The 144,179-nt window shown below is 45.8% G+C and overlaps 2 protein-coding genes and 1 pseudogene across 2 annotated transcripts; 1 reads left to right on the top strand and 2 right to left on the bottom strand.

Annotated features, from left to right (window-relative positions):
* Nucleotides 1–43,779: 43,779 nt before the first annotated feature.
* Nucleotides 43,780–46,499, bottom strand: LOC115315515. Its single transcript, XM_040219997.2, has 9 exons — nt 46,469–46,499; nt 46,198–46,357; nt 46,028–46,105; nt 45,691–45,895; nt 45,147–45,212; nt 44,999–45,076; nt 44,800–44,865; nt 44,652–44,729; nt 43,780–44,012 (listed from the first exon to the last, which is right to left on the bottom strand). Exons 4-9 carry the CDS (start codon nt 45,761–45,763, stop codon nt 43,780–43,782), a joined length of 594 nt encoding a protein of 197 aa, XP_040075931.1. The 5' UTR covers nt 45,764–45,895; nt 46,028–46,105; nt 46,198–46,357; nt 46,469–46,499.
* A 589-nt stretch (nt 46,500–47,088) lies between these two features.
* On the top strand, nt 47,089–122,684 carry LOC115315516 (annotated as a pseudogene).
* Nucleotides 122,685–126,813: 4,129 nt separating this feature from the next.
* Nucleotides 126,814–127,422, bottom strand: LOC120846974. Its single transcript, XM_040218888.2, has one exon. The coding sequence runs from the start codon at nt 127,420–127,422 to the stop codon at nt 126,814–126,816; it is 609 nt and encodes a 202-aa protein (XP_040074822.2).
* Between the last annotated feature and the right edge of the window lie 16,757 nt (nt 127,423–144,179).

The following is a 144,179-nucleotide window of genomic DNA, read 5'->3' as shown; positions in this document are numbered from 1 at the left end:
GTCGCTCGCAGAAACTGATTTAAGGGACTTTCAACTGGAGTCCAGTTGACCGCCCCTTTATACTGTAGGAGCGGCAGGTAAAGTTACGGCCAGGGAGGCTAAATAGGAGCCAAAATAATGAAAAAACCACACGAGATAAAAGCGGTAGCAGCATATTTATATACCTCCGACTGCGCTTCGCGCCGTCTGCTATGGTCGAGAGGTTATAGCGCCGGTACTTGTCGTCGCGGCGTAAAAGTTCCGGGTTCAAATCGCACTAGGGACTTCTTTCTTTTTCTTTTTTTGCATTTTGTGCGTGTCTTACTTTTTAACTGTGATCCTTTTTAGGAAATCATCCACTCGCACTACTGCGACTTACACGGTTTTTACTGTTAGTCCCACCTGTTCAATCGAAACACCGGGAAGAGCGTTATTTAAAAACAGATAAAACTGTAAATGCTGGGAAAAGGATGCTTGTTTCGGCTCCGTTTGTGTGAAAGCCATACCGATGCTGTTACCTTGGTTTCCTTTTAATGAACATTATGAAATGATTGTATTAGGGCGTTAACTCGCGTTGATCTTTTTTTTTTTTTTTATTCCTGGTGTTTCGATTGAACAGGTGGGACTAACAGTAAAAACCGTGTAAGGCGCAGTAGTGCAAGTGGATGATTACCTAAAAAGGATCACATTTAAAAAGCAAGACACGCGCAATATACAAAAGAAAAGTCCCTAGTGCGACTTGAACCCGGAACGTTCACGCCGCGACGACAAGTACCGGCGTTTTAACCTCTCGACCATAGTAGAATTTTTTTTTCTTTATTGTCGGCCATAGCAGAAGGCGCGAGGCGCCGGCGCCGGCAGAGGTATATAAATATACTGCTACCGCTTTTATCTCGTGTGGTTCTTCTTTATTTTGGCTCATATTTACCTTCCCTGGCCGTAACTTTACCTGCCGCTCCTACAGCATAAAGGGACGGTCAATTGGACTCCAGATGAAAGTCTCTGCAATCAGTTTCTGCGAGCGAAATTTGGCTTTTGTGCTTAAAGCGATGCGGATCACTCCGCCATTAGGCAGGGACGCTAGGTACTTCCTTTTCCCCATGGAGCTGGTCACGTGACGTAAAAATCCCTCTTGACCGCGGCCGCGGCCGCAGCCGCAAGATGAGCAAACCGGCCCAGGCTAGCGGTTGTACTGCACTGGCTAAATTTCTCATCTAGAGCTGAGCAAAAAGTCGCCCGTTGTGGCAGACTAAGTTCTTGGGCGTATAATCATAGACACAACTCAATTTTTGTTTTCAAAAAGGTCAGAAAAAGACATTACGACTGGTGCTAGTGCGAGGGAACATACCTGGCAAGCTTGTATTTGCACGCGCTTGGCGACTGAAAGATCTACGTATGACGTAACGACTGGTCGGAAGGTTTTCGCGTTTGCTCGCGTTTAGTTACATCTTCGAGAAAAATGAAAGTAATATTCAGGTTCACGGGATAAAAATATAGCGTAATATTTACCTCTAAATCGTTTTTCTTTTTTTTTTAGATTGTTTTTTCTTTTTTTTAAAGCTGAGACTGCACTCAATGCCAAAAGCACGGGAGCACGAAGTCGCCGCTTTAAAGCATCCTTCCGCAGAACGATCGCGCACGCTAGAGATACACGTCTCAAAGCCAGGAGCACGGGCTATACTCTGTTCACCCTTAAGCTGACACTGCATCCAAAGCTACAAGCGCGAGGTCGGCCGCGCGCCTGGCTTTGACACGTGCATTTCTAGCGCGAGCGTTCGTTCTGAGGAGAAACCTATAAAAGCAGCGACCTCGAGCTCTCGTGCTTGTGGCACTGGCTGCAGTCTCAGCTTACGGGTGAACGGATATAGCCTCCTCTATACTCATAAAGCCTGGCAGTTCGACGACGAAGCCATAGAGTGCCCGGTCGCAGATTCGGAGCGCGAGGATCTGGTAGCGCAGAGCATCAAAGAGGCATTTCTCGGGAAACCTGGGCGTCAGCTCACAGCTTTTGCAGCGGTGAGGAAGCGAAACGCACTTGTTCGCTCGGGAGAAGTGTGTTTCGGTGTCTCGCGGCAGTGGGGAGCCAGTCACGTAACTCTCCTCTTATACGTTGTCTGCCGCTCCACCTTTTCCATTTCGGCGGGCGCTTCTCCGGGCGATCTGCCAGGCTTTGTCAGTATATAGGAGGTTGTGGAACGGAGTACACACGTTTGCAAGAAAGGCTCCCATGCACTGCCATTGTGAGCGAGGCTGGCGCCGCGTAATGTTTCCACCATGTTGAAGTGGGCTAGGGGCACGTCATTGAGATGGGTGAGGACAGAATGGCGGCGCCTGCTGCACCGCCCATAGCCGACGTTAGCGCACAATAGCGAAATAGCGACGTACCTACTGTTTCGAAAAGCAGCGGGAGGCATCCACACACAAACGTGGCATCAAAAATTGTAGAATAGAGCATGTTTAGGATGGTAGCTGACTTTATAAGATAACAGCATCTAATCAAGCACGTCGTTACAGTGTTCGAGAGGTTGTAGTGGCAAGAGCGGCGCTGGCTTACAATGAGCCCCGTGAAGACGGTCGACATAGATAACCGCGAGTGGCGCTGGAGTTCCGGGCCCTAGAAAAATTGGCTATGGAATTGGTAGCAGATGGCAGATGTGTGATGAGCGATGAAGAAGGCGAGGTTGAGGCGGTACGCTTCTCCCGAGCGTAGCACCGTATACTCCGTTTCACCTTATGTTGTACCGCAGAGAAGGCTAGAAGCGCGGGATCATAGCGTTGGGAGCTGCTCTTAATGCACGAGAGCGTCTGCCGCCGAAATGTGCCCTAGAGCAAGGAGCTCGCGCTTGTAGCCTTTCCTGCGGTACATCATAAGGTGAAACAGAGTATAGCACTTTGCTTTCTGGGCCGGTTATCTCGAAGCGATGGTAAACCCATTTTAGTAAACCGCGGCACCTAGGAAGGAAAAAGTACCTAGGTACTGTAATAAACGGCTGGATATAAAACCACATTAATTATTTTTGATTGGGCAGTGAGATGCGTGATCTATCGGTGAAACAAGCTAGCCATTTTGTTTATTCTTTCTTTCCGCTGGTTGTTATCGCTCTAGTATGGTATTTAAAGTCAAAATAGAGTAATGTTGTACTTGAAGACCAATTTATTTGCTTCAGATGCTACGAAGAAATTTTAGCTACCATGCTAGAGTTTGTCGACGAATATCTGAAAACGTAAGAAACATTTCCTTCAATATGTTTCGCCATAAGTAACGCATAACTTTCCCGTGTCCCTTCCAGTCTGGCAACGCCGCTGCTGTAGTCTCGTTTCTGTTCCCTGCGACGCACGTTTGTACGATTCCTGCTGATCTCAACTGTTTGCCCTCTCTTCCGTTTGCCCAACCGATCCACCGATTAGCCCACCGACCGACTGCGGACTTACTAACAACTGATTTGCGGACCTATTTGTACTTTGATAACGGAAACGATGTCGAACGGGACGAGGCGTCGACGTCGACGAGACCGCGCGTACGCGCAGTACGCTGTCGTCATTCTGGGACGAACGCGTGTGTTCCGGGACCGCCTCGATCCGCTGGAAGAATTCGACAAGGATGCGCTGCAGCAACGATTCCGGTTGGGTCGCGCGGGAATTATGTTTCTCGCGAAGACGCTGCGCCCGGACTTGGAGCGGTCGACGCGTCGCAGCTGCGCCCTGTCCGCAAAGCAGCAGGTGATCGTCGCTCTGCAATTCTACGCCACAGGCAACTTCCTCATCATTGCAGGCGACTACGTCCACGTGCAAGTCTCTAGCGCTTCATGGTCCGTGAGGCAAGTCACCGTAGCTCTGGCACGTCGTGCAAGGGACTTCATACGGTAAGACTTCATACGGTAAAGAGTTCCTGAGCGTTCCGAGTAAAAACAAAAAAAAGAAAAGTGAGATTGTGTTGAGTTTGTTTATGAGTAAAGCTATTTGCACTACGTCGTGCACCTCGGCCGGAAAGGGCTATACGCACTACGCGAAACTGCCCTCCAGAAAAAAGGGAAAGAAGGAGCTACCCTTTTATCAGGATCCTCCTTTGTGCCTCCCGGGTTTGCACAGGCGTTGCTATTCTCCTGCCAGATGATTAGAGAAGATTAACCCGTTACTCAACATTCTTACAGAGGCAGTTTCTCTCTCGTCCTTTTACTTGGTGTTCAAAAGTTTGCGATCTGACGTCAGTGCATGGAGCCTATAACACGAATGGTTACAACGTGTTTTATAAGCAATGGCATAGCATAGGCTTTAAAAAAAAAAAAAAAGAAAAAAAAGATGGCATAGCTTAGGGGCATACACCGTGCATAGGGGGGTAAGGTGTCTGCGTCATACATAAGTGGACACGGGTTCGATCAGCGCTGTGGGCCCACTTTTTTTTTCTCTCGAACATTTTGTTTTGTCGAGGCATTTGGCGATATTTACGACATTTCTTTTTTACGATGAACACTGAAAACAGAAAAAAAAACGAATGTTGTCGGCTAAACTTTGCAGAAATGTGCATGCTAGGGTATTTTGCTGTAAATTAACTTGTGAATGTATTGGCAATGCAGGTGGCCTGACGTCGCAGAGAGTGCTGCCTTGCAGGAACAGTTCTTTGACGTAGCCGGGTTCCCTTGTGTCGTGGGTGCTGTTGATGGCACCCACATTCGAATCCAGGGACCGCGCGTGCACGAGGAGGTGTACGTGAACCGCCACCTGTACCATTCCATCAACGTACAGGTGGTAGTTGATGCATCCTGCCGCATACGCAATGTGGTAGCGAGATCGCCAGGAAGCACGCACGACTCCCGGATTTTCACTGAGAGCACACTATCAGTCAAGCTGGCCGATGGCGTCTACGATGGCCTATTGCTCGGCGACAGCGGCTACACCTGCCAGCCGTGGCTGATGACGCCCTTCCTGTCGCCATCATCAGCAGCAGAAGTCAGGTACAACACGGCACACACCACGACAAGGAGTATTGTTGAAAGGTAAGACAAGGTCAGGCATCGTGGTGGGGTACTGGGCTGCTATATTGAAAAGTATGCCACTAGACAACGTAACGTTTTGTTGTCATAGCACAGATGACACTGTAATTGTAACGCCCCTAAATACAGTTTCGTGTTCCCTAGACCAAGCAGAAAACAGTGGTTGCACGGAACCTGAAGAGAGAATAAAGAAAATACTATCCCAAGAATATATATTTATTTATTGTACTTTTCCAGTGCCCCTATACAGCCCGAGGGCCTACGTAAGGGTGCACCGTAGACACATATATGCAGTGTTGCATAAAATGCAGACATGCAAAACGCATGCATAGTATCAAGAAACAAAAACGTGAAATATTCTCCAACATATTTTTTGGAGAACATATCACATTGTTCGTTCGTTAGAAGCCGGATTTGTTACATACGTGTGAAAGGCAATATTTTGGTTCAACCTGGATACAGAAGAGCAAAAAGATACAAATGCAAAGCCGTGTTTTTTTTTCCGGCCCCACCTTTACAGAAATTACACGCCTACTTGTCATACATTCTAAAATACTCCACACTGCTGGGACTCGCCGTAAAAATGTGACAAATTGCACCGGGCTCGGGTTGCTATAGGGAAGTCGTTGACAGACATCTTCGGACTGCTAATATTAACGACTGTTTGTATGAAACTGTGTTTCGCTTACACTCAGCTATGAGGAACATTTGTCGACGGAAGTTTCATATGGTGTACATGTAAACATACTCTAATATATCTGGGCAATGATAAGAAATGATTGCCAGGTTTTCGGTAGGCTACAGCGTTCAGAAAGTATGAAATAGTCTTAGCCCTAGTATATTAGCGTAATTTAAATAAATAATACTCATTCTGTCCATATGATGCACGCAGGAGAATAGGCCAGCTGAAGCGCAGGTTCCACTGCCTGCACGCCGAGCTGCGCGTGGAGCCAAGCAGATGCTGCGACATCATCGTGGCATGCTGCGTGCTCCACAATCTCGCCAAGAGATACCCCTGCGCGATGCCAGGGACTGCCATCCCGCCTGAGGTTCCTGTGGAGCCAATGGCAGCCGGCCGTGGAGAAAGCTACGAGGCCCGGCGTGCCCTTGTCGACCAGTTATTCTGTTGAGCGTAGGTATGGGGTCTTTTCAATTCAAACTGATTTTCTTGAATGCGAGAAACATACAGAGATATTGTCCTATCTGTGTGTTTACCAAGCTCCGTAAATGGATAACCATAATAACAGATTGAATGTGGCGCGCGATTTCATATAATAAATTTTCTTGAATGCTTCGTGGCATCTTTTGACTGTGGGTTTACCAGCAGCTAATATAAGGGGCTGAACCAACCCCAACATATTCCTTGGGGAACATAGATATTTTAAATCTTTATTAAGCACTCTTCATGTATGGTTTCAATACGAGGGTAAACAGGCTTTTCGGAATTCACTCGTTGCAAAAGAATGGAAGCGTTGGCAGATATTAGAGCAAGCAGATGTTGTGCTGCGACGGCTATCCACCTTTATTTGGAAAAGCGTTGCTTGGAGACGATGCAGCGGCCATCGTATGCCGCTCAGGCGTCCACCCTCATATTGAAGACGTCTGTACCCTTTCCTGATTACGAACATTGTAGCAGAAAGAGTGCCTCAAGCATTGCAAACCATATTGTCTTGCAAACCCTCTTCATTGCAGCATGTTTTTTGTTGGTTGCAACAATGACATGCACTTAAGATGTAATGTGGCGGTGTCCAAACAAGGTAACTCTTCTGAACAGCATTGCAGGCACGGATCAGAATCATTCTCGCCTCATCCAGTTTCGGTATGTAGTAACAATTGCCCAAAGATTGATTGACATGTCTTGCAGCGTACCTCATTGTAAAAGGTTAGAGTTCGTCAAGCAGCATAATTGCAACTGCGTTTAACAGTGCTGCATGACCCATGGAACCACATACGCAAAAGTCCTGCAATATATTGCTGTTGTGTGCCTCGGTCAACAGTGCGTGCGGCTTTTGTGCAAAAAGCTTCGGCCCACTTCTGCGTGTTGGTCATCGTGCTTGTTTTCGTACTACAGGCTACGCGAACATCAATGCTCTCAGTGCGAGTAATTATAGGGGTGAGCGAAATAATAGCCTTAAAAATAATACCATTTCATCTTATTGCGCCTCTGCCCTATAAGTTGGTACCATTATTATCATATTTAAAAGTATTCTACAGGTGAGAGGAGTCAACCTGTATGCGTCACAGTAGTGGCCTGATTATAACAGCCACTAATGGGTCATGTACATAAGAGGAATAATTCTGTCATTGGTTATTTCACTTAGTAAAAGAGTAAAGGGTGTATAAAATCGCTGACGAACAACGTTGAAGTAGGTAATACCTGTTTACTTCGGGAAGTGAACAAAGAGAATACAGAGCTCCTGAACGGTGTAAATTCCGCGACCCACTCTCCTCGAACAAATCAGGCACGCCGAGTGGTCACACCAGTAACCATGCATTTAAAAGCATAATCACTGTTTGCGCCGTGCAGGCATTTCCTAGGTTATTTGCTTACTAGCTGTTTTGTTTTGTGCAGGGTCGAATTGTTAAGCTTCTCTCCTTAGTGCTCAACAATGATGTTTTTGACGTGTCGACAGGCTTGCGCACATGTATGGAAACTAAAGCTGGTTAGATTGTCGCTGGTGTCGGATACCAATCTGGTACTCTGGAATACTGGGGAGGCGATAAAAATATTTCATTATTCGTTAAAATTACTTGCACCATCTTACTGGCTGTCGAATAGGGTCGAGTGTTTTTCTCCAGGGACGACTACCCCATACCATACTCAGGTTTTCACAAATCCTTGCATTTAAAAATGTACTTTATTATTTCACATCCGCCCTTGCTTCGTCAATCTAAAAAAAAAAAAATCGTAGAACCTAATGACCCCCCCCCCCCCCCTCCCTTGGTATGTTCTGATTACTCCTTCCCCAATCGTTTTTTCGAAAGCTCAATTTGAAGTTCAGCCTGCAAGGTTTGTAGCCTTAGCATTTGATTATAATACTGTTTAGCAGCATCTGCTGCAGCGATTTGCGCATTGGAGGCATCTATGGCTCTTTTTGTTGCCTTCCTATCCAACAGGAGGTTCTCCTCCTCCATCCGCTGCTGGTGCTCAGCTTGCTGTTGATACCTCTGTGCAGCTTCCCGGCACCAACGTCTCGTCTGCAAGACACGGGGAGCTGCTGCCCACTCTTCTGCTGCTGCCACCCTTTTGCCGCTTCCTGACACTCGAGGCTGCGGCGCTGCCGTTTGCCTCAAGCTATCGCTGTGACAAATGGATATGCAGGAAGTGATTTGCTGTAGTTATTAGAAGTGTGCAGGCAACATACGTATAACATACAGTGTTTGTAACCCCAAGATATTGCTGGAATTTTGCCACAGTGTACTTCACTGTAGAACAGAAACTCTCTGATGCTTCAAGCATCTCCGAGTGGACCACACACATGGTGCTCATGCAGAAATCCATGCTCACCGTAATATCCCGAGAAATTGCCCACCCAAAACTGAGAGCACATTAGGTAAAAATAAGGGGTAGGCTAACATTCGGTGCTCACAAGGTAGCTCAACTTGAGCCATTGAAAAATAGAAAGTCCTGCTACAAATTAGAATGGGCTATCTGTTGGGGATGGGTCGTCTCTCGGGATATTACGGTAATATTCCTTGTACCGGTTGCAACTTTCAGTATTTCATTACCTTTAGCTTTCTTATAAATTTCTTAACCTTGCCGTTTATTTCACCTAAGGATGTTGTGAAACCAAACATTCAAGTTTCGTTGTTTACGAAATCCACAATGCTACAAAAGAGTCTTCGCTTGGCTATGTATAGAGTCAATCTCGCTATGGCTTTCGATCCTCCTGTTAAACCGATAACTGATGCCATCAACGCTACCTCTTTCCTTTTTGCGTTCCGCACTAGTTCGTCACAGCATAAACAATGAGTTTGTTCACTCATTCAACAACTCATCAAATATCATGCGTAACAATAGGAGTGTACCTCTTTTTTGTTTTTTTTTTCTCAAAAGGAAGCATATTGCCTTACATGTTGCACCTGTTGGTTAAGCGATTAGAACTAAATATCACCACCTTGCATTCCTTCAACCATCAAAAAGTGTACTACAACTTTTCTTTGTTCGGATATCTGGCTTTGGTACATCGGTAGTTCTGTTGTCTGGTTGTTAGCTATGTTAGTAATGAGCAGATTTTGCTGCATATCCTTCTGTGTGTGTTTTTTTGCAGGTTGTTTGTAGAGCAATTATGCAGCCGTGTGAGTAAAATGAAGAGAAATTCACAATTACATGCTTGTCAGAAGTGACCCAAAGGCAGTGCAGTATGTCCGCTAGCCTGGGCTACCTATCCCTAACCTGCATCACGCAGTAGTGATACATGAAAGTGCGCTGATTTCCAATTAGATATTGTGTGTATGGCACTATGACAATTTTTACAATGTCCCGATTCTTACATCAGTTTCTTAGGGTCCCACCATTAATAACAGAGCTGTTCTGCATGCCCGGCACCCCGTGCTGTTGACTTGTCATACAGACTGATGCAAGAGTAATCCACTCACTCTTCCGTGTCACCCTCAATGACATCGAGCCCACAGAGGTTCGGCGAGTCGACGCCGATCACGTTGAGAACTGCCTGAATTAGGGGCGTCAGTTCATGGGGGTTCGGGCCGGCACCTACAAAATGAATGCACATTATTCTCATTCCGTAGTCACCCGGGCCCCAGAGGCATGGCAGAGTGGAGGGCGATCAATAACCAGCTACCAAGCTAGAATATAAACAGCAGAAATTCAACGGCATTATGAAGCATCAAATGAAAGCATAGTAATTTATACTGTGTGGCAGAAATGTGACTTCTTAAAATTGCAGTGGAGTGATCTCGCAACAGCCTACCTTCCAACATACACATCGCTGCGTGCAATTGTGCTACAGTCAACTTTGTACATAGTGTTTTCTGTGTGCCTTGAGGATGCAGTAGTGTAGGGCATTCAGCGACGTGTTCGATGAACAACTATGCCCTAAGTTTTAGGACTATTTTATTAGAAACACCAGAAGAGGCACAGTTGAGGCGGTTTGCTTTCAACATTTTAATCTCCTCTGTCTCAGGTCTACCACACTTTTTGCTGTTTCATGTGTGTCTCGGTTACTAAAACACGGTTAAAGGAAATTTCAATAAATTGTTTTGAGATGTTGCCTCTTTTGATTTTATTACTGTTTTCGAATAGGAACAGGAATGTAGTGGAAAGTTACACGTCAACACCCACTTTTATATCTGTCATCAGTCATGCCTTAAAAAAACTAAATGCTAACACGGCATTATAATCCATGGCAGAAAAGGTTCTGTTTATTTTTTTTTACCTGCCCCTCCCCACTCATCTTTAAAGCGAACAATTAAAAACTAGTTTGTTTTTCGAAATATGCAAATTCCTCCGACTCACCTGTGGCCCTTCATGCTTTTTGTGGGCGCTGTAGACCTTTCTGTATTTTTTCAGGAGGTTTTGCCACGCCTCCTTCAGCTACTTTGCGGTCCTCTAAGCTCCTTGCTAATTCATTTCATCGGCAATGTCGAGCCGCGCCTGCTGTCTCGTGTGTGAAGTTACTGCAGGACCGAATTTTCCCATAATTTGTTCCCTTCTTGCCCCAACTTCCCGAATTAACTTCAATCTTCGTCTAATGTCATAATGTTCTGCCTCTGTTCGCAAGCCCTCGATACTGACGCTTGGTCCATTTTCAACCGACGTTTGCGGACAGGAGACTATCGTCTGCTACCTTGGTTTCTCTACCCGCACACCTGCGTTTTGCTATATATCGCAATAAGACGCAAGATAATCCTAATATCACTTTTAAAAACGAAAAAAAAAGCGAAAGGATGATCTCGTCAACTTTCTTTGTGGTAAGTGTTCGTTTATTTCTCGTTTCTGCGACTTCTGCAGATGACATCGGCAAGGTTGATTCGTATACCGCGCTTGTACTATCTTTTCCATTGGTGGATGCATTGATCTTTTCCATTGGTGGATCCATCGACCGACCGTCGCGGTCAGAACCAGACCCAGCGGCACTGCTTCAGCATAAAGCTAAGGTTCTCGTCACCGTTGAACTGCTGGCCACCGGGGATATGTAGAAACCTCGATGCTGTCGGCCTACTGTCGGCGCACTCCGAACAAAAAAAAACAAACAAAAAAAAAACGGTACAATGTTCCAGCTGTTCACTCGGAACGAAGACTTTATCGAAGATAACCCCCTTTCTCCGCAAAGTAATCGCTGCTCGCGAGTTGGCGTACATAGTGTAACAAATTAAACCTGTTCGTATACCAACGTTTGTTCGCAAAACATTTTTTACTCTCCATAAAAACACTTGCAAGGCTGATGTACCGTCATATGTCCTGGGTCCCGGACTGGTGAAGAGTGATGCGTTCGCGGAATGCTGCCGTCGGTTAGCTTAGTTGTCCCACTGAACTACCGCTTTGCTTGACGTAATAATAGGTTGATGGTGCGTCATTAATATAACAGCCGGATCGAAATGAATGTTCGGCAGAACCAAGCAGAACTATTAGCCCTCATTAAGCGACGTCGCGGCCATTTTGCTTCTAGGTACTGCTTCTCCTTCGGCGCCCCTGCTCGCCCAGTCACGTTACCTAAAATTCCCCGTTCTAGGGACAATAGTTAACTTTAAACCACGGTTGGCGTTCGAGAAAACGGGCCCTGGTGTAGTGGTGGGAAGTGTTCAACGTTCAGTTGCCATTTCGGTCACGAATGTAAGGAAAAAGACGGACACACGCTGCTTCTCGCCGGGATGCAAGTCGCGCTACCCGGACAACAAGGGCAGCCGGAGCACCAGCGATCGTAAACCGTCGCTGTTTCGTGCGCCGAAGGAGGAGTCGCGCAGACTACAGTGGGAACAAAGTCTTAAACGAGAAGATAAACGCCTCGCCGAGACATCAGCGGTTTGCAGAGACATTCTGAACCGCGCCTTATCCTTCGGGACTATGTGCACATCGTCAATGGCGAAGAGGTTACGATTCCATGCCGCAATATATTATGACTTCTTTGTGGTCTTTTTGCGTGGTATGTCGCTGGATATCTCGCACGTGCTTGCTATGTATGTCGATGAAGTGTATTACCATTTTTAGGAGGTCATAAACCAGTGTGTTGAGAATAACTTTTTGTTATATTAGGGGTTATTTAAGTTTGTGTTCATATTGTATACTAACGCTTCATGTACTCCCAATCAACGTATTTTTTCTTCCTACTCTGCCTTCCACAAACGACGATTTGCCATATGCTCACCAGTTGCAGTGGTTTCTTGGCCGTTCTCAAACGCGCTCGGCCTTGCACCTTACACAACGCTGGTCCCCGCATCAGCAACACGACGACAAAAAACAATACACCAGTTTATTGTTCCGCTCACAATTAAAAAAGTGCGAGATTTATTGAGATTTATTAGTCCATTTTTCCTTGATATATCTCCATCGCGCGTGGTTTCTTTCGCAGCTATTAAGCGTGCAGCCCGAGTGATAGCGTAACCGAATGACCTGTCAGTACTGGGAAGAGTGTGTGTGTGTGTGTGGGGGGGGGGGGGGGTTAGTTGATATTAACCAATTAATCTCCCTCAAAAACACGTGAATATTGAAAGTAGAAGATATCTCACACTCTATAAACAGTCGTCCCAAGGCAGAACTACAATTGTTCACATTGGAAATTGTTCCGCTTCGCGAAAAGATCCGACCAAACCTCAGTAGTACGTGCCGAACAGGGCTGACGACGGGGCTGACGAGGCCGCGCTACTATGCCGCAGCACAAATCAAATAATCTCCCTCGAAACACGCGAACATTCCAAGTGAAGGAGAGCACAGATTTTAGAGCCATTAGTTCAAAGTAAGACCTACAATTTTTCGATAATAATTGGGGCTGTGCGGATACATATGCAGCGTGTAGTTGGTCAGCCATTTCAACGTTGCGACGAGTCATTCGCTGTAGATCAGGACTTTAGCCAGTGCAGTACAACCGCTAGCCTGGGGTCTTTAACGTCCACCACGCAGTACTGATACACGACCGCACGCCGGCATGATGCTCATCCAGATAGGAAGGGGCAGGGGTGGGGTGCAATTTCTCACATTAGCAACTGTTCTGCGTCGGGAATAGCTTCAGTCGGACTACAGTAGTACACGCCGAGCAGCGCCGACGACGAGGCTGACGGGGGCGCGTTCCTAGAGCTCAGAACAGAAGCGACACGGGGTCGTCTACGAGCAAAATCTTCATGGGGCGGCCGCCGCTCTTGCCACTACAACTCTCTAGAAACTTGAAAACAGCGCGAAAAAAAAACGGAACAAGAACGAGGAGTGAACGAACACAACGCTGCAGCGTTGTGCCAGTTCACTCCTCGTTCTTGTCCCTTGTAGTTTTCGCGTTGTTTTCAAGTATGCAATATGAGCCAACTAGCCCAACTTCACGCCTTGTTACAATTCATTTCTTTTACAACGGGCCCTTTTATGTGTTCTTCAACAGCGTTGTGTTCGTTCACTTATCCTTCTTGTCCTTTGGTTTTTTCGCGTTGTTTTCAAGATTGCAATATGAACCAACCAGCCCAACTTCACGCTTTGTTGCAACTCTCTAGAACACTGTAACGTCATGGAAGCCAGCACTGCCTCGAGCGCAGCTATCGTGAATTCAATGGCCATGCGGCCCCTAACGTTCCTCTGGTTTGCATTCTCTGGAACCGTTTATATTTTCCTTTTAGCTTTGGGCAAACAATTCGAAAGACCAAAAAAGGTTTGTTCTCTTCTTTTTTTTAATTCTTGCATTCTTTAAAATATATCATTCTCTTTTGCAAGAGACGCTTGGCATCATTTCACGACAAGCAGCGAATGTCCTTCGTGGAGAGTAGTTCCGCCTCACCTTGCCGCGCGGTTTGTCGTGAAGCATGGATCCCCCTTGCAAAGCTCCATAGACGCTGTCAGGCAGCTGTGCATGGGCGCCGTCCCAACAGACTTTCAGTTTTTGTTTCCTCTTATTCTGTTCGCTTCACTTTATCATTGCCAACGAAGGACAGGTCAGTGTCACTTTAGGTGCTACCATGTCCTTCTCCCCAGCATAGCACTTTATGGAGGAACGTCAGCGCCCGCTTCAGTGACTCGGTATCTCTGTAATACAAGAGAAGGTCAGCAATGGCGGCTCAATCTGGTGCGTGTTAAAAGCGTCTATAGATCGCGCTTTTAGTTGTGGCTGCGGTCTCAGCTTAAGGATGAGCGGAGTATAGTTATTGGTTGTTGCCTTGCTATGGCAGCCTGTAGGGAAGGTGTGGCGACAGTTCGCTGCTCCGGGCTTCTGAAAGCACGGATCTGTACTATCGTCATACCTCTTCTTCTGACACAGAGAGTTTGAGTAGATTGTTTCGATGACTCTGGTAAGAATACCCAGTATTCCGCTGCCGCCTTCGCGCTATATCGTACCGTTATCGGTTTTTTTTATCGAGGGTGTCGGAACTATTGAAACGAGCTACTAAAACTTTACAATAAGGAGTTTCAGTACACCATTCGATACCTCCGATAACGAACACCGATGACAAAATGATGAACGCCCAAAGGCGTCAGGAGAATATCGGGCACCGTTTTCAGAGTTATCATATTCCGTCAGCTTAAATGCTAATGTAGGATCGACAACATCATAAAAAACTTAATATAAAAATTTCGAAGTTGCACTCTCGCAATGAAAGAAGTCTCTGGCGTTTAAAATTTTATTAGAAGTATGCTTAGCTTCCTTATCAAACAATAAATCTAAAAAAAATAAGGAAGACATTGAGCAGGGCTATTGGTCACGAGCGAGACTGGAACGCTCACTCTGAGCACAGCCAGGCCTACGCCTTGTGGGCACAGGTTTGGCTGGCGCGTGCAACTTGCAAAGTGAAAAAAATGGGAGATTGGGCTCGTGGCCTTTGCAAGTGTGGATGTTTCGTGTTCACTGTAAAAGCCGATTTATGCAGAAACGTTTGCGTATGTTGTTTTTTTTTTTTTTGTTTTTATTAGATTATAAGTACGGCTTTATGCCGACCGCTTTCGCGTGAGTGTCGTCATATTTTGTTACGACGCAGCCAGCACTGTAAGAAATTCCTGCGCGTCTACGTACCCGCAAAACACTTATACCCCATTCACACGATCATAAAGGTACCTTTAGCTAAGGGACCTTTATTCTCCGCTGCGAATCAATTCACGATCCTCCACGCGTGTCGTTTGCTCGGGACTTAAGAACGCGGGCTGATTCGCCGATTGCAAAGGGACCTATGTTAAAGGTACCTTTATGCTGGCCGTGTGAATGGGGTATTAAATAGGCAATCTCTGCAATCTACGAAATCGGCTCAGCGAATAATGAGGCGGAACATCCGTTTAGCCATAAAAGTGTAATCTGCGCTGTGGCATAACGCAATGCAAGCATGACGCTTTGCATTGCCTAATGCCACAGCGCATACTTCATTTTGAGGTCTAAACAGATGTTCTGCATCAGCATTCGCTAATGCAGAATTCGAACGGCCACTTCAACGCCGTTCGAGTGTCTATTTAGCGCCGCAGAGGCTATTGTGAACAATCAAGGGATGTCGCTCTTGACGGAGACTATGAAGGAACCTTTTTTCCCCATGCAGCTGAAGTAATAATCTGTGAATTCGAGCCTCTCTTTACTGTCCTTATCCAGACATTGGGGTGGATTCTGAATCAAATATTGTATACTCCGACATTCCTCACATATCCAGCAAATGAAAAAAGCGCCTTTTTATATAATACGCATAGAAATGAACAAGACCGATTAATTCATTAATTTTAGAGCGCAGCTCTTAGGCGCCCGTTTCCGGCTTGAGCGGCGTCGCCGTCACCGTCGGCGTAACTGCGCGGTGCATTTTCGATAAATTTCCCCGCTAAATTTATCGGAGAAATTTCCCCCTTAAATCTAGCGGAAAAATTTCCCCGCTAAATCTAGCGGGAAAATTTTTCCGCTAGATTTAGCGGGGAATTTTACCCGTTAAATCTAGCGGGGAAATGATCCCCAGGTCACGTGACCCCCCCTTCCAATTCCAATTCCTGGCGGCTTCTTTCGGCACTCGGCACGGGGCTGAAAAAGAACAATGCGAAATGAGGTTGAAAGCGCCAACTAGGTACTTACTCGACTTAGACTCACTCCCAACTGAGAACAGACGCGGGCCGTCGGAGAACTTCGACGCTTCTAATTGTCCTTCCTTCCATTATATCAGCTGCGTGTAGGCCGAGAATGTACGTTGCTGGGAAGTTCATTAGGAATCTCGCCGCCGGAAACTGTGCTTTAGGGGCTTCGAAGGAACAGTGATGAGTTTGTAAATTGTTACCGTCATTCGGCTTCATATATGCGTCCTTTGATTACCAGGCGTATTTAAAAACGAAAAACTTCAGCGAAAAAAAAAAAGAAAATTCAACCGAAATGGAGAGACAATACATATTGTTTTTTTCGCATTGAAATAAGAACCATGCCACCGCACAAACGATTAGCAGTGAGGCCCCCGATAAAAGTAAAATATCACATGTATGTGCAATACAGCACGATGTCCAATCTAGAATGTCAATCACCTTCTGCCGTGTCGAGATTGTAGTACCTCCCGTGTGCTTTAGAATGTTCCCTCAATTCAATAAAAGACGCGGTAAAATATATCAAATCATGTTTTATAAAACGCAAAACTAGACAAATAGAGCGCGTATCTTGAAATTGTTTCCCGTTAAATACGTTTCATTGGCGTAGTTATCTGTTCTTCCGTTTCTACCTTTGTTTTAGCCCTTGACCCGAAGTCAAAAGGTAAAGCACAATAATTCGTAAATGTTTTCTTCCCTGCAGCTATTACCGTCAATTGAGTAATCATCTCGCCTAACGTTGCGGTAATATTGCTTTTTTGTAAACAATTCTAAATTCTATTTGTTGTCCAGTGATAGCAAGTTGTGATGGCATGCCCTCCCTTGGCAAACAGAGGTTGTTATTAAAGCCAGTTTCGTTTTGAGCATGGTTGCACATGTAAAAAAAGAGCGAAATAATATGCCGTAACTGGGCACACTAAAAATAAACGAGCACGTTACCGATTGAGCAATGTTTACCACGTAGTCCTGCCTTTTATATTCTCTACATTTTCAACAATTCTCTGGCCTACTTTTTTCCTACAGAGCGTACGGGAAGCAAATCCGCTTACGTAATGAAAAACGCCCTTGTTTCAAGGTAATTCCTACATGTCTATAGAAAGAAGGCCTCCTTTGAATTGGTAAATAGGTTCGTCATACTACAGTGTTCTAGAGGATCTAGTGGCAAGAGCGGCGCCCGCTTACAATGGGTCGCGTGAAGACGGTCAGCGTATATGCCGCGAGTGGCGCTGGAGTTCCGAGCCCTAGGAGAATTTGTGGCAGACAACAGATGTGCGATGAGCGAAGAAGACGACGAAGCTGAGGCGGCAAGCTTCTCCCGAACGTAGCACCGTACCACTTTGCTTTGTGGTGTGGTGGTGGGGAGTCTTCCCCGTTCCGTTACCTTCTCGGTCATAAATGCAAGGAAAAAGACGGACACACACACTGCTTCGCGCCGAGATGCAAGTCGGGCTACCCGGTCAACAAGGGCAGCCGGAGCACCAGCGACCGTCAGCCGTCGCTGTTTCGTGCGCCAAAGGAGGAGTCGCGCAGACTACAGCGAGAAAAAAATCTTCATCGAGAAGATAAACGCCTCGCCGAGACATCAGCGGTGTGCGAGAGACATTTTGAACCGCGCCTTACCCTTCAGGACTATGTGCACATCGTCAATAGCGAAGAGGTTAGGATTCTATGCCGCAATAAATTATGACTATATACAGGGTGTCACAAAAGAAAATTTACACGGTCTTTTCTACCGCAAAAATAAACTAGGCATCGCCGAACGCTCATTCTCCGCCCAAAGGTAGAGCTAGAGGTCAAAACCAGATGCCAAAGTTTCAGCCCGATCCGATAACTTAATCAAAAGTTATAAGTGATTTTCTGAAAATGTCAATGGGAAAATAGAGCCCATTTTTGCTCGTTTTCGGTTTCTGGTGCCATAGAGCCCCATGTGTTTGAGAACTCCGTCGGCCTCCATTTTTCCATTGAAATGTTCAGAAAATCACTTATAACTTTTGATTAAGTTATCGGATCGGGCTGAAGCTTTGGCATCTGGTTGTGACCTCTAGCGCTACCTTTGGGCGGAGAATGAGCGTTCGGCGATGCCTAGTTTATTTTTGCGGTAAAAAATACCGTGTAAATTTTCTTTTGTGACACCCTGTATTTTGTAGTCTTTTTGCGTAGTATGTTGCTGGGCATCTGTCATGTGCTTACTGTGTATGTCGATGAAGTGTATTACCAATTTTGAGAAGTCATAAAGCATGCAGTGAGTTGAGAATAATTTTTTTTCTTTCATATTAGCGTTGTTGAAGTTTGTGTTCATATTGCATTTTAATGCTTCATGTACTCCCAATCGAGGTATTTTTTCTTCATAGACTGCCTTCCACAAAAGACAATCTGCTATATGTTCGCCAGTTGCAGTGGCACCTTGGCCGTTCCCAAACGCGCTTGGCGTTGCGCCTCTCACAACAATCACCAGTTTATTGTTCCTCTCGCCATTAAAAAAGTGAAGAGGTTGCTTGACATTTCTTTGTCTATTTTTCCTTGTTACAGCAGTATCGCGTGGTTTCTTTCACAGCTATTAAGCGCGCATCCCAAGTGATAGCGTTGGTAAAGGACCTGTCAGTACTTGGAAAGGGGGGGGGGCTGAGTCGATATTAATCAAATGATCCCCAACAAAAACCAGCGAATAATAAAAGTAGAGGATATCACAAACTCTAGAGGCATTAGTACAAAGAAAAACCTACAATTTTTCGCATTAGCAATTGTTTTTTGTCGCGAAAAGCTCCAGTCGAACCACAGTAGTACACGCCGAGCAGCAAGTGTACCACAACCCACGGTGGAGCACCCATTAGGCGAAACGTCAGGCCGTTTGAGCGAAATCATATTTAGGGGTCAAGGGAAGAAGACATAGCTATGTATTTATTTATTTATTTATTTGAAATACTGCTGATCCCATGAGACGAATCGTGGCAAGGTGGAAATATATACAAAAAAATGGATGTAACAATACAAAATAATTACTTAATGATTTGGAACTCGAAGCATGCACAGAAGCACAGCAGACTCTACGTTAGTGATATGGTAAGAATGCGCATTCAATGCTATACCCTTCTGAGAAAAAATAAGGGAGGGGGGGGGGGGGGGGGGGGCGGAGGACAACTCTAGTGACGCGTACTTTCAGAAGGCAAAATGGTCAATGGATCACTCTAAATCTAAAGTTATCATTCCATCGGTTTCCGCTAAAGCGTGTAGTAAATGACTCTTTCCTTTCCAAAGATATATATAATTACTCGGAATGGTTTGAAAGTATGAAGGGCTGCCACAAGGAACAGAGCTCGCTCCGACCTTTAGCGGGCACGATTTTTCCGCCATGCGAGCTAAAGCAAAGTTACACACAGATTCGATTTGCAAATAACCCTCATTGCATCTGCTTCTTCGGGGAAAAATAGTGCCCGTCAAATGTGCGAGGGAGTCGCGTTCTTTGTGAATATCATTTTGAAACCTTACTTCCGCATGTTGCACTACTATTTACCAGAGAAACTAGCTAACTTGCCATGTATTTAAAACAGTCGACAAGATGGTAGTACCAAAACCCTGCTACAGCAGTCGAATTAAACATGTCATACAGCACATGTCATGCCGGATATCTCATAGTAGACGTGCTGTTCCTATTCCGTACGTGAACTTTGGCGTTTTTGTCAGAGATTGTGCAAATTTTCTTGTGGTTTAAACGAAAGCCCTTCCTCCACATATTGCGGTTTATATAACCTTTCCTATCAAAATATCGTTTCGAAGATGAGGAAGAGCTAATAGAAAGACAAACGACGGACGGGAAGCCTTCGGGGTACTGGCCAATGACTGTTGATAAAGGACTCTGTGAAATGAGCTGTACTGATTATATCTCATTTTGACATGACGGTTGACGACGACGATGACAACAGGAGGCTGTGCCGGGTGACCGCGACGCTACGTTCTGGCCCTGGACATGAATGCATCGGGGGTGGCAGCAGTCTACCCCGAGTGGGCCACCACCTGGGGCCACTGCCTTCACCTAAGCGAGCGATCGCAGCATCAGCCGCCAGGGTTTGCCATTATGAACGTGCATCAGACGGCCCGCCGAGGGTCGCCTTGGCTCTTTGGCCTTCTCGCCTGGGCCACCACCGGGCCTCCAGGACTTGCGCTGCGGTTCGGAGGAGCGGGTAGTCAACATCTTGCATGTCGTTTTCCTAACCGCCGGGACGCCAGGGCTTTCCCAGCCCCAACGCACGGTGGGGCCTGCGGACGCCACCCTGGAGAATTTGCCAGGAGACTTCTGCCATCATCAGCGTCGACGCGCAGTCATGATGGAGTCTTGATGTCGTTTAATGTCGTCGACGATGACGTCGATATCGTGAAGCTGTTGGGACGTCTTCGTGACGTCGAGTGGCGTCATGTCGACAACGACGTCCACGAACTGGCACCAAGCGTCCTTATGACGTTGGATTGACAAGGACGCCGTCATCTTGATGTCCCGTGACGTTGTCGTCGTCGTCATTAAAGGAGCTGTGCAACGATATTCAATTGGAATGTTTTTCTCTCTACACGAGCTTACTGGCACACCTGGGACTCAAGGATACTCACACGCAACGCCACTGGCCAAGAAACGCCTTTGTTGCGGTGTAATTTCAAGGACAAAAGCGATCATTTTCATTCAATCTCTCCTTTGCAAAATGTGATGACGTAACTCGGGGATCGCAGTACACCCAAGTGACGATATTTGAATGCGGCTCATAGATTGGACCCAAGCATTGCGTGGGCACTCGACTTGGGCTCGTGACAATTGCTATCTCGAGAAGCATTCGGGTTGTAACCCGTGTCCAATCGCTGCAACGACGACAATAGCCGAGCCATAACAATGTCTGGAACTCAGCGCGTGTCCTGCGCTTTGCCAACCCCAGCGCGTGGCTATGATCAACATTGGCGGCATATAATCGGCTCCAGATCACGTGGCCGCTTGTTCTGGCTGCGAGTTGAGGGGGTGAATGCTGCTCGTTTTTCTTAAATTTTTTTCTGGGACTTCTATTGCGTGAGGTGAAAAACGAACGCGTGTTTCATAGGTCATTAACGTTAGGGATCCGTTTTACGCGGTATTTGTGCAAAGTACAAAAATTGTTGCATTGCTCCTTTAACGTAAACGTTGGCATCGTCGTCGCTGTCAACGAAATATGACGTCAGAACGCAGTCTTGATGTCGGGTAACGCACGTTGTCGACGTCGATGACGACGTTGACGTCAAAGCGTCGTCCTGATGTCGCGTGGCGTTGCGACGACAAGTGAGGTCGCGGTGACTTTATGTACGTGACGCCTGACGTCTAGGTTGTATAAAAAATATAGTCCGGCGTTCTATCGTTTCTATGACCTTGACCAGTGTGCCGGTCGGCTTGGTGTTGGAACGAAACGCGTTTTTCATAAAAAGAGGCTAATCCGAACCACTTCTCTCGTAGTACCTGAGAGGGCGCTACGAGCAAAGTGGTTGAATTAGCCATTTTTTTCACATGCGGAGGTACCAGAAAAACACTCCGGTTGTCCCACTCGTTCTTTCTAGTATACACTATCCATGGTACGGGCTGTCGCCTTTCAGCAGTGCCACGGCTCTCCTGAGCCAAAAAAATTATTATTAATATTATTATTATTATTATTATTATTATTTTAAAGAATCATGAAACGAGTTGATATTCTCGCTATATCCTACTTCGCTAAGGTTGAAGCCTGGGCGAGTTGGTGACATACTTAAAAGGTTAAGGCTGCGGTCCCACGGCAGCCATCTTGAACAAGGCGTTAGTTCAACCAATAGATGGCGACACGCACCCGTGGGGTGGCCGAAACATTGGTTCACAGTGGGATGGCTCGAGCACCATCACGTTCCCCTCGTGGCCTTGCTCGCGCCGCTGCCAGCTGTGCTCAGCTAGCTCAAGTAGCGTGGCACATCAAACGGACGTATGCGAGAATGTCAGGCTGGGTATAAATTGTTCTTTGATATAGGGACATGCGGTTCGGCTGTTGTAACGGGCTTTCGCAATAAATCTTACCAAAAATAAATGAAATGTTGATTGACGTGTCAATATTCTATCAATGAAAATTTCCTCTGCAGGAATGCACGCTCAGTTGACTCAATCTTCCAAGACACCAGTGGAAGCGGACGTAAAGTAAACTGCTTCGCGATTTACGGTACTTACCTCACCATTTTAATGATGACTAAAAGAAGGTCGCGAAATATTATGCTTCGCGGGGTCCGGAAGATGTTGTAATGGTTGTTACATTACAGGGGGGGGGGGGGGGTTCCCAGAAAACAAACGCCGTTGCAATATTTTCGGAAGCACCGACACACATAATGTTGTAAGTACAGCTTATGAGGAATATGATGGAAACCATCAGAAGAAATAGGAAGACGTTTATTTGCAATGAAGACGCTATGAATGAGTGGCGTTTAGCGACGGCAAGTTATGAGCGTTCGGGAATTTATAAGTTGACGTGATTGCTAACTATGGACATGCGGACAATTAAGACCACTTTTGTCGGGAGATGGTGTTGCGGTGATGACCTGATATCGGACGACTCGTGGCAGACGAACAAGCAAGTTTCTTCTCAGCGAATGGTAAGTGTCCAGTGTCAAGCACAACACGTGGCTACCGGCGTTGTCGACGTTTCGAACACTTACCGCTTTCGACAAAAGTTATGGCACCTAGGCTAACTTTCTGGAAAAACTCGAAGTCTTCCTTGAGTCCAACGCCGTCATGAACAGTAACTGAAAACGATCCACTATTCAGTCGGTGGGTGGCGAAACGTATCCATATCTGCGGAGTCATGGGCGATGCGTACTCTAAGTGGCTGGAAGTTTACACGATGCCTGCCTCGACGTGCAAACACGTCATTGACGTTCTACGGTCTCTTTTACCTACTTTTGCCCTACCAAAAATACTTTTCTCTGATAACGCGCCAAATCTTGCTTTAAATAAAATAAACAAGTTTTTGAAGAAAAACAAAAACAGAAAATAAACCGGCATCAAGCATCAGATTAGTGCACCATACCATCCTGCAACTAACGGGCAAGCAGAACAGATGGTGTGCGAAATGGGAAAATGCCTTTTTGAAGCTTACGGAAGAAGCTGTTCAGTGAAGAATCGCCAGGTTCTTGTTCCAGTAGCACGCGAAGGTCTCATATTACACGGTAAAAACACCCGCCGACGCAATATTCGGCGGACGAAGAGCCACACCCCTCGATCTCATGATACTATGGCCTACGAACGAAGGTCGAGAGATTCCCAGATCGGGAGCAATGGCAGTTTATTCGGTCGGACAACTCGTCTACGTGAGGAGTTTCAGCGGAAGTCGGGCCTTCCATGTAAAACTTGAGTAGAAAAGGCTCTATGTTGTTTGACCAGAAGGTGTCGTCCCTCTGAATACGTTGGATATCAATGCCCTTGAGTGTAAATATAACTAAATCAAAAAACTCTCTTTGCGTATTGTGTAACTGCCCTTGTATTTGATAGTAGAAGCTATGGTGGTGATTTGGACCTTTCCCACCACGCTCCTATTTCTTATTTTTCGCCTCTCCTTGCTTCAAGAATCTTTTAGAACGGGGACACTTTACGTCAACGAAGCCATTTGTTCCAAGCAGTCAATCAGGGAGTGCTGCTAGAAATCCGTCTCTCATATTAACGAATAAGCCGCACTTCTGCACAGTGCAGTTTTTCTGTTCCACGTGCAGTTGTAAAGCAGCATCCTCATTGATACTACCATATTCTGTTGCGGGTGAAGAAAGCCTTTGGGTACACGATACTTGAAACAAGTCTGGCACTGTACGTTGTGGTTCGACACCCACTAAAATCGTCGTCCTTATAGAGCCTCATCATTTAAGCATTACCTCGTCCCCTCATATAGCTCTTCATCAACAGTAAGTGCAATAGACTGCCGCCATATTACAATCCAAGAATTGAAAAGTTGAGTCGTTCAGTCCTTCAACAAATTTATTATTTATATAATGTTATTACGTTACATTACCTTGAGACGATCGACGTCCATCGTCGATCTTCAAATACTTATACCTGTATATAAATTAGACGCACAAGGGGGGGGGGGGGGAAGTTGGTGGCCGAGTGCATGGTCTAGCGCACACCAGCTCGGAGCGCTTGGAGCGAAAGCTCGCACTGCAGAACGCACCCTGCCCCTACCCGTTTCGATCTGGATGAGCATCGTACCGGCGTGCGGTCGTGTATCCCTACTGCGTGGTGCGCGTTAAAGACCCCAGGTGTGTGGTTGTACCGCACTGGATAAATTTCTCATCTACAGCTGAGACACCAGACGCCCACTAAGGCAGACTACCTTCCGGCTGTATAAACATACACACAACAATTTGCAATTAGACGCATAATAACAAAGAACACAGCGTGCCGCCTCTTTTCTTTAGATGCCTGTTTTAAACCAGCGAAAGCTCGCGCGTTCTCTCTTTTGAGACGGTTAGAACGGTAGCACATAAAACCCGCGTTTCTCCTACTCGGCCGCTTCCTCCTATCATTATGTGTAGTTGTTTATAACTGAATAAGCTATAATAATGGTGTTTTATTCGTATTTAGTTTCAGTTGCAGTCAGGGAAAAGGAGTCTCGCGGGAACTAGAGCCAATAAATCTGCGGCGCTTAGAGTATCGGCACTCTCTTTCCCGACAGTGTTGTGAACGCGGCCATTTTGGTGCTTGTGCAGATCAGGCGCAACTGCCGATCGTCATGATTCAAAAGTGCGACATCCTCAGCATTAGATTCGGTGTTCGGAAGCTCATGTAATGTTGCTTTGCTTTGTCGCAAACTGTTTGAGGTGGAGGACGGAAAAGCGTTTCTTGTGATTTCAGGTAAAGCTTCAAATAACTGGCAACTATGATTTTAAGCCACGATATGGCCAAGTGTCGCTACTCTAAAACGTAGCTTATTTAATGACATTATTCATGCTCTTGTTCAAGAGGCTTGTAATACCTGGAGGGGCCATGACGTAAGCACCGTGGATTCCACAAGCCACTACCTTTTGACACCTGCCTCGTCCTCATTGTTCCCGCTTGTACCAGTAAATTAGCTACGGTTCAGAGTAACGACACTTGGCCATATTGTGGCTTAAAATCATGGTTGCCAGTTATCTGAAGTTTTATCTAAAATCACAGGAAACGCTTTTCCGTCCCCCACAAATGTTTAAACAACCCGCGACAGAGCATTGCAATATTGCATCAGCTTCACTAGCACCGCATCTAATGCTGAGGAAGTCGTACTTTTGGATCATGGCGATCGGCCGTTGCGTTTGCTCTGAACAAGACCCAAAATGGCGGCGCCCAAAACAATTTTTGGGAACGGAGTGCCGATACTTTAAAGCTCATTTAGTGACTCCAGGCATGAAGTGAACTCGGGTGTATTATTTTCCTCTTCGTCTTTATTGTTTATTGATTTCAATCATATCGAATAATGAACACATTATATCACGCTATGCTTGTGTAATTCTTTGTCTTAGATTTGTTAACCTGGCTCAGTACTTAAACCATTCATTTATCGATAGTAAATCTTCCAATACATTTTTTTTAATGTGAAGGTAAAAAGACACGGAGATTGATGATGATACAGACGCCAACGCCGCCCTCGGAAATTTTTGGAACATTAGAAGTCAGGAGTTTGTCTGCCATCCGCCAGGTAACGCCACAAAACAGCCAAATAGTTTTTAATTGTTTTTAAAATTATCTAAGCTCTACACCTATTAAAAAGCAAAGGAATATCATTGTGAAAATTTAATACATTGCAATGTATATATATTTCAAACAATAAATGTTATTAGATGCCAAAAAAATCAGTTTGATGTCCAAAAAAGATATGCGTCAAAAACAGGTAAGTTTGAAGGGCTCCTGGAGCGTTATGACTTTGAAAATGAAAAAAAGCCATCGTCCACCTCTTGGGCGACCATTGTAGCTCTAAATTTTATAAAAGATTTTATCATAGTTATTATATTTCCTCAGCGGCATTTGAAGTACCATGACTCGAAGCACCAAAAAGTGCTACGTTTGGTATAAAATATCTAAACAAAAAAATTTTACGCAACATTAAATGTTTTTTCTGCATATTACCAATTATAAACACTACATCTGTAACTAATTTCATTGCCCTAGCGCGTGCCATTAAAAACATATTTGTGCTGAAAAATGTCAATTTTAGGGCAATATTTGGAGGGATGAAAAAAACAATGTAGTGCAAATACCAAAAAAGTGTATCGTTACATTCTGCTCCGACATCATCTTAACAAAACTGCTATATTGGAACCGTGCTATCTTTAATGGATCGTTCATAAAACATGAACTAGCGGAGCAAGTGAGGGTCCGCGACATCATATTCGCAACGCTACAAATGCGCATGAACAGTAAAAACCAACACACACATAATATCAAATGAAAGAGGATTGCATTGCCTTTCGGATGACATCAATCCCACAAAACTATTTTTTTGGAGATGAGTAATGACCTGCCAAAAAGTACCTAAACTGCCACATTCAGTGGGACCGTGGCCTTAAAACAGCCTTGTGTTGCATGATCTAGGAAGGAGATTGATTTTCTGGCCACTTGATTGGCTTGGTTTATCTTTTTTGAGGTGATGCTTTGTTTTTGTGCATTTGCTTTTGGGTGTTTTTCAGGTAGATTTTCTTCTTTTTGTTTTCAATTGTGCGTATATATTGCACCGTTGAGTTCAATAAAAATTTAGCTGCGAGTCAGCGCTCTGTCTGTGTCCTTCTTTACCCTGTCCGTTGTCTTTTGCGCTGTTTTAACCTTTTAGGTATAATGCTTTGAATCGCTCCCTCCCGTTAAGAACTGAATGAACTTGTCTTAGTTTTTCTTTTTAGGCAATGACAGTCGTCAATATAATTCTTGAATTATGAGCATTGTTCATGCCCTCAACTCGTAGCCAGAACAAGCGGCCACATGGGTTGGTGCCTATCCTATGCCGCCAACATTAATCATAGCCACGGGCTCAAGTTGATGAAGTAGAAAACGTGTGCTGAGCTCCAGCCATTGTTGGAGTTCGCCTATCACTGCAGAGGTTGGACACGAGCCACGACCCGAGTGTCAGCCGAAGCATTGATTGTTACCAGATGAAGTCGAGTGCTTATGCAGCTCTCGTGTCCAATCCATGAGCCACGCTCTACTGTCGTCAGACAAGTGGTTTCGATTCCACAATTACGACATCAAGCTTTCCGAAGGCAAGACTGAAAGAAGTAGTCCCCTTTTATTCTCGCAATTTCACCACGACAAAGATTATTCTCAATCAGGTGCGGTCTGTGCGAGTGTACTTAAGCCAGACTATGACAATACTCCTCTGCAATGTCCCAACCATTCCAACCCAATATCGTTTCGTGACCCCTTTAAGGTCAGTAAAAACAATTTCCAAGAGTAACTGCATATGCTCCGCTTGCGGAGCAGAGTATCGGAATGGTGCTCTAAGGCCGGCCATGTTGGAGTCAAGGCCACACTGCGGGAAGCGACCGCCGTTTCTTTAGGAGATCCGGTGGCGTGGATGGCGGGGCTAAGAAGCGGCGCGCTGCGGCGTGCGGAGCAGAGAGAATATAGTGCTGCTACACGCCGCGCGTACGCCGTCGTTTCGCCATTTCTTTCCTGTTTTTCTTGATGCCTTCGGCAGAACACGATATCCGAAGAAAATGTCGCCCCTTTGAAAGTCGTACTTGCGCGTTGATGTCTGGTCCGAGTGCGCAGATATGCCGGTCGCGTGTCACTCCGCGAGGGCCGCAGACGCGAGTAACGCGATCGCTCTCCGCGTCTCTTGCTTCCGAAACCTTTAAAAACATGTTTTAAGACATCGCTCGCGTTATAAAACAACGCGATTATAGTGTACCCAGTGGCTACACATAATGCTCAATGGTCAAGAAACCTTCCAGTTCATTCGATTTTAGTGTAGGATGTATCTTTCGGAATCTCAAACCAAGAAAGATTCTCTGCCCAAAACTCGGCGCCTGCAAGATAGCTTTCTCTCACGTGAGGGTTGGATACAATTCTGCGCACGTGACCGCTTCTCCACCAATAGGGAGTTGGCGGCGCAAGGAAAAGGAACGCGACACTCTGGCTCCGCAAGCGGAGCATTATACAGTCACTCTACAATTTCCTTGCCTATTTCGGCGCCCCGCCATTTCACGAGGCGCCAGGCTCCATGACTTCGTGCCCGCGGAGTTATTCGGGAGAGCAAAATCGCCCCTTGACCTCCGCTTGCTTTTCTGAAAAAGAGAGGGCGCTTCGGCGCACTCTGGCAGTGACTGGGAGAAGCCTCGTTGCCGATCGGTCATAAAAGACGGCTCACCAGGGGTGTGCCTCGCTTCGCTTTCCCCTGGACGTCAACTTGGGCAAGTGCAGGGTCGCGCAGGCATGGTAGTTTGATGGCCGACGGCACGGCTATGTCGAGGGTCGGCCCATGAATCCGGCTTCGCGCTTTGTGGCCCGTTCGCCGCGGGAGAGAGATAGAGAAAGAGAGAGAACGTGTGCTTATTTAATGAAAGGTTCACTCGTCTATGGTTTGGTGTCCCTCAGGCGAGAGGGAAAACGATTGTGGGATTGATAGGAAAGTGTAAGTGACTATGTATACATCTAGAAGGGGTATCCAATTTTTGAAGGATGGTTCGTTAAGATCGAAATTTAGTCCCATGTATTCGTCCGTAGCAATGCTCTTAGAAAAGATTTTTTTTAGCAGTGAAGTCAAACTTAAAAAGTCAATGCGAAGAGCAAGTTCGTCGGCTTCTTTTGCAGGGGCTGTGGTGATGTCAGAATGCCGAGCTCTGATTTGCTCTGATTGAAGGATATTGGATAGACCTCAAGGCCCTTCTGATAGTGGATAGACCTCAAGACCCTTCTACTTTTAGCTCTACCCACTATCACTCAACCAAAGCCAATAAGTGGTCGGTGTTCTGAGGTCACCACAACCCCTGCAAGAAAATGAGATGAACTTGGGCTGCGCACTGCTACGCTGCCGAATGGCACGAGCCAAGGGCGCGCGCCCTGCCCCTTATCGTTTTGCTTTCGCTCTCTCTGCTATGAAAATAAAACAGTTTGCTTTGTAACTCCGACTCGGCTGGTCGCTGCCTGGGCAGCCTTCACAAGCGACTGTCAGGATGACCATTGCTCTCGTTTCTCTTCTGACTAAGCGATATCGCATGCGACCCGAATGCAGACACATCTTTACTAATAGACTTCGTCAATCCATAATTATATGGGACACAGGCCACGCGGCAAAGAAAGCAAAAAAACCAACACCAATGACAAACATCTCGTTCCTCTACCCCCGCATTGGTCATTTGCAAGACGAAGAGTCCGACTAAAACAACCATAGAAACATACCTCGACACAGCCACGCTAAAGTATGGAGACGGCGAAATCGGAAGGAAGGACGCGCTGGGCGTCCAGAGAAAACTATCGCTTACGAGCAGAGCGTCTCGGGTGTGCAGAGGCCGTGGCTCAGCCAGCGTTCAAAATGACTCCGGAAATGATAGTGGCATTCGGGAGGGGTGGGACGTCTTCCCTCGCGCGCCCACGCCATTGAAACCTCATTCGTGTTTACGCTTTCCCAAAATAAACGTTCGTGTCGCCCCGAGAGCAGCGGTTGGGGCGGGTGATTTTCTCGCTCCAAGTTCTCTATTGCCGCTTACTGAGCTAGATAGATTTTCTGTGTCGCTGCCGCTCATCTTGGACCACTCGATTTTCTTCGTGGTTTTAGTGGAAGTTGCGAGATATCAAAGCGGGTGAACACGGGCGCGCGAATAGAAAGTAGGACGTTCAAGCTTAAATCGGGGTTCTTCCCTGTACTAGAAGTGATTAGGGACCACTTTTAGGAAAACAAATGCCTGTATGTCTGCTTCGTCATTAAACTTCGCGAACGTTGTAATATTAGGATCGTATTCGCTTATGTACTAATTTTTGCTGCCTTCCTAATGCCACACTTGGTTTGCAGCCCTCGTGCTGTTGCGTATCCACCGGTAGTGCCTTTGCGTGAAGCATAATTTGATGTTTCAACTGAGTACATTTCCAGTATTTGCTATATTTTATCTTTTAATATTCCATCGCCCATTATCAATCCGGCAGCAGAACTGATTTGCCATGAAAGGCAGTATGTATCCCAAGTAGCACAACAGACCGGGTTTGAAACGGGGCGGTACCAGTCTGCCGGCAAGGTCTCTTCGGGCCGGGACCGGCACCGCCAACGGGGCAAAAAGTGGCACGCCCCAAATGCTGCTTTGCCGGCCAGTACCGGAAACTCACCAAGGTCCCTCTATCGAGATGCCAATGCCATGTCCTGGCATGCCGACGCCGGTGTACCGTCAAGTGCCCGGGGACACCGGGAAGTTCCCAGGAACGCCGATGTGTTACCGGTAATGTTACTGTCACCCTATGGAATAAAGAAGGGGACATACAAAATGGTTACCCTGAGGTAGTGGTTTATTGTCATTCTCTGGGGAGCCACTGCTTGGTTTAAGAGGACGTGAACATCACCAGGTGGGAGCAGAACGGGATGCTTGAAAGCGGCTGTGTGTCTCCAGAAAGGGGAGTTTTCATCAGTCTCTTTGCCCATCCAACCACAAAAAGTAACTGCTAGGCTTCTTCTTAAACAGGTCGATGACGCACTTCGATAGGTGAGTCCCTAGTTACAGTGCCTGCAAAAATAATCGACGGATGAGATAAATCAGTTGAACGATAGGGCGAAACAATATCTCCGATACAAGTTGCACACAAGGCACCTGTCACATATTTCGGAGAAAATACTAACATCAAGTGACTCTTAAAGCCCCTAACAGAAGGTCAGATTCAACAGTTAGACAGAAAAAAAATTCAACGCAGGCGGAAATTTTGCGTTTGGCTGCCATGTTCAAACGCAATTTGTATTAAAGTACATGTTTTCTTTTTATGTGAAAAAGCGAAAAGCCCAAACACCTGATATATATTACAGCAGCACATATAAAAGAAAAACTTCCCTCATTCACGCCTTATATAAAGTACTTTGAATAAACCTTTTTCAACAAGTGTTCTGCGCATGTGGAGGCTCTCGTCACGTAGCAGCGTAGGCTATAATTGCAACCAGTGCAAGAGTTGTGTTATCTCTCTTGCCCCGCCTTCCACTCATCTGGTCTTCTTTTTATTTTATCTACCACTCGCCCCTGGAATGCCTATGCCTTGAAGGTATGTATAAATAATATTTAGTATAAATATTGATCTGTCCCTGCTTCAATCAAAGAATTGCCATCTACTCACAGCAAAGCATGAAATGTCTAAAAATATTGTTGAAATGATTTACACCTGTGTGAGCGGCGTCAACGTTAAATGTTAGTGCAAGAAAAGATCGTACCAAATGAAAAAAAAAATATCAATACAATATGACAGCCGGAAGTATATGCGGTGGAAGAGCACATTTTAATAGTCAAGCTGCCTAACGCGTCGTTGCGACTTTGAATACACTTAAGAAATGAAAACTTTTCTTTGATTAGTCTCTATTCTTTAGTTTGAAAGGCATGTTCAGGGTAAAATATTATCATTTAAACGCTGTGGTTTTAAAGTCCATTACCGGTCCATCACTTGTACAAATCGATGCCAACACCTTCGACGTTTTATAGTGTCGTTGTGTTGCTCCTTCATGGTTAAAACATTGATCCCATCTAAAGAAAGTGTTGACTCTTTTAGAAACGTTGTGCACCCTTATTTCCAACCTGTATGACTATTTCATGTCTACCGGTATCAAGACCAACCCCAGCGCAGATTTTTTTCTCTCGCTTTCACCGATTGTTTGTAGCCATTATATCGATATGTTTGGCTTACATGTGTACATACACCTATCTGCAATGCCTGCAAAAAAGACGTTAAAAAACACAAAAAAAAACATCGGGTAGTACAGGCTGTTTATCGTGGTTCAGCGAACTGCCCATGGACCGCAGAAGTGAACTCGTTTTGATAGCTTGGGGGGATTGAAATACAAGAGGCTATTTTTCCATTTATAAAAAAGTGATAGGCCTAACGATGTATGCCCTCAAATTGGAGAGGAGAATTGCAACAGTAAGAATAAATAAGACTCATCGATTTGGCTTGAGTAAATAGTGCACAAAATATAACTTGGCATTTGGAAAACACTGGAAGATAATATTGTACTCCAAAGATGTCACAAAAAACTATAAGAAATGCAGTTGGGTGACAAAGACTGCCCAAAGTTAACGGGCATTCGAAGCCCATTGGCACTTCACTTTAAAATATAGCTAATGTAATGCCAATGGCTAACCAATATTGAATAAATTTGGAAGCCAATTAGCGGTCTATTTCAAATGATATCTAATTTATTCATTGGGGTGCCAATGACTGCCCAATATTCGACAACAATAGAAGCCCACTGACACTTTGTATGAGCTGGTATCCCATTTGTCCTATGGGGTGCAAATGACTTCCCAACATTTGACATATTGGATGACCATTGGCACTTTATTTGAAATGGTGTCTAATTTATCCACTTGGGTGCCAATGACCGCCATATATTTGAAATCATCGGAAGCCCATTGGTTCTTCATTAGAAGCGTTATCCATTTTATATAATGGGCCGCCAAAGACTGGCCCATATTTGGAAACGTTAGAAGGTGATTAAAACTTCATTGAAAGTGAACTCGATTTATCTAATGATCGCCCAATATAAAACAACGTTGGAATCCGGAGGGAACTTTAATGGAAGTGGTGTCCAATTTATCCGTTGGTGTGCCAATGATCTCCCAATATTGGGAGACATTGGAAGCTCATTGGCATTACACCGGAAGTGGCGTCCAGTTTATTCAATAAGAATCCATTGCATTCCCATTGTTAGTGAAAGAGTGGATAAAGTCGGTCAATCATTTCCCTATTCTTTCAAGACATTCCCAATATTGGTTACAGAGAGGACAGAATGGGCAAAAGATGAGCCTCTTTTTCCTAGATGTTCTCAATATTGTCCCAATGGCTTCTGCTGCCTGAGTTGTGTGACAGGCACAGGTGCATTGCGGGCTGACGCATGCTCACAAACAAAAAAGCGATCTACAGAAAGACCATGCCTGACGCGCGGTAACAACATACATTTGTCAAAAAAGCAACCATGTAGATACCTAAGAACGTTAGGTGGAGTTAAGTTTTCGTGTACATTTTATATTTAATTTTATTTTGTTTACGAAAGCTTTCAACGCTAACAGTCGCCCAACGGTGGAAGCTTTTTCTGCGGTCTCCATTAGTGAAAGTGCATAACCAGTCAGTAATGCCAGCCAAAATCACGTTGTAGCATAATACACCATCACAAAGTGGGTGAGGTTCCTCTGCTGCCCTTTTGGCGATGAGTGTTGCACTTCTAAATTTAATTATACCGTGTTTTCACGTTGTTTGAAAAAAAAGGCTGTTTCGAAACGTTCGTTTCATTTCAAGCGACGCATGCCGGGAATCACTGCTATTAAAACATGTCGCCGCAGAACTAGTTATAACCAGCAAATATATCCAGAAAAACATGTATTAAAAACTGCCGCCACAAAGCTATATGGAGGTCCCGATTGAGATACATCTTTACGAAGCGAGTGCTTACGGAGATTCCAACGTACGGAACACTTCGGCACGCCTATATTCTGCCTCGTGCCCTATATTCTTACACTCATTAGCGAACGTGTAATCGGTTGGAGATAAATAATGAAGCAAATCGCGAAACAACTTGAAAAACGCTCTTTTTTCTGTCACTTTTTTTCCGGCTCTGTTTACCTTTCTTAGCCACTATAATCGGACGCTGGCTTCTTTCGGGAAGACATTAAATTCGATGCCATTTTGACTAGTGATGTTAGTTCTGCACCCTGACACACAACAGGTGAAGCCACCGATTAAAGACCTTGAAGCCTCCTGTTTACCCGACAATCTCCAAACACCAGGCGTCCAACGCGCATTGACTCGGCCGAAAGCTAGGGAGAACCACAGCTAGGGAGCACAATGCACCGCGACAGCAGTGGCGTCGCGCAACTCCTGGTGTGATCTGTCTATAATGTTGAAAAATGAAATATTAAATTCAATCTTGGAAAATAGATTCTGTCGTTAGACGCAACTTAGGTGGAGTAGGTGGAGGCTGCATCTAGCTAAGCCACGGTCCGTGCTTACACTGTTCTTACATCTCATTGACTGGAGAGATGATTGTTGTGCAAAATGCCAGTTGTTAAATATGATCTCCGTGCCCCAATAGTTTCGAAATGGTCAATTGTTTTGTGTTTGAAAAGCAAATGATCTAGAAAAAACATTGTTGTTTTCAAGCTTCCACCCAGCCTTGCCATATGAGATTATTCTGTAGTGGTAACGAGACGTTTCGGCGACTTGCTGAAGGACGGATAATATAATCACAAATCGCAAATGTGCGAGCAAATTGTTTTATTGTTTTATTTGTTGACGAAATATTAACGTGTGCATTTGCAGCAGGTGATGTAGAACCCCAGTATAAGTTTGGACAACTAAAAAAAGATACTGCTCGCTAAGCCAATCAGTTGATATCATGGTACCACATTTTTATACACCTTTCTAAAATTCACTGTTGAGTGAATAAAAAAAGGGTATGCCGATGGCATATACACACTAAGAAATATGGAGCGCTAGCTCTCCCACGGACCACTTTGGAGAGCCAATCACTGCGTTTCCATACAGGGCGCTCAGCAAATTACGGACTGATAATAGGGAGTTTTAGGGAACCGTGTCTGCACGTCCGATATGGTACGGTGTGCCCTCCGGTACGAACTGCGCATGCGCTACCACAGAAGACTCCCATATGTGCAGTTTGTACCGGAGGGCCCATCGTGCCGTATCGGATGTGCAGACACGGTTCCGTAAAACTCCCTAATATGTTTAGACCCCAAGGAAATGTACGCACCATGGCACAGGGCAATGCGAGACGCCATGCTCAGTTCCACAGTGCAGAAAGTATTTTTAGGTTTACGCATAATATCATCCTCGAGACTGGCCTGAGCCCCCTGTTGTGCTCACCTAGTTTCGATTTCCACTTCATCTTCTTCACGGTGTTGTAAATATTCTTATGTTATCATAATTCTTATCTTCTTCATTTTTATTTTCTTCTATTGGCTCTATCTAAAAAAAAGTACAGTCTATCAGAACGCTCGGACCAGACTTGTTACTCCCTTCACAGTGTCACCGTAGCCCGGGACACAACATACATTTATGGCGACGAGGAGTTCCTGGACCCGATTGTCTTCACCGGCAAGGCATCGGCTGCGCCCTTGGTTTCGTCGACTGGTCCTCGGCAAATTAGTTTCTTTGTTCAGCCGCGTCCTTCAGTCGTTCCCAGCCTCATTTAAGATGGCTGCACTATACAGGGCGATTTAAGGAGAGGACACGCTCTTTAAATCGACCGCGAAATTCGGTTTTTGAAACTATCGCGCTACGACTTTGTACAGCGCTGCCCACAGATAGTGCATATTTTTTTTTTGTAAAATTTGCAAAGAGCGAACTTACGTGAGGAAAAAGTAAAGAAAGAAAAAGTCTTAGCTCCTATGGAAACGCGGCGAAGCCATCGGTCTTCAAGCAACACGGCGCCGTTTCGCACGGGAGACAAGAGATGGCGCAAGCGGTCGCGACGCCAATGAACGAACATATGACGCGGAGAGCTGGCGTCTTTAGCAGACAAGGAACTGCAGTTCCTTGTTGTTACCGCACCTGTTTTTGTTTCTGCGACTGTCGCCGCCTGCAGAACGCGCGCCGCTTTTGAGTCGAAAAGACTGTCAGCTAAAGACGCCGGCTCTCGGCGCCGTATGCTCGTTCGTTGGTGGTGTTCGTTGCGCCATCTCTTGTCTCGCGTGCGAAACGGCGCCGTGTTGTTTGAAGACCGGTGGCGTTGCTGCGTTTCCATAGGAGTTAAGCCTTTTTCTTTCTTTACTTTTTCCCCAGGTAAGTTCGCTCTTTGCCAATTTTACAAAAAAAAGTGCACCATCTGTTGGCAACACTGCACAAAGTCGTAGCGCGATAGGTTAAGAAACTAAATTTTGTGGTCAATTTAAAGAGCCTGGCCTCTCCTTGAATCACCCTTTAGAACGGCCTCCCTCTTAAGCAGAAGGACATCTTCCTATGATGACGACGTCCGGCGGAAGACTTCCCCCAGAGTTCTTGGCGAAACCGGGTACTGCAGCCATTTCATGGAAGCGATGGATACGTATTTTGGAGCGATAACTGCTGGCCACTGGCGCTCGAGATTACGACGCCGAACATCGGCAGGCCATACTGCTTAAAGGGATGGTAAACCGAAATTTGGATTTCAAAAAAAACAACAACAACAATGCTTGAGATGTAGGCGGGACGCTACAATCCCTACAACACTTTTTGTAAGGCGATATCTCAAATGGACGGCCGTATTTTTGGAAAAAGAAGTCGAGATTGAACCAGGCCGACGAGGCGCGTGACCGTCAAGATACCTAGTTTCCTCCTCTCTTCGCTTCGCTCCCTCAAGGCCGCGAGGCGGAGAAGACGCGAGGCCGTTCCCTCTCGTTCTCGGAGAAACATGACGTCAACATTCCTGCCAAATGTTCCTCTTTTTTTTTTAAAATACGGTCATCCGTTCGAGACATCTCTGTATGAGTAAGGTTTTGGTGTTTGTAGCATCCCATTGCACGCTTTTGCCGCGTGTTTTGGGGAATCCAGTTTTCGGTTCAGCATCCCTTTAGCTGTCTCGGCGAAGCAGGCCAACAAATATTCGACTCGTTACCAACGCCCGAGGGTGTTGTTGCAACGGCGCCAGCAACGTCGACAGCAGCAAGCGGTGAACAAGCTGGCCGTCCACCGGCGAGAGACATCTGGAAAGAGACGGTGGAACTGCTGGGAGCAGAATTCGCTCAACCCCTCAACGTGACTCTGCAACAGCTGCAATTTCACCTTCGGGAGCAACAAGAGGGTGAGTCCCTCAAGGACTTTTTGTCGGCGCTGCGAGCCTTAGCAATTCCGGCAAGGTTTGGGGACAAAACGCAAGAACAAGTCCGGAAACAATTTATGATCGGCGTCGCGTCGTCTGAAATGGAAGAGTGAATGGTTTTAGACGCCGCTCTTCCATTTGACGTGGTCCTGTAGACGCTTTTGAACATTGAACGTGTACGACGTGAAGTTCGGGAATGAAAAATGGCATCGACGCCTTCCCCGAACTCTCTATCGACTTGCAAAATTTCCACCAGAAGTGCGGGCTTCGAAGCAGGATCGTCAACAGAAAGGAACTTGAGACGGAATCATACACCACCACCGTCTTCAAGAAACTCATCCCCTCGAGAATCTTCGCGCCGGTACAGTTCTCGCTCTCCCGCAAGGAGTGAACGTGCTGAGAGCCGAAGATCGACATCTCGAAGCACGCACGACGCACGCGCGCCAGCTATTTCGCCTAGAGTCACTAAATAAAGCTACGCTTTCAGAGTACCGAAACTCCCAAACTCCGCGTCTGAAGCGCGTCAGGCGCCGCCATATTGGGTCCACTCGCGATGGAAAATTGACTCTAGCCGAGTCTAGCCGAGCCAAGCCGAGATCTTGTCGTCGTCTGCGCCAGCTGTAGGGCTGTAGCAGCGGTGGGTAGCCGGCGAGTTTTTCTGGCATTGTAGCGACAGTGAAAGGGTTACTGAATCGGTTGCGTGGCACCTTGGATAGTCTTCCTAAGTAAGTAGAACGCACTCTAGCAGAATACCGAATGCTTTCACGCGCGCGACTGCAATTTGGGGCACTTCTACGGATTCAGGAGTGGAATGTCTCGCTTGCCAAACCAACTGTGTCAACTGTCCTGGAATGCCAATTCACTGCGTCGATCTACATCGCTTTTTGTTTGTGTCGTCGACGTATTGGAAGTATGGTGTGCCATGGGCACACTTCACTCGGGCAGGAGGCTTCTCATAAACGAAACATTTAAATTGTTTTCTGACTTATGCGCCAGGGGAAGAATGCAGTGAGGTGAACTTCCCTCGCTTTAGCCCATGCTTTTAGTCAATATTCATAGACCATATCTACCTGATTATAATTTTACGATATCGGTGATGTAGTACATATGCTCCATATAAAAGTTACCCCAGCTTTAAATTTGTAATTGAATACATGTTACTGCGTGATTCTAATCTGCACACATGGTTTGTTTTTTTGCTTGTGAGTATGTGTACTTTTAGGTGACACCTCAAGCGTATACGGTATATGCTGTAAACAGTCTTTACGCACCTACCTTCTGAATTGTGAAATAAAGTATTACATGTTTCAGCCAGTTGGCACTAGAGATCTCAATTTCGGCATATTGGACACTTGAATTTCAACAAACAAGTTCAAAGTAAATCCTTTAATACAATATAACTTGTTTCAAAAACACTCATGTCAGGTAGAGATGAAACAATCGATAGTTGAAAGGTCACTTGACATTTTCTGCTAAATGTTCCCACTGCGGCATTATAGCTCCAGTACTCAAGGTGTGTAAATAAAAACCGAGCCTCAAATCAAAAGAAAACATGTACAAGCATGTGCATCGGGTCATGGCAGGATGATAATGGCTTGCCTATATGTATATGTTACAAGCAAACAGGAAATAAATTAATGGTGCAATAAAAAAAAACATTTCAACAAGGAGGCGACATGACACACAAGCATGTTGGTAGTCTGCAAAGAGCACCTGACATTCTATGCCAAAACTCTCCCTGCAACACCACAACTCCCAAAATTTCGAGCCTGCCCTTTAGCACGCGAAGTGGAATCTCACCAAATGAAACATATGCAGAAGCATGTGCATCAGGTCATGGCAAGGTGACAATGGCTTCCCCTGATATGTTTCAAGTTAACAGGAGTACATATAATTAATGCTGCAATACAAAACTATTTCAATCGTGGTATCTTAGTTAAAAGTGGAACCTCATCAAATGAAACATACATGAACCCGTCATCAACATGAAGCTGTACTCTGGACCATGGACCGCTCCGTGGTGGCTTGCAAGTCTTATTACGCGGTTTGCCAAGATAAGTGCTTCGACCGGATGCTGTTCTTAGGTCTAGTGCTACCCCCTGCACAAAGTGTGGAAGCTCATCCTCCCCCTTTCTGCAGAGAGTAGAGGAGATCTGAGAATGGTGTTTGATCCAAGCGCTTAATCAAGGTGAGGTGCGCAATAAGACTGGCACGCCTGTAGGGCCACCGCGTCATGGCGCCAATAGCACAGAGCGGTCGACAGTTCAGTGTTCACCTTCATATTGATGACCGGGTGTACACGCTTGTGCATCAGATCTGGCCACGTACGAATGAACACATCGCTACCTCACACGGATCACTTCACATTATCTGTTAGAACTCTCATTCCCACGCTGCGACTCCCGCATTTTGCGCTTGGCTTCTTGCACGCAGACAGGTTGAGTTTCCGCAGATAAAAGCGGAGCCTCACTAAAAGGAACATGTGTACAAGCTTTTGTGCCAGGCCGTGGCAGGTTGGCAATGGTTTCCCGAGATATGTGGCAAGCACCATAGTAGTCAACTTGTCAATGCTGATGTTCAGGATCTTTTTTTCGTTCACTCTGAATGTGTTCTCTGCATGCTGCAGAAGTTCAAGCACGTTGCGAGCAGGTGTGAACAGTGGGTTGGCTTTGTTTGGGGTGTATGATTTAAGCTTAATCAGGCTAGTGTTTGATGTTGCGGGTGCTTTTTTCAAGAATGAAGTGCACTCTTCACAGAGTTTGTGTTTTCTCACAATGGCTCGTGAGGTGTAACCAGCAAGGTAAGCCATGGACTCCTGCTCACTTGCACTCAATACTACTCCTGTATGGGCACTGGTGAGGACTGTAAAAAGTCTAAGATCAACGCTATCATCAATCGTGTAGTTACCACGACGACTAGGAGAGAAGAACTGTGACACAGCAATCAATCGCAGTGTTAACTTAAACTCCAGTGGTCGAGGAACTGGATGCTTGTTTCGAACACACGGAAACAAGTTCTCAAGAGCATCCTGGCTGACGCGGCTCAGAAGCACGAATCTAAAGCCATGCTGTGACAAGAGCTTCTCCTGCAACAACAAGGCACTCTGAGTCGAAATAATAACTCCCGCCTGTACAGGTTTGAAACAAACATTCTGACCTGGTGCTCGAATGGACAGCCGTCTGAACATACTCATGAACATTCTAAGGAATGTCACTGCATCTTCATGCTCATTTTCCTTTGCATTACTCATGGCGACACCGAAGCTTCTGGATGCCATCAATGAAAACCAGCGGGCTACCATCTCCAAGAACCAAGCTGTTGTCAAGGCCCCACGTGGGAGCTGCCCCATCTGTACAAACAACCTGAATGCTGAAGCCACAGCACGATTCAAAACTGCCACTGCACTGGCAACATTCATTTTCTCAAAATGGTTGGTTTCCAAGTACTTTTCCTTTAGATGCGGTGCAACTTTAAGGTCTTGACGGCCATCAATTGCAGCCAGCTCTTTGATATGTGCGACAGAGACCTGTAAAAGATTTAGTTCTAGTGATGAACTGTTACATTCCCTCTTTTTTGTTTTCAAACGAACTGAATGATGATGTCTATCGTCTATTTCAGTGGTTCTGAAATGAGGGTCCGCGGACCCTTTTGGGTCTGCGAAGGCATTCTAAGGGCCCGCGAAGCCCTGCCTCATCACTCAAGCCCGGCAATAAAAGTTGTCTTTTTTAGATTAAGAAGAAACATTCCGATTTTTGGATGAGTTTTCTCGTGTGTGTCAATGAGAGAAGTCTACTTCATACTAGCGCTTAGTTATATTCATTTAATAAATAATTATCATAATTAGCTCCCTTACCTATATCTATTTATTAAATAATTATCATAACTGACCTTATATTTGCCTTCCCTCGCCACATATGGGATCCTTCATCACCTCCGTCGATCCACAAGGGATCCGCGAAACATCAGTGGTTGAGAACCACTGGTCTATCTGATTGCAATTTGAAACTTCCGGTCAGTAGTTATTTTCTATTGCTTATGCATCTTTCCTCCACTATAGTCACGCAATTATTCGCACAGTAGAAGTAACCTTGCCTCGAAAAAGGCAAATATATATTTTGTCTAGAAAATGATGCAAGATGTGTTATTCACCACTAGACCAGAAGCGCTTTTGGGGTATTCCTTTTGGGTGCTACGCTTAAACTTGCCCAAGAAGGAAATAACAGTAAAAAACACACACCTCATTTGTTGGCAGGCTGTGCTTCTCGACGATGTCTCTTGGCAAAAATATTGTTTGTTCACGTATGAGGTGACCCCGGACGTTTTTCAGCACATGTGGGGCATCGGCAAAAAACAAGAGGTCTCTGTTCTCTCCCTCAACAGCACACGGATGGGGGCAGGAGACAATGGGATCACTGTGCCGAGTTGCCGACACTCCACACTGTTTCCACAAACCCTGGTTGCAGGCGCCCATGTCCGAAACGATTCCCTCTACCACAAGACCAATTTTCTCGCACTCCACAATAATCTCAAAGACCATCTTTTTCAGGTCGTCCGATGACACAGAACTCCCTGAAATGGAAGAGAGTTTTTAGATACCCTATTGACAAATTACACTTTCATGACTATGGTAATGGTAACTGACATGATTATGGTAATAAAGAGACATAAAAATCTATCCATTACCATAAATTGACACATTTACCTGTGAAATGGTAACCAATGACTTGTTTCCACCTTGTGGATAGACCGGCCAGCATAAACACCAGCCCATGCGTTGCAAAGGTTACGATGCCATCATTGCTCGGCAGCTTGCAGCCTTTCAAAGTTGTTTGCCCAATCACGGTCTTTGTTGTGCAGTCATACTCCAGGCCAGGTGTCAGCTGCATCTCATCCATGAGCAGCACACAGTGTCGCTCTTGGGGACCCACAGTTGCAACTTTGCACTCCACTGCAGGAAGAAGTTCTCGAAGAAGCCCTGCGTAAAAGGAAAAGAAAACCTGTCTGCATTTTTGGTAATGAAGCCAAACGTGTTTGAATACATTTAAATTTTTTTGTTCATACCTGTCTGAAAATTGACTCCTTCTATCCTTTTCTGGAGAGTTCGCTCGGCTGGCAAGGGCAGGAATCCTTCTCGAAGGAAGTTGTAGCCTCTGTGTCCACAGGCAAGACGGAGTTGCAAGGCTCGTTTGGTGGTCTCCCCAGACCATCTGTTGCCTCTCATATCTTTTTGTTGCATACAGAGGATCTGGTCGTCAGCAAGATGCCCTCTACAGTCATCTGAAGGATGTAAAAAGAAGTTCTACAACAATATGACGTGTTGCCCTAGTTGGTTTGAGGTGAACATCTTGGGAAGAAACAGCAGCAAAGAAATTTGGACAGCAGTAAAGGAACAAACACGACAGGATGGCGCTGAACTAATAACTGTTGTTTATTACGCAAAAGGTGAAGGAAAAAAACAAGAAGCATCTTAATCAGATAAAAATATATAGACACACACAAAAATGCCAGCCAAGCAGCCTGTTATGTCACGATAGGCCAAATCAGTGGCTACGTAATACCGGTCATAGTCAATCGCAGGTACCCAAAGTTTTTTTCAGGTAACACCACTGACGGTTTGCTGACGCATCTCCTGCCAACTTCCGAGATGAAAAAGGCCTCGGAAATTTCTCTTGTCACTCTGCTGCCTAAATGACAGACTTAGCATTTGTATTCACTCAGGGCCACAGTTGGGGGGCCGCTACCTTTACACTGCAGGGGCTGCAAGTGCCAGCCTAATTTTAGTTAAGTCACTGCTTTGGATAGACATAGAGGCAGAGTGACAACGGAAATTACCAAGTCTTTTTATCTCGGAACTAGGCAGGTCAGCGAACCGTCAGTGGCGTTATCTGAAAAAGAATTCAAGTACACGCGATTGACTAAAACGGGCATTACGTAGCCACTGGTTTGGTTTATCGTGACATAATATGCCGCTTGTTGGCGTGTGTGTGTGTCTATTTTTTCTGATTAAGATGCTTCCTGTTTTCTTCCTTTCCCTTTTCGTATAATAAACAACAGTTGTTAGTTCAGTGCCGTCCTGTCGTGTTTGTTCCTTTACTCTTGTCTAAGTTTCTTTGCTGCTATTTCTTCCCATGTGCTACAATTAGAATTTTTGTACTAAAGTTTAATAAACATTTATTGGCTGCCTTTTGTTTTGCAATCATATACGAGACTCAATACTTTAATACCTTTAAGATTCTGAAGCTCTCGTGACAGCTTGAGATATTTTTTGTTGGCCAGGTCAAGCTTACGACGGAGTTCAGATATTGTTTCTTCGTGATGTTGTTCAAGGCAGTTTGCAGCAACATCTCTAGACACCATGGGATCTGCAAAAACATACATGATTTGAATAAAACGCAACATGAAAAAAATAATGTGAATCCCACCCCATGTGGGATTTGGTGTAAAAGCAAAGCTTTCTTTGATGTACGATTGTCGCTGCTTGGACGGTGATTTTGGTGTCGTTCAGAGACTGGTGTAAGACGACACTAGTGATGCGTTATATATACATCTATTGGAAACATCAACATTTGTGTTTATATCTAACAAAACCCAGGGTCTATCGCACACACAGCAAACAAAATCAAACTCGTCCTGCACGAAATGTTTTTTAAAGTACTCTTGTGCACTCCTAAACGACGCTCTCCTGTTCCGCTGCTGTCTCACTGCCGCCACCCTGTTCCACTTCCCGTTTATGAGCCAGCATGCGCTCACGTTCGAAACCATGCTTCGCCTCATACCGAAGACGTTCTTCCTGTGCTCGACACTTCTTCCTAGCCTGCATTTCCTTGGCAGTGAACACACGGTTCGGCTCCATTTTTCCGTTTGCAATGAAGTTGGCGCCTTGACTTGGTTTATACTGCCCTTGGTTTCTATGCAATATGACGTGTTCTGAACATCTGGGCCGGCTTGCTCAAACCAGCGTCTGAGCCTCTTAAGTTGCGACGTTCTCTCTTGCTCCCTGCGTATAGGTCTACATTGCTCAGGTTGTCAGGCCACAAAAAATACTCAATTTCTCCGTTCACGATTTTAAGTCAAGCTCAATGCAGAGAGGTTCTGCGTGAATCTCCAATGAAGACTCTCTTCAGTTTGTCCACATTCGTCTCCGTGCTGCCGGCTAGAACCCTTTGGCTGAGTTTAACTAGTATCATTCTGTCTGTCAGAAAGAAGCTCGATTTCGCAAACAGATAAGTCACATGATCGAGGTGTACGAGTTAGCTGAAAATTACTCTCGTGGCAGTCAGAGGCGGGATAGTCTGTTGGCATGGCATCTGGAAAGGTTATTGCAGGGAGAGTAAGAACACAAACAAAAGTCTTTCCAACCTTCCAACGTGGCAGTGTTGCTCGAAGTCTCAACTGTGCAGCCCGAGAAAGCTCCATCAGGGTTTTCTGCACAAAGTGTGCGTGTTAATGTGTTGCACAGAAGATGGGAAGCAAACAGGATTACACATAAACGGTGTGACAGCTATTTGATGTGCCCAGAAACTGTGGAGGCAAACTTACTTTCACTGTAACCCGCTGCGCTTCCTGGGCTCAAGGTCTCGTGGCAGTCAGAGGCGTGAAAGTCTGTCGACATGGCATCTGGAAAGGTTATTGCAGGGAGAGTCAGTTGCCAACACAGCTCAACAAAAGAGCACAGCGCCCTCCTAACCTTGCAACACGGCACTGTCGCTCGGAGTCTCAATTGTGCAGCCCGAGAGAGCTCTGTCAGGGTTCCCTGCGCAAAGTGTGCGTGTTAATGTTTTGCACAGAAGATGGGAAGCAAACAGGATTACACATAAACGGTGTCAGGCCCCCCCTAAATCATGACAGTTATTTGATGTGCGGAGAAACTGTGGAGGCAAACTTACTTTCACTGTAACCCGCTGCGCTTCCTGGGCTCAAGGTCTCGTGGCAGTCAGAGGCGTGAAAGTCTGTCGACATGGCATCTGGAAAGGTTATTGCAGGGAGAGTCAGTTGCCAACACAGCTCAACAAAAGAGCACAGCGCCCTCCTAACCTTGCAACACGGCACTGTCGCTCGGAGTCTCAATTGTGCAGCCCGAGAGAGCTCTGTCAGGGTTCCCTGCACAAAGTGTGCGTGTTAATGTTTTGCACAGAAGATGGGAAGCAAACAGGATTACACATAAACGATGTCAGGCCCCTCTAAATCATGACAGCTATTTGATGTGCGGAGAAACTGTGGAGGCAGACTTACTTTCACTGTAACCCGCTGCGCTTCCTGGGCTCAAGGTCTCGTGGCAGTCAGAGGCGTGAGAGCTTGTTGACATGGCATCTGGAAAGGTTATTGCAGGGAGAGTCAGTTGCCAACACAGCTCAACAAAAGAGCAAAGCGCCTTCCTAACCTTGCAACACGGCAGTGTCGCTCGGAGTCTCAATTGTGCAGCCTGAGAGAGCTTTGTCAGGGTTCCCTGCGCAAAGTGTGCATGTTAATGCTTTGCACAGAAGATGGGAAGCAAACGGGATTACACATAAACGGTGTTGGGCCCCCCTCAATCATGACAGCTATTTGATGTGCGGAGAAACTGTGGAGGCCCACTTACTTTCACTGTAACCCGCTGCGCTTCCTGGGCTCAAGGTCTCGTGGCAGTCAGAGGCGTGAGACTCTGTGGGCATGGCGTCTGGAAAGGTTATTGCATGGAGAGAAAAAACACAAACAAAAGAACAGAGTGCCTTCCCAACCTTCCAACGTGGCAGTGTTGCTCGGAGTCTCAACTGTGCAGCCCGAGAAAGCTCCGTCAGGGTTTCCTGCGCAAAGTGTGCGTGTTAATGTGTTGCACAGAAGATGGGAAGCAAACAGGACTACACATAAGCGGTGTTGGGCCACCCTAAATCATGACAGCTATTTGATGTGCACAGAAACTGTGGAGGCAGACTTACTTTCACTGTAACCTGTTGCGCTTTCTGGGCTCAAGGTCTTGTGGCAGTCAGAGGCGGGAGAGTCTGTCCGCACGGTGTCTGAAAGGTTATTTCAGGGAGTGTCAGTTACCAACACGGTTCAACAAAAGCACGTCAGTGCCACTCGTAATCTCTATTTTTTTTTCACATACCTGACAGAAAGGCTGAAACTTGCTTCACTGGCATCTTTCTGTTGCGTTTTAGCTCGTTTGAGTTACGCCCGGAGCCAAGAATAGTAGGCACTGCATCTTGTTTAAGCAGCTTCCTGCCATCGGCTCGGTGGTTTTCGAACTGAGACTGCTCGAAGTGATCCTAGAAGGCATTATAATAAAAGCCTGAAGTAGCCGCTCTCCCGTTCAGTCGGCGATGGTTGAGGACTTTCAAAGCGATACGCGGAGCAGAACAGCTGCTAAACGCACTCACCTCACAAAGCTTGCTTCCCGCGCCGGGCTTGAAATTTTTTCGGTTCACAACGGTTAACCATACTTTACGTCTCGTTGTCGCGCCCTTTCCCAACGGAATGCGGAAGAGTCTTTTCCCATTCTCTGACCTGTTGGCACACCCGAACGCACAGCAAGCAGGCATTGTTGCACAAACTACACTGCGACACTTTAGATGCTTCACACGGTAGCGGTCTCGCGCTTATACGTCGAGATCCAAACGCGAACCTCCGCGGCATCGGTTCTTCGTATACCACGGGCAAAGCTACGCTTTGAATTGGATGTCATGCGGAATACTGAGGAAACCCTGAACTAAGCACGCATATCAACTCGAATCAAGGTCGTGTTGTTCGTATCTCACGGAAAAGGCGCGTGCTGAGAAACGGACTTCAACGCTTCAACGTGCGCGGACCCAAGATGGTGGCGTCGAGAAAACGCGATGATGATGATAGTGACCCACGTGACTGCCGCTGTCCAATGATGCCGCAGCGAACCAGAATATTGTTGGATAGAGCGACTGCTATGTCGGCAAAGTGCCAAAGAAAAGGAATGCGGTACTCTGAAAGCGTTATTTAGTGACTCTAATTTCGCCCTGTACCGCCTATGGCGGTACCGGCCGAAAACAATCGTCTGGAGGTGGACCACGACGGTCTGGACAGTCAGGTCGCAGGTCGGTCTGATTCACATCTTCGCCTATCTCGTGGCAAGACCAACCCCCAAGACGGAACAATCAGAGAATTTATGGACGAACGTGTGCGAACTGCGGACACGGGTTGGAACGCTGTCAGAGCTATGACACGTGCCCAGAGCGGAATATTTACTGTTACAAATGTGGTCGTCCTGTTCACTTCGGCGGTGTCTGCAGAAGCACGCCCAAAGGCTATTCACAACGGCCACGGGGCAAGAAAGTCGAACTGATTCTATCGGATGAGGACGACAACGATGACGAAGACCCAACGCTCGTGAATCACATCACAGGAATGTGCAAATCACGAGTCCTCATTACGGTAAAAGTCTTTAAGACGTCAGTACCGTTCTTGATTGATACGGGATCATCGGTTTCGATATTGGACAAGTCCGCATTTATACAGCAGTTCGGAAGCGACGCCAAGTTGTGCCACCCCCTGACACGTTGCTGAACCCTTCCCGCGAGCCCATCAACGTGTTGGGAGCCTTCACGGCTACTCTTACGTTCAAGACGAGACAGGCACAAGTTCTCTTTTATATAGCGGACAACGGTACGTCGCTACTTGCAATGAACGCTGTGGTAGCACTGGATATTCAAATGAGTGGAGCAACCAGAACATGCTTCTATACCGACGCTGACAAGCCTGATGAAGCGTCACTACTGGCAGACCCTCATCTGGTATGTGAGCAGACTACCGATAACACGGAATGTCGGCAACCAACATCTTCCACACCTACAACTGACGTAACCTGCCAGCCCGACGACATATCTGCGGCGCTGGAAGAAGAGTGGGCGGCGCCTGCCATGCCGCTAAAACAAGTGGCAGTTATGCACGAATCGTTTCCCACCTTGCGTCTCAGGAGGTACTTCGCGTAGGTACCTCCGGAAGGGCACGCCGTTCATTTCGGACCAAGCTGCGGACAAGAGCGTCACTCGAGTGAAAAAGTTGCTTTCGTCTTCAAAAACTCCAAGGATTTTCAATGCAGACCTACCCATAATTGTGATTGGGGGTTGTGTGTATATTTATACAGCGTGTATTTGGTCAGTTATTTGTAAAGTTGCGACGAATCACTCGCTGTAGATGAGCAATTTAGCCAGTGCAGTACAACCACTAGCCATGGGGTCTTTAACGTGCACCACGCAGCAGTGATACACGACCGCACGCCGGCACGATGCTCATCCAGATCGAAACGGGCAGGGGTGAGGATTGAACCCAGGGGGGCTATGTAGCACGTTTTGGATGTCCAGGAGACTAGGGAGACGGAAGTGACGTAGGTGTGAATGAATGTATCTTAGCAACTTCTGCAGATACCGTCATCAGCGACTACACCAATCAACATCGAAAGAGCCTTGTTGACGTCCCTTCCTTCTCCCTAGTTTCCTGGGAGTCCAAAACGGGCAGCATTGCCCCCCCAGTGTCCCTGGGTTCTGCAGCGCGAGCTTTCGCTCCACGTGCTCCGAGCTGATGTGAGGTAGCGCACTCGGCCCCCGATCCCCCCATAATTGTGACTACCGGTGCTTCGGCATACGGACTTGGAGCAGTGCTTCAGCAACTCCACGGCACGGATGTCTAGACGGTCTTCTTCGCGTCACGTACGCTGACCCCGGCAGAGCGCAAGTACTCGACGGGGGAAAGAAAAGCCCTTGCATGCTTGTGGGCGTGTGAAAGATGGCACACGTACCTGTGGAGTCGTCGCTTCAAGTTGCGGACAGAACATCAGGCACTCGCTGCACTGTTAAACACCCGAGGAAATGGCCTTCGCCCACTCAGGATTACACGGTGGTCGACCCGTCTCCTGAAGTACAATTTCCAAGTCGAGTACCAGCGGGGCAGCGAAAATCAGGTTGCAGACGCGCTTTTCAGGCTTCCGGTGCGAGATGACGAAGGCGAAACACCATTCGACAAAGAGATTGTATCATTCGTCTCCACGGACAGTGAATGAGTAATAAAAGTGCAGTTCCAAGAAGAAACTGCGGCGTACCCACTCCTTTCTGCAGTAATGACCTACGTCATCTCCAAGTGGCCAACCTGGAGGGCGTTGTCCAGAGACGAGGTCATTCTCCATGATCAAAAAGACGCACTCTTGGTGAGTGACGGTCTCGTCTTAAGGGGTGAGCAGTTTGTCATCCCAACAAGCATGCGAGTGACGCTGATCGCTAGGGCGCATTAAGGTGATGCTGGCATTGTCAGGACGACAACTCGCCTTTGTGAAATTTACTGGCGGCATGAACGCGGAGGTGAAGCAGGCAGTTGACGCCTGTGACATCTGCAAGACAGCCGTCAAGTCCGTGAAGACGGCAACCACGCCTCTTCAACCGGTGCCTGTGCCTCCTCAACCGGTGCCACTGCCTCTTCAACCGGTGCCTCTGCCGACCTTTGACCACGGGCGATCCGCCCGTGGTCAAAGGTCGGCATCGACATAGTGGGCCCTTTCGAGAAAGCGCCGCCAGTATACCGCTACGTTATCACGTTGGTGGATTACTTCTCTAAATGGCCGGAAGTTCAGTTCTGTTCTAACATCAACACAAAAACGGTGACTAATTTTCTACATCTCGTTTTTACGCGTGAAGGATAACCCTGCAGTCTCGTCCGTGACAATGTGCCCCAATTTGTTTCTGAGGAATTTAAAAGTTTCCTGGCTCATCGGGGAATCAAACACAAGCTTGTCTCCAACTACCACCCACAAGCCGACTGGCAGGTGGAAAGGCACCTACATACAGTGTGCAGCACTTTAGAGCCGCGCACTGCACGCTGCAGTCCTGGACTACCTTTTCGTCTACCGCTGTACACCGCACACCACCACCGGGTTTTCTTCTGCTCTTCTGCTCCACGGTCGCAAGCCGAGACATAGGCTGCGCATTTTGGGTCTTTCCTACACAGAGTTCCTAACGAACCCATTTGAGGAGATGCAGCGACTGCGTGAGCGGGTACAGCAGAGACACGATCACAGCAAGAGATATACCGACGGAAAACGGGCTGCTGGGACACCACGGTTCAGGGTGGGAGACCTCGTGAGAATGAAAAAACCTGGAAAAGACCCAAGGGAAGCCCAGCTTTTAGTCCTCCGACGCGCATGACCCAGCAGGTCGGAAGATGGACCTACCGACTTGAAGACGGCAAGGTATGGAATGCCTCCAAGCTATCAACCGTCCCAGAGCCAGAGGTGACTGTGCCTAAAAGTCTCCTCCAAAACAATACCAACGACAAAGAAAGGGCGATGTGCAGTCGTCATGACTGGCAGCCAACAGTTGTCGCTCGGGCACCTCGGTTAAGACCAGGGTCAGCGGAACCAAATCCAACAGCAGCACCGCCCCAAGCAGCAAGACTGCGACGGTCTCAGCGCAATCGGCGACCACCTGAGCGCTTCAGTAGAACTTTGTGTATATAACAAAACTCTCATAGTTTACCTCATGAAACTTGTATGTGTGAGTGGTTAAAAATGAGTACATGCAGTAGGTGTTAACGTCTATAGTCCTGGCCAGGAATAACTAAACTGGTAGATTTGGAATGAATGTGCTGTATATAAGTCCGAAAATGGGTCGTGTTACCTTGAGCGATGATTTCGAAATTGTTCTGTGTCTCAACGTAACGAACTTAGCATTGTGCTTCGAAAAAAATTGTCAGTTGTATATATGTGTAATTGTTGGTGTTCACATGCGTTTTGTACTCTATAGTGATCCAGTTTAATTTGTAATTTTCTTGAAATTTCATCTCTTCTTCGCTCTCTCTATTAACTATATTCAACGTTTCATTCTTATTTTCCAAATTCAAGGGGAGGGGGGAGAATGTTGTGTTCACCTAGTTTCGATTTCCACTTCATCTTTTTCACAGTGTTGTAAATATCCTGATGCTATCATGATTCTTATCTTCTCCATATTTCTTTTCTCCTATTGGCTCTATATAAAAAAGTACAGTCTACCAGAATGCTCGGACCAGACTGGTTGCTCACTCTACAGTGTCACCGTAGCCCGGGACACAACACCCCCTGCATTGATTACAGCAATCGGCTCTCCCAAGTGCTTTGGAGGAGAACAGGCGCTCCAAATTTCTCAGAGTGCAAAGAAAAAGAACTTTGGCGTTATTTTGATGCAGGCAAAAAGTAGCTAACTTAGCAAAAAGAGAGGGTGGGACAATGCTTGCTGCCCCATCGGCGAGCGGGGGGCAAATGAAAATCAAATTCGGTGAACCACGATGAGTTTTCCGACGGTGTATATGCATGAACCCGCCAGAGTGTTCAGAAAAGCCTGTGAGATAAGTCAAAAGGCCAATTACGATATTCCGATTTGCGCGTTTTTTGTAGGCGTCACGTTGCCTAGATTATCGTTGGCAGAGAGAGAAGCGAAAGCGGGGGTAAGGGAAAGGGGGGTGGGGGGGGGGGGGGGGGGGGAGGCGTAGGAAAGTACGGCTCGGGGATTTACGTGCTAGTGTTTATTCGACTCGAGGAACCTATCTGGGATTTGGCTAAAGGCTAGCCCGTGAATCACTGAGGCGAGTTTGCCTGAGCATTGGCCCTTCTCTCTCCACTCTCTTCTTGCGTAAACCAGTCATGTGCCGTGTATAAAAACGCGCCATTCGAAGTGCAGAATTGAGCAGTTGAATTACTCCACAAGCTATTCCGAATACCCGACCCGGTGCACATTACGGCTCCGTTCCCGCGGCGGCCATCTCGAACATGGGACAGCTTTAAAAAGACAATGCAATTAATTATTTTTTCTAAGAAACCTAAATAAAACTCGTTACTAAACAAAAAAAAAAAAAAAAACTTCCAACGAAATACATATTTTTTAGCAATAATGTTACGGGTGAAGCCACGAGACACAGTCGCTGAAAAAACTAAAGGTTTCATAAAGGCGAACTTATGCCAAAACAAAAGGTTAAAACAACAGGTGTCATAAGCGAGCAACAATGCCGGCGACGCGGTAGAATCCGGCGCTAGCGTAAGACTGACCGCGGCTTGCCACGCGGAGCCCCTTCTGTACGCGCGTGGGCTTCTGGAACAATCGGCGTAGAAGGTTCGGCGCGTAGAACATTCTAGCCTCGAATCGCCAACACGGTTCTCGAATTTACCGGAACACCACATTACAGTGTCAACAAAAATGCGTCCCCGCGGCTAGGCATCGAACCTTGGCTTTTTGGGCGGAAGGCGAGCGCGATAACCGCGATGCCTACTTGGCCAGCTGCGCGCGGGGCGATGTTTACATCGCTAGGCGCAAGTTAGGTGGAGAAGGAGGTGACTGCAGCCCACTAGTCTACGCCCCGTGCTTACACCATGCTTAAATCTGTCATTTGCTGGAGAGATAATTGACGTGGGATATGTTGGTGGTATAATTGTATCTCCGTGCCATAATACCAATTTGATCGTCAATTTTTGTTATATGTGTGTTCGATAATGAAGCAACATAGATAAAGTCATTGTTGTTTTCAAAGATATCCCAAACATACCTTTCTTCGCTTTGAATTGAAACGATGATTAAGCAATGCTGCCGGCGTCTGCGGAGTACGTACCCAACGAGCCCGGCTCATAGAGTTCGTCTTTGTTTATGACTACGAGTCGTTTTGCGTTCACCGAAGTGTTCAGAGAAAGATCTCCCCAACCGACGGGGTTTGCGACAAAAGCTATCATAAGTACGCGAGTTCGGAAGAGCTGTGCGGGTGCTTGTTTTCGTAGCGGGACTGGCCTAAGCCTTGCTTCTCACCTCATCTATGTTGACTGATCTCGTTTGATTTGTGCAGTTGCGCGTGTTGATGTTGAATCAAGCTTTTGGTTTCAGTATGGAAAGGCCCTGCGGCCCTGTGAATGGCACAACCGTCATGATTGCAACCATGGTTTTATTACCGAGAAGACACCTACGCAGGTACGAATTTGCGAGCCATTTGGCAGGAGGCGATTGGGCGTTTGACTCGCATCAAGCTGGTAGGTATGTTCCCGTGATGTCGTTCAAAATACACGTAATTCTTAAAGTTGCGATGCAACAATTTTTTTTTTACTTTGTGCAAATACCGCTTAGAACGAATCCCTGACGTTAATGACCTATGAAACACACGTTCGTTTTTCACCCTACGCAATAGAAGTCCCCGAAAAAAATTAAAGAAAAAAAGAGAAAGCCGTTTACAACTCCCTGTAACGCCGAATTAGAGCGCAGCTCTTGAGGAAGAGGGAAGGGTACTGGGGGGGGGGGGGGTGTCAAGTGACCTTCGGGGGGGGGTCACGTTACCTAGGGGGGTTACGTGACGATAACTAAGCCGATGACGTCATCAGTAACGTGACAATGCGGATACCGATGACGTCATCAGTGACGTCACTGATGACGTCATCAGTGCTGACGATGACGATACGGATGCCGGTGACGTCAGTGACGTCACTGATCACGTCATCGGGGGTCACGTGACCTCGGGGGGGGGGGTCACGTGACTTGGGGAGTCACATTACTTTGGGTGTCACGTGACCTTGGGGGTCACGTGACCTTGGGGGTCACGTGACCTCTGGGGGTCACGTGACATGGGGGTGACCTCGGGATGACCTTGGGGGTCACGTGACCTTGGGGTGACCTTGGTTACGCCGACGGCGACGCCGACGCCGAAGCCGACGCCGCTCAAGCCGGGAACGGGCCCCTAAGAGCTGCGCTCTAAAACGAGCAGCGTTTATCCCCTCAACTCGCAGCCAGAGCAAGCGGCCACGCGATCTGGCGCCGATCATATGCAGCAAATGTTTATCACAGCCTCGTGCTGGGGTTGGCAAAGCACAGGACGCGCGCTGAGTTCCAGACGTTGTTATGACTCGGCTATTCTCATTGTTGCAGCCATGCAGGGAACCCGAATGCTTCTCAAGCTAGCAATTATCACAACCCCAAATCGAGTGCCAACGCAATGCTTGGGACCAATTAATCTATGAACCGAATTCAAATATCGTTATTGGGGTGTACTGCGACCCCACGTTACGTCATCAAATTTTGCAACGGAGAGATTGAATCAAAATGACTGCTTTTGTCCTTGAAATTACACCGCAACAATGGAGTTTCTTGGCCAGTGGCGTAGCGTCCGAGTATCCTTGAATCCCACTAGTGCCAGTAAGCTCGTGTAAAGTGAAAAACAATTCAATTGAATATAGTTGCACCGCTCCTTTAAGTTTTGCAGTGTACCTGGCCTGTCAAAGTGAATATTCTTAGGTCACGTTATAATTGTGCTTCATGACTACACTCACTTTGTTCCCGGATGCCATGCGAAAAAAAAAAAAACAACAAAAAAACAAGAATAAAAAGTCTGAAGTGACTGCATATATATTTTGTCGGTTTTTTATTCCTCTCGGTCGCTTTTTAGTGCACATCAGCAGACGCTGACAGACGCTTGTATTGGACCTTCGCTCGGGCATGATGGAACATTAAAAGGCAGCTTTCATGGTCGAGTCTTGCGAGCGTTGGAGAATTTTTTACACCGGGGTGGAATAGCAGACGGGCGAACGCGAAAGCGGACACCGACGCGCATCTTTCATGTGCGCGTCTTGCAGGCATTGCAGACGACGATAGGCGATGGTAAAATAGCAGACGATGCTAGAGGCTGCCACACGTCTGCTTGCACGACTAGCAGGCGGTGTAAGACGCCAGACGAGACGCACCGGATGTCGCGAAAGGGATGCTATAGACCTCAGAGCGTGTTTGGCCAATCAACGAAGCCAATTCAGTAGTAATAGTCGCGGCTTAGTGCGGGCCGTGACCTCCACCGAAAGTTACTTTGCCTCCACCTAAATTGACTCCTTCTGTGATGCCGTCATAACATGGCGTTCCGCTCCAAACAAACCATTGCAAAGGCCGTTGACATAAACAAATTTACTGGGGCTCGACGTGATCGTTAGAATTTGACTGACAAGAAAAGAAATGACTTTTTGTAAGCATTGTGGCTTCTCAATATCAAATCGTGCCGACTTGTTTTTATAGTCGCAGCATTATAAAGCGATGACAAAAGCACGTAATGAGGTTTCACAATCGCCTTTGCCTTGCTAGCAGACACACGATGACCTCGCGGGTTTAGTGGTTCTTTCTGAGGGAGTAGGCTACTGCGTTGAATAAAGTCGGTGACGACCGACAAAACTTTTATTTTCGGCGCCACTTTTTTGTGGGATTTTGAAAGCAAAGTGTGCCCGTACACAGCTTTGATCGACGGTCGAGGTGCGGGAGCATGCGAAAGCGTTCCCGTGGAGCTGGCTTCCGCAATATTTGAGAAGGTGAAAACACTGTAAGGCCGAATACGTACGACGATGACGTGAAGTGTAGCAAGGTCGAAGCGCAAGCCGGCACACGTTTCAAAGATTTCTGGCAGCACAGTTATTCAGTGCACATTTGAGTTTTCTGATTCAGATTTCTGGCAGCACATCGAGAAGGAACGCTTTCCCTTTACCCCGCAACTCCACCGGAAATGTCGCGTATGAAAAAGGCTCGACAAGTGCAACTGAAAAAAAAGGTTGAATCGGTGAACTTGTGCCAGCAACAAAAGAAGGAACATGTGGAAACAGCGGGATCGCACGTCGCAGCGTCGTCGTGCAGCTGGCTGTAGCGAGAGTGAATGTGCCTTGCCGTCGGGAGAATCCTAGCGAGTCTGCAAATGTCACCCTCGACTTCTTATCTACTACTCGCGAGATCTCGAACATTCGACCTTGAACGCTCGAGACTAACTAAGCAAGATGTCATGTTTGTGAAGGAAGAAGAAAGGGAAGCGAGAAGAGGTTTCTGCAGCCCCCCCCCCCCCCCCCCCCCCACCAAAAAAAAAAAGCAACAACAACACCAACAAGAGGAGTGCGAGGGCGTGCTCGAGAAAAAGGTGAAGGGAGGACCGTTCGAAATGGGCCGAACAGGATGTCTCGGCAACCCGGTAACGCCCAGGGTCAGGCGTAGGAGGACTGGGCTACGCTCGGAGGATCATGACCTGGCAACTGGCATCGCTCCACAGGCCTGGCGTCCGAACTCCAGGTACCCAGCAATGAACAACAAGGAATCGTGTGCCATCTCCGAGGCTACACAGACTCAGAGCCAATGAGTGGTTTTTCCGGGGACTAGACACCGCGGGTGGGACTCATTACCGGGACGAGAATGGATTATTTGTACACAAAGATACTAGAAAGTTCACCGTTTTGATGTTTTTTTTTTTTTGTTTCTTTTTACTTTACGCTACTTCTGACTAGCTTTTTTTTTGTTCTTTGTTGTAAATACAAATTTTTAATTTGACCCTCGACCTTGGAGCCTGTTTCTACTGCCTCTGTTTTTCGCACGGTCGAACGTAACGCAAGGTTATTCTGGGCTTCTTATATTTTACATTCATATTAAAAATAGCGCAAAAGAGACGGGACAAAAAGACGAAGAAGCACACAGGACAAACGCTAACTGGCAACTAAGCGTTTGTCCTGTGTGCTTCTTCGTCTTTTTGTCCCGTCTCTTTTGCGCTATTTTTAATATAAAGGTCCACTACCAACTTGCCCAGCATTATATTTTACACTCGGGGTAAGAGTAAACACAAACATCTAGATGTAAAGAGAAGCGTTCCTTCTCGGTCATGCACGCGTAATATAACTTAACCGATGGTATTATTCATCTCCTTCGCTATTTGGGGTCGTACTTAAAACAAAAGAGTCAGTAGAATTTCTTCTCACTGTGATGCTTACAAGCAGTTACAAAACACACACCCGTATTGCAAACCTGAAAAAAGATGTTTGGGTTCAAAAACCGTTGAGGTTAGAGTCAAAGAATTGATCCTTTATTACAACGCACGTGAACTGCATACTGAATAAGAGCGCTCAACCACGGGGTCCGACGCTGCTTTGATATTATGCTCGAAACAAATGCTTTTTTCTCGCTGTATAATTTTGCGGACCTCCATGAGTGTGAGGATTATCGAAAGAGAGCATCGTAATAAAATTCGTGTTCATAAACCTCTTGAGTTTTCTTAGACCTGCCATGTTTTAAATAGTTACGAAATCACACTCTTAACATTGTGCTAACGATTAAAACTGTTGCAAACGGCAGTTCGCCCCGCGTGTGTAGTCTGCGTTTCCGTAGACATCTCGAGAAATCTCGAGCACCGGAAATTGTCGTCGGAAATATTTAAGAAAAATACGATTCTCGGCAAACTTCTGTCGTGATAAGTGTTAAATCTAGGCTTCCGATGTCTACGGAAACTAATCCCTGGAGACGAAAAACAAGGGGGAGAAAGGACGAGCGCCAATCTCTAAACACAGCTAGGTGACTGGTGCGCGACCACAAAAATCCGCCTGGTCATTGTATTTTCGTCATTCTTGTCCATTTCGCTTGTACCTGTGCTTTAATTGCATTTTGTAATCACCTTGAAATGCAGGCCTTTCACCTTAGTTGGTGTAAGAGAAGTGGCAGCTAATAAAATCCGCATGCTCTACTGACGTCTGATTCCTGGTTAGCTCCCTTGGTAGAGCTCTCGAGTAGAAATAGGTCCGTGGTTCGATACCAGGCCAAGGAGGGTTTTTTCAGTCGCGCACCGTCACCTAGCTGTGTTTGGACATTTGTGTTGTTCTATAGTCCCCCTTCTTCCCATTCCCCGAGGATGATTCTCATCATTCTTGTTTAGCTCGCTTGCACCTTTGCAATAATTAGATTATCATCACTGTATATATTATTTTTATAAGTATCTATTCCACGTCTGATGTTTGGGCGATCGTTCTTTCGGTGCGAAATATAGGCCAAAGTATTCATCCACAATAACGCCCGAGCAACGGTTTGTTTGGAGCGGTGACGCCACACTTACTGGGTCAATAGCGTGTAATGTCGTAAATATTGCGCGAAATTTGTTTTTTAGAAAAAAATTAAGAACAAATATAGTGTTTAAAAGTGTTTTCTTTTTATTGCCGCCTTTTTTTAAAAGGGACCATAAAATCGTTCAAGTGGCGCAAGTGTGATATTGCAAATTGAAGCCTACAGCAATCAGAAAAAAAGTTTACTTCCGATAGTTAATTTCTATGGAAAAAAGTGAGCCCATTATCTTCCAGCGCTTGATTTAAAGAGCCAATATAAAAAAAAATATTTTGTACGTACTAGATACCTTGGAACATTTCTCAATTACGCAGATGTTTGTATTGGTCAGTTACGGCGATTTTTGTCTCATATATATGGCATTAAACGCAGTACGAAAAGAGCCTCATACGCCTTATGTGCACTGTCGGACACTGTTAGCGCGAACACTACATTGAACATTTACATTCAAGGCAAACCAAGGAGATCGGGAAAACCAAGAGAGACGGCAAGAGCTTCGCAGTAACACGGGATCAGTAACTCCCTGGGAATGTAGACGATGAACACATATTGAAAGCCGCCTAATATAGTCCAATTCGCAATAGAAAAGTACCGCTTTATTCTTTTCGCTCTTGAATATGTACGAAGATGCGTGTTCTACGTATAAAACAACACCCGCACGCTCCAAATTTTTGAAAAAAGGTAACGCCAGAGCACAAACGCCCGATAAAAGCTGCCCGGAATATAGAAAAACAAAAACAAATATTAAACTTGCATAGCCCACGTACTTAATAGTTTCCGTTTTTAATGTTTTAATCGCTCGTAAAGATGCACGACGGGGTCATTTATATATTATAACAAGACGGGCATATTATCAATTTGCTAATACGCCCGCCACTGGAATGCTGGAGAACGTTGAACGCACTCTTCATTTTTTTTTTTTTAATTGTTAGTTTGCTTACAATTGTCGCTAATTTTTTCACACCTGCTATGGAACGGAGGTTCGGGCCTTAAATATATATATTTAAGGCCTGAACACGAAGTTCAACGCTAGTAAACTTCGCTATAGCGATGTTTAACAGCGTTCACTGGTAAGGAAAAATACTGTGACTAAACAATTACACTTTTACAATGACAGTAAAGGCAAATCCAATTCTGTACGGCCAAAATAATGAAAGCGATCCAGGTTTTTTTCCGGCTAAGAGACAAAACGCACGCTCGTTATCCCATAGGAATGAACATGAGCACCGCAAAAGTAGACTGGTTACTGTTTGTTTCAATTTGCATCTCGGAAGTGGCAAAGACTTCGCGCCAGTTGAACATCTAGCGTGCTTTATAATAACTCAATGATGAAGACGATTTGGAACATCCGTTTAACGGTTGTAATGGTGTGATCAAGGTAATGTTCACGAAGCTTTAGTTGAACGTTGCGCTGGCGCGCCGCACAAACGTAATTTGGTAAATTTAGAGCGGCGCACAAGACTGCGAAAAAGAAAATCTAGTTTTTGAATCGCGTAAACCGTCCCATCAATCTGGGCTTGTCAGACGATTGGTCGAAGTGAACCGAGTCCGCTCTTCTTCGCTTTCGACAGTTCGATGCTTCGAAAAAGAAATGTAACAAAGTAAAATATATATTTTTGTCTGGAAAGATTCCCGCAAGAGAAAAAAAATGCTATTTCTGTCCGTTGGCGCGCGGACTGAAAAGATAGAAAAGCCGAACGTCTTTCACTCCCGAATATTGGGTGGCGATTCACCAGAAAAACGCTTCGTGTAAGCCAACATAAGACTTAAAAAAAAAAAAAAATTGCGCATCGTTGTGTTTTGTTTTATTTGTCGCGCGATTTTTGGTTCAACGCATGAAGGGAGCAGCATTATCTGTTCCAGGCTAACGCGCTGCAGTTTCCGGTACTCCTCCAGGTTACTGTACGAAAGCTTCTGTTAGACCTCGTCCAGCACGCCGAAATCTGTCCTGCATATACATTTAGCCTTTGATCCAACTAGATCTTTCTGCGCCTGGGGTGTACGGAAGTGTTGCGACCGAATGTGCGGGAGAGAGGACATTATTAAGCGCCCCTCTGCGAGCCAAAGACTCCGTCGCTTTTACATTTTATGTCTTGGTTACTAAAAATGATGGCGTCCGCGTTATGCTAATAAAGGGGTTCTGTCTCACTTGGCACGTAACAGCAACAGACAGCAATTATTGTTCTTGGTAATGCGATAGCACCGCTCGCAACGCGATTAGCAATAGACGATGTCGACAAGAAATAAGTTATGTACCCACGGTTGCGTTTGAATGCGCCTGACTGCGTTGCGTCGACTAACGGTCGCCGTTTCGGTTTCGGGCACATTATGGCCACCGTTTCGATTCCGATTTTCCAACCGGCAATTGATAAAAACTCCCGTCACGACTAAATACAGTGCATGCATTCTCGAATGTATGACTTTTCCTAAATTTATGGGGTTGCCCACCAATACGGATAGAATTCTGGGGCACGTTTTTTTTTTTTTTTTCGGGACACCGAAAGTACCAGGGTTTGTGCGCAACTCAACACAGAATGATGAATGGGACCGATAATCTTGACCGATCGTCTCAATTGTTTATGGTTATTGAATCATCGGTAACCCGGGAGGGTCATGCTAAACTCTGGATTTATAGCCAGGGCTCCAGAAAGGTGCAGAGCAGACAGATGGGACTATAATAATAGAGATACATCAAGTATAAAGCGTGGGACCACTCTCGGCACCTGGGACAAGCGATCTGCAAGCCCACCTTTCTTGTCAACCATAGTAAACCTAAACTACGAAAGCGCCTTCGTTGAGTTGTCTGAGTTGGTGGTTAGTTAAATTCCGAATGCAGTGCTATTTTCAAGAAATGACGCCATCGAAGAGGCGAGACCCCTGAGTGCCTCTCGTGCTATCTGCTCGTGAACGGTGCTCCTGCAATCTGCTCATGACCATGACCGTAGTCAAAGCAAGTTGACACCTTTTAATTGTTAAAAGAAACAACCTCAATATTAGTTTCTTCCGTCGCCTTTTCAGTGACTATAATTACAAACACCAATAAATCCTATTAGTAGTATATTCAGTTTTTTTGTTTAGACGCAATTCATGAGGCATTAATTTATCGATAAATCGTGCTGTCGTGTTACTGAGTGCTATGTAAAGAAGAGCCAAGACAAGCGGAACTAGAATACCGTGGGATTTATCCCTTGCTCCTGCACCCAACTCGTCTTCTTTTTTTCTCCACACGCATCCCAGACCGCGAGGCGCTTTATATGACACCTCCCCCTTTCGAAGCATTATCGTCCGTAGTGGTCTGGTGGGCTTGATACCCTGCCGCTCCTTGTTACAGTTGAGGAGGTTTCGGTGCTTTGTTGCTCGACTGTCCGGTTGTCCACTTCCAAAGACGCGGGCTGCAGATGACGGCTTGTGCGTCTCACTGTGCCTTCACTTGTTTCCACCACGTATGACCGCGGCATTCCCGCCTGGTGGTGTATCCTTCCTTGAGGAGCTGCGCCCGCGCGTATCCACACCTCTGAGTGAGGAGGTATCGTACTGCGATCTTTTGTGCGATGGCGTCGATTGTAGTGCGAGGCTTCTCTTGTTTTTCGTTCGCCACACTGTCGCCTATACTTGCGTAGATGGTGCCATCGAGGTGTCAGTGTATTTGGCGCAGTTGGAACAGTTGAACGTAACTTCCTCCCCATGAGGAGTTCCGCTGGAGAGAGGCCTTCTGGGCCTGGAGTTGTTCTCTGGGTTAGAAGAGCCTGTGCTACATTGGATGATTTGCTCGGAAGATGTTTGGCTGCTTGTACAGCTCGCTCAGCCTCTTCATTGCTTTGAGCGTAGTAAGGGCTGGAAGTCACCAATTCGACTTCGCAAACCGCCGAAATTCGTTCGATCGAAACGGAGGGCCATTATCTGAGTGTAGTACTTCTGGGCATCCATGTCTCGCTAATATCTGGCTGAACACTTTTGTTATGTGTTCTGTGTTTGTTCGTGAAAGTTCTTCTGTCTCTATGAACTTCGAGTAGTAGTCGATAACTAATATGTACTCCTTTCTACTGAGCTCAAAAATGTCCGTTTCGAGTTCCTGCCACGGGCTACCGGGTAAAGTAGTCTGAAGCAGAGGCTCTGTGGGTGTTCGTCGATGCTGAATGCATGTTTCACACCAGCTGACGTAGTCCTGTTTTTATTTGCTTATTCCGGGCCGCCACGCAAACTCTCTTGCTCGTGCTCTGCACCGAACGACCCCCTGATGTCCACAATGAAGTCGCTGTAGTACTTCTTTTTGGAGGCTCCGTGGGATAACAAGACTATCATTGCGCATTAGTAGGCCTTGTGCGGTGCTCAGCTCTGCAGACAGGCTAGGCAAATCTCTTCATATCCGTGGGAAGCGTTTCTCTCCCCGGCCACTCTTTTTCGCAGTACGTCACTACCCTTGCCGCGCATGGGTCTTTCTTTAGTTCAGACCTCAATCTGTGCAAAAATGAAACAGATGCCGGGAGTAGGTCGACCGTGAGCATTTTATACTCTCGGACTAGCGGTTCCGTAGAGTCTATCGGGTGTTCCATCATTCGTAGAGGTTTCCTGGACAGCACATCTGCTGTGTACATATGCTTGCCCGGAACGTGTGATATCGTAAAGTCGTATTCAAAAGTGCGGCTACTGCTGTAATCTTGGCGTCATATCGTCTAGACGTTTCGTTGACAACAACGGTACCAATGGCTTGTGGTCCGTCTCGACATAAAACCCCTGACCTACCAAGTAGGTGCGGAAATGTTCGCAAGCCCAAACGATCGCCAAGGCTTCTTTTTTGACTTGCGCGTACTTCTGCTCCGTCGGAGTCAGTGCTCTGGAAGCGTACGCTACTGGACGCCTGATGCCGTCGTCGTCCTCCTGGAGTAGAACGGCTCCAAGTCCATACGATGAAGCATCAGCTGATAGTGTCCGGTGCGCGTTTGGATCGTAGAACGTGAGGATTGGAGTCTTGCCCAACACGTATTTGATTCTTTGAAATGCTTGTTCTTGGGCTACACTCCACGAGCCAACTGGCATCTCCTTTCAGAAGATCTCGGAGTAGCTTGGTTTCCTCCGCTATGTTCGGTAGAAATTTGCCGAGGTGGTTCACCATCCCCAGGAATAACCGTAGCTCAACCAAGTTTGCGGGAGCTTCTATCTTGGCCGTGGCTTCAGTTCTCTGGGGCTCAGGCGCAATACCTCTTCTGTCTACTATGTGCCCTAGAAACTTGATGCTGCTTTTGCCGAACTCGCACTTGTTCGTGTGTAAGGTCACCCCAGCTTCAAGGAGGCGGTGGAGTGTAAGTTCAAGATTTCGGTCTTGTTCAGGCTTGTTTCGTCCAAAAATTAAAATGTCGTCCATGTGACACAGTTGGCCCTGGATTCCTTCGAGGATCCGCAGAATTTCGCGCTGAAAGGATTCTGGTGCTGTTGCTATCCCGAACGGGAGTCGCTTGAACTGGAACCGTCCCACTGGTGTAATAAATGTCGTCAGCTTTCTTGACTCCGGAGCCAGTGGTTCCTGCCAATATCCTGAATTCGCATACAGCTTGTTGAAGGGAATTGCTCCTCCGAGTTTGGCTAGGTTTTCCTCCCCCGTCGGGATGATTTGTTCCCGTACAATCATTTGGTTTGACTGCGTATAGTCCGCACAAATCCGGAGATCTTCATCTTGCTTCTTGGCCACCACCATGGGTGACTACCAGACTGTGGCATGCTCCACTTTCTCGATGGCGTTCATCTCTTGCATTCTTTTCAATTCCAGCTCTACACTGGGCGGAAGTGCGATGGGCACTCGTCGTGGGTACGTGATGGCGAAATGCTTCGCAACTGGATGAAGGGAGATCGTATAAAGTACCTTCATCTTCCCCAGTCCCTGAAATAGAGACGGGTACTTGGCAAGTACGCGATCATGCTCCAGATGGTTGTCAGCCTTGATTTCGTTCAGGCTTGGCAGAACTTGCAGAGCTTGAATTGCCGGGAGACCGATCAAAGAATGTCGGAGTCTTTCCGATACGTAGACAGTCTCTCTCGTTGTTCTGCCGTTCCAAGCTATCGTCGCCTGGAACTTTCCGAGTGTTGTCAACAGCGAGTCTCCTGCCCCCCTAAGATCTTCTCCGGCTGGCTCTAGCTTCGCCATCTGTCGAACCTTCTACTCGGTATGAGGAATGGCGGTAACGTCCGCCCCAGTGTCCACCTTGAATGTAATCTCCTGGTTGTTGACTTTCGCCATAATGTACCAGTGATCTCCGCTATCTGTGTGTACCAGTGCACACAGGAACACTTCGTTGAGACCTGGTTTGTGCACTTATGACCTGCGGGACCCTGATGCAAGCTTGGAGAAGCATACGCTGTCAAAGTGTCCTACCTTCTTGCAAGCGTTGCATTTCTTGCCTCTTGCCGCGCATTGTGTTTTTTTTTCATGTTTGCACAAACTGCCACACCATCGGCATTTCCACGCCGCACTGTTAGAATCTGCCTGACAATTAGATGTACCCCGAGCGCGAATGTCTTTTTTCTTGCCATTATCTTCTGGGTATCTGCTTAGGAGCTCCTCGAACTGCCTGGACTCCGTCTCATCGCTGTGAAGCTCCGCTTGCTGTCGTTTCACTGTCTAGAAAGATCGTGCTGACGCTGACGCACCTTGAAGCGTGAGCTTGGCGTCGAGTTGGAGCTTTTCGCTCAGCTTCCTGTCCTGGAAACCTACGAAGATGCGGTCACGGATGAGCTCTACGCGAAGTAGTCCATAGTCGCAGGAGTCCGCTGAACTGTGTAAGGCCGTAATGAAGGCCTCCACTGTCTCGTGTGGTTCTTGCTTCCTCATGTTAAATTTCGCTCTTTCAAGGATGACGTTTACGCGCGGAATGAAATGGAGTTCAAACTTGCTCTTCACTAAGCCGTAGTCATTTAGCTCTGCCTCTGACAGATGGAGTGGCGTGAGAACGTCTTCCGCTTCCCTCCCCATGGCGTACAGGAACGTGTTTACCTGTGTCGCGTCGTTCCATTGATGGGGTCCGGAAGTGATCCGGTATCTTTGCCAGCGGGTGCTCCATCTTTTCCAGTGGTGGGGATCCCTGAAATCCAAGTTTTCATGAAGCTTGACCGCGAAGGGCCTGAAGAAAGATGGACCGTTGCTGGCTTGGAAGCTGCTCGCCTGGGAGGAAGAAGTGCCGGAGCCGTCACTGTTCCCGTTCATATGGAGCCGGCCAGGTGGAAGATTTCGCTGTTCTCGTTAGGTCTCCTCCTACTGTGGTGCTTCTAGCTTCCTCGGAGACGATATTCACCGGTTGCCGAATCCCACCGCTGCCACCATGTCGTGTTACCGCGTGCCATGTAAAGAAGAGCCAAGACAAGAGGAACTAGAGCACCGTCGGATTTATCCTTCGCTCCTGCACACAACTCGTCTTCTTCTTTTTCTGCCCACACGCATCCCAGACCGCGAGGCGCTTTATATGACACGTGCGACCATGTCGGCACTACGGGATATGGAAACGACAGTGGTGATGATTGTGGCGCCAGCACCACCCTCGACGATTTTCTGAATATTAAGAGTTTGCAGTTTTTCGGCCTCCTACAAGATGGAGGAATAAATTCTGAAAAAAATTTTTGCGCATTAAATTATTTAACGTTTATTCAAATGAGCCGACCGGGTGCTGATCAGGAGAAAAGTATAATATAGAGTTATATGTCTATTTATTACCGCCCACTTTATTGGATTCCCCTAAAGTTCAATAGGCTGCTAAAGTAGTAATAATTTGAAAACGGAGAACAGCCCTCGCCCACTTTTCTAGTACCTCCAGAGTATCCGACTATCCAACACTTTACTGCAGTTCATTTATCTGTTCAACAAAATGGGAACGGCCATCACCGGAATCATTACATTTTGCTATGTTTGCAATTTGTTTGCAAACAATTAATAAACAAAATTTCACCCCCGTCTGAAAGTTCCCGTGCGTAAAAGAAATGGCAGGAACTTCATATCTGGGAAATTTTGAACGTCTACTATACACTCTAAGAAACCCCAGCCCGTCTACTTACCCGGAAAACACTCAAAGAGCAAATCATTGAGATGTAGGAAATCAGCTCAGAGAATGATGAGGTTTAAAGTCCGTTTAGACCTAAACATGAACTGTGCACTGTGCCATTACGCAATGCAAAGTGTCATGCTTGCATCGCGTAATGCCACAGCGCAGACTTAATTTAAGGTATAAACAGATTTTCCGCCTCATGATTTGCTGAGCTGATCTCCTAGATCGCAATGATTGGCTCTTTTAGTGTTTTCCGGGTAAGTAGACGAGCAGACATTTCTTAGAGTTTAGAGGTGAACAAATAGATATCGGCAATATTTGAGCAATATTTGTGAAGCTGTGCCTTACGGAATAACACAAAATTAAAAAAAGCCCTCGTCCACAAATGCTTTCATGTCTTCTTAACAAAAGAGCAATATAAATAATTTGTTACCTTTAATGATTCCTTCACAATATTGAAACTAGTGGATAAAATGAGACTTCCCGCCTCCCCTTTGGCGATGCTATAATCATCCACAAACGCCCTACTCCATAACATAAGTTAAACTAGAGAAAATATGATGATGCTACTTTTCAAACAAAATCACTCGGGAAAAAAGTATTGAGAATGAGACGAGTAACAAGCGGCTCAAGTGCATCTTTAGATCACAGGAAGTTGGCATGTCCATAAAATGATGCCTCAATTATCTGCCGTAGAGGCCCAACTCGAGTAAGAGTTTTCTATTGTTAAGATCGGTTTGTGAAGAGAGCAATATAGATGTGGCGAAACCTTTCCCGCAACACAATGCGTGGTATTGTACACAACGTCATCAGTGTGTTACGTAATGTACCTCAGGTTGGATATCCCGCTGAAACTCCTAATATGATGTATAAACATATTTTACAGCGAATATAGCAATTTCGGCTCAAGCTCCCCATTCAGACAACGGATGTTCTGGTGTTCGGTCGCAGCTGACGGTGATGTTTCAGGGAGAAAAGAAAAGAGGAAAGGAACTCTGCAGGGTAGTCGATAATTCAACTAACTTCCGAAACACTTCGCTTCTGCTTACCTAGAGACCATACATTCTGTTCGTATCTACATATCGTCAAAGCTGCGACCTCACAGCGCGCTCCCACGAAGGTCGTTACTTTAACCTACAATGTGTGAACAGCCACGGTCTGTCCAAAGTTGTAAATTCTCAGACTTTCGAGCTGGGAAATTTCCCTACGCCGTTTAGCTCATGCCGAGGTGATAAGAGTGTCAGCCGAAGTGAGTTAGGACTGAATTAGTAGTGTAAACAATTAGGAGTCTTAATCTGTGAAATTTACGTCGAGACGCCAGGGCGATACCGAGCGATATGTGAGAAACGGGGCTGTGGTAGGTCTAAGTCATCGGCAGCTTTTTTTTTTCTTTTTTTTTTTTCTAGCGAAAGTCTTAGAATACGCGACGTTTTCTTCGAACAACGAATGTATCCGCACCCCACTCGATTCAAATTCGTTGTCATAAAAGCGAGCTTACTCTCATCGCCGTCGTTTTGTTCTTAACTTTTTGAAGACATATCCCATCTTTCTGTGAGTGAAAACGCATTGGAGACCCTCGTAAAATTGACGTGTTTCAAAGCACACGGACAGCGAAGATTTGTAATACTGTTAAATCCACGATAACTCAATAAACCTTTCGTAGTTCATCAACCATAAACAACATTAAAATGCAGGTTCCTTACTTTTACGCCGATATGTTTTGGTTGTTGTTCTATTATGAAGGTTCCTTAAGTTAATTCGGTGTTGGCCTTCGTGGCTGGCTAATTTTTTGCCTTCAGACCATACTCTTCCTACGGCCTACAGATCTGAATGTGAACCCTCTATGTTGCAGAGAGTTTCCATCTGTGGCATTATGTCGGCCGTGAATTTATATTAAACCGTAATGTCATAATAGCTTTTACGAAGTACAATACAAAAGCTCCTGATATGAGTAACGATCCTCGTCTCAGGGGTTCCTCCCTTTTTCACAGCCCGATGTATGTACAATCTCTAAAGTAAAACAAGCTTATATCGCAAAACGAACCAGAGAAAGCATCAACTGAATGTACCAAGCGAAGTCTGGCATTACGGTGTGATTTTCCGGTAAAATCGTAATGCTATATTTGTCATCTAAAGATCAAGTATAAATAGCTAGAAACAAAATTACTTGTTTCATAGCAGCCAGCTACCACGCCATGTACTATTGAGCATCGCCATTAAGCCATGTTAGTAGCAGTGCTGTCCATTTAACAATTTCAACGCAAAATGTTCTTTTTTTTTTTGCGGGAGAAATTGGGAATTATTTTCCGGTTGGCGAGATTTTTAGAGCTTTTCAAGTCATGTTAGTATTTGTTTGTACTGGGCGTCTAAAATGTTATTTATGGGAGTTTTAACGCACAGATATAGCATTGTATAATACTCGCATTATCTACAGGCGAAGTATACAACGGATTGCGAGGTTATAAAGCATTCATATAAATAGTTTGCGTAAACAAGTACTCTACGGAGACTGAGAAGGCTTTTAGAGCTCACAGCTGGACTGTAGATGGTGGTAAACATTGCGGCCATAGAAATTTGCCAATGTTGAAACTTGTTAAAACCTGTTTCAAATACATGAAATAATAGCCTAATTTAATGGACTTTAGGCAGTGCATATCATTTCTTAACAAATAGTTATGTTGTCATTCGGTAGAATGGCATTTCTTTCTTTTCACGCTAACATGCTTATAGTTGATGTACGAATACATAACCTCGGCGGACGTAACCATAGAGAGGCATGGATATTTTATTTCTCCAATCAGGCAGACAAAGCTCGATTTTAATTCATGTTTTACGTTAATTCGATTATATCTTTTGTGAAATACATATACCACCGAAATAAGGCACAAATCCTTGATTCTGAAGATTTACTGCGTATCCTATGAAACAAAGGTCCGCCATGCCAAAAAGGCTTAGCTCTGAGGAGACTAAAGTTTTCACTCTTGGATTATGCAAAGCAGTATCTTTAGGTTGAATAGAGTATTACATTGCAGGAATCATTGATATTCCTAAAATTTAAACCTAATACAGTTAGGACTTACATTTCTTTTTTTGAATTGAATTTCTTTCGCTCATCTTGCTTATGCGATTTTATAAACAAGCGTTCAGTACTCAAACATATACATATCTATGCATAGAATATTTTCTTAAATTGGGCTAAACCTAATGATACTTGAAAAGAAAAACAAATGGTTTTCTTTATAATAGTGGCAATTAAACCAGTACGAAGTTGCAATGTCCTAGGGCCGTTTCTTTTAGCATTCGGACACGAAAGACAAAACACAATACGAAATTAAGATAAAAAGATCAGTGAGCTAATTGACTTGACGCGTTCCCAGCTGAGGACGAACGTGGGACGGCGCAGGACTTCGACGCTTGTATATTTTTTTTTCTCCCATTACCTCGGTGGCGTATAGCCCAAGAATGCCATTTGCCGGAAAGTTAATTAGGAGCGTCGCCGCGGACGGTTGTGTTCTCGAGGTTTCAAAGGAACAGTGATGACTATGTAAATTGTTATCCTCCTCCGCCTTTATATATGCGTCGTTACATTAGCACGCATGTGTTGAAACAAAATACCACAAAAAATAAAACAACGGCCAAATAGGAGAGTCAAGAAACGAAATTACGTTTTGCTTTTTAAATGATAAACGTATTAACGCCAAAGCAATTAGAACTGTGGACCCCCAAGAAGGAAAAATGTAAAACATCACACGTATGTTATTCAAGCTTTCTATGCAATCTAGCATGCAAATTACCTGTACACGGCACGACAGCGTTATTCCTAGCAATTTGCTTTGGAAGATTTATCTAAATCAGCAGAATACTGGGTAAAGTTAGCCCTTCATACCTTACAGTAGTTTGTGACAGTGCTTTAGGCGCCAAAATAAACAATTAGACCGTGTATATAGGTATTTGTTCCCATTATATATATATAAATATATATATTATTTTTCTTATATTTATTCTTACAGATCTGTTTAAAAAAAAACATGAAAGCTACACTTGCGTCATTTGTGCGAGTGAGTTATACACCCAGGGGGACATTGTGGGGGTATCTAACCTTCGCGATAAGTCGGCTAATTAATTAAAATTTGTTAACTAACTTTTTAATTAGTGAAAATAGTCATATGGATTTCATTAGAAATTTGCTGACGTCGTCCAAAACCCCTAAATCAGTAATTTTTAGAAAGACTTTGAGCGCGTGAAAAGCGCGACAGTGCGCTGAAGTTACCACTCGTGGAGCAGGTACAAGGCTGGGGCTAGATAAGGGACTGAAAAATCACTCGGGGCGCCTTACCGCAACCGCTAGCCTTGTACCTGCTCCACGTGTGCTAACTTAAGTTCACTACTACTTTTCACGCGCTGAAAGTCTTTCTGAAAGTGACTGATTTGGTGGTTTTCAATAACGCTCAGCAAGTTTCTATTTGGAACCATATATCTATTTTCAATTATTAAAAACGTTAAATAACGAATTTCAATTAATTAGATGACTTATCGCAAAGTTTAGCCACCCACATGATGTTCCCCTGGGCGTATAACTCACTCGCACAAATCGGAAAAGTGTAGCTCATGGATTTCTTTAAACAACTCTGTAATATTAAAAAAAAAACTCTATAGTTGTGCGTCTATGTGTCCTTGCGTTTATAAATTTTATCAATGCAGCCGCTATTACTTCTGGATCAACGTGGGGCCATGAAGTAATACACAGAATCCCTTAATATTTTGCGTCGAGTGTGTAACCATTTTTTCTAACATTTCGTTTTTTACATTATGCACTCAATTTTAAATATCCCTGCTTGGACAGTAAAAATAGCTTATGTTGGCCTGACACTCCTTAGCAAGCAGATGCTGTTATTACAGCCAGTTTTGTTTCCAGTAAAATTTTGCACATGTAAAATGAAAGAACGTAAACATAGAACAGGATGCACTAACAAAAACGAGCACGTCACAGATTGAAGAATGTTTAACACATTATCCTTTTTTTTTAACTCCTTCGTGTTCAACAATTTTTTCATATCCTCTTTTTACTAAGTGCACACGGGAAGCCAATCCGGTGACGTGAAACAAATGCTAGACACCCACACATACGCAAAATGTTAGAAATTCATAACAAGCAATACACTTGTTTCTAGGTAAACCCAAAATGTCAACCGAAAGAATGCCCTTTTTGAATCGGTAACTCAGGTCGTCATGGCTACTTTGAGCGTGCCTTCAGAGATGTGCTGCTTGCAGTTATATAAACACCACCAGTGTGAAATCGTTCGAGATGCCAGTTAAAGTGTGCACTGTTTACGCAAAACGTACGGTAGAGCACTGATTACGCAAAACATGAGGCATTCAGAGTGAAATCATATTTAGGAGTCTACGCAGGTGCGTGATTCCCTCAGTTCCCGCTACATTTTTTTTTTTTAATTTGTACATAGTTATGTGGTATGTATAGAAAGTCTTAATAGATGCCCGCGCAGAACACAACCCGCTAATACCTTCAGCGGACACGATTTCTCGCTTCCATAGAATCTCATAAAAAGTTCCCTACAGATTCGTTTCGCTTGTAATACGCATTTTATGCATTCCTATGGGGCAGACGTTGTGTCCGCTAAATGTAGGAGGGGGTCGCGGTCTCTCTAAACCACCCTTAAGAGTGCGTGTTCGTTCTTTCATTTGGCAACCTTGCTCCTGTTATACTAAACAATGTGTTTTTTTTTTTTTTAACGAATAGACTGTCTCAATTGACGCACTTGTAGAACAGTCGCCCACACGAAAGTACCAATAGCCTGTTGGATCTGTAGAATCTAACATGTCGTACCACAGATGTTGATGCCGGATATCGCATTCCGGATATGTGATAACGGACATGTACTATGCCGCTTTTCTCAAAAAGTGTGCGCATTTTTTATGGTATAAAAAAAGTCTTTGTTTTAGCCTCTTTTAAGGCGATTACAAAAAATTCCTCCGATTCTGGACAGTGCTGACTTAACATTTTTTAACCTGGTTGCAGTAGCGTTTTGATTTGAGCAAGACGAAAATATTTCTTACATTTCTGATAGATGTGAAATGGTGCCGAAGCCAAGATTACAGTAAAGTCAGACTGTGAGAAGGTTGATCAATAAAATTTATTTGTAGTACGTAAATCCTGCGTAAATATGATCCGAATGTGAAATATATGTTCGCTCAATTTGCTTTACTAGCCCACTGTTGGGTGTTGGGCACTTTTAAACAAATGAAATACTTGTTTTACAGAAATGTACAAATTGGGAATGTAGATAAGGTGTGGACTATTTGTTCCGCAGCCACTGAGCCCGAGACAAGGGCAATTAAAAGAAACAACTTTAGATGCAGTTAAAGAGTGTTCCGATGACAAAAAAGTGACCAGAAATGTGCTGGGTGGTCACTCGCGAGTACAAAATAGTAAGAAGGCAATATTTCGATGTCAATAACACATTTTCAAAACGAAATGAAAAAATAATAGAAAGGAGCTGCCAAAGTGAATTCGAGTGCACATCTCGAAGACCGTCACAAACTTTTCCAGAAGCTGTTCCTGACAGGCGTAAACAACGTAGAGTCGGAAGGGGTGGAAGTGTAGCCGCGCTGGGAGACATCTCTTTTCTGAGCAAAACTCTTCAAGTTTTCGCATGGTTCACTTGAGAAACCTGCTGCGTATGAACGCCTCCGGGAGTCTACCTTACTCGGTTGAAATACTTATAAATCGTTAATAGATGTGCTCAGCGCGCGCCGTTGAAGCCTGTTTCTATAAACGGTGACTTTCAGAAAAGCACGCATTTTTATTTTTCAACGAGTTTATCACAGAGAACCAGGTCTGTCCTTTCAGAACACGCGAGTTGAGGTGCGGCAAAAGTAATATTATTTCTCGTAAGTTCAGCGAAATTTGTTTGTTCGCTTTAGCAAGTGTAAAACTAATTATTTGGGTACAGTTTTTTCCCATAGCTTCCAACATTGTTGGTGGCTTGTCGAAGGCTGAAGTACTTTCTAAAGAGAGAATTTCAACTTTAAATATTCCTTAAGGTCTGCTTGGCCCAAGTTGACTCACATAAGGCAGAGTATAACGTCTACGGAAACTTTGACAGTGAGAGTTAAAGGGATTATTGACTTTTTGAAGGAAGCGCATTAATTGGTTTCTGAACGAATCAAGCTGAGATTTAAAACAAAAGTGGACGAAGAACGTATGCATAAAGGTTATTAAAAGTTGACCGAACAAACTTACCCGAGTAAAAACTTCAAAATCAAAAACTTTAAATCCCTACATACGGCATCGATCTGGTAAGGGCAGACATCTGATTAGCGCGACAGCCTTCAGATGTCGGCAGTGCTCTTCGCATCGTCAAATGGGAGTCGGCGGCGAAGGAACCAAATACAGCATTTTTAGTGTCAGCTTCGATGATGACACCACCAATGCCAGTAGAATATTTTGGAGTTTCCAATATTCGTTCAGGGGCCTCACCGAGAGAAAAAAATGTTTTGAGAGCTCGGGGGTCGGCGTCGAAACTGTGCCAAAAATATCGGCAGACCTCTTCCGTCCTCTGTCACTCACCGTGCCAGAGAACAACCTTCGCTAACTGGTTGAGAGCTAAGCGCACCATGAAATAGACTTACACCCTGAAACAGCACGAATGAATATTGCAGACAAGAAAAGAGACGCGGTCAACACGTAGAGATTAGAAATAAGACGACAACACGTAACCGAAAATGACTGTAAAAAAACACTATTTTACTGTTGGTTTGACTTCATTTTTTGTTTATTATTTGCAGAATAAGAAAAATATACATATAAAATTCGGGCAGAAAGTGAGTGCACCACCTCTGGCTTAGAAGCGTCATTTACTACTGCCGAGGTCAAGGGAAGCGCCGGTGTTGAGCACCTGTAGATAACCTAGATATAACCGAGGGTTCACCTCAAACCATCGGGAGCATTTGCAATCTAATGGCGGACGCCTCCGGCAGTCATTGATCGCCACTGCGCATCCGCTGCGCTCTCGCGTCGCGAGGAGAAAAGCAGGCGGAAAAGCAGAGGCGCTTGCACACGATAAACGCTTTCCTCACCTCCTCGCAGCACGTATTGCAAATGTGGCCCCACAAACACCGCGACTCCGATCAGGCAGTTGGAACCACTCTGCAGTACAGGCTGTTACAGACCAACTGAACTCACTGATGTCACTCCACTGCGCTGGCGCTGCCGTCGACTGCGCATACGCAAACGCATCACTCCCCCAGAATTAAGTTTCCGCGCATGCGCAGACAACACTCCTTGTGTGGGCAAAGCGGGCTTGGTTGTAAGCACTGTGTTGGTGTGTACGTCGTGTCACCCTAAGTCGAGACTCAGCCGACGCTTCGAGTTGATGGGATAAAGCAGACAGCGTCAAAAGCGCATCATCGTGGTGTTCGTAATATTTCTGTACCTGGTGTATGATCACTGAAACAATCATAAACAGAAAAGGCCTAATGACTCGTGCTTTTGACGCTGCTTGATTGGGGCCATTACATCGTAGCATCATCGGCGTGTGGACTTAAGCTGTATTGAAGTATAGCCGCCTGCGGTTTCACGTTTCCGCCATCTGTTGGCTGTTGTGGGGATCAAACGCTATTCTTCAGCGGACGGACGCCGTAACTAGATATTTTGTTTTGTTCTTGCTTCTATCTTTTACCTCAGGTGAACTTGCTCAGTCAAGTTTTTTTTTTAATATTAATGCACGTTCTTCTGTCACCTCTGTACGAAATATTAGCTCAGCACGTTTAGAAACCGATTCCTCCAGTTCCTATAGAGAGCAAATGGTGTCTTTTATTTGCGATATTCTTAGCTTTCCACTAAATTGCAGTATTGGCCAGGTTTTTCGAGGCGGCCTTCCGCGCTTTAAACTAAGCTCTGCCGGTGTCTGAAGTTTACGCTGAGATTTCGGATCTTCTTTTCAGGGAATGTCGAGGACGGCATGCATTTATAATTTCGCAGATTTCCCAGAAATTTGTATCATTGTAAGCTTGCATCATCTTTTAGTGGGCTAAGGCAGCTCACTCCTATAGAAGCCCATGTATGCATTATAAACAATATGACCATAACACCGAAACGTTACGTTTTGAACAATTCGCCACTGTAACTACGGCTATCTGTCACATACCGTTATTCTTGAGCCAACACGTGCACACTGCAGGCTCCTCAGTCGAATTAACTTTCCGATATCTCGCCGCTGCGGACACTATGCAAGCATTAGTATCGGAAGTGGGATGAAGCCCCATATTTTGCAATAGTACCTGATTGTGGCCGGCGGCATTAAATTTAATATTTCGTCACCAGTTGAGATCCCGGTCAATCTAAAAACGTCCACGGACAAGGCGCAGGTGCCCAAATTTGAAATAATGAGCGAATGCCTTAATGCAGTAGAACCATCTTCATTTCGAGAAAAGTTTTTCAAAGATGCATTAAGGTGGCAATTTGGACCAGTTGTTTCATAATCGAAGATACGCGCCGAAAAAAACAAGGACAAGAAGAGACGTACGTCTCTTCTTGTACTGTTTTTTTCGGCGCCTATCTTCGATTGTTCTCAGAGATGGCTTATTTTAGAGGATTTTTTTTAGACACAGCAACTAGTCAAATTCATAAACTGCGTATTTAGTCACCAGTCAAAACTCGGCCGATCTCAAGAAGTGCCTGAATGAGGCGCGTTTGGCCGCACTGATTATGAAATAATATCTGAACAAAAGTCGAACCATGTCCACCTTGAGACACGTTTGTTGAAGGACAGTTGAAGGATATTAGCTTCCTCTCGGAAGCTAATATCGTCTTCAAAAAACTTGCAGATCTTGGCGTACGTAGCCCCTCGTGCTTGTGCTGGCTATCTTCGCTGATATCACCAGCCTGCCTGTCCACGCTGACATCACCAAACTGTCGATTCCAGCATGCGATTGGATTGTCTAATCACGCCTAAAAAAGAAGACGGCCCTCAGAAGAATCTTCAAACGCACTCAGCAGCGGCAGCGTCCGCGCTTCCTCTCGGAAGCTAATATCGTCTTCAAAAAAGTTGCAGGTTGGTGCTGGTTAATTTTAAGCTATTGATTTGTCATTTTGTCAACGCTGCTGCTGCTGAAAGTGCTGGTTTTTGTTCACTCGTCGTTTGAGTGGCGAATGAAACTATGTCAAACCCAAAACTCTCTTTGTCATGTAACGAACCACTATCGTCAGAAGTTCCAAAGTTTTTAACATGCTCGGACTGCAGATATGGCTATCACGTAGGGTCATGCTCGGGCGAAAGTAATTCCAAAGGCAAAAATAAACATTAAAAAAATAAGGCATGGAACTGCCAAACTTGCTTGACAGCGAAAAGCCGAGGCGTACACAGCCCTGGAAAGCAGAAGCCGAAGCAGGATCCTCAACTTGTACAGGAGCTAGCTGCCATTGACAAAAAACTATTCGAAATTATGATTCTAACTACGAAAGTGGATTCACTAATGTCAATCAAGGAGACAGTTGATCAAATCGAAGCATCAACTAAGTTGATATGTAGTCAGTACGACGAAATCTTAGAGAAAATGGACCGCCAATCCAAAGAAATGACTGCCCTTAAAAAACGTGTGGAAAAAGTTGAAGGAAACCAGAATGATGATGAAATTTCCAAACTAAAAAACTAAATGAGCAACGTAGAACAGTACACCAGGCGACAGAACATGCAAATTCATAGACTATCCCTAAGAGCCAATGAGAATCTTCTGAATGCGTTGAATGGCATAGCAAATAAACAAAAACTGCCAGAACTAACCGAGAAAGATGGGGAGGGCCTTCGCCGGATTCCAGCGAAAAATGAAAAAGAACGTGCTGTACTAGTTCGGTTTGGTCTCCCGAGCAACCCGAGATCTGTGGCTAGCAGAAAGGAAATATCTAAAAGATGCGCAATCTGGTGTCTGGTTTTTTGACAACCTGACCGCCATGACTAAAAAGCTTCTCTGGATGCTGAAGGGAAAAGCCGTAGAAAAAACGTATTAGTTTGCATTGCAAAAAAACGGAAAAATCTTCGCACGGACAAAAGTAGGGAGACCGTATAATCAAAATCGAATGTGAAGCGGATCTTGATAAAATCGTGTGAACAACCTACGGGCTGCGAGGTGTGCCTTTGTGGACATCTGATCTTGAATGATTCGAGCACAATTTACTTATCTCTACCGGCTAGTTTTCGTTTTCCTTTATAAAAATATTTTTTTTTTCATTTTTTTTTTTCAAATGCCACGAGTCTTGGCGATAAGCACGTTGTGGATTGTATGTATTTGAACTATTTATTTGATAACTTGGCATTTCGTAAAACTTGGTTTTTATGCAGAAATTTGGGTGTGAGGTTCTCGGTATATAAACGTCAGAGAGTATACCAAGCATACAAAAAGGGCGGGAAAGTCGGTATTTCTTTTGTTTATTTAGTTTATGAAGCTTTGCTTGAATACTCAATAATAAATTTTGACTGTAAAGCCTTTGGTGACAATTTCTCTTCGTTTAAACGTTCCTTAAATGTTTTTCTGATATGTCTAAGTCTCTTCAAGATGAGAAATATACTCGAGGTGAGCATTGTTGTTGTTTTCTGCTCCATGTCGTCGTTTAACCCACTATGGCAGAACAAATCTACTTTTCTACATCTCAACTAAATGACGACATGAGAAATGAGAACTCAAGTTCTTTTGAATGCATACACTTAAACACCCGGTCTGCCCAATACAAAACTACAGACCTTGTTTTTTTTTACGAATTTTGTTGTTTGTTTGATGCTATCATGTTCTCAGAGACATGGTATCCTGATGAAAACGATGCTTTTAAACTACCAATGTATAGCAACTACCTTTTAAACAGATCAACTGGCGCGGAGGGGGTGTGTTGCTAATATTATAAATAACATGCGAGGTGAACTGCTGCCTGAATACGCATGTGTTACTAAAGACTATAAATTGCTGTACCTAGTTGTGGAAACAGTATTGTCTCGGTATTTTATAGACTTCCAAATAGAAATCTAGTTTCCTTTCTTTCTTTTCTAGAATGTTATTTAAGATTTGATACGGAAAAGCAATGTAATATTATTTGGGTGGAGGTTTCAACTTGAACATGCCTCTAGACACCCCAAGCAAGATGCAGATGGATTTGTTATTTAATATTAGTGGTTGTACAGATGCCATAAAATCACCCACAAGGATTAAGGTTGACTCTTCAACACTCCTCGATCTGTTTATTACAAATTTTGACTTAACCTGCATAAAATCGGGGTTATTAAGTACAGATATAAGTGACCATCTGGGCGTGTTCGTTTGCATAAAAAAGAAATAGCTAAAACTACAAAGAAGCGGTTTGGTGCACCTTTTCAAAATATTACAGCGAATAGCATTTCTGAATTTAGAAATAAACTTTTGGAGATGGACTGGAGCCAGGTCTATGAGGAAGTAGACGAGAACGAAGCATATAACGTGTTCTTGAACAGATTTAAGGAAATATACAAAACGTGCTTTACATATAAATCTATTAAATTGTCAAAAAGAAATCGTAAACCATAGATAACCCCAGAACTTTTGTTTAAAATAAATGGAAAAAATTTTTTTGTACAAGATATTCGTAAATACTAAGGACCTTGAACATTTTAAAGCATTTGCATCTTACCGTAACATACTTACAAGGGAATTAAGAAATGCGAGCGCATGGTACTTTAATAACTACTTTGTGTCCACAGCAATGCGATCAGACGCCACGTGGAAAGAGCTTAACAATGTCCTTAATCGTTCGCACGAAATAAAGCAAATTGAGAAAAACCGCCTGTATAATGTATAACTTACAGGAACATTACTAGCAAATGCTTTTAATGGACACTTTGTAAATTCGGAAAGGGTAATCCAGGCGAATACGCTTGCGCGTGCCGTAAACGTAAAAATGAAAGTACGATCTTTCTTGAGGATGTTTTTAATATAGATGTGATACACACATTTTTGTGTTTTAAAAATAGTACAAGCTGGGACGCTGATGATATGCAGATAGGTCCGATAGAACATGTAATGGATATCATAGCACCCTGTCTGACATTCATTTTTAATGTCTGCTTGGAGCTCGAGGCGTTTCCAAAAACAAACGCAGATAGTTAAGGTCAGCGTATTGTATAAAAAGGATAACCAGAACGACATGGTAAACTACGGGCCTGTTTCAATCTTACCGGTGTTTTTTAAAGGCTTTGAAAAAATATTGCTTTCAAGCATGGTGAAGTTTTCAGATAAGCACAGTATAATCAATCCTTCGCAGTTTGGTTTCCGTAAAGGCCGGTGTACCGAACTCGCTCTTTTAGAGCAAAAGGAATATATTTTGGGCAACTTTGAGCAGAAAAAATGACCCTTAGAATATCTATTGATTGTAGTAAAGCGTTCGATGATCTAAATCATAATCTGTTAATAAGAAAAAACAAGAAACATATGGTTTTCTTGGACAGGTATCAACTTTAATTGCGTCATTTCTTTCACATCGTAAGCCATACGTCCATATAAATGGCTATTCTTTTATTATAAAACCAATTGAATCTGGAGTTCCCCAAGGATGTATTCTAGGTCGTTTTTTGTTTAATTTATATGTCAATGATATCGTAAACTTAAATAGAAATATCAAATATGTAATTTACGCGGACGATACTAGTTTACTATTTGCAGGTAATAACTGTAATGAACTAATAAATAGCGCAAATGAAACTCTTAAAGACCTTGTTAAGTGGTGTAGCTGTAATGTTATAAAAATCAATGAAAATAAAACAAAAGCGGTTTTATTTAAGCCAAAAAACAAGAATGCTACTTTTACTTGTGATATCGTTTGAAATTCGAGTAAAATTGAAGTCCTCACTAGCTTTAAGACTCTTGTTGATGTATTCACGGATCAAATGCGATGGGACGATCACATTAATTATATTTTGCTTGAACTATCGCGTCTGGTTGGCTTCATGTATCGACACCGCCATTTTTTGTCAAGAAGTGTGAAACTTTTAACTTCTAACTCTTTATTTTTCTCTTATATAAACTGCCCCCTCCCCCCTAGTTTGGGGTAAGGGTAAAAGTACAAACTTAAATCAACTACTTCTGTTGCTGAAACAGATGCTACTAAGCATTTCCAATGTCCCGTACGACCATCCCAATGAACCCTTATTTAAAAGTTTAAAATAGATTAATGTTAATAGTATATATAAATATCGTTTGATTGTGCGCGTTATAAATGTGAAGTGCAAAAAAAAAATCTTATTCTGATTGACCTGGCATCTCTTGCTCCAAAAGGGCCAACTTACCCCACTCGAAGTTTGCAAAATTTGAAGTTAACAAATATTAGAACGACCTATGCTGAGCAAATGTTATCTTATACACCAACTCATGTTTACAAACAAACCGGAGCGCCCCTAGCGGACGCCACCGGCGCCGCGCATGCGCGGTGGATGGTGGGCAAGAAGCCCGCCGTCGCCCATAAACAAACCATTGAATTGCGTTGTTGTCGGCGTCAGTAGGAATCCCCGTGCTCTTTTTCGCGTTGGAATCGTCGATTTTACGTCCTGCTAACAATGTCTGACTACTTGAGTGGCTTCAGCAAAACTAACGAGGCAAAACTTTGCGTGAATAATGTGACGTGCGGCGATTCATTTCGTGTGGACGCCGCAGAATGGGCGCTAAAGCCTGACTCCCACGATGAGATTCTGCTTGCTATTATCAGTCGCGACGTCGCTCGGACTGCAAAAGCGTGGACCGTAGTTGAGATGGTGGACGTCGATACTGAAAACCGCAAGTAGAATCGGGCATTACAAGTCGGTGATGGCCACTGGTAAATGATCACCATCTTCTTGTATCTGTTTACACTTAGCCTACTTACCCAAACCAAACTTCAAAAGTGTTTTGAGGCCTGCACTTAGTCCTTATCGAAATTACCGGTTCAAAGTTTTGTTTACGGGCCGCTGTCGTTTGAACGAGCTGACGACAAAAAGCAGCCAAGTTTGAAAGAGCAGAAGACAGTTCGAACGCATGCGCAGTGGAGTACGGGCAAGAAGCACCACGTCCCGCGTCAACAAACCATTCGAATGTCACGTTGTCGGCGTCTGTGTGAGTCTGCATACTTTTTTTTCGCGTTGGAATTGCGATTCTACGTCGTCATCGCAATGTCTTACCACTTTAAACGCCTGAGCGAAATTATCAAGGCTCGTTACGCCGCTAAACTTTTCGTAAATAATTTGACGTGCGGCGATTCATTCGCATGAACGCCGCAGAATCGACGCCAAAACCATGATGAGATTCTTCTAGCTATTTTCGGTAGCGACGTCGCTCGTGTTGCAAAAGTGTAGAAGGTAGCGGCGATGATCAACGTCGATACTGAAAATCGGAAGCGGGAACAGACCAAGCGTAACAAGTCGGTGATGGCCACCGGTACCAATGATCAACATCTTGTATCTACTGTTTACACCGAGCCTACTTAAGTCTTTTGAGGCCTGCAATTACTTCTTATTGCAATCACCGGGTCAAAGTTTGGTCTACGGACCGCTTTTGTTTGAACGAGCAGACGACAAAAAGCAGACATGTTTGAAAGAGCAGACGAAAGTTCGAACGATCAGGCGGCCGTGTGAATTTGAAGACGCGCTGAACCCGTGGGTGGTTCGGACAACTTGACGATTTTCTCTCGTTTATGTTGGAACAAAGCAAATACATCTGGCGACCACAAGGTGTTGCCCGCACACGCAATCGTAGTTCGACAGCGTCTGGTTTGCCCTTTTCACGGCTACTATCCACGTTCTCGGACGAACGGAGGGGGCAAAAACACATGAAAACTGATCTTCAAACCTTTCCAGACTCTCTTGGTACAACCCCCGTCGCAGCATTTTGACGAGAAGGCAGGTTTTTTGTCTCGCTTCTTCCAAAGGAACACGGGAATACATGTCTGGCACGGCGACTTCTGCCCACCGCCCCAGACTGGAAGTGCGTCCGGCGCGCCACCACCGCGGCGTGACATAGGAGAGTTGAGTTGGTGTATACGCTGCCAAACCTACTTAATTTTCTTAGCTTCAAAAATATTGATCCTATTAAGTCATCGAGAAAAGATATTCCAGAATTTTTTTTTTCCAGTGTGGTTTTTTAGTTGTACTTTCCAGAGCTTTGAGATGTATAATACTTTTTTTGGTTTCTGTGTAAATATCTAAATGTATGACATTTTTATGTATGTATCCTCTCAATGTATGTATGGTATGTATTATGTATTACATAAATACAGAGTATACATAGAGCTCTCAATGCATGTGTCATGGTACTACGAAAAACGTTAGTGCGGCCGCCTGATTACTATTTGAATGTCATCGCGTCTTGTTTATTTTTTCTTCTGCCACTGCTGTTTGTGTGAGGGGGGTCCGGGGACTCGTCAAGCTGCATGGTGCAGTTTTTTTCTCTCTGGCTCCCTCCATCATTTGTTTGATGGAAAAATAAACATTATTAATATTCTTATAATAATAATAATAATAATAATAATAATAATTATTATTATTATTATTATTATTAATATTATTTTCATCTTTTCAGCTTAAACTTGATTTCATGGGCAAAAAAAGAAAACAAGAACGTGTATACCTTTCGCAACCTATCCGTGCTCGCAATATAAAACACAATTTAGCGTCACGAATGATTCTATTTAAAAATGTTTCTTTTGTTTGCGTCATATTCACGTCAACAAAGCCAAATTCTCTAATCGTGAGCTCTTGGACTTAGTCAGCCAATGGGCTGAGCGAGCGTTTGTGCAGCAGCCTCAGGTAAGAAGACCGCACCTAGAGCTATAGCCGTATGTGCATGCTGCGTTTGCTGGTGTCTTAATCCACTCCACTCGACGTAAAAAATGAATGTCTTAAGTACAGCCTTCTAACATGTTACGTAGTCATTTACAGCATATAGAACCCGAAGGGTGGGGCCTATTGCGTTCGTGCTTCTTTCGTAGTGATTAGCCTTTCGGTGTTCTTGTCGACTAGTAGAAAGTTTTAGGGAACCGTTTCTGCACGTCCGATACGGTACGATGCACCCTACGGTTCGCGTTGCACATACGCGAATCCTCTGTGGCAGCGCTTGGGCAGTTCGTACCGGAGGGCCCATCGTAACGTATCGGAAGTGCAAAACAACGGTTCCCTAAAATTCTCCGATGCCACAAACTCATTGCCTGTCAGACGATAAGTGAAGGCTCGGGTTTCGCTACGCCTGGCGTTTGCTAAATCCGTCGGTTATAAAGAGGTCCTGCCAGCGTAGCAGACCCAGGTTGGACCTTACTAATCCCGCGCTTCGTGTGTTGTGATGCATTCTTCGGTATTCTTATTGGATAACGTTAGAGTGTCATTATAGTTCTGAATTGATAAAAAGAGGCTCTCCAACTGGTTGCGCTCTGCATTTCATCAGCTGTCAGTGACAGTAGCACGTCGTGTGTTGTGTATTGAATGCTCGGCAGAAAAATGCGAGAAGTACCTAGTCGAGTCGGGCATCCTCATTTCGGTCAACATGGGGCGCGAATTAAGATGCTGCGTTTCCGCGGTTAAACTCTACCCAAGCCTAAAGGCTGGTTCACACAGCCATGTTTTCTTACCTTACGTTACGTTGTAAAATCTCACGTACGAGTCAGCGGTACACCTGCGCTTTATATTAAGCGTGGCTGCCAGCTCCAGGAGATGGCCTGGCACGCGACGTTCGAGACACGAAAGTTTGGGGTGACTTATGCGTAACATAAAACAAAAAGATTACAAAAAATGATGCTGTGTGAACCAGCTTTAATTCGACGCTCGACGAAGATTTCACGGTCGATTTGAAGCGGCCCGACGCAAGAGAAATCTCGCATGCAGCGAGCATCACATTCGGATTCCCGATTTCACAAACCGATGGAGCGGAAGAATCTGCCCGCCTCCAGGGACAGTAAAGTCTACACGTTTTTTTTTTTTTTATTTTTTTGTGGTTTAACGGTTGTTTCGGACGGAGAGCTCTAAGACACCCGCTCGCGGCTTTTCACAAAAGACATATTTCGCGGAACCAGGATATTAAAGAAAAAAGCACACATGTCCATGTTGAAATTAAATACTGGAAATTTAGAGAACCGGTACCTTTCGTCGTAAAAATTATTTAGTAATTTGAATAATTTTTGTTACGTTCCACAATAATATTTATTTTGTGTTCATGCACCATGATATGTGTGTTTTAGTGTAATTTATTGCGTCGGCGGCGAACTGAAATCTAAAGGGTCATGGCAGTTCCCACATCTATGAAACTCGCTACTCCCCGTCAATTTTCTTGTGGCAGTATTTTTTTTATTAAAGCCTAAATTGCTATTTAACGCAACTCCTCAATCACGGAATTTTGTCCTTCCGTCCATCCGTTCGTCCGTCTGTGCATTTCCCGATAAATTTCGCGGGAAAATTGATGTCATTCTACTTACACACGAATTTATTTCCCCCGCTAAATTTAGCGAAAACTTTTATGTCACGTGACCTGACGTCGCGGGACCTACAGACCAATGCAGTTCCCCCACTAAATTTGGCGGAAGAATTGGCGTCACATGGCCTTTACACCAATGCAGTTTCCCTGCTAAATTTGGCGGGGAAATTGATGTAACGTAACCGGACGTCGCGTGAACTATACATGATTGTGGTTTCCAACCTAATTTTGTCGAGAAAATTGAGGTCACGCGAACCGACGTCACTTGACCTTTATATATACTATACATATATTCGTTCCACGTGACCTATACTATACAAGATTATATATAGTCTTTTAAACAAATTAAAATTATCACTTCTTAAATAGAGCATTTCATTGATTTCAGGAATTTCAAGAAAAAGTTCGCTGCCAAATTTACTTAAAGCAAATGAAATACAATTTTTCGAGGTTTAATTGAGACACTTTTCCAATCAAAACCTCAGAGCCGTTTGCTCCAGGCCAGACGCCAAAAGCCTAAGGCGATTGCCATTAGGGCGTCTGGCCGCCGCCATGTCTGTTGAAGATCGAAAGCAGGTGCATTTTAAGACTGAAAGCTTCGTTCAAGCGCACACTGCACGGTCTTGCAAGCACGGGGCACCAGTAAGAACGACATGCTCGGACTTGTCTGTACTAATATGCTGATTATATAAGAATAACCAAGACGCTCACAAAAAGACGATATATATACTTTTTTTTTAGATGGTCGGAAACAACGTGCTCTACGGCATAGCGACCTTCAACTTAAATATTCCTGCTTCCCGGAAGGCCTTCATATAAACCTCAGGCTATTATGTGGTGGTGACGAGTACTGAGCCATCAGTGTAAGCAATAGGCTAGTCATTAAATGGGAGTCGAGCAATGTTCATCGACATAACCATTGCTCTCGTTTCTCAGCTGCCTAATTGACCCCGCACAAGTTTTGAAGGGTACGGCCCATCTTCACTAATAGACTTCATGATCCCCCTAATTATACAGGCCACAGCACATGCGGCAACAAACACAACACTGATCACAAACCTCTCGTTCCTTTATCCCTTCTCCTCCCCCTTGTTCACTTGGAAGACGAAGTGTCCGACTGAAGCGACCATATAAAACAGACCTCGGCACAGAAAGTGTGGAAGCGGAGAAATCGAAAGAAAGGACGCGCTGGATATGTGGAGAAGACTGTTTCTTTACGAGAAAAGAGACTCGGGCGTGCAGAGGCCGGGCCGTGGCTCAGGCAACGTTCGAAATAACCCCGGAAATGATAGTGGCATTCGGAAGAGGAGGGCAGCCATTCCTTGCCCGCCTACGCCGTTGAATCTGCGTTCGTGTTTACGCTCCCCCGGAATAAATGTTCGCGTCGCCCCGAGAGCAGTCGCTGCGGCGAAGGCTCTTTTTTCTTCGCGACAAGTTTCGCGATTGCGCCTTACTTAGCCGGATGGCTTTCCTGCTTCGCTGCCTTTCATCTGATACCATTCCGCTTATTTTTTTTCGGCGTTTTATGGGAACTTCCGGAGAAATTGACGCGAGTGCACATTACTTGCGCGCGAATAGAAAGTGGAAGATTCACGCGTAAATGGGGACCCTACTGCTCGGAAGAAAGGCTTAGGGCCCAACAGCCGGCATGAAAACCCACTCTTGGATGGAGCTTTGCCATATTTATAATATACTTGTTTCCGCTTACAAACAAGCTGGTTGGAGTCTTAAACTTCTAATAGTCATACTTGAATTACGCGTCAGTTACCCTGGCGGAACATATCATTCGATTTTTATCGGAACTCAGAGAATTCTGCCTCTTTTTAATTTTATATCTGCTATTCCATGGGAGAGTACCTCCTGGGGAGTAGAATAGATTCGCCAATATGAAGGTTACATTGAAGTCACATAGTTGTGACGTAAATAGTATGCAACGATACATATCCCGATGCACATGCAAGGCTTCCACGAAATTATTTCGGAAAAATCACCTTGCGTAATAAAAGAACCTCCATAAAGTGGCTTGAGCGAATTGATTTTTATCGCCTCAAGGCATTGAGGTGGGCGTTAATATTATTTTGCAAACCGACTCGGTGAAATTAATTAAGTTCCATGCAAATCCTCACCTGTATCAATGAAGTTTCTTCCAACACTTAAAACCATAATTTGGAGTCATATTATTTTGATTCAAATTCTAAGGTAATTGACCTGATATATTATTATACTAAAACTATATAGACTATGCCAAGATAGGTCCAGGGACCTGTCTTCGCAGACAGGTCCCTGGACCTGTTTGCCAAGACACAAATACAAGTCAATTTATTACTTATTTATTACATTGTTAATATTTAATATATATTTATTTTTAATTATTATTATTTATTAGTTATTTTATTATTTTTCTAAATTTATTTATTCTTTGCGTTTATTCTGTCTAGGGTCGATGTCCGTCGAGACTGATGAGCCGCCACACATGTAGTAATTATGCCGGACGCCGAAGGGTCGTGACGCTGAGTGAGTGCGTACAACAACCGCACGGCGCGCTGGCGTGTGCATTCCTCGCGCTATTGTCACGTGCCCCCAGAATAGGTTCTGGGCAACTATCTTATCGATGATATCACACCAATCCCTACGCTTACTTTCAATCTTCAACGGTAATTGCCGCAAGGATCACACGCGTCAGTAAACAATATAATTGTGGCAAACACGCAGAGTTCTGTACAACGCTTTAAAGGTCTGATTAGAGTTCAATAAATTAGAGTTATAAACAATGGACATCACTTAATTTTATGGCCAGAACCTGACTGGTGCACGTCGTTGCCGGTCGGGGTACCGGCGCTGTACTCCTTGTTGGTGGACTAGAAAGGGACTTGAAACTGGGGTCGACCGCGTGTCTTATTCTTCAAACTCCTGTGGCAGAACTTCCGGTAACCTAGCTGATTCCCCCCGCCACTTGTCCTGTTGCTGGCGATGGCGGTAAGTCACTCGGCGTCAATAGCTCGCTCTCTTGAGTATCTGGGGTCACGAGAGACAGCATCCCACATCCCAGAGACATCACACGACCGCAGGTGGTCTTGGTGTCGCCGACGCACTAACGTCTCCCACGGTGTGGCCACGCGGAGCCTGTAGGAGGCTGGTCCAGATGGAGCCACAACGATGCCCTGTAACCACCGGTCATCCGGCCGAAAGTTCTTGGCGAAAACTTTTTCACTCGGTTTGAATTGTCGCTGACGGCCACCGCGGTTCCGTTGTAAAGCTACTTGCTTTCTGCAAACCTTTTCTTCTGTCGAGGGTTGAAGTCTACGAGACGGGCTGTGAGCCGCCGTCCAAGTAGTAAATTTGCCGGACTCTTCAGCGTTATGGCGTTGAGCGTGTTCCTGTAAGCCAACAAGAGCCTGGACTATCGTAGGGACAGAGGCCGGCCCGGCATCTCTTTTGGCAAGGCCTCTTTCACGGTTCGAATAAAACTCTCAAACAGTTCGTTACTTAACGGATGTTAAGAAGCCGTCCTGACATGTAACACGCCATTCTCTTGCCGGAAGACGTGAATCTCTGGGGAACCAAATAGGGGCCATTATCACTTACAATAGTATCCGGCAGGGCAAAACGACCAAACAGCTCCCTGAGCTGTGAAACTGTGGCTTCTATCACAATGCTGCACATTGGAAACTTTTCAAGCTACTTGGAATGCAATGCACACAGACCAAAAACTGACGACCTTGGAAAGGGCCGGGAAAATCTAATAGCGAGTTCGTTTAACGGCACTCGTGCCCACGCGTGCCCACTCGCAGCTTGGAGCGGGTTCGTTTCAGCCGGCACTGCACAAGTGGTTGCATTTTCCGAGTTCGTTTCAGCGCTGGCACCCCACGCGTGCATGCACTCGTTGCACCGAGAAAATCGGGAGTGCGCAAAAATGCAATCCCGCCATGCCTCGCTCCGGCGAGGAGTGAGAGCAGACGACGAGGGTTCGTCTGCTACGTTGTGTCGCGGAACCGAAAGGAAAAAGAGTAGATTTTCTGATAGAAATCGCGTCCCGCGAGCAACGGAATCAAACGTGAGCTTGGATTGTGAGCGTCTCTTATTTCACGAAGGAAGCAAATGACAAACTGTGCTTTATTTGCAGATATAAGTCGCTCTGTTGCCGTACAGACGCTGAAATATACCAGTGTGTAAAGAAATGCTCAGAAGAAACGCATCAGCGGCCCCCGAGATGTCTATCACCATCCGTGTGCGGGTGAAAAATTGAACATTTGTCGACAAAACTCCCCCAGCAGAAACCTGTGACTGCCCAATAAACACTAGAGAAATCTAAACACAGTGATTTTACCCGAGAATGGGGCAACATCATTATGTTTAACATTTACCTACGTCAGCTAACATGCCCCGTCGTATTTTGTTCGAGAAAGCTCTCGTTCCACCTGTGATGACGATCGAAATCAAAAGTCCCACGAAGTTTTGTTGGGTATTCCAACAAACTAGTTTTAAGCCGTACCCCTTCAGTCGTTTACGCATAATGCCATGCTCAAACGGATCAAGCTTCTGCTCGGACAGCATCATCAGTTTTCTTCAGTGTAAGCGGTTATAAAGATACCGCAACCAGCTGCTTTGTAGACAGCTGGATGCGGAACTTTACGCCGTCTGTAATTATCTGTACGACAGCCGAGTTGCTTGACGTCATCGCACATATGAACTACAGGTTGCAGCGACCAACCTTTGTAGATAAGCGTTAATAGCGACTGCACTCTGGCATTCCCGCCCATCACTCCGAACAGAAAGGCGCTAGTTTCGGTTTGAGATTAGTGCCTTTTCTACAACAAAGATGGCGGCAGCATCAGTCTTCTGCACTCGGTGCATTTGGCGTGTTCGTTTGAGTCCAGTTCTCCGTGCAACACCCTGCGAGTGCGATGCATTCTGGGAGAAAACTCGAACGGTGCCAGTGCGTGTGAAACGAACTCGCTATAAGTGTAGCAGTTGCCCCGGTCGAGTGGGCCAAGACCAGGGATGCAGCTCATCAAGAAGGAGTATAGCGTCGTTAACCTGACCTGCAACGATGTCCACCCGACAGGTTCTTGCTTTAAGAAGAACTAAATAATGTGTTTGATTAATATCTCGAATTTACTGAGCTCTATTCAGAGTTCTAAAGCGTTCTACGGAACTGGTTGTTGTTTCCCACCAATCATAATATTGTATTGACGCGTATGAACTTTCCGGGAATTACAGTTGAAAATTAAAACTAAGTGTGGGCTAGTGTGATATCAGTGATAAGACAGTCACCCAGAACCGCTTCTGGGGGCACGTGACAGTATAGCGCGATATAACAGACACGCCAGCTCTCCGTCTGTTGTTGTACGCACCCACCTAGCACCAAGACCATGTGGGGTTCCGCTCCTGGTTTGGTACATATTAGGTGACGCAGCAACGAACCCACCTTCGAAGAAAACAATATCATAAAGATAATCATGTAAATTAAAAAAATATATATATTAGAAGCAATAAGTAATTTGTTGCATTCTTGCTATCCTCCTTAACACAGAAAGCAAAGAGCATGTACATATATTTCTCTGAACTTTCGGTTTGGCGCAGGTTGCCCTAGTGTATAAAGTCAGACTTAAATGTTGAAACGAAGGATTAGGCGTAATCTTCGATTCCCTATATATTTCAAATTGTAATTCAAAATCATAGAAGTATGTTGCCATCAGTGTTGTGAAGGTAAACAATATATATATTATTATAAAAATTCTATACACACATTAATATGTAATTTTGCACCCGCCCTTGCAGTGTGTAATATTCCGTCATGTCTATCAAAGATTCTTCTGACTTGCCCATGGACGAGTTATAATAATGAGCAAGCGCAAGCGTGAAAACCAAGTTCACAATATTTTCTCTTTTAACTTAAGAGACAGCACGTGCTTCAAGACGAAATATTTTGAGTCCAACATTTAGGTTAGACTGAAACAAATATTAAAAAATGGCATGCAGACCTAATGATTTCTTTTGGTGGATCAATGAATAGTTACCCTATATTCGCTGGTCGTTGCATAAAAACATGACGTCAAAATGTCAGTGACAAAAACAAAAACTTTCCGGTTATGGAGTCTCACAAACATGTGGTGAGCTCGGCATATGAGGACAATTGAGGGGTGGCTGTGCAACAGCCGCAAGTTGGGTTGGTTACATTATGTCGTTTCATACATGAACGAGTGGAGTGTGAATGTAAAAGCCGATAACCCACGAAACATTTTCCGATTTAGATTAGGTCAATCTTAACGTGTACTTCTTGAATTTTCAACTACATGAAATCAGAAAGCACAATTAATATGGATGCTCAGAAAGCACTAAGTTATCCTGTAGATATAAAGATGCCTTATTGATCTGCTGGAGAGGCCCGAATCATATAATGCTGCTCGATTGTTAACTTGCGGCTGGGAAGATGGTAATCTAGCTAAAGCAACTTTTTTTCTGGAATACACTGGGGAGTATTGCACACAACGTCATCATTTTGTCACCTGATATCCCTCAGTCTGATTATTGCGCTGAAACTCTTCATATTTACAGGAAAAAAAATATGTAAGCAAAGAAAACAATGTTCGCATAAGTTATTCCAAATCCTCCCATCGTATTCAATGGTTCAGATAAAAATCGCTTGTACAAATGAGCTGTCCCATCAGAAGACTGACATTTCAACTTTCAACTTTATAGTTCCCCTCCAGTGGAGAGGAGGAGGAAGAAAAAACAAGAAAACTGCTGTCGTTTGACTAAGTTTCCTCATCCCACCCGCAATAGAAAAAACAATATTATACAAAGTAGTGAAAATTCAAACACGCACACACACAAACACACAAAAATTGAAAGCACATTGGCTAACATGACAAAAAAAAAACTGACACAGAGCACTTGCCACGGTAGCAGTCTGGCGAACATAACTTAAAAACACCGACAGAGGGCACATCAAATGTCACTTGCAGTCAGGACCATTTCAAGCAAAATTAGCCTAGGCTATATCTAGAGAAAAAGAAACCGAACGCTTTTTTGTTGTTGTTTTTTTGTAGGAACTCATAACATCGATGTCGGATCTTTTGATATTGTTAAAAACATTTAATCAAGAAAAACTCATCCTTTGGATGCCATCATTTGTCCTTGAGCGTGGTGTTGTCCAAGTGTCAACACAACGGCTCGGGTAGGTAGACACCTCCGAATTCATATCAGCAATGGATAAAAGAAAACACATTGATGTTGTTCGACAGACATCTGGTATGTAAGAAGTTTTAGGTATAGTGTTTGATAATTGGTACTACTTTAAGTGTTTTGAATAATGGTGGCGTGTGAGCGTATTGGTCAACACTAAACACAATACAAACAACCAGCTCTGAAAAGTGTGCAGGGAGCGTATATTTGTTGAGTGGCGTTTCCTCACACAAGAAAGCAGTAATTGAAGCACAGGTAAAATATAGAGTAGTACACTAGGTTATGACTGAACGAGGTAGTACATGACGACATTTATGAATTTTTCCTACAATCTGCGAAATTTTCTAGCTATGCATGGCACTGTCGCGTCCCAGCACGTATATTCATTTAATTTGAGACAATGTACCTTCACACTCTTGACAATATGAATTCTGCATCCTTCGATTGAAAGCGCAGAAATCTTCGAACACACGGAATATGTTCGAACATTTCTTAAATAAAAAAGTACTGCCTTTGTTTTACCTGAATAATTAGTAAAAGTTTGGGAAGCGTCCAGGCATTTATTTTGTACAAGCTAATTATCGCCGCCTGGCGAACCGGATCCACAACCCTACCTGAAATTAGCAAACGGTCTTCGACGGCGTATGATATGAACTTTACATGGTCGTCTACATTCCTATCATATTTATGTACATGTTAAAAACGAGGGGCCGAAGTATGCTTCGCTGTGGCACGCCTGATGTTATCTTTCTCTGTCGAAAATGCTCCCTGCCTACTTCGACGCATTGGTGTCGATATTTAAAAAAAAAAACTCCTTGGTAAGAAAAAAAAAACAAAAAAGTAAACGTTAAAAGAAGAAGAAGAGTATGGAAAAGTTTCCCACGGCAAGCAAAATCCAGCTACCAGCCGAAACTCGGTCGTCTTTGTTTACAAATTAGCTATACCGTGTTTGCATATACATACATTTACAGCTGCAACCTAATGGTGTGCTTCCCAGCTTCCCATGAACGACGTTATTAAAACCCAGAGTGCGTAAACATCCATGGTGAGTCCAAAGCTGTAAAGTTTGAGTAACGCGCGCCGGAAAATATTTTTACTTGGTACAGAGCACGCCGAGAAGATAACAGTGTCTGTCAGAGCAAGTTCGGACTGAATTAGAAATCTAAACACCGAAGGAGCTTAATTTTACCTCAGAATTTGCATTTGTGTATTTCGCGCGAAGATTCTCGAACGTGTTCCTTCTTGCATATTTCCGTGCTTTAAAGCGTACTTGAGGGTTATTTACGCGTGTGCTCTCCCTTGCGTGTATTTATAACCAGCTCATTTCAGCAACCTTTATCTCATGAGTTTTGCCTTTATTGTCTGCCAATGTACGGGGGCCGAGAGCTTGTGCTGCCATTTAGTAGCTATATTTTCCTCGTCCGACACCATCAATGATAAAAAATAAGTTAAATTTTATCATTATTAAATGCGACTGATATTGCTCTAGTTCTCAGGCTACTTGGCTCGTATCTTCCACATTTAGAAAGCACGCAAATATTCTAGGGTACGAAAATTTATTCCTCATTCCGCTGGATTTATTTAAGTATTCACAACGAGCAATAGCTTAGTTCGCAGTCATTTTGTTCTTAACTGTTTAAACATAAGTTTTCATGTCATATTCCGGAAAATAAAAATTCAGTCGAGTCTTTTTTTTTTTTTTAATTGACGCTTTTCATCGTGGAGAGAGTGCGAAGTAACTAAAGAAGCAACCTGGTTTCCTAAACGTAAAAATTGTCCAATTGCAAGTCACCCCCACCGTTCGATTCTCCACTTGTTAGTCGTCCTCGTATTTTTTTTTCTTTTTTGCTCGAGGCCTTTTCAGTTTTTGCGGCTCTGATCTCTAGCTCGCTAACTTGTGCTTTTGAAGCACCCGCTAGCAACGGATCATGTATGTGCACTCCGGCCCTTACTCTCGCAGGCAACATTCATGTGTAGTGTTCTTGTTTATCGAGGATATGTATCAAACCGCACCGTCATATTGGTGTTTACGAAGTACAAAGCTGAGACTCGTGATATAACCTAGTCTCAAGAATTTTCTCCGTCTCTCAGAACTTCATGAATAAAAAATCGCTCTAATAAAAAAAGAAAACTTATGGTGCTAAACGGACCAGAAAGTCAAAAGACTGAATGTAAAACGCGAAATATCAAAGCGGTTTATTTGTAGTCAAACTATATTCCTTAGGTTTGTGACATCAAATCACGAGGCGCAAAATCGTAAAAAAAAATATTAGAGAGAGGTCCATTAGCGGATTTTGAGGGAACGCGTTAGCATGACCCTTGGAAACGACACACAGGCAATGGCGTTACTAGGATCAGCGGTACCCGGGGCAGTGGACCGCCGCAACAACCCCCCCCCCCCCCCCCCCCCCCCCACGCCGCCCCCTTTGCTGTCGGAAACCCGCACCCTCGCACGGTCTAGCGCACCCCCTGAGCGCTGAAACTGGGTCGCCCCCCCCCCCCCCCTTTTTTTTTTTTAGTGACGCGACTCCACAGACGTACGCCTTTGGGAAGCACTAACGTTGACCTTTTCACTTCTCTATATTTGCTTTCGTTTTTCCTTCCTCTCTCCTATGCTGCCTATTTCTGGCCTCGTTATTGGGTTAGTGTTAAGCGGGTTTCACATGCCGCGATTCCGGGGCCGAAATCGCTGCCGCTAGCGGCGCGGCGGCACGGATAGCGAGGTTTCATTTCACATGAGCGTTTTCTGCCGTTGCGATGGACAAAGTTGCTTGCAGCAAGCAGATGCGCAGTTGCAGCAAGCAGATGTTCCTAAATTTTTTGAGCTGCCAGTCCCAAAAAGTCCGGCGCTTCGACACTTCACTGATAAGCAGTTCATTGAACTGGGCACAATACATTTTGTCTTACTTCGTGTGACGATCTGTGTTGGAAACGACACATCAATATCGTTCAGTTCTCCTCCCTCTTTTGTTTTTCTGACTAGCGCTCGCACAAGCCGTTTCCGATTAGCGTCTCTTGAGCACGCTACAGCTGGCACTCAGGCGAGGGAAGTAAAAAACAGCCGCGTAATTCATTGAGAAAGCAAATTCTGAGGAAGGGGACAGCAATCCCGCTCCTCCATAAACTCCTGAACAGTTCCGACGCGACTGCTGAAGCAAAGCATTGCTCTACCCGCCGGAAAAAAGAAACCACACACCAGTCACTTGCTTACTTTCTCTGCTTGTCGTCTGCTTCAAGAACATGAAAACGCCGCCGTCCTATGCGCCAGCTTTCCCGCAATATTTCTCCTCCAGTCACGTGATTTCCCGCCGCATTGTGAGTGGCCAGCGCGGAAGCCGCCGCTCTGCCGCGACGAAAAATTTCCAACCTGGTGGAACCGTGCCGCTCAGCCGCTGGCTGCGGCATGCCAGAGCGCCGCGATGGCAGAAATCGCGCCGCTCATAGGGCCAAAATCGCTGCATGTGAAACCCACTTTAGGGTTTCCCAAACGGCGACGTGTGTGGCGTTTCCCAACGGTCATGCTAACGGATTCTCTAAGAATCCACCAATGTACTTTCCTGCACTGTAATTTATTTCACCCCGTTTCTCTACTTTGCCTTTCAGAGAACGTCGACACCCTTAGATACGATCATCTATACCACTCGCGGAGGGAACCGCATCCCCCATCGTTTTAAAATTTAACTACACACACACGCATCACTGCCCACGTATCTCCATATTTCCGGGACATGAACCTCTTTCGCTCTTTCTTGGATATATACTCGAAAAAACGCTGTGAAAGGATTATTTAAGCCGAACTAAGGCATAAATATTATATTCTCTGGGATAGTTATAAATGCCACTAATACAATATTAGTTAATAACAATTTTATCTTCGGAAACACACACTTTTTATTTCTAGGTCTGACTTTTTTTAACTTTTTTTTGCATTGGGTCTTTTGGGTTATGTTCACAAAATATTAAGAGTATGCCCATTATATTAAAGGCTCATAATAATCTCGATGATGGAAATAGTGTTCAACTCATAACACGTAATTATGTTAACATTTTGTTATTTCAATAACTAATTTTATTCCTATGGACTTTCCGTATTTACCCCAGTATTTGATCCCGTTAAGTTATCACTCCGACATGCACCAGAACCTGCGGCCAAGCTACCTTCACATAGCCTAATCAAAAAAAGGATCCGCACAATGCGCTTGTAACAGCATATTAGATCGTTTTTTAGATGGTTTTCACTTTCCGCTCCGCTCTGAGGATCCGCTCCGCCGGTGTCTGGAGCGGAATTTCTGAAATAGGCTTTAGTAGACCGTTTGACTCTCACTCGGAGCGTTCCTGAGCGAATGACGAATCAGTGTGCCTTTAACGACTGTTTTCAGAGTTAGTCCAAAAGTAATTTTTCTCAAGTTTATGTAAGTGCGGTTTAAAACAGGGCAAAGCGTCGCCTAAAATTTTTTTTCTTTCGATCGCGTTTATATTTTTCTTTAATTTGCATCATTTCAACAAGAAACTTGCGTTATTGCACCAGCTAAAAAAAAAACCGAAAGGAGATTGCAAGAATAAAATGTTTCTCGAGCGATGTCGGGACATCTTGGGCTGCAATGCCTCTACTGCGGTTGCACCCGAGCCTTCGCAAGATGCACGATCATCACTAACCAAAAGGATAAGCTCACAAGTGTGATATAGAAGAGAGCGATATCGGACACTTGGGGTCAGAGTGCGTTAGTGCCCCGTGACGTGCCTTGACAAAAAAGAATTTAGTTTCTTTTTAGGAAAGCAAAAATGCGTGCACATGACTCTAGGGGCCCGTGTAATCCATCTGTAATGTTTTTGTTTTTTTTTGGGGTGTGTTTGCTTTCGGCGCGTGCAAGTGTTGTATTTATGCTCGTTTTGAAATTCAAAAAAGCTCACTCGATTGCAAGACGGCGCCCACTATGTCTACCGTCTTCTACTGGGTGCGTTTCCCTGCACTGGTTCTTTTCCGTTATTAAGAACTACCAACTAGCCCAATTGTCAACGCTACTTGTGTAGTGTACCACAGTTATTTTTCTGGGAACGATAACTCGTTTAACTCGACATTGTGTGGCCATGCTTGCTTTTTCCACTTGTTTTTCTCTCTTGTCAGGTCTAGATTAGAATTTGGTTTGATAGTGTGGAGTTCTCTTGGTGGACATGAAGAAACAATAATAGAGTCTGTTCAGAGACGACTGGTACGCATAGCATTATGAAAAATATTTTGTCAGAAGACAATTTCATAATTATAAAGTTTTCTTGGCTAAATTAGGGCTTCCAAGTTTTATCTGCCAGAAGGCTGACACGTGATATAGTATTTTCGCACAGAGTGATTCATAATGATATAGACTCCAAGCTTTTATGCAAAGTTAATATTAATGTTCAAACTCGTTTTACTAGGAGTTCTTTTACCTTTTACCTTCAAAACAACCTAATTATTCGACTTTATATAGAATGCACGTGTGAATAATTTTGGAAATAAAAACTTGGATATTTTCCATACATACGTTAAATTCAAAAGACAATTGCATAATATGCTATTTTATTCTTAGTGATGTATATACGTTGCTCGAATACCTTTTTTATATGAATTCATGGATGTATATTTTGGCATGTAGAATTTGTGCATCTTTATTTTCTTAAAGAACGACATACGAAACCATATTCCGCAAGGTAGGAAAATGCCCTTCGCGCCTCTCCTCTTTTCACGCTCTCCCAAAAGTCACTTGACGGCCGGGGCTTCTTCTGTTTCGGCTTTTCCTGCAGGGATAATCCTCAAAAACTGCAAAATGAGCGGCTAGCTGCGAACGCCACAACGACATTGAGACTTCCAGCTGTCTTCCCTCGTTGACGCGGGCACGCTCAATCCGCGAGACTCAGCGCGACCGAACGCGTTTCCCATGAGTAGCAGGCCCGAGGCCGCTCCTTCGATGGAGATCCAGGGGCCGTGGTATGCTGGGGCACGGCCGCTGGATCGTCTGCGCGCGCGAAAGAGGATCCAGCGGCCGTGGCTGGGGTCGTTCAAGCAGCCGCCCTCTGGCATCGCGCGGCTGCTGGAACAAATACCGTGTCTGCACAAGGAGTGGCTTTTCCTAAGCTCTTCATTACTGTTCGAAACATATATCTCCCCTCATAAGTGGTTCATCCCTTTTTGGACTATTTTCCGTATTTATTCTTCCTTACCTCTGCTTGATGACTGTTTTATAACTTGATAAAGGCCTTTCAAAATTGGCGCGGGCTTGCGCGATCAACGCTGTACCGGATTAATTCTATATTGAAAACATTGGCTTCAGGAAGGTGGAAAGAGCAAACCGAAATTCCGGCTTCTAATGAAGACGTCGCAGTGAAAAGATAGGTCCTTGCTTCATCCGCCTCCACAACGCCCTATCGTTTGCACTATCACAACTTCTCAGTAACCTAGCTGTATACCACATTTTACTCATAGTTACTACAGATGTGGCCCCACATGCTTTCCCGTTATGAGCGGGTCGACTTTTCAATGACCGGCGATTCTCCTGAGTGAGAATAAATATTATCACCTTTCCACAACAACCACCCTTTTCTCTACCCCCCCCTTCTCCCCTTTCCCAAGTTGGGAAGATATCAGGCCACTATTTGCAACCTAAATAATGTGTCTCTACTGTTGGGACCCAATCAGTTTCATCATCAATCCTTATTTGTTGTGATTTGATGGTAAAAGTGTGTTCGTCGTGATGCCACAGAAGTGATCGATTCAAAAGAAGAAATAGGTCCTCGAATTTATTTTCCGGGAATACTCGCTCCTGTGACGCTTTTGTGCGTAAGGTCAAAGCACTCGAGGCAGTGCGTACTACTTTACAACTATCGTTGACGATAAAATATTTGTGGGAAGTACGTAAAATGTTTTTACACCATATTGTAGCACTCTAAACAAACGCATACCTAGACACAACAAAATGTCGCAATCGCAAAGGAAAAAAAAAAAATCAACCTGCGGAAACGGTTGCTTTAATCTCTATATCCCTTTTTTTTTTCCCCGCGCCACTACAAAAATTAGCGGCCGAGCAACAATTTTCCACCAAACCTCGCTTCTTGGAGAAAGTGTCAAGTAGTTTGTACAAATAATAGGCAACCATTGAATCTAGCCTCCTGCACAAATCATGCCCTGGATGTTTCCATTTTCCTTCCACGCGATTAGAAGGCAAGACGCTGGGGGAATTCATGTGCACTAGCATGTTGCTTCTAAGAAAGAGTACCAGATTTATAGTGCATGTAAATTTAAATCTGAAAACATTCTGCACAAACATCCGCGGCCTGGAGGATGACATGGAAACATGGCGGAAAGCAGCTTCCTGGAAATAGAAGTCTCTATTGCATTGCATTGGTCTAAACAATTATTATGTTCTTTTTACTCATTTCTGTGCGAAAATAAAAACAGCGTTTAGAAATAGAACATTGTGCGTTTTGAGGAGTGCCGAAAGTACATAAAAAACCGGGACAACCTGAACAATACGAGGCGTCTTGAGTGACTCAGCTTCTCTTGGTTTCTTGTTTTTTCGGAGCCTTTCAATAAGGGTGGAACAATTATGAAGCGACTTACCCGACTTACCACATTAGAGCGGTTAATTTTCATTACGAGAGGCTCTCTTCAAACGTCTTGCATAGTTCAGCTTGTACTTGTTCGTTTTTATTTTTGGTTCCTCTCAAAAAGTGAGCTCTAAGCCACTGGACCAACCTACCACATTCATAATTTGCGGAAGCGGAGAAGTGGAAATGCGACAAAAGGAAACACTCACCCGCGTTATTTGAGGCCTATAGAAAAGTGGACCGGATACAAGGGGGCCGAAATCACTTTCAAGAAACGCACAATCTTCTCTACAATCCTGTCTAACAATTTGATATGAAGGTATACTTGGAAGCCGGCATTAGTGATTTAGGAATCAAGCGAAACTTTGTATTGGATTATTATACGTCTACGTCCACTCCCATTCGATGATTATCATTTATTCGACTCCGTACACGGGGTAGTTTTCAGCGGTGTTTTTCTTCTTTTTTTTAAAATTTGACTGCCCACCTGAGCGCGAGTTTGAACGCACTATGGCCGCGGTCCTTCGCGCTCTTCCCCTTTTTCTCCGTATCAATATTGCCGCGCGCAGGGTCATGGACCTCTAGAAGGTCCTTGTTTTTTCTTGCTCCGGACATAACTTCTATCATGTGTTCCTGCTTTTCTTGTTCTAGAAAGTGCGTGTTCATTCTCGCCCCGAGCGCGCGACGCTCGAGCCTTCTTCGCGGAATCTTCGAGATAGTGACTCACTCTAGATAAGAGGCCGCCCGCGACCTTGTCGAGTCAGTCTCGCCCCAGCGCTCGATCCTGCGGTTTCGCCGACATCAACGCCCGCGACACTCTGCTGTTTTCTTTTCTTTCCTTTTTATTTTGGGCACAAGTTCGCCCTATTAAATGTTTAGTTTTTCCAGTTATCGTCGCCTCATCAATTGTCATTCGTGACATTTTGGTGGAGGTGCTGGGTTGGTGAAGCAAAACCAACCCCGCGTCCGTACGTGGCGATTCCCCGACGCGAACCTCCAGCGCCGCAGTATTCCCGACGCCAGGAATATCGGGCGCACGTCCGCTCAGAACAAGTTGCGCCAAGAAAGACCGACCTGTAGCGAACGGCCGACCGACGCCCGCTCTGCTACCACTGCGGGGAAGCCAACCACTTCTATCGTGGATGCCCCTACTGCCGACTTGGGCTGCGTGGGTTCCACCCGAATGACCCACGCCCGAGGTACGGCGAACGCCCTCACGACATTGAGGAGTACCTTCGACCTTCGCCATCCTCAGCATCGCCTCTCCGCCGTGAATCCCGCTCACCGTCGCCCAGATGTTCAGCGCCTTCAGCGCCACGACCCTGCCGAGAGAGCCTGTTTCCCCTGCCCCGCCGGGAAAATAAGTGCGGCAACGCCTGGAGGTGGCGTTGCCGAAGACGACCGAAGAGCCTCCAAGAACGACGGAGCGCACCCACTCTCCCGATGCTGCGCATTGCAGCGACGCTCCCGCTTCGTTGTTCAGCAGCCTAAACGTTATTATCGACGGCCACGACGCATCAGCACTCGTGGACATCGGAGCAGACTACTCAGTTTTGAGTGGGAAGCTCTCTCGCCGCCTGCGAAAAGTGAGAACGCCGTGGGAGAGCCCTCAAATACGAACCGCCGGCGGGCACCTCATCACACCTGTCGGCAGGTGCACTGCTCGCGTTGAGATTCACGGTGAAACCTGCCCTGTGAAGTTCGTCGTTCTGCAAGGCTGTTCGAGGGACTTCATTCTCGGAATGGACTTCTTGAGTGAATACGGCGCCATCATCGACCTTGAGGAGAACAAGCTGACGCTTCGGAAGCCTGTCCCATCGGCGGAAAATCCCAAAGCGACGTTAGCTGCAGTGCGAGTCCTTGCCAGCCACGTAAACCTGCCGCAGCTATCGAGTGTCTTTGTGCCTGTCGGGACCGAAGAAGCCACCTGCGGTGTAGCACTGTTGGAAGGAAGCGTCCAACGTCTCGTTGGACGAGGGATTGACATTGCAAGAGGCGTAAACGAGCTCCAGTACGGGAGTACCGTAGCCCTTGTCACCAACTTCCAGCAAGAGTCGCAGCACCTTACCAAGGGTACAGCTGTAAATTACGTCGAGGAAATTCAGGACTCAGCCGCGATCGCCGTGATCTCAGGATACGCCTCTCCGACGGAGCACAAGAGAATCACGCCATCAGAGCTCGACATCGACCCGTCCCTCCCAGCCCCACAACGACGACTACTCAATGACCCTCCCGCCGAGTTCAGTGAGTGCTTCTTCACGTCGTCGAAGGTGCGCCAAATGACGGTTGCGAAACATCGAATAATTACTGATGACGATGCACTACCTGTGCATCGGCCACCGTACAGGATATCCGTCAAAGATAGGGAAGCCCTCCAGAAACAAGTTCAGGAAATGCTCGATGACGACATCGTCCAGCCCTCTAACAGTCCGTGGGCTTCCCCAGTAGTCCTGGTGAAGAAGAAAGACGGAACCCTCAGGTTCTGCGTGAACTATCGCCGGCTGAACGCAGTAACAAAAAGTGAAACCCGTTTACAACTCCCTGTAACACCGAATTAGAGCGCAGCTCTTGAGGAGGAGGAGGGAAGGGTACTGGGGGGTGAAGTGACTTGGGGGGGAGGGTCACGTGACCTTGGGGGTCACGTGACGATGCCGATGATGTCATCAGTGACGTCATTGATGACGTCATCAGTGATGATGATGATGACGATGCGGATGCCGGTGAGGTCATCAGTGACGTCACTGATGACGTCATCAGTGATGGTGACGATGACGATGTGGATGCCGGTGACGTCATCAGTGACGATGACGTCATCGGGGAGGTCACGTGACTTCGAGGGGGGTCACGTGACCTTGGGGGTCTCGTGACCTTGGGGTGACCTTAGTTACGCCGACGCCGACGCCGCTGAAGCCGGGAACGGGCCCTTAAGAGCTGCGCTCTAAAAAGGACGTCTATCCGCTGCCCCGCATCGACGACACCCTGGACCGGCTGCGCCACGCCCGATACTTTTCGTCGATGAACTTGAAGAGCGGGTACTGGCCGATTGAGGTCGACGAACGAGACGGTGAGAAGACGGCCTTCGTCACGCCGGACGGACTGTATGAATTTAAAGTAATGCCGTTCGGGCTGTGCACAGCACCGGCAACCTTCCAGCGAGTTATGGACACCGTCCTTTCCGGCTTAAAATGGCAAAGCTGTCTGGTCTCCCTCGACCACGTTGTGGTCTTCGCAAGCGAATTCGATGAGCACCTGAGACGACTACGAGCCGTGCTACGCGCCTTCAAGGCTGCTGGGCTGACACTCAAGCCTTCCAAGTGTCGGTTCGCCTATGGTGAGCTGAAATTCTTAGGCCATGTCGTGAGTGCTCAGGGTGTAAGCTCTGATCCTGCAAAGACGTCCGCTGTCGCCAAATTCCCGAAACCAGCAGCCAAGAAGGCAGTTCCAAGTTTCCTTGGGCTTTGCGCTTACTACAGACGTTTCGTTCGTGACTTTGCACAAATTTCTGCACCGCTGACGTATGTGACGAAGGACGACGTGCAGTTCTGGTGAGGAGAGGAGCAAGAACAAGTGTTTGACGAACTGAAGCGAAGGCTCTAGTCGCCCCCTATCCTCGGGCATTTTGATCAGTCGGCGGACACTAAAATCCACACGGACGCCAGCAATACCTGTTTCGGTGCGGTACTCATTCAGAGACAAGAAGGGGCAAAGAGAGTAATCGCTTACGCAAGCCGGGCGCTGTCTAAGGCAGAATAAAATTATTCAACGACCGACAAAGAATGTCTTGCTGTCGACTGGGCGATAACCAAGTTCAGTCCGTACTTGTACGGTATCCCGTTCCGCGTGGTCACAGACCACCACGCCCTCTGCCCGCTCGCAAACGTCAAGGATCCGTCAGGACGCCTCTCCCGCTGGAGTCTTCGACTGAAAGAATTCGACGTAACCATTGTGTATAAGTCCGGTCGCAAGCATAATCACGCTGACCGTCTGTCTTTATGCTCCAGTCGAACCTCCCATTGCCGGCGCCGACAACGATGCCGACGAATGTTTCCTAGGTGCCGTAGACACCGACGACATGGCAAGACTCCAACGAAACGATCCTGCGCTGCGCGCTCTGACTGAGCTTCTAGAAGGACGAGGAAGTACCGTTCTTCTTGTCTTTTCACGAGCCCTGCCGACCTTCACTATTCGACGAGGTGTACTTTATAAGAATTTCGAAACAAGTAATTTGTCGTGGCTTCTGGTAGTCCCCAACAGCCTTCGAGAAGAGATTTTCCAAGCCTGCCTCGACGTTTCGACTTCAGGACACCTCGGTTACAGCCGGACACTACCCCGAATTCGTGAAAAATACTACTGACCCAAGCTTCCGAAAACCGTCCATCTCTACACACGATTGTTCCACGAGTGCCAGCGACGAAAGAAACCGCCGTCAAAGCCAGCAGGTCTCCTTCAGCCAATTGCCCCGCCAACCAAGCCCTTCCAGTAAATTGGAATGGATTTGCTGGGCCCTTTTCCACCATCAACAATGAGGAACCGCTGGATGATTGTTGCAACAAATTACCTTACTCGTTACGCCGAGACGAAAGCCCTTCCGTCGGGGACTACTGTCGAAGTTGCCAAGTTCTTCATTGAGTCCATCGTCCTCCGGTATGGCGCCCCCGTAGTTTTTATCACAGACCGAGGGTCATCTTTCATGGCACAGTTCACCCAAAGGATCCTTTGTTTAAGCCAACCGGACCACCGTCGAACAACTGCATACCATCTGCAGACCAACGGGTTGGCAGTGCGGCTCAACAAAACAATCCCCGAAATGGTGTCTATGTACGTCGACGTGGAGCACAAGACCTGGGACGAAGTGCTGCCCTACGTCACGTTTGCTTACAACACAGCAGTGCAAGAGACCACAGGAGTGACGCCTTTCCAGCTAGTGTATGGCCGGACGGTGACGACTATGCTAGACTCCATGTTGCCGCACGAGCCAGTCGATGACGGGAGCGATGACGCCCAGGTGGTTACGCAACGGGCAGAAAAGGTCCGCCAGCTGGCCAGAGTACGGATTCAAGACCACCAACATGTCGACGCCGGCCGGTACATTCTCCGCAGGCGTGACGCCCACTTTCAACCCGGAGACCGGGTATGGGTGTGGACATCGATACGGCGCCGTGGTCTCAGCGAGAAGCTTCTCAAGCGCTACTTTGGTCCCCACAAGCTTCTCCGCCGTCTCGGGGACCTAAACTACGAGGTGCTTCCCGATGGAACTCGACTATCAAGACGATGTCAAGTGCGACCCGAAGTAGTCCACTTTGTTCGCCTCAAGCCGTATTACGAACGATAGCACTTTGGACCCTCCTCAAATTGTGAACTGTGGCTCGCGATTCTGCTATCCTTTTGTTTGTGTTTTCGGTTTGTGCTGCATCGGGACGGATTCGCTTTTAAAGGGGGGGGGGGGGGGGGGGTGATGCTGCGCGCAGGGTCATGGACCTCTAGAAGGTCCTCGTTTATTCTTGCTCCGGACATAACTTCTATCATGTATTCCTGCTTTTGTTGTTCTAGAAAGTGCGTGCTCATTCTCGCCCCGAGCGCGCGACGCTCGAGCCTTCTTCGCCGAATCTCCGAGGTAGTGACTCACTCTAGATAAGAGGCCGCCCGCGACCTTGTCGAGTCAGTCTCGCCCCAGCGCTCGATCCTACGGTTTCGCCAACATCGATGCCCGCGACGCTCTGCTGTTTTCCTCTCTTTCCTTTTTGTTTTGGGCACAAGTTCGCCCCATTAAACGTTTAGTTTATTCAGTTATCATCGCCTCATCAATTGCCATTCGTGACAATATATACTTTTTTTCCGTATATACAATCAGAAACCCGGCCGGAGCCGTCAATCGTGCTGGTGTCGGGAACCAGCAAGACTGACCCTTGAAATGCAGGCGTGACGTAAAACCCAGAGGCGTCTCGTTCGCCCACTTACGTTCTTCCCAGGATTCCTAAACGAATAATGGCAGCGTCCAAGTATACCTTCATATCATAGTGTTAGACAGAATTATGAGACAATTGCGTGTTTCTTGAAAAAGACTTCGGCCCACTTCTATCCGGTCCGCTTTTCTATAGGCCTCAAATAACGCGGGCGAGTCTTTACTTTTCTTGCATTCCCACTTCTCCGCTTCCGCAAATTATGAATGTGGTAGGTTGGTCGAGCGGCTTAGAGCTCACTTTTTCAAAAGGAACCGAAAATAAAAACGGACCAGTACAAGCTGAATTATGCAAGACGCTTGAAAAGAACCTGTCGTAATAAAAATGAAGTGCTCCAATGTGGTAAGTCGGGTCAGTCGGTTCATAATTTTTCATCCCCTTTTGAAAGGCTCCGAAAAAACAAGAAACCAGGACAAGCTGAGTGGCGCAGGGCGCCTCGTATTGTTCAGGTTGTCCCGGTTTTTTATGTCCTTTCGGCGCTCCTCAAAACGCAGTGTTCAGTTCCTAAAAGATGTTTTTATTTTTGCCCACAAATAAGACAAACATACGTAATATATTTTCACACCAGTGCAATGCAATATAGACTTCTATTTCCAGCAAGCTGATTTCCGCCATTTTTCTTTGTTATCCTCCAGGCCGCGAATGTTTGTGCAAGTGATTAAACTATTTACGCCTAAATTGACATGCTCTATAAATCTGGTACTCACTTTAAAAGCAGCCTTTTAGTACACATGAATTCCCCAGCGACTTGCCTCCTAATCGCGTGGAAGAAAAATGGAAATATCCCGGTCATTAAAATAAATACGACGAACTGTTTCTCCGTTTGAATCGGCGCATATCTGTGGTATCACCGAACATACTTTCACCCTGGAATCATCACAAATAATTGGGCGGGACGATTGACAAATTAACCTTCCGATTAATCGATTAAGACTTTAATCGCGGTCAATCTTTTTAATCAGTAAATCTTTTTTTTTATTCGGTACTCTAAAAACGTAAACTACAAAGCCTTTTTTTTTTACTTTCTATTACTACCATTACCACGATGTCAACAAACAAAATAAGTCGCTTGTGCCGGAGAATCAAAAAAAAATTTTTTTGTCTTGGATTAAGAGCAGCAGTTAGTGAGTGTCTCTGAACCTCCTGTCAGCTGAACACCGAACTAGATATCCTCAGTACGAAATGTACATTTGTACGTGCAAGCAGGCCATCATGACACAACAATTTGCAAATCGATGCTGCTTTTTTTTCTTTTGTTGCGAATCGATCTTAAAAATAATTGTACCTTTCACTGTTGGACTCAAATGAATTGATTTGAATTAAAATAGAACACCCCGCTTGATTTAAGTAATGTATGAGCGAATCTTAACAAAAGCGCCTTCATGTTTCCCACCGCACCTTCGGTTGGACAAACACTTGTAAAAATTAAAAAAAACGAGGTTTTAAACTTTGTTTCATGTCCGGAATTGAAACATAGGTAGAGGTTACCATTTTTGTCTATGAAAAGCTTGTTTCTTCTGGTGGACTTCGTTAGTGTGATTTCTTTTGTGTGGAATATGTTCACAATTGAGCTAATAAAACGCCGAGTATGAGTTCTCATGTTGCGCATGTGGTTAGGGTGAGGATTGTATGTTATTATTTACGTTCTCCTTAAAATGAAGCATTTCCATACATAACACACCACCATTTTTTTACTGTTACAAAATTCCTGGCGATATTAACTTCTTTTATGGTTGGAATAAAAAAAGAAAACATTTTATTCGCAATATTTTTAGAAAGTTTGTGTGTTAAAAAGGTGCGCTGCCTTAATAACGCCAAGCTTTTCGCGAATACTTTGATGCATTTGAACGTTTAAAATACACTTTTCTATTTTTTTTTTATCAGCAAGGCTACAACCATAAGCGTTCCATATATCTCCCGTAGCTTGACGTCCTGAATATAAATAGATTTGTTCCAACAAGCTATCATTCTATGGAAAAAGGACCGTTTGTATATAAATCAGCGTTTGAAGAAATTCAGAACTTAGTTGTTTTTCTTGACTTCTTTTAAGCGTCTCTGGTAAGGCACAACCTGTAAAGGTAAAGCAGAACCTCTAAAATATGAGCTACAAAACAAACATTTTTTCTGTTTTAAACCTCTGCCCTAGCTTCTTTCGAAGGTTCCGCTAGACAATGACCGCAAGATATAAATGCAAAAGATCAAGAAAAACACTTAACCAAAAACGCAGATATGGACAATTGTAGACAAATAAAACGAAAATGTAGCGAAGCAAGCTAGGATCGCCAAAACCTCAAATTGCTACTCTGCAACGTTTTATCTTTATGGTCTCGTTTCCTTTCACAAAACAAGATGTTAAAGGGTTTGATACATATCGCCTAAAGTGTTCAACACAAAACAATTTAATGCTCCCGAAATGAATTTCAATGTGAACCTTGGAGCAACCAGTTCGGTTGCTTACTTTTTCTTATAAAACGCTAGAACTTGGTGCTGTTCGTGATTTGTCGGTTTTTATATCAAAGGCCGTAAACAAAATGGATTGGTTTCGCCGGAATGGGATCTTAAACAACAAAAAACAGTAAGCGAAGCCGAGCTCGCAGTATTTCATTTGTGGAGCTCAGGTTCCGATAAATGATTTTTATATTTTCGAGCAATTTATTTGCCGGTATTATCTGTGAGGTACGAGCCACTCTTATTTTAAACATCGCAGCGTGCCTGTTTCATTTTGGAAAACAAAAGAAAAAAACGTTGCGGCGAATGTAGGCCGAAAGCTCAGCCCTGTTGTGGGCGTGCTACTCTTTCCGGAGTTTCTGACCCACGCCAATAAAGTGAGAAAAAAATGAAAGATTGTTTCAATTCGTTTGTTTCTGGTGTGATACATTGGCTATTACTAGAAAAGAATAGCATGGATGTCAGCGTTTTGAGTTTGAGAAGTCATTGAAACAATGTCCGAAAACTGTCATCATAGATGCATAAAAACGACTTTAATAACGGCATTTTGCTTCGTTTTTATTGCTGCCTATGTGTTTTTTTTATATGTTTCTACTCTGTAATGCGTTCAAGTTTCCTGAGCGTAAATAAATTAATAAGTAAATAAATAAAGTTCCACGTTTGAATAATACACATATGAAGAAATGTCGTCACGTCATGCATGTTTAATTAAAGGAACACTGTTAGCAATGATTCAAACTTAAAGCATCAGGACTGAAAACAGCATGATTAAATTCATCATACCCGTAACCCAAAACCCCTACCCAGTTTTGAGGAACGCATTTAAAATTGCTGTTTTAAGAAAGAAAATCAAGTGGAAGTTTGGGGAAAATTGACAGTAGAACGTTGACTTAAGGCCGGTTCACACATGCAGCGAAGCGCTAAGTTAGCGCTACGTGAGCGCTCCAAGGAGCGCTCATGTGGCGCTTCCTAGCGCGTGATGTAGCGTTCGGTTAGCGCTTCAGTAGCGCTCCGTTAGCGCTTCAGAAGAGCTTCGTTAGCGCTCTCTTAGCACTACAGAAGCGCGTTGTTAGCGCTCTCACGCTCTTTGTGCCGTGCTTGCTGCTGCGGAACAACGCGTGCACGGCGATTCCTTTGTGGTTGTTTTTCCTTTGGCATTGAAAGAAGAGGAAGTAAAACAGCCGCTCTCCAAGCAAAGGGTCGGGCAGGCGATCCAGAGTCATGGACCCTGAGCAACAAATCGATTGGGTACTACCTCATTGCTTTCTATTCGAGATGCGTGACCCTGGTTTCAAAGACACACTGTTAAAAATAGTCGCCTTCGAAAGAGCTCTGTCTCTCGGCCCCTCAGCCTATGAACAAGGTTCGCCGGGTACCCGTCGGTATCTGGGTGGCGAAAGATTTCGCGCACCCAGAAGGCTCTTCTGGGCGTTAAGCCGTCCACACACATATGTACTAATCGCGTATCTAAGAGCACTTGTCGCATTTTTATTTCAGCATCCCACATGTCCGCCATAGTCTTGCTGATGCACACCCACGGTGTGCACACCCAACCACAAGAACCGGAATCGCTGTGCACGCGCTAATCCGCAGCACCGCGGTACAAGAGGCGCTACTGAAGTGCTAACACGGCGCTACTGAAGCGCTAAAAAGGCGCTACTGCAGCGCTAACAAGGCGCTACTGGAGCGCTAACAAGGCGCTACAGAAGCGCTAACAAGGCGCTACAGAAGCGCTAATCGCGCGCTATGTTAGAACTAAGTCACGCGCGAGGAAGCGCCACGTGAGCGCTCCTTGGAGCACTCACGTAGCGCTAACTTAGCGCTCCGCTGTATGTGTGAACAGGCCTTTATGCAGGCGCACCTATGTTTTGTCTGACCGCACCAGGATAAGAGACCAAAACTCCGATTAGAAACCGAAACTTAGAAATCCATTTAAATTAAGCATTTTTTTCGTTTTTTTTTTAGAAGGGGAGGAGGGGGAGGGGGGGGGAATGCCATAAACTATTGCCCCCCACCCTCATATTTCTAAAATTAGTTGATTTAGTGGTGTTTGATAAAGCTTAGCAATTTCTCATTGCTATCATATGTTTACTATCATTACCTAAGGCCCTGTCCCACTGAGGCAACACGGCAACAACAGCAACACAATACATTGTCCAAAAGTCGGGCAGCTTGTTGCTCGCTACCCGTGTTGTCCTATAAACCTGTCAGATCACGGGGAACACCAGCAACACATGGACGAAAACAAAAACGCTGCCTTGGTATGACAGCTTTCGGCAACAAAAACAGCAGCAACTTCTGTTGGAGAACGTGTGTTGCCATGATCGCTGACTGAGCGAATTTCGGGCCTGCCAGACGACAACACAGATAGCTCAGATGGCAGAGCTAGTTCCCTATCAATAACGTTTTACTCAAATAAAGGCTCGGAAAACGTTATTTAATAATAATTAAGGCTGATGTGCAGGTAAAATAATTTGATGAACGTTTTAACTGCGTAATTACGGAAAGCAATTCTTGAAATAGCCACAGCTACCGTCGTGAGCGTTTAGACTGGTGTTGAAATTAGAACTCCCGAGAGACAAGCTCACGATACTGCAAGTGAAATAAAATGGCAAGCCTACTCACCCGCTGATAAAGTATTATAAAATTAATCCAGGAAAGCAAAGATAAAAAAAAATCGAAGCATTGAAACGACCGCCCTGATCATTGATTGTTGATGCTTGGGACTTGGAAACTGAAGCTGCCAGACACTTAATTTGTTTCAAAAATACCCAGGACGTTTTGGGGAATGAAGCGATCAAACAGCACGCGGTAGGCAAATAGGCAGCGTTGAAAAATACTTATTCCACCGATAGTTACGAAGGCCTATCGTGTCGGTTTTGCAGTTTTTGAGCGTTGTCAGCTCAGGTGAATACCACGCTACAATAGACTCTTTGGGGTCCTGTCGGTGCTAAATCAATCTTACAGTAGAAATGGGAATCGCACAAAAGAAAGAACCGGACAGAAACACATCATACGGTGGCGTAAATCCCGAATGTACAGGTTTTTTGTTTATTCATACACATTTGTTTAAAAACAACCGTGAAAGCTACACTAATGTGGTTTGTGCAGGTGGGTTATACGGCCAGGCGGACATTATATGGGTGTCTAATTTTTGCGATAAATCAGTTAATTAAAACATTCGTTAATCAACTTTTCAATTACTGAAAATAGACATGGTTTAAATTAGAAACTTGGAGAGCATAATCGAAAAACACTAAATCAACTATTTTTGGAAGGATAAAACGCCGGGGTAGCATTTCACGGCGTTCTGTAAAAACGCTCCATTTGGCCGCGTCTCTAGATTTCGGTTTCTTATCGAAGCGCATCACCGCGCCCGCAGTCCTGCTCCCCAGTTGCTGAGACGCGCAACACACATGCGCCCTACACTCTTAGAAAAAATGGTATGTATAGTCCTCCGTTAGGGGAGGAACGGCCTTGTAACCTGTGTTCCTTTAGAAAGGGAGAAACTTTCGGCCCTGAAGCAGGGGAGCAAAGTTCCTCCGCCGCTTGCATCTCAATATTTGCGGCCCCGAACCGACCAAATCGAGCCCAATAAGGCTTGACGAGGACGCTACGTCTCTAGTACGGGACGAGAGCGGCAGCAAATGAAAGCGTAACACGAGCTTTCCGCAAACTGTGTTTATTTCCGAAGCCAGATTTCCCCCACAGGTACAGAAACTTGCGTTTCGAAAGCAGTTACTCAGTCTTCTCGTCGACAGCACTGCGATGTTAAACGGAGACAACCGATACCCAGTTACTTCGCGCACTTTGCGTCTTACCTTTGGTGTTCCTCGAGTCACAATTCCTTCGTAAAACCGCACATCACGGAGAAGGGCAAACTCAATCCGCGAAACCAAAAGCCGCTCTCGAAAGAACAAACTCGAAGCCGGTGTTTATCGCGCAGCGTGAAAGAAGGTTAAATCGCTAGCCACCAGATGGCGGGGTCAAGCAGAATAATTGCAAGTAGCTAGGCTAGATGGCGCTAGGTACCGCCCAATTCATGTTTTACAAAAATAATTTGCTTCTCTGAGGCCACTACTGCGCTTCGGGATCCTCTACTATACACACATTACGCTTATTACAAGCATAAGGTCAACATACATTGAGCACATACACGGCGCACACTAATCTCAATAGAACGGAACACCACACTAACCCGAACACTACACCCGTGCTCTGCGTTTCCGTCTTTTATACTGGTCGTTTTGAACGTACGGAACTTTTCGACGACTCCTTAAGCAATACAAAATATACCCAGCATGTTGATTTTTTTCCCAGCAATGTCATACCTCTGAGAGTATTTTGAATGGCTCAGGGGATGAATCTCTTATTAAAAAGTAAACGCTCGGTCATGCCGTAATTATTTGAAAACAATAAATCAAGCCGCTCCAATGCGGTTCGAAGTCATGAGCTTGGTTCCCCACACGGCACGTCGTAGCCTGTATTTCTATTGTAGTGTTTGTTTTTCTAGTTGTGCTGTTCGCGCAAAGCTGCGATTGCCGTCTTGAATTATTCTCTGTAGAGCGGATATTCACTCAGCTGGAAGTGATGGTTCACGGGCTAAGAAATCGCTTTTCGATCAACTTGAATGCACTCAAAGCCGCGACTTGCGGCAGGTGTTAAGTGTACGGAGCTTCGTCGTGGCGAGCCCGAAAACTTCTAGCGCTCATCCCAGCGCGCCACGGAGGGCAGTTTCTCCAGGAACCGTAGCATATTTAAACAACAAAATAAAGGGTACCTTTTTTTTTCGATTTTACCTACGATTGTTTTTTAATGCCGAAATTCCATACTGTAAATATACGTACTTTCCGTCACGATTTCGTACTGTTCAGTCCTTGCCCCAGGGCGCAATCGCTCTCGGGGACGAGACAATTCCGACAGTCACATTGGCCACTGTACGATTGGAGCTTCTACTGTTCAGACCAGCGTTCCAACATGACTATCCGCACGTTGATCGATTGCACGTAATCCCTGAAGTGGTATTAAACTTTTTAATGTAAAGCGGAATGTCAACCTGCGACACCCCGCCCCCTCCGAACACGGCCCGACCAGCGCCATCAATGCCCAACAGTTTACGATCTCATCTTGTTGTTACACCACTGATACGCGAACACACGGTCACATCGGCGATAATTCCAGTCTTCTGTTCACAACCCACAACACTGCCATCACGATGTTGCTGCTGTGTTGCTGACACGCACAAACACAGAACCACGTTGAACGCCGGTTGCACTTGGCATCGGAAAACAGAACCGAACTCAGGGGGGAAGGCACCCAGGCAGCCGGCAGCAAAACCTGCCTGTCTTGGACGCAGATCCTGCGGTTTCCATAACGTCGAAAACATCGACACAGTTCCGCGTGATTTCGCTACTGTAGTGACTGTAGTTCCGTCGGTTCCGTCGGTTCCGTGCCGCGCGTGTCCCGCAATCCGGAGACGGCCATCGCCCAGTGTACGTGGCGCTGCTGGCATTGTTCCGGAACTTCACTGTTTCTAGCGGCTTCGTTTGCTCGTTTGATAAAATTAGTGATAAAAACGTCAATGCAACCGAAATGTTCTGCACGTTTAGACTAGAAGACGGAATTACAGGCGGCCTTCGCTGCCGCTAAAGCTCATTCAACTCAACAGCTATTTATTAAACAAAGTGCGCGACCTGCTCGAAAAACGAAACCGAAAGGCAATGAGTCGGGAGGGCGAAAGCTTTCTCCCGTCTGCCTGGAGAAAGAGAAAAACGTTTCGTTCCTCCCCTTTTCTCGTGTCCGCTACGGGGCGCGTAAGTAGAAGGGTGGAAGACTCGCCGTTGCTACTTTTTTCTTCCATTTTTTCTTAGAGTGTACTTCCCTCCATCCTACAAGGGAGGCGAGTGGGTGACTTCGCGCCGCGACCACCGGGGAGCAGGACCGCGGGCGCAAAGATGCGCTCCGATAAGAAACCGAAATCTAGAAACGCGTCCAAATGAAGCGTTTTTACAGAACGCCGTGAAATGCAGCCCCGGCGTTATATCCTTCTAAAAATAGTTCACTTAGTGGTTTTCGATGATGCTCAGGAAGTTTTTTATTGGAACTATGTGTCGATAATGTCCGCCGGGCCATATAACCCACCTGCACAAACCGCATTAGTGTAACTTTCACGGTTGTTTTTAAACAAATGTTTTAAGAATAAAAAAAAAACTATTTCAGCGATGATCGCTTTCCTCGGTTAGGCCTATCTGCTTAGTCAGCGAATGAAGAACATTTTGATCAAATTAAGGTTGAAAAATACTCCCCTTGTCAAGTTTTCTAATCACACTCACTGGTTGATGATGTCTTCTGCTAATTTCAGTCCCTTCGAACGCACTAGCCCTTTATTCGTGTTTCCAGCTTGTCGCTCGCCCTCCTGCGGCGGAAACGGGAACCGCTCTAGTGAGGGTCCCCCGGTTCTCCTGCTCAGCGGGCGCGGCGGAACTGCTCGCGATCATGGTTCGCGAAATGACATTTGCAAATGCAAGCAACACTCTTCACTGTCTTAATGCAGTGGTATGCATTGGCGTTATGGGATTGTACCCTATTAAAGAGTTGTAGTATTGCGCATAGAAGCAAGCGTTGTGCGTTTGCGTTGTTGCTTGTTCTACGCTGCGCTAAAGCGGACGCATTCAAGACCGCAATTTTGGGCACGCGCAGTGTGGAACACGCAACGCTAACTCAAACAGACTTGCGTTCGCTCGGATATATATACGCAGTACCAAAACCGCTATTTAACCGGTTTCCAAGGCCAACGAAACGTGCTGCAGTAAGCAAACGTGCTGCAGTAAGCAGACGACTTTGGATTGGAAAGGCTGAAGGCGACGGTGCGTAAAATTAAAAAAAAAAAAAAAAATTCTCTTAGAAAATTAGTAATAATGAAAAAAAAAAAACGAAACTATTTCTTTTTTAGGTTTGGAATAATTGGCGGTCACTTTGGAACTTTTGCCCATTGTCAAAAGTCGCGACCTTGAAGCACCATATGCTTTACCCCCCAAAATGTAATTTTATATGGATTTCTCAGATTATCTAGAATGTTTTAATTGATTCTAGAGTGTTTTTGTTTTAAACCTTGTTAATTAAAAATGCAGCAACTTGAACCACTGATGATAATTTGCTCACTTATGATCGCCATACTTGTTCACGAGTTTGGAATTAGGTCATAAGTAACGAGTTATAGTAGAGTTTAAAAATGTAAGTATTAAATATATTGTGTTATTATCATTAATACAAAATGCGGAAATGTATGCCCCCAATAATCGCCACGATCACAAAAATACGCCATTTAACCATTATAGTCTTACCAGAAAGGTCTAATTTGTTTTCTTTTTCGCATATAAAAAACTCTGACGTCGTTATCAAGATAGACAAGCAATCAAGCACTGGATAATAAAGTCTTGTGCGTGTTGCTTTAAAAAACACACACACTTCTGCTGTCTGACTCGGCCTCTGTCTTTGGGCTTTTGTAATGAGAACAGCTTTTCTTACTTTATACATTTTGTGAACATAATCTAAATTCATTAACCGTGGCGATATTTTGTGAACTTTGGATGGATTCTGTTATTTTTTGTGCTGGGAATATTGTTGGGAATAAATTAATTATCTTAATTCCCAAAGAAACAATTAAAAGGCCGGTAGTTAATTATTTCACGTGTCAATTATCTGAGCAAGAAAAGGCAACAGGAACACAGAAATATCACCACAGATTTTGTCGAAAAATTTAATATTCTGTTACCTCTAAGGTGTATGAAAGCCCCTGTATTTAAGGGAACACCAAACTGTCCAAGTTATTTTGAAGTGCCTGGATTGAACATATATATCACAAAATAAAGTTTCCGCAAACAAGTTCTTTGGCTCAATATTTACGCTGTGAGACACATCTTGAGTTATGAAAGAATCCTAAATTAATACCTATACCAATCAATTGAATCTAGAATAGATGTTAATTTCGGTTTAGTTCCAGAATCAAAACATGCCTCCTGACGTAAATATTACGCTAGATACCGTTTTTGTATTCGGGATAAAAAGGTGACCTGCGCCTAGCTTCCTCGTAAAAGCATGAATAATTTATGCGGTTCAATAAAACCAGCACATTAGACAGCCTCAAGAACTGGTATACCAGCACGCATCTCCGACCCTCACTAAAACGGCCATTTTGCAAAACGAGTGGCCTATAGTGAATTGGAGTCGCGAATAGAGTCCCATTCCCAGCGCCGCCGCACCGCACACAGACGAAGGAAATCAATCAAGATGGTGGAGTGTTTCTCGTGTTGTCCCCACCGTCAGCGCGGGTTGACCGGATAGTCGGACAAAAAATCGGCCACCACATTGGTCGGGCGGCAGCAAGATGTTGCCCGACTGCTGTTGCTGCCACGATGTGACAGGGCCGCCGGCAACACAGTTTCGTCGTGTTGCCGGATAGAGTTTCCCAACTGTTGGGTCAGTGTGACAGGCCCTTTAGAGTCGTAATTAGTAAGCTTTAGGTAATTATTTACCTAATTATTATGTTTTTGTAATTATCGACGTCCGCCGTGGCGAGCCGTTTTTTTCCGAAAAATGTTTCTTTCTTTTCTCCACCTCAAAGTCTCCGCATCGTGATCTTGATGGGTGGCCGACAACACAAGGGATGGGTGACCTAAACGACAACGTCACTATTCGAAGCGTCATTCGAGGCAAAGCTCGACGCGCGCATTTTCTGCGTTGTTATAAAACCGGGCAAAAAAAACGCAATCATTGATTGCGTTCAAATGATTTCATTGACGCAATCATTGACGCAATCATAGGTTGCGTCTTAAAAACCCTTTCCATTTATCAAGTTATTTAACATCGTCTGACCTTCAATGTTCATTGCCGTCAATATTACAATTGCAACGTGACCCTTAAAACCACTAATTAAAAAGCTAAATCAAAGATTTTAGTGAATTTGAAATACTTACCGTGACATTCATTCCTTCATCTAATGACCGCCGATCCTGATAAATACAAGGCAAAAACAAACATTGTCGTGCTCTCACCCCTTATTTAAAAAAAAAATAAGAAAGAAAAAAATTATGTTCGAATCATAATTTAACACCCTGTAGAACCCTGGATACCAACGTCGCTGAAAGTGTTCTAATCATTTAAACATTTCGGTACCCACAGGGCCAAAGGCATTCCATATTGTCTTCGATGGAATCCAGGAAGTCGGCAAACACATTTACTTTCTATTCCCAACACATGCCTCCGGGGTCACTGGCGACCGCACACATTATGTTTCCCCCGCAGGCGAGCCCGAGCCACAAATGTCGCCCTATGCCAGTAAGCGTCATTTTATTTTATAAACCATTTTTTTTGACGTCCAGTCTGTTTGTTTACTTTGCTCGTCGGCGAACCATGAAAACGATCCTGTCGTGACTAACCATTACGCCTGGCACTAACGCCATTTGCGCGAAAACATCTCCCGTGACTTTAACGGTTATTGAGGTGTGCCGCCCCAACACCAGTGTCAGCCAACTGGCATTTAAGATGCATTCAAATAAGCAGCGAGCGGTGCAACCGCATTCCGCTGGCACGCACGGACAACCACAGCAGTCGTTAAACGGGAATGCGGAGTGCTCGTCATGCGTTGGGAGAGCGCCCGTCAAGTGCGGTTCTCACCTCACGGCGTTGCGGCATTCCCGCTATTTTCAATTTCCACTGATGGCCCTTCCGGAATCCCAAAAACAATGGCCTTATACAAAGCGGTTCTGTCTGATATTTTGAGTCTCTCGGGTTCCGAATGGCAGATATTAAAGCGTTTCTTTTAACGCCATGATATCAAGCGTCCGTACATTTTCCCGCTGTGATTACCTTTAACACGAGCGCATGAATGCCCTTGATTCAAGTGAAGCCTTCCAAAAAAAAAAAAAAAAAAGTCTTCTTTGGAAAATGCAACAATAACATTGTAACGATGATTAGGGAGGAAAAAGCGAGACCTCCGAAGGTTCCCAAGCACAAACGTTCAGAATGTGGTTGTGTATCTTTAAGTACTTCTTCCACAGCATTTTTGTTTACTGCATGACAGGAAACTTGGATTTAACTTTATATTGAGGCGTGTATAACGAGTAGCGTGAAACCACGTTCAAGATCAGACGCGCAATATAAGAATGCAATAAATAGAAATCTACACGAGATACCTGAGCTACGGTCGTGACGACCGTGGCGATGTCTTCCTGGCTACACCTCTGGTGGAACCAGAGGAGCGCCCTTCTTTTCATTTCGCCACGAACTTCTCATTTCTAAAGAAAAGGCCTCATGTGAAAAATTTTTCAGAACGCTTGCGAGGAAAGCCGTCTTGCGGAAAGTCGTGTTTTTCGGCGAGACATAGTTTTCCTTATGCATTCGCAAATGTATAGGGTGATTCGAAGAGAGGCCAGCCTCTTTAAATCGACCGCAAAATTTGGTTTCTTAACCTATCGCGCTACGACTTTGTGCAGCGTTGCCCACAGAGGGTGCATTTTTTTTTTTTTTTTTTTTTGTAAAATTCGCAAAGAGCGAACTTACCTGAGGAAAAACTAAAGAGAGAAAAAGGCTTAGCTCCTATGGAAACGCAGCGACGCCACCGGTCTTCAAACAACACGGCGCCGTTTCGAGCGGGAGACAAGAGATGGCGCAACGAACGCCGCCAACGAACGAGCATACGGCACCGAGAGCCGGCCGTCTTTAGCAGAAGATCTTTTCGACTCAAAAGCGGCGCGCGTTCCGCAGGCTGCGACAGTCGCAGAAACAAAAACAGGCGCGGTAACAACAAGGAACTGCAGTTTCTTGTCTGCTTAAGACGCCGCCTCTGGGCTTGGTATGCTCGTTCGTTGGCGGCAGTTGGCGTCGCGACCGCTTGCGCCATCTCTTGTCTCCCGTGCGAAACGGCGCCGTGTTGTTTGAAGACCGGTGGCTTCGCTGCGTTTCCATAGGAGCTAAGCCTTTTTATTCCTTTACTTTTTCCTCAGGTAATATTGATCTTAACAAATTTTACAAAAAAAATGCACTATCTGTGGGCAACTCTGCACAAAGTCGTAGCGCGATAGGATAAGAAACGGAATTTCGCGGTCGATTTAAAGAGCCTGGCCTCTCCTTGAATCAATCACCCTGTAGATCGTATACTACAGCCTAACGATCGGGAAGCCTAAACTTACTTTCATGCAGTGTGTGTGTTCCACTTAGACACGCGTATACAAGCTGGCGAACGCGAGAACTCATCACAGGCGCGCGCGCACTTATGGGGATTCCGGAGAAGCAGGTGGCTGCATGCACAGCATCGCCGGCGCATGCGCGGTGAACAGCCGCCTCGTGTCGTCGCGACCGTTACGACTCCTACAAGAGCGATGGTTGCTTCACCCGCAACAAATGAGGTCAAAAAGTTGATACCGTTCTAATACCCTACTGCGCAAGCGGAGCACGTTCTGTTACTCTAGCACATCCTAAATGATAGAGTCATGGTGATGAATTTTATACGTCGCGTACGGGAAGCTAGCGTGGTGCACAGAGAGGATAGGAGTGTGGCGTCAGTTTTCGGCTGGGACTCGCAGGCACTCAGTGATGACACAAGTTCCGGCCGTATACTGTTGCAGCACTCAGGTGCTGCAACAGTATACGGGGCATTAATCGGAGGCCTACTGGCCTCCGATTAATGCCTCTGTCAGACGGGCACCTAAATCACATTTACCCTAAATGACATTCTGTGGAGATGTCAATTAGGCAGTGCCACACGGCAACTATATTGACATTTGACTTAAATGACATTCGAGCTCAACTGAGTTCTCCCAAACTCATTTACGGCTCGTAAATGTGTAGTCTTGTCAACAGCCGTCAGCAGAAGTTCCGCGAAATGAAATAAAGCATTATAAATAATATAAATACAATTGAAAACAATGCTTGTAGCAATTATTTTTAGAAACAAATGCTTATAACGTGTATATCTTGCACACCTTTTGCGATATATTTGTTTAATATACTCGCGGTCTCAGTTGCCCAGTACGAGCGTAAACTGTCCGTTGTCTGCTAGCTCGCTAATCCGCTCGCTCCTTTACCTCGGTTTAGCTTTCCCAATCCTCTTGCCATTTATCCTTCTCATGTTCTATTTCTTTGGTTTGTATTCTATAATCGTTTTATAGTGTTTTATTGTTGTGTTGTATACATATAAAATCTTTTTGTTGTACGCATAGATTTTATTGTTTTTAAGTCTTTTTAGGAACGCGCGCGAAGTGTAGACCATGTCGAAAGGAGCGAGATCTTCGGCCGCGAAGAAGAGGGAACCGCGCGTCGTATGGGACTCTCAGGAGACCTGGACGTTGATCCGGCTCTGGGAGGGCAGGATGGAAGACCTTCGATGCACCAAGCATAACGGAGGCGTTTACGAAGAGATTGCGGTAAAGCTGCTTCATTGCGGTATCGTGAGGACCAAGGACCACGTCCACAACAAGATAGAAAACCTGACCAACACGTACCGGTAAGATAACTGTAAAGTTGCATGCACCCTGAGAGTAGTATGAGTCAGAGCAGAAAATAAAAATTAAGATGACTTAAATCTTGGCTTAAATCGATTTAAAACGTGATTTAAATATTGCAGTTAAAATTTCCGTTATACGTGCATCAATAGCTTTGCCATAAAGTTGTCACTCATTGCAATTCCATTTTTCAGAAAACATCTGAGGGAGGGGACCACAACGGGTTCCAGCGCAATGAAGTGGCCCTTCCTCTGGGACCTCAACCGACTGTTGGGGTCCCTAGCGCTGAATGACACGACCCTCGTGGATGAGGGTATGGCTTCCAACCGTGCCACACCGGCAATAGTGAAGGTAGATTTGGTTGAAAAAACCCCGAGACTGCGGGTAAACGACACAACACTAAAAGTTTATGCATTTTTTAGTAACAAATGTCAATGTAAAAGTGGCAGTTAGTGGCAAATGCATGAAATTGTTTTTGAAAATTGCCCACCTGGCAAATCGAGGTGCTCCTCTGCTTTGGCTGCTTTTTCGACAAACCGTTGCAAAGCGACGAAACTTTGCACGCGTCTGATGGTGCAGTGTGCCAAAGCTTGATGCGAGAGTTTCAGCTCAAATGGAGCATTGTGGCTGCTTAAAAAATTTGGGGTTCTGCCAGACTATGGCTATAATGTAGTAAGGGTGCATGCTATAGATAAGGCGCCTACTCTACCTCGGGCCCTTCCTGTTTTTCTGCTCTCGGACGTAGCAATCGTCCTTTCCGATGTTTTTGAGAATATGTTCAACCGTTTTGTGGGTGCCTGCTCAATATTTTACGCTACACTCCTTTCCATGCACAGTTTACAATGCTGTCAAAAGTACTGGCACGAGAGCTTGGCTATATCGAATATTTAATTTGCACGAAAGCATGCCCAAATTAATTGCTAATAGAAGTCCCGTGCTTGTGCCAGTATCTTTGAGAGCGCTGAATGCTGTCTCTTAAACGGAGTATAGAGCTATAGCACTTTTGCACTCTTATGCATAAGACTATGCTAGCAATACCTAGCATCAGGATTCTCAACTACAAAGCATTCATGCACAGGGTGGGAGTTCCGTTAGTTTTGAGTACCCCTTGTATAATGGCTTTGGGTGGCACCTAACAGCTTGCTGCATTAAGGTGGCGATGCAAGCGAGTTGGTTCATGACTTCTGAAATTGGAAAACAGCGCGCAAAAAGACGAAGACGACGAGAGAAGAGCACAGGACAAGCGCTGACTATCAACTGAAGTTTTATTAAAAAAGGCTCAAGCAAGAAAACACCACACAGTCAACCAACGCCGAAACAACCAATGGCGTGTCGCTCACCAGTCATCTATAAAATCTATCTCTTTTTTGTGAAGATAAACAGAAGGTTGGCTGACGCAGTGCCCCGCGCCAGCTTTTTCGATAGCATGCGCCTCCAGCACCTCTCTTTGCACTTTTGTGCGCCCCCTGCCAATGATTAAGGTATTTTGGAAGACGGGGTGACACTGGCAGTCTCTGCAATGTACGTACAAGTGACCTTCGGTCATTGACCGCAGGGAATTCGAATGCTCACGCATTCTCTCGTTGACGCAGCGTCCCGATTGTCCAATGTAAACCCGTCCGCATGACAATGGAATTTTGTAGATGACACCCACAACAAGTTAAGAGCGGTTCTCAGGAACCAAAAGTAAAGCCTAAACAAAGGCCTCAGGTTGTCCCATATTTACCTGCGGTCAATTCCCTGCGGTCAATGACCGGAGGTCACTTGTACGTACGTACATTGCAGAGACTGCCAGTGTCACCCCGTCTTCCGAAATACCTTAATCATTGGCAGGGGGCGCACAAAAGTGCAAAGAGAGGTGCTGGTGGCGCATGCTATCGAAAAAGCTGGCGCGGGGCACTGCGTCAGCCAACCTTCTGTTTATCTTCACAAAAAAGAGATAGATTTTATAGATGACTGGTGAGCGACACGCCATTGGTTGTTTCGGCGTTAGTTGACTGTGTGGTGTTTTCTTGCTTGAGCCTTTTTTAATAAAACTTCAGTTGATAGTCAGCGCTTGTCCTGTGCTCTTCTCTCGTCGTCTTCGTCTTTTTGCGCGCTGTTTTCCAATTTCAGAAAGCTTGCTGCAGTCTCTTGTAGCTTAACAGGAAAAACTACTTGTGTGGTATTCCTCTCAGTTGCTCTCCCACATGCAAGAAGGAAGCATGGTCGACGCAGACTACTTCGAGGAGCCCGTCGAGGAACCTGGAGAGGAGCTGCACGGCGAGGAAAGTCAAGTCGCCAGCACCCCCGCCACTACAAGTGTCAGCAGGCCGGGGCCCAGCAGCGTCAATGGCACGAGCAACGTGCCACCAATACCACAAAAAAGGAAGAGGCCCGCAAGCTCCCAGCACCGCATACATTAAAACGGTGATCGATGAGCAGAGGCTGCTCAGGCAGAGTTTTGAGGCTTCGAGGGGGGAGAGAGTTCACCCTTCGCGAGCGGGGAATCGTCGGAATCGTCCTGCAGGGAACTGCCATCAAGGTGCAGCAGGAGCTTGCGGCTGCATTGATGGCTTTAATGAATAAAAATGTCACATAAACTGCCATGCAAGCTGTCCCGGTGTGCATTTATGTTACATTCAAGAGTAGCTGCCTCGGTGGCTCCAGAGCAGAACGTTTTCCTGCATATCCCCAGTTGGCGGGAGCTAATCCTGTCCGTGGTGTGTGCAATCTGACAGAGGCCTAATGCGGAGAGGGCGCTGTGTAACCGAGATTTCGGTTGTACCTCAAGGTCCCTAGGTGACCTACACTTATCCCCAGTTTTTTCATTAAGTTGTGCCAGATGCCTCTGATTGGTTTGGCAAATAGAGAGCCACCAAATAGAATTCTTGGTATTCAATATTTAAATATACATTTGACTTTTTTCCAACCATTTGGGAATATTCGATTTCATTCAAGCTGAAATCCTACTATTCGCACACCCATACTTCTTTTCCTTGCAACTCTCCTGGTAATCAACAGTAGAAGGAATCCCCCGAACAAGTGCTGGTATTTCTTGTACTGCAGCAGTGACCCTTTCAGACGATATTTTGTTTTATAAGCTTCGTTTCATTGCACAAAGTAGCTATGAGTGATGCTTGAACTTATATTCGGGCGGTCAATGCCTTAAAATGTATTAAAATTGTGTTATAAAAGCCACAAGAAAGCATACAGAAGGCTAAGCATAAGGACCGAAACATGAGACTTCACTTGGGACACAGGAGTTGACAGCAAGTCTTACACTCCAAAGCCAGATTTGTTCGGCTCTTAATAGGGCCTTTTGTTCTTCAGGCACTGGAAAGCAGTATTGCGGAATGGGCACCCCCATTCCATTCCAATTCCAATCCGGGGAATTAGAGTTTTCGATAATTCAATTCCTTTCAATTCTTAGGAATGGAGACACTGAGCCCATTCCCACTCCTGGAATGGCTAAATCGTTCCATTCCATTCCTTTAATTCCTAAACTTAAAAATTGGCACTTGACAGCTACATTTTGTTGCAGGCATAAGCAGCATAAAGCTGACATTATCAAATGCAGAGACAATTGCAAAAAAAAATAAAAAAAAGCTAAATTCCTTAAAAAAGCACTGATTTTTACTAAGCGGACCGCTGGTGGCAGAAAGTGTTTATTTACAATGTACTGCAAACATCTAGAAAGCCCCTTGATATGTCAATTCTTGTTTAAGACATCGGTCTCGCGACCACGTCGCTCGCAACAAACAGCAAAACTTAAATTCACTCATTTTCTTTTCTTTTTTTAACTTTTTTTACATTTGACTTTTAAGACATACGCGGCCAGCGTGTTTGTTTGATAAGACCATAAACAAATATCCAGTTCGTGCGTGGCACAGGAATAAGCTATATTACTGTATTCTTCAAGTACAGCAACACGGCTAGTACACTGCTGGAAGCGACTTCATGCACAGCGGCAGAACACATCCTCTGACAAAATGCAACCTCTGCGGCGCAGCACGAGGGACCGTATAGACCATGTCACGAAACCTGTTTTGAAACGCATAAGTTCACGCTTGCTTTACGAATCTGGATATTTCTTATCATATTCAATTCAATTTTTGGCTGGTTCGCCTGCCCTCTTCCACCCTTCGCATACTCATTCTCGTGTATCCCCTTCAGACGGCGAATAAAGTTCGATGATATACGCCGACTGCACCGTGTATAGTTTCGCTGCACAACTTTCAGCGTGCAGCTTGTTTATTTTCTTCGCGACTAATGTGGAGAAATGTCTTCTACGATGCCATGACTCAATCTGTATTTATCTTGTCTTGTCGTCCGAATTGTGATGTTCCTCTTCGCGCTGATCGAGTGGCGGGTTCAGGCAGCAGACGGTACCAACAGATTCAATCTTCTACCTCGGTGTCGGTTGTTCGGGTAGTGGCGACGAGTCGGGAAGTCAGCGTTGACAAAGCTCTTCACATCAAGATACAATTAACGGGGTAATACCGCACCGTTCGAATTGACATTCCTGGTGTTTCCTCATTAACACCGTTTAACTGACTTCTCACCGCCTCATATAGGGTCCAGGACAAGAAGCACGAATGCAGACCAGACAGCCGAGACGCGCGGAAGCCAAAACCTCAGTGGCAGCTAGCACCCAGCTCTCCTTCTCAGTTGCCCTCACAGCAACGTTCGCACCTCGTCTGGCGCGGGACGGTCTTTCTGCAGGTCTAGTCATTTCGGTCACACCAAGAGCGGCGACGATAGTCTACTTCACCTTACGATGGACCTCAACAGACAGCACGAGAGCCATCGAAACCAATCCAGTGCTTTCCGAGTGCTGCGTCACCCTGCAGTCCCGCTCACCAGGGATTTCCCTAGACCCCCCTAGGGGGGGGGGGGTTGAGACCCCCCCCCCTAGATTTCCTGGACACCCCCCCCCTTGAATCTAAAAAAAAATTGAAAAGGAAAAAATAAAATAAAATATTTTTCTTTTCAGATTAAGTAGAAAACACCACCTCTCAGGTAAGACCATAGAGAAATGGAAACATACATTACGGGTATGAGCATTTGGTTAATAGACGTCTGTAATTTAGCTAGTGGACTAAAAAAGAAACAGGTTTATATTTTATCTCCCCTCACCTCGCATCGCCACCTCCCCCCCCCCCCCCCCCCCCCCCCCCGAGCCATTGGGACACCTTCCCTAGATTAGAATCCGGGGGAAACCCCTGCCGCTCACGGTACTGAATTGCCTAGGGTGACTCGTAGCGTCCGCAGCGGTCCATCGCAAGTTGAAACAAAGTATGCAGAGACTAAAGTCAAGGCAAATGAGCAGGAATCCGCTAGCTTGCTTGTAACCCCAAGCCGCTAAAACATAAAACACAGGAAACAAGCATCGGAAAAAAGACCAAGTAATAGGCGGACATACAATACAAATGCAGTACAAAAAAAAAAACAGCAAAAAAACAAGGCTCTGAGCAAAGCGCAAGAAGAGGGCAGTGAATCTCGCTTTGTTTTAATGCCGAAGCAAACCCACATTTCGCACTTCAATAGAGTGCGCACAAATGAACGTGGAAGGCAGCAGGGTTGGCTGCCTGCTAAACAACGCGCCTCGAACTATAAGAAAACAATAGCTGATCATCTTTCGACGGCGCCCAAGTCAACGAGTTATCAGAGCTGTGCGAGTTATGAGCCGCTTCTGCTCCCAGATCTCAGTCTGTGCGCGCGCGTGCATTCAACAAGCCGTCGCAACAACAACAAAAAAATTATGACAAGAAGTACGTTGAGGAGTTGTGCATGGCGGTTTCTTTCTTTGCCGCTCCCTTTTCTTTTGCTTGGTGCTTGGTTTCTTGTTTCTGTCTCGCGTAACACTATCGAAGCCCGACGCCTGCGCGTCCGTGAAAGGCGCCACGCAGGGCCGTACCCAGAAAACCATTTCGGGGGGGGGGGGGGGGGGGGGGGGGGGCGGGTTTCGGGGACAACGGCGGCCATTTTGAAAGTGTCTATTGTCTTATTTTCGCCTATGAATCATGTGCATCGGTGGCATATAATGGAGAGTTACAGCAAACCGGAGAACCGGTCCCGGTTTGGTACCCGGTAGCCGACCGGCGCCACTGCGCGTGCGCAGAAGTGGAGATTAAAATCGGCTGGCTGCCAGTGCACCGACCAGGGCCGTACCCAGAGAAACATTTCGGGGAGGGTCAGAACCCCCTAACCCGCCCCCCCCTGGTTCCGGCCCTGGCCGCCACGTTACCCCCCCCTTCCCCCTTTGCTTTTTGCTTTGACGCTTGTTTTTTTGTATTGCATTTTGTTGGCGTATGAGTCTGTTAGGGCTCCTCGCGGGCTAGAAGTTTCCCGCTCATTTTATTTCTGAGCAACTGACTCACTGACTGGCTCGGTTTAGCTAACCGTAAAAACTAAAAAAAAAAACAAAAAAAAAAAACCCGTGCCCATTCTATTTCCATTTCATTCCGGGCAAAAGGCACCTAATTCCATTCCCATTCCATTCCGGGCAAAAGGCACCTAATTCCATTCCCATTCCATTCCCTTCAACGTTGCCGCCATTCCATTCCCATTCCATTCCGGGGTCGTGAAAATGCGGAATGATTCCGGGAATCATTCCAACTCCGGAGTGGCAACTCCGCAACACTGCTGGAAAGTGCCCTCGTAGCTTGGGGTCTGTGGTCTTGGTCTTTCTGTTGCTGAAAGCAAGAGCAGCCGTTTGAGCTCTTCTTCTATACCATCTCCCTCGAGCGTTGGTGTAGATATCCCGAAATGGCGTCCCTGACGCTCTGCCCGTTGTCTGCCTCGGCATCTTTGGTGCACACCGGTAGCAGATTGATTCTGTCCTCCGTCGCCACATCGCTGAGCCACTGGGGCTTGACAACGTCGTTGAAATGTTCGCACACATTGTTTAAAATGCAGCAGGCGCGCACAACAAGTCGGGCGTTGTCCACCCCGCACTCCATCCTCTTCATAATGAAGCGGAATCGGGCCTTGACCCTTCCGAAGGCGTTCTCCACGACTCGGCGAGCAGACGACAGCTGTCGGTTGAAGCCTTCCTGTGGAGAGCCTTTCTTAACGTCCTTGCGAGGGTACGGCTTGAGCATGTTGGGCGTCAAAGGGAATGCCTGGTCACACAGGATCAGGGGCGGCACGGTGGTCCCGTTGACGGTGACCATGGGCATCTGCAGCGTTGGTCCTTGTAGAACAGCCTCCAAAGCCGACCTCCGGTACACATGTGCGTCGTGGCACCGCTCTGGTGTCCCGATGTTCACATACCGGAACCGGTAGCGGTGGTCTACGAGGGCCAGCAGGATGATGCTACACCTGGATACAAACATTGCAAGGCAAATATCAGCTCCGTGGGTGTTGAATATATCATGCTGTAGTCATGCCGTTCTTAAAATTGGAGATTCAAAAGGGAAGTAGACAGCACCAGCACAATTCGTTAAAACTCCGCAGAACAGAGGTGTACATAGCTTCTAAACATCACATTAAAAGTGTAAAAAGCTGGCTATCAGTTACTGGCATCTCATATTCATGAATAGCTATTCCATAACTTCCATGTAATCAAACATGTGTAGCTTATATCACCATATTAGAATTTATGAGGAAAAATGTTTGGTCCATCTACATTTTATTCAAATCGAAACCTTTGAAACCAATCGCCGTGCAAGTCTGCTTGCGTTTTGCGCACCTCGTGCGTTTGTTTGCTCCCAAAATGTACCCACGTGGGTTTCTTTCCCCTCGACCAATGACGGCACGAGTTGGCTGCCTCATCATCGCAAATTTTCTATGAGTTCTCTCCGTTGCCCTTTGCTTGGCGTGCCCATCTTTATGTTTCCATGCCTCAAAGACGCATTTCAGAACACTTGCTAGCAGTAACAAGTTTGCATCATTCAGTTTGGCCAGCTTTATTGAATTTGTTTACTGATAGGAATTCACACTCAATATTTAATATAGAAATTGTTTTTTCTTCTTTTTTGTTGCAATTATCAGTTTGAAAACAGATGCCAGACTTTCTAAAGGGCCAGGAAGTTCAACGTATATCGTACATGTACTAGCAGTCTATAGATGATGACACATTGTCCTTGAAGTAAAGGTTACCTACCAGCCCTTGTAGTTGTGGTAGTCTAGTCGCTCGCGTTGACCTTCGGTGGTAAGATGGGGAAGTGGCAGCCGTCCAGCGCCCCTATGCCCTGGGGAAACTCCAGAGCAGCTTGGAACTCCCGAATGTGGTCCGGAAACTCAGCGGCGCTCACCATCTTGAGCCAGTCTTGCTCGAGGACGGACACAACTACCTTACAGAACTCCCTGCAGTTCTCGTTTACGGTGGACCGTCCCAGGCCGAACAAGTTGGCGATGGTGCGGTCTTCTGCGCTCGACCACAACTTGTACAGCGCAGCACCAACTCTCTTCTCCACCGGAATGGTAGAACGCATGTCGGTAACTTCGCATTCGATGTGGGGCCGACACACGTCCACCAGGTACCTCAACGTAACCGGCTTGACACGGAAGGACAGCTTGAAGAAGTGCTCCGGCAAGTGGGGTAGTGTGTCCTCAAACCAGCGCTCGTTCCTCCTGAACGCTTGGATGCTCCGTGGAATGAGGCTTGAAGCTTCAACGGCAGCGAACATCAGGTCGTTGCTAAGGAGCCTTTTTTGAAGGCGGACGTTTTCTGCACTGGCAGATCGTATGTCGGCCCTCAGCAGCGGCAGGGCACTCTGTTGTTGTGCGCACAAACACATCAGGAACGCAAACCGACGTTCCGGATCCATCGCTCTACGATCATTGTCGTCAGCAGGGTCCATCGCTACAGGGTCACGGTTTTCGCGTAAATCGATCGCAGACGTAAACGTCAACAGGGTACACGAATCCGGCGAAAACGAAAGAGCTCGAAGAACAACGGCGAGCAAGACGCACTGAGTTCCGAAAGCAGACGAACCAAGCGGCGGAACGGATACGGCTACGGATGACTTGGGACCGCAGACGTCGTGTCATAGTTGCCACAAAACACCTTGTCTCCGTCAAAACGCGTACTTATTTATATCACCGTGTTTGAATTCTATGTTCTGTAAGTTTATTACATTTTATTTGCTTAGTAAACAATAAAATAAGCACTAGTGTGCCGGGTTAACCATAATGCAAACGCTACATTGCTAGGTTAACAACAGACCGCTATCGTGATAGACATCACCCCATAGAGTTATTATAATAAACGCTAGAGGCTCAGCTGGCGCTAGTGTCTACGGGACTTCCGGTTGCGAATTGAAGCAGACAGCATGCAGTCTAGTTCTTCAGTCTTCCTGTGTATTCCTATGGGAAAACGCGCTTGAATTTTGTCTCGTCGCCGGAAAATAACATGAATAACGCTTGTTATTTCCGTTGTACCGGATAGTATGCACCTTTGCTACTGTTGTGAAGGTGTTATTGTTTTAGTTGCAGCATTTTTCTTTTACCACTGAACGATGTTAATCTTCGCTATATTTCAGGCCCAAACCTCTGTTCCATGGCAGGTATGCAGAAACGACCGACGATTCTAAGCAATATAACGATCGAAAGGAATGTAGAATGTGTTCAAAGTCCGCCAGCATTCCGTTGGTGCTTATATATTGCTAATATGCCTTTCCTCTCAATATAAGAAAATGACCCCGTCGTGCATCTTTACGTGTGGCTAAAAAAACGTTCGAAACGTAAAGAATAAATTACGCGGGCTACAAAAGGTGTGTTTTCTTATTATTTCCTATGTCGGGCAGTTTTTATCGCGCACCTGTTCTCTGGCTTTCCCCTATTTGCAAGATTTGGAGCGTGCGGGTGATGATTTGAGAACAGAACAAGCATCTTCACACGTATTCATTCGAAGAAAGAATAAAGCAGTCCTTGTTTATGGCAAATCGGACTATATTACGTGAGTTTAATTTTTTTTTTGTCGTCTGCAAGCACAAGGAGTTACTTATCCAGTGTTACTGCTTAGTTCCTGCCGTCTCTCTTGGTTTTCCACATGTCCTCCGTTCGTTTGGCACGTATATCCCCCATGCTGGAAAGCGTCGACGCCGTGTTCGCGCTAACAGTGTCCAGGGTGTCGAACCGGAACCGAACCGAACCGAACACCGGAACAAAACCGTTATTTTTAGCCGAACCGGAACTGAACCGAACCGAAATCTTCGCCGCCATCTTGGGACTGAACCGGAACCGAACCAAAAAAAAATATAACGGTAACCGGTTCAAAACGGTTCAAGGTAATTTCTTTTTTTCTTTTTTGTTAGTATTACTCAATGAACGTATGGGAATGAAAAAAATGTGTTGATCAAATCGTCATATACAGAATTGCAATGTATGGTAAATTGTGGGTTTTCGTGGCGCTTTTGTAATGGCACTATGATTAACCATGTGTCAAGTTGTTACGTGACGTCATGGTGTCAATACATGTTGTCAAATAATGTCGCGTGACCCCGTGACGTCACAGGACTGACAGCGTCAACTCGATTTAATTTAAGGAAGTCACTAAATGTGACTTCCTGAACCTTGTTGACAGCGTGACGTAACATGACATCACGATTTCGCACCGAGAGTCACGTGACACGGTGACGTAAGCGATTTTCATACCCCCGAGTCGAGTGTTCGGGTTCATGACAATCAGCATCGCCAAACATTCGGGTAACGGATCATGTCAATTAAATATGATAATAGCCCGGCTCTAACAATATCTGAAACTCAGCCCAAGCTTTTGCTTTCCAAACCCTAGCCGCCTAAGGCATGACTATGGTGATCACTGAAGGTATCATCTATATATATGTGTAATTAGCGTCAGATCACGTGGCTGCTTGTTCAAATTGCGAGTTGCGGAGGGGATCGACAGCTGTCTCTTTCCTTTATTTTTTATGCATCTGCTATTGCGCGGACTGGAAAACTAATGGATGTTTTCGCAAGCTATCAACGTCAGGGGTTACTTCTTAACAGTCTTTATTGAAAGTAGAAAGAAAAATGTTGCAAGACCAATTTTACGTCATTGAGGCACCCAAACATTTTTTCGTTGTTGCATAACTGCATCTGAAAGATGTCCCCAAGAATAGAAGTATTGAAATGACTAAATGCGACTTATTAATGTGACGTTACATAGAACTACATGAGTGTACAGAAGGAATACCAAAAAAAAAAAGATTTCGGTGACCTCTGAGGGACAGCCGAACGTTGGCAGTCGCTGTAAGTCTCACATGAGCGTCGTTCTCAAGTTATTTCCCAAGTTTCGACCCCCTCTGTATTTTGCTTAAAGGAGCTACAAAAAGATTTATATGCGTCACTAAATACTGTCACGGGTGGTGACCAAAAGAAAACAGGAAATAAACAAGAAGAAATAAACGTTTAATGTGGCGAACTTGTGCCAAAAATAAAAGAGTACAAAAGATAATAACAGAGCGTCGCGGGCGTCGAAGTCGGCGTGGCAGCAGAGTCGAACGCTGGGGCGAGACTGACTCGACAAGGTCGCGGGCGGCCTCTTATCTAGAGTGCGCCGCTATCTCGAAGATTCGGCGAAAGCGGTTCGAGCGTCGCGTGATCGGGGCGAGAATGAACACGCACTTTCTAGAAAACAAAAGCAGGGATAAATGATAGAAGTTACGTGCGGTACATGAAGAAACGGGAACTTTCTGGAGGACCGTGACCGAGCGTTGCTTTCTCAGCCTTGCGCGCGGCATTACTCCCCCCTTTAAAAGTGCATCGCCCCGATGCAGTGTAAAACAAATCAAAATAAAAAAGAACGATAAACTAAAGAGTCTTTTGGAGCACAAAAGGTCCACAGTCCTATTGAGCGTAGTACGGCTTCAGGCGCACGACGTGGACGACCTCAGGTCGTGGTGGGCGGCGTGACAATGTTCGTGTTCCGTCGGGCATCACCTCGTAGTTCAGTTCGCCGAGGCGACGAAGTACCTTGTATGGTCCAAAGTACCGTTTCAGCAGTTTCTCACTGAGGCCGCGGCGACGGGTGGGCGTCCATACCCATACCCTATCTCCGGGCTGGAAGTGGACGTCCCTGCGACGAAGGTTGTAGCGGCCGGCGTCGACGCGTTGCTGGTCTTGAATCAGGAGTCGGGCGAGCTGGCGAACTTCTTCGGCGCGTTGAGCAACCGCCTGGGCGTCGTCGCTCTCGTTGTCAGATGGCTCATGGGGCAGCATGGCGTCCAGCATGGTCGTTACCTTCAGACCATGTACCAGCTGGAAAGGGGTGAATCCAGTGGTCTCTTGAACCGCCGTATTGTAGGCGAACGTGACGTAGGGCAGCACCTCGTCCCACGTCTTGTGCTCTACGTCGACGTACATAGAGATCATATCGGCGATTGTCTTGTTGAGTCGCTCCGTCAGCCCGTTGGTCTGCGGGTGGTACGCTGTGGTGCGGCGATGGCTGGTGTGGCTGAGACGAAGGACTTCTTGCGTCAGCTGGGCCATGAATGATGATCCACGGTCTGAGATCAGGACTTCGGGAGCGCCGTGCCGGAGGACGATGGATTCAATGAAAAACTTGGCAACTTCCACAGCAGTTCCGGAAGGAAGGGCTTTCGTTTCGGCATACCGCGTGAGATAATCTGTGGCGACGATGATCCAGCGACTTCCCGACGTCGACGGCGGAAAAGGGCCAAGTAGATCCATTCCGATCTGCTGGAAGGGTGCTGTTGGCGGAGGAATTGACTGCAAGAGTCCGGCCGGCCTCGTCGGAGGTTTCTTTCGTCGCTGGCATTCATGACATGATCGCGTGTACAGGTGGACGGTTTTGGGGAGCTTGGGCCAGTAATACTTTTCACGAATACGTGCCAGGGTCCGGCTGTAACCAAGGTGTCCGGACGTCGGGTCGTCGTGGCAGGCTTGAAAGATCTCCTCCCGAAGCTCGGTCGGGATTACCAGCAGCCATGGCGAGTTGTTGTTCCCGAAGTTCTCTTTGTAGAGTACACCTTGTCTAATGGCGAAGGTCGGCAGCGCTCGAGAAAAAACACGTGGCATCGCACTCCCGCGCCCTTCCAGGTGCTCTATTAGTGCGCGCAGCTCAGGATCGTCTCGTTGACGCCGGGCCATGTCGTCGATGTTCACTGCGCCCAGAAAACTCTCGTCGTCATCGTCGTCGCTGCTGCCGGAAGGTGTTGCGACGGGAGCTCTGGACAGGCAGTCGGCGTCGCTGTGCTTGCGGCCTGACTTGTAGACGACGGTCATGTTGAACTCTTGTAGTCGGAGACTCCACCGCGCGAGGCGTCCTGACGGGTCCTTGAGGTTCGCAAGCCAGCAGAGCGAGTGGTGGTCCGTGACTACCCGGAGCGGGCTCCCGTATAAGTACGGACGAAACTTCGTGATTGCCCAGACGACCGCAAGGCATTCTTTCTCAGTCGTGGAGTAATTTCTCTCCGCCTTGGTCAATGTCCGACTTGCGTAGGCGATGACTCGCTCGGTGCCTTCTTGTACTTGAACCCAAACCGCGCCAAGCCCTGCGTTACTTGCGTCCGTGTGAATCTCGGTTTCCGCATCCTGGTCGAAATGTCCAAGAACAGGAGGAGTCTGTAGTCGTCGCTTCAGCTCGTCAAATGCCTGCTGCTGTTCATCGGCCCATTCGAACTTCTCGGCGTCCTTTGTGAGGTGTGTGAGCGGTGCGGAAATTCTTGCGAAATCTCGAACGAAGCGCCGATAGTAGGCACATAGCCCAAGGAACCTTCGGACGGCCTTCTTGTCTCTTGGCGCTGGAAATGCTGCGACGGCACGAGTCTTCTCGGGGTCTGGGCGGACACCTTCGTTACTAACCACGTGGCCGAGGAACTTCAGTTCGTCATAAGCGAACCGACACTTTGACGGCTTCAGGGTGAGTCCGGCGGTCCGTATGGCTTGGAGAACTGCTCGGAGTCGTCGCAAGTGCTCGTCGAAGTCGCTGGAAAACACGACGACGTCGTCGAGGTAGACGAGACAGCTCTGCCACTTTAGTCCTGCCAGTACGGTGTCCATGACACGTTGGAAAGTTGCTGGCGCCGTGCACAGTCCGAAGGGCATCACTTTGAACTCGTACAGTCCATCCGGCGTGACGAAGGCTGTCTTTTCTCGGTCCCTTTCGTCGACTTCGATCTGCCAGTAGCCGCTCTTCAGGTCCATCGATGAGAAATGTCGAGAGTGGCGCAGCCGGTCTAGAGTGTCGTCGATGCGGGGGAGTGGGTAGACGTCTTTCTTCGTCACCGTGTTCAGCTGCCAGTAGTCTACACAGAACCTAAGCGTCCCGTCTTTCTTCTTAACCAGTACGACTGGAGAGGCCCAAGGACTGCTTGAAGGTTGAATTATGTCGTCGTTCAGCATTTCTTGAACTTGCTCCTGGATCGCCTGCCTTTCTTTAACGGAGAATCTGTATGGCGATCGATGCACCGGGCGCGCGTCGTCCTCGGTAACGATGCGGTGCTTCGCAACGGTGGTTTGGCGCACCTTCGACGACGTGGCAAAGCAGTCGCGGTATTCGGCGAGAAGGTTAATCAACTGTCGTCGTTTCGGGCCCGGGAGTTTAGAGTCAATGTCGAGCTGCGCTGGCGACGCACTGTCTTGCTGAGGTGGCGAGAATTCGTCAGTAATGGCGGCGACAGCGGCGGAGTTTTGGAGTTCCTCGACCTGGCCCACGGCTGCACCTTTTGTGAGGTGTTGCGCTTCATTTCGGAAGTTCGTGACGAGGACCACAGTGCGGCCATCCTGAAGTTCAGCAACTCCTCTTGCGACGCCTATTCCTCTTCCCAGAAGACACTGGAGGCTTCCTTCGAGCAGAACTTCGCCGCAGAAATCTTCGGTGATCCCGACGGGTACGAAAACACTCGACCGCGGCGGTAAGTTCACGTGGCTGGCGAGGACTCGGACCGCAGATGACGTCGCTTTGGGTTCCTCCGGTGGTGAAACAGGCTTTCGCAGCGTCAACCGGTTTGCTCCGAGGTCGATGACGGCGCCATACTCGCAGAGGAAGTCCATTCCGAGGATAACGTCCCTCGAACAGTCTTGCAGAACGACGAACTTTACAGGGCACGTCTCACCGTGGATCTCGACGCGAGCGGTGCATCGACCGACTGGTGTGATGAGGTGCCCACCGGCGGTTCGTATTTGAGGTCCATCCCACGGCGTCGTGACTTTTCGAAGGCGGCGGGAGAGCCTCCCACTCAAAACTGAGTAGTCTGCTCCGGTGTCCACGAGTGCCGATGCGTCGTGGCCGTCGATGATGACGTTTAGGTTGTTGGACACCGTTTCAGGAGCGTCGTTTCGGTCTCCGGTAGCGTTCGAGTGGGGGCCCTCCGACGTTCGTGGAGGATCTTGGCGTCGGTCGTCTTCGGCAACTCCACCTCCAGGGGTTGCCGCGCCTAGTTTCCCCGGCGTGGAGCGAGGGGTGACAGGCTTTCACGTCGGGGTCGGTGCATCGGCGAAGCCGGACGTCGTGGTGACGGCGACCGGAACTCTCGGCGTGACGCAGGCTCGGGGGACTGGGGTCGTCGCAGGTACTCGTCGATCTCCCGAGGGCGTTCACCATACCGGGGGCGCGGGTCGCTTGGATGGAATCCGCGCAGCCCGAGTCGTCGGTATGGGCATCGGCGGTACACATGGTCAGCTTCCCCGCAGTGGTAACACAGCGGGCGTCGGTCGGCCGTCCTCCAGACGTCTGTCTTCCTCGGCGCAGGTCGCTCTGGGGGAACGTGCGCCTGATCTTCCGGCCGTCGGGGGTACTGCGGCGTTGGGGCGTCTCTTCGGGGTGGCGCCGTGGCTTGGCGGGAAGCTTGCGGCGGTCGTCGGGCCATGGCGGCGTAGCTCAACGTCGGTTCCTCCGGTGCCACCCTGGTGACGGGAACCTCTGGTTGGAGCGCGCGATGCACTTCTTCTCGGACAGCCTCGGCGATGGAAATGGTTGGCGGACGGCTGGTGGTTGGCAGCAACCTTCGCAGTTCCTCCCGGACAACCTCCCGGATAATTTCGCGGATGTCCGTACCAGGCACGTTTTCACCGCTAAGCAGCGCGGTTGCAGTGACGCTTGGCTGCCGCTGGTAGTGGGAAGCGCGCGCTTGGAGGGCGCGCTCGATGTTTGTCGCCTCGCTGACGAAGGCGTCAACGGTTGCCGGCGGGTTGCGGACGAGGCCTCCGAAGATGTCGTCCTTCACGCCCCGCATCAAAATGCGCAGCTTCTTTCCCTCGGTGGCCTGAGGATCGGCGCGGGAGCTCAGGCGGAGCACGTCTTCCACAAAGCTCGTGACGCTTTCATTGGGGCCCTGGGTCCTGGTTCGCAGTAGGTCCTCGGCTCTCTCTCGGCGGTGGTGGTTGACGAACGTTGCCTTCAGGTCGGTCTTGAAGATGTCCCACGACGTCAAAGAGGACTCATGGTTCTCGTACCAGTGCTTGGCGGTTCCCTCAAGCGAGAAGTAAACGTTGTGCAGGCGTTGCTCGTCGGTCCAGCCATTGTGGCGGGCAACGCGTTCATACTGGTCAATCCAGTCTTCGACGTCTTCGTAGAGTTCACCGTGGAAGGGGGCAGCCGTCCGCGGTGCGACGGGCATGTAGACGACGGGAGAAGCGGCGGGGGCTTGCGACTGGTTGGCCATCGTCGTCTTCTGCGGCTTGGGCTTGTCCAGGAGCAAACCGTACTCAGGATCCTCTCCCTTGGTGCGGCGGCTGGTCCGAATTTCAGGTTCTGCGGTGAGTGGTCTTCTCACCGAGCCGGGAATCGGACTTGCACTGCGGTCCCTTGGAGGAGAACGCTGCACGGGCATGCGGTACCCCGCACCTCCACCAAAATGTCACGGGTGGTGACCAAAAGAAAACAGGCAATAAACAAGAAGAAATAAACGTTTAATGTGGCGAACTTGTGCCAAAAATAAAAGAGTACAAAAGATAATAACAGAGCGTCGCGGGCGTCGAAGTCGGCGTGGCAGCAGAGTCGAACGCTGGGGCGAGACTGACTCGACAAGGTCGCGGGCGGCCTCTTATCTAGAGTGCGCCGCTATCTCGAAGATTCGGCGAAAGCGGTTCGAGCGTCGCGTGATCGGGGCGAGAATGAACACGCACTTTCTAGAAAACAAAAGCAGGGATAAATGATAGAAGTTACGTGCGGTACATGAAGAAACGGGAACTTTCTGGAGGACCGTGACCGAGCGTTGCTTTCTCAGCCTTGCGCGCGGCAATACTACTCAGGATCACCCCCTAACGTTAATAACTGATTAAACTTGGCTTTGTTCTTTTTTCTAGGCAATGGCAGTCACCAAAAAATTAGAGAAATATGAGCATCCTTCATCCCCCCCACTCGGAACCAGAAGCGGCCACGTGGCCTGGTGCCTGTCTTATGCCGCCAACGTTAATCATACCGCCGCGCTGGGGTTTTAAAGGAAAAACAACGCGTGCCGGGGGGGGGGGGGGGGGGGGGGGGGGGGGCAGCTCCCGGCATTGTTAGGGTTCGGCTATTCTCGTCACCGGGGTGGTTGGACACGAGCCACTACTCGAGTGGCTCGATGACATCGATTGTCACCAGCCGAAGTCGAGCGCTCATGCAGTTTTCGTGTCCAATCCATAAGCCGCGCTCGACTGTCGTCAGGCGGGTGGTTTTGATCCCACAATTACGACATCAATCTTTGCGAAGGCAAGACTGAAATAAATAGTCTCATTTTATCTTCGCAACTTCACCGCGACAAAAAAGCTTCTGAATCAGTGGCGGCCTGTGCCAGTAAACTTGGGCCAGACTAGGACAAGTGCACCTCCGCAAAGGCATGAAAATTCTAACCCAATATCGTTTTATGACCCCTTTAAACTTCACGGGGTGCAAAATAAAAGCAATGAAGGGTTGCTGGTAATAGGTGACCAATAAAACTGTCGAACTAGCACACACAAACGGAGGAGGCAACCCCTCAGGAATACTTTCAGCCTTTCTACTCTGGTGATGAAGGAAGACCATCGAAGATGTGCTATGGTGGGAATGAAGTAATGGCCGGCCGCAATTTGGCAAGACAGAGTAGAACAACTGGAGAGGTTAACGCAATCTATGCGCGGCGGCGGCAACCAGATAATCGGCAAGTCGGTTGTCTGGTTGCCGTCGTCACTTATAGATGGCGGTAGCTGTCCAGAGTTTAGTGTCATTATTTTTTTGCTGAGGACACGATACTGGGGAAACTATCCCTTAACAGCTCCGCTGTAAAAAGAATTGTGTGTGTGTGTGTGCGTGAGTGCGTGCGTGTGTTTGGGGGGGGGGGGGGAGAGGATTAGTTTTAAAAATATACTGTGTTGTAAAGGGTCCTAATCCCCGCGACTTCGGCGCACACCAAAAAGCGTGGCCCCAGAAACTTCTTTTTTGCAAAAACGTTCTTGCCAAAAAAAAGTTTTTGTGGTGCCAGACGCTCGCGCCGTTTCTCACGACGATGCACTAAAAATAATAATACGCGCCTTTCATATACTTGGCTTTCACTGAACTTGAACCTCCTGCAGCGTGTATTTTGCACCATCGAATTCGATTTTCTCAACAAGAAGAAATCACAATAACCACCAGCCTATAGTGTGATGACGTCACGCGCATACCATGTTAAACAGCTCGGATTGCTGGTAAAATCTGATGTTCGCAACACTAGCAATAGATGTCCTAATTGTAAAGTTGTGCAGTACTTATAGTAGTCTCGCGATGATATATGGCAGCCTAGAGAAATGTTAGAGCGCATGATTATTCAAGCAACGTTTTGTAAAGTGCCCAAAAAGAAGTGGAGGTAAAACCTGATATAACGTTAGCCTCCCGAGGCAGTATTTCGCGAAGTTTCGAGCTTATGCAAGCTGATGAAATGCGATTTATACGGAGATTTTAAGAATCTTTGTTTGTCCTTGACCCTTTTTATGTAAAATTATGAATTTCATTGCGTGCATCTTTACGCATCTCTTTTTGCAGTCAGGCTTCTGGAAGGGGTTATTTTGAAAAATAACATGAATTATCTCCTTCTTTTTGCACATTTCGTGTATCTGACTTCCAATCTATCATGTGAGTACGGAGTCCTTTTTGGCGTACCCTGCAACCCGATGTTTAACACTGCCAATCAGTCAAACAGAAAAACACTTTTACGCAGACTCCACAGCTCGCGTAGTTTCGAGTATCGTCCTTCCGCGTCGGTCTCATGCGGTCATGTGAACTTTATAAAGTAAAATTTATTGATAATTATAAAAATATATTTAATTACTAACTGCCGACCACCCTAAAGAAATGCCCCCCAAATTATCTGAAGGGTGTTTTGCCAATCTTTTCCGGCGTTTTTCTCCTCGACAGGCGCTTTGTAAGTGATATGGGACAACCTTATACATATTTCTGATTTTTAAGTTAATTTAAGTAACAATGTGTTCCTCACACATATAACTTCTAAAACAAGTAGAAGTATGTTATTGACTCTTTTATGCGGTGAACATTAATTTCATGTGTCTGTGGGCTGGACAAAAACAAAGTAAACAAGGGCGCGCGGCGGAACTATGACGATTACGCACGCAAACCGTCAGAAAGTGTCCAACTAACTCGCTGACATCTCGAGTAGAACGTAAAATCTTTGTTTCACTTAACAAAAAACAAAAGAATCTTGGAGGACGCTCAAGCTTCGCCTTTAAAAGTGGAACGCGATAGCGTTAACGGGCCTCGTTTGCATCGCATTCTCAATTGCCGCGCATGCGTGCTTCGCGTGGCCTAGTCAAAAGCGTCTGACTCGATACTGAGAGGTCTTGGTTCAAATCCGGCCTAAAATTCTGATTTTTTTTTTCTTTAAGGAGAAGGAATTACTTTAAAAAGTAAAATCATTTCAGACATACGGCGACCTTTAATTCGCATTACATGCCATGTTTTAATCACTCTCATTCCATGCATGATGTCTTGTTTCAGGTGAGCATTGTGTGTTGTTTGAAATACTTGCGGGAGGGCATGTAGCTCTGACGTCATGACCCTATCGACCAATCAGGACTTTGCAGTCACGCCAGCGACATCGGCTTTTTTACGACATTAGCTCCTTAACGCTGACGCGTTGAAATCATCAATTAGCAAGTGTAATGCTCATTTGCAAATTAAATGGACCGACATCTTGTCAAGAGGAAACCTCATCAGGCAGGCTATGCCGGCTTAACCTGTATAAGAATATGTTTACTTGAGCAAGCGCTATCTTGGGGCCATATTCGATCTGAGTGCGAAGGTGCGTATAGATTAGAGTGAGCGATTGCGATTACTCCTTGCTGCATGATTAGTCGCATGCATGCGGTTCTCAGTTTAAACAATGTTTGGTTTGAACAACAAGCATTTTGATTTTCCACTTTGTGTTTCTATAAAAATAGACTGAAAAGAATAATCTTAAAACTTTTGTGACATTTTGAAAATTTCATTGCTTTTAGCTCAGTTGTGTCGTTATCATTACATATATATTGTGAAGCGTATTTCGGAAACCATATTTCATGATATATATGGCAACGAGGTACTCATTTTATAATTTTATGTGTTGTAATTAATTTCTTAGTACAAGGACACAATCACGATTTCACTTTTAATACTGCGACACAAAGTTGTGCCAATCAAGGGTATTTTAGCTGACCTACCATACTTCGCGACATTTCATACCGTGTAAATCGATAACTTGAACTTTAGAATTTTACTTTAACATAAAGAAAGGACAAGAAAATACAGTGAAGTTCTAAATTTCAAGCTGATCTATTTACAGGTATGGGCCAACAAGCTCAACTCTTTACTGCTGTACTTAAACATTTGGATTCAGGTAAAGTATATCTGACTTGTAAACAAAGGTGTGTTGAGTCGTATGAACACGACGTTATGTACATTAATGTAGTTTTTCTTCTACTCTTGCGTCGAAATTAAATAACTGAATTTCATAATTTTGGTACCTAAAAACAAAAGAAAATTCCACAGACGATCGAAGAAATTATATAGTTTATCGCTGTACGGCGTAGATAGTGTATATCGCCAGAGCAACGCGGAAAATGTATTTTCAATTTAACGGTTCAAACCGGTTCGAACCGGTTCGAACCGTTATTTTTTGCTCCCCGGAACTGAACCGGAACCGAACCGAAAGCCGTGAACCCAAACCGGAACCGAACCGATAAAAATTTTGGTTCGACACTCCGACAGTGTCCGACAGTGCACATAAATATATGTACCAAACAGTTTTAGCACCGTTTTTCATGCCACGATTTTAAAATAAAAACGCCGTAACTGACCAATTATTTCAACTGCGTGACTTGGAAATGTTCTAATGTGCCTAGTAGGTACGAATTGTTGGTGATATTTGCTCTTATAATCGAGCGCAGAGAGGAAATGCACTCGCTTTTTTCCATTGAAATACATTACCGGAAGTCAATTCCGGACTGCTTGCTGTCTGCTTCACTTTGCAACAGCACACTAGCGCCAGTTGAACCTCTAGCGTATATTATAACAAATCTATGCATCATCCAAATGACATTTGAGTTACCCGTCTGGCACGACACGACTTAAATGTCATTTTAAAATCCTAAAGGCATTTAGCGTTAATGACATTCGAGGTGCCCGTCTCAGGGGTATAAGTTACGTAGTTTATCCGGCAATTCGCTTGACATCTAGGACCAATCTAACAGTGTACCTAGAACGTTATAATGTGTGGGAGGTGACGTCTGTATCCTCCCTATACGGAGTGAAGTATAACTGATGTAGGCGTGCACCACGAAATGACCGGCCAGTCCCTCGGCCGATGAGACAATCTTTTCCCTGTCTTTTTTCCCTTACCTTTTTTTTCTTTTACTAAGCTCACTCTTTTACCACTGTCTCTGGTCATTTTCATTATGATTAAGAAGCTAATTTAACGGGCAGCTACGTATGAATAGGGGGCAAACAACCTCGTTGCCTCATCATTGCCGTAAAAACTCGGTTGTTTGACCCATATTAACATGGCGGCGTTCACTGAATCGGTGTCTAACAAGTGAGTTTTGAAGCCCAACACTTGCCTGTCCAGTAGGAAGTTGGCGTGTGGCGGAGGCTACTGGCAGCTTGCTGATAGCGTCGTCTGCAGCGTGTCGCTATAGCGCGCGTGACTTTGGAAAGCGAGTGAATCGGGCGTCGTACGCACGAACGCTGAGAATGGCCCCGGGTTGAGAAAGACCGTACAAGCCCTGCTTTCAGCAGGATTTAGTTTCCCTCCATCGTCATGAGAATACACGTTCGCATCAAAACTAATTTTGGTGCGCCTATTGTGTCGAAAGTCAACCGCGATGGTGGGCGGACAAAGCAGACCCCAGGCACCGAGGGGACGTAACCTAAGCTATATACGTAGCCGACCGAGCAGCGAGCAGACGATGGGAGCTTGGATAAAAGCGCCCAGGTACGTTAAGGCAGTCTGGGATAGAGTTACTTTTCCGGCGTCGCTGGGCATGACGTCATGCCTTGTCCTGCCCTATTTAAACGTCCTTGAAGCAGGTTACGCTCCGCTCTCTGGGTTGAATCACGGGAAAAATGACGTTCCCGCAACGTACCACCTCCGCATGCAAGTCGAACAAAACGTTACTTTGTGCTTACTTCCTTTCTTCTACTGAGAATTTATAAATATTTAGAGGGTGTTTTTAGAATTACATATGAATTTGAAAAAAGCTTTAAAAATTCCAGTAATTCCGGTTAATGCCGGTCACATATGAGCTCTCGGAGATATATTATAAAGGGTGATTCCACGTCAGTTCATGCAATGATGGTCCAGGTCATAATTTAGATATTTAAAAAAAAATATATATATAAAAGCCATGTTCTTCGGAGAAACATTCAGCTATATATGAACGCCGTAACATTTGTTTTCGCTAAGATATAAAGTAGAGAAGCCCAAGGCGTGAAAACTGAGAAGATCCCAAGATGCTATTTTACACAGTCGTCATTTCCTCATCGAAGCTTTCACGTCACCAAAACTTTATTAATACATTTTACAAAGAGAAACAACACATACAAAAAAAAATTTAAAAAATACCAATAACATATTTCTATGGAAACAAAAAAAGATCAAACATGGCATAAAACGTGTTTTAAAGACATATTCACATTTGTTTGCAAATAAACCAGCTTTTTAATATGTCACAAAACATATCAAAATGGGCATGTATAAATATTCTTTACGAATATGTAAAAATTACATGCCCACCTTTAATATTTTTTGTTGTTGTTGTTAGTAGAGCTGAAATGCAGCTGAGTTTTCCAAATGCGGAAAAATTGTGCGTTGATATTAAAAAAGCAACAAAAAAACTCCATCTTTTATTTTTTTTAACTCCCCTTGGCACTTTGCAGTGACTTGAACTAATCTGTGATGGCAAAACATTGAGTAACATATGACCTCCGAACGGGAAAAGCTACGAGAAACCTTCACTCGGAGCGAGCCGACGTCTTCGTCATAGCGGCTTTGCCACACAGCATCAAACATGTTGAGCGTTAGTTATGGCATGCATTTTATATTTTCCAAATTTTTTTTTTTCAAAAGGGGTGAGTATAACTGACGCGAGAAGGGACTTTTGGCTGGAATACCATTAATTAGCTTACAATTCACAAAAACAAAACGGCCGAACTCTACAAATTTGCTAACTATGCATACATAATCTTAAAACTCACAGTTGCGCAAGTGGCCTTGTATACATTCGGCCTTTCTAGCCGCACTCAACAAAGTGCAGTGCGAAAAGCTACTCTCTCAACGAACAGTGAATGGATTCCGAGGAATGACACCGCCGGTGAAAGACATGTCTGGGGGAGCTCTGCAAAAAGACGTTTGTGGCTTGTGTGCTCTCCGCTTCTACGGGAGGCAGCAGTTCCTTATCTGTTCGGCTGGCTGCAATCGGCGTTTTCATTGCAAGTGCCTTAACGTTGGCCACGAAGAATACGACATCTACATGAAAAGCGGCAAGAGCACTTTCAAGTGCTCTGACTGTACCAGAAGATGTAGCATGTAACCGAGCAAAAACAGCACGAATGCTCCTTCGAGCGAGTCGATTCCGGCGTTCGAACCGTTGGACCAGCCAGTGGACGTGCTGGATGGAAACTTCGTCCCTCCTGGTCTCCTACGCATCCTCGGAAACCTGTCGAACAAGCTTGACGTGCTAACGGCTGAGGTCAAGT

This window comes from Ixodes scapularis, unplaced genomic scaffold (assembly GCF_016920785.2).
Source record: "Ixodes scapularis isolate PalLabHiFi unplaced genomic scaffold, ASM1692078v2 PGA_scaffold1__304_contigs__length_218370807, whole genome shotgun sequence".
NCBI lineage: Eukaryota > Metazoa > Arthropoda > Arachnida > Ixodida > Ixodidae > Ixodes > Ixodes scapularis.
This window is presented reverse-complemented; position numbering and strand designations above follow the sequence as displayed.

Excerpts from the sequence above, each read along its gene's own strand:
- LOC120846974 (XM_040218888.2), bottom strand. The coding sequence starts at position 127,422 with ATGTTTGTATCCAGGTGTAGCATCATCCTGCTGGCCCTCGTAGACCAC.
- LOC115315515 (XM_040219997.2), bottom strand. The coding sequence starts at position 45,763 with ATGCCCACAGAGTCTCACGCCTCTGACTGCCACGAGACCTTGAGCCCA. Across the intron at positions 45,077-45,146 it reads CGACAGTGCCGTGTTGCAAG|ATGCCATGTCGACAGACTTT; the intron begins GTTAGGAGGGCG and ends TAACCTTTCCAG. Across the intron at positions 44,866-44,998 it reads CGCAGCGGGTTACAGTGAAA|GGAACCCTGACAGAGCTCTC; the intron begins GTAAGTTTGCCT and ends CACTTTGCGCAG.